The sequence below is a fragment of the Chenopodium quinoa genome, unplaced genomic scaffold, assembly GCF_001683475.1.
Source record: "Chenopodium quinoa cultivar QQ74 unplaced genomic scaffold, ASM168347v1, whole genome shotgun sequence".
Taxonomy (NCBI): Eukaryota; Viridiplantae; Streptophyta; class Magnoliopsida; order Caryophyllales; family Amaranthaceae; genus Chenopodium; species Chenopodium quinoa.
In genome coordinates, this window is record NW_018742914.1 from 6,922,199 (window position 1) to 7,066,377 (window position 144,179).

General features: G+C 34.6%; 8 protein-coding genes and 1 non-coding gene across 17 annotated transcripts in view; 3 read left to right on the forward strand and 6 right to left on the reverse strand.

Annotated features, from left to right (window-relative positions):
* Window positions 1-30,118: 30,118 nt before the first annotated feature.
* Window positions 30,119-31,381, reverse strand: LOC110727705 (protein FAR-RED IMPAIRED RESPONSE 1-like). The gene is made up of 4 exons (XM_021907286.1): window positions 31,313-31,381; window positions 30,935-31,131; window positions 30,658-30,847; window positions 30,119-30,577 (listed from the first exon to the last, which is right to left on the reverse strand). The coding sequence occupies exons 1-4, from the start codon at window positions 31,379-31,381 to the stop codon at window positions 30,119-30,121; spliced, it is 915 nt and encodes a 304-aa protein (XP_021762978.1).
* An 11,786-nt stretch (window positions 31,382-43,167) lies between these two features.
* On the reverse strand, window positions 43,168-44,616 carry LOC110727706. Its single transcript, XM_021907288.1, has 2 exons — window positions 44,238-44,616; window positions 43,168-44,132 (listed from the first exon to the last, which is right to left on the reverse strand). The coding sequence occupies exons 1-2, from the start codon at window positions 44,614-44,616 to the stop codon at window positions 43,168-43,170; spliced, it is 1,344 nt and encodes a 447-aa protein (XP_021762980.1).
* An 18,951-nt stretch (window positions 44,617-63,567) lies between these two features.
* On the reverse strand, window positions 63,568-65,203 carry LOC110727707 (F-box/LRR-repeat protein At2g42730-like). The gene is made up of 3 exons (XM_021907289.1): window positions 64,346-65,203; window positions 64,093-64,179; window positions 63,568-63,891 (listed from the first exon to the last, which is right to left on the reverse strand). Exons 1-3 carry the CDS (start codon window positions 65,201-65,203, stop codon window positions 63,568-63,570), a joined length of 1,269 nt encoding a protein of 422 aa, XP_021762981.1.
* A 3,166-nt stretch (window positions 65,204-68,369) lies between these two features.
* On the reverse strand, window positions 68,370-69,341 carry LOC110727708 (F-box/kelch-repeat protein At3g23880-like). The gene has a single exon (XM_021907290.1). The coding sequence runs from the start codon at window positions 69,339-69,341 to the stop codon at window positions 68,370-68,372; it is 972 nt and encodes a 323-aa protein (XP_021762982.1).
* A 9,186-nt stretch (window positions 69,342-78,527) lies between these two features.
* Window positions 78,528-91,219, forward strand: LOC110728075. 2 transcript variants are annotated; one of them, XR_002512640.1, is made up of 23 exons: window positions 78,528-79,018; window positions 82,052-82,114; window positions 82,317-82,428; window positions 82,502-82,577; window positions 82,696-82,792; window positions 82,877-82,939; window positions 83,037-83,096; window positions 83,196-83,300; window positions 83,841-83,951; window positions 84,882-84,923; window positions 85,101-85,211; window positions 85,291-85,478; window positions 86,381-86,646; window positions 86,733-86,854; window positions 86,947-86,989; window positions 87,088-87,179; window positions 87,348-87,396; window positions 87,878-87,948; window positions 88,068-88,187; window positions 89,625-89,725; window positions 90,119-90,164; window positions 90,615-90,747; window positions 90,925-91,219. XR_002512640.1 is itself a non-coding variant. In XM_021907696.1 (22 exons), exons 1-22 carry the CDS (start codon window positions 78,899-78,901, stop codon window positions 90,973-90,975), a joined length of 2,109 nt encoding a protein of 702 aa, XP_021763388.1. In that variant the 5' UTR covers window positions 78,535-78,898; the 3' UTR covers window positions 90,976-91,219. The 2 variants fall into 2 exon arrangements, 1 of the variants encoding a protein (XP_021763388.1); XM_021907696.1 differs by lacking the exon at window positions 90,615-90,747 and having other exon boundaries at window positions 78,535-79,018.
* Window positions 91,220-95,975: 4,756 nt separating this feature from the next.
* LOC110727789 (transcription factor MUTE-like) lies at window positions 95,976-99,738 on the forward strand. The gene is made up of 3 exons (XM_021907361.1): window positions 95,976-96,273; window positions 98,293-98,703; window positions 99,205-99,738. The coding sequence occupies exons 1-3, from the start codon at window positions 96,091-96,093 to the stop codon at window positions 99,301-99,303; spliced, it is 693 nt and encodes a 230-aa protein (XP_021763053.1). The 5' UTR covers window positions 95,976-96,090; the 3' UTR covers window positions 99,304-99,738.
* A 1,610-nt stretch (window positions 99,739-101,348) lies between these two features.
* Window positions 101,349-113,993, reverse strand: LOC110728076. Of its 2 annotated transcripts, none has more exons than XM_021907697.1 (17): window positions 113,816-113,993; window positions 112,107-112,224; window positions 111,577-111,665; window positions 110,594-110,753; window positions 108,902-109,040; window positions 107,468-107,561; window positions 106,199-106,339; window positions 105,621-105,721; window positions 104,962-105,075; window positions 103,742-103,968; window positions 103,464-103,522; window positions 103,167-103,352; window positions 102,956-103,079; window positions 102,824-102,882; window positions 102,581-102,726; window positions 102,270-102,428; window positions 101,349-101,905 (listed from the first exon to the last, which is right to left on the reverse strand). In XM_021907697.1, the coding sequence occupies exons 1-17, from the start codon at window positions 113,874-113,876 to the stop codon at window positions 101,606-101,608; spliced, it is 2,277 nt and encodes a 758-aa protein (XP_021763389.1). In that variant the 5' UTR covers window positions 113,877-113,993; the 3' UTR covers window positions 101,349-101,605. The 2 variants fall into 2 exon arrangements, with proteins under 2 accessions (XP_021763389.1, XP_021763390.1); XM_021907698.1 differs by having other exon boundaries at window positions 111,577-111,681; window positions 113,816-113,983.
* A 15,863-nt stretch (window positions 113,994-129,856) lies between these two features.
* TRNAY-GUA lies at window positions 129,857-129,947 on the forward strand. Its single transcript is given in 2 exon segments — window positions 129,857-129,893; window positions 129,912-129,947. It is a non-coding gene; the product is annotated as a tRNA-Tyr (tRNA).
* Window positions 129,948-138,596: 8,649 nt separating this feature from the next.
* LOC110728077 overlaps window positions 138,597-144,179 on the reverse strand; it is an 11,570-nt gene continuing 5,987 nt past the window's right edge. For 5 of the 7 annotated variants that reach the window (XM_021907701.1, XM_021907700.1, XM_021907699.1 and 2 more), the window contains exons 7-9: window positions 142,616-142,820; window positions 140,888-141,141; window positions 138,597-139,104 (exon numbers count right to left, since the gene is read on the reverse strand). In XM_021907701.1, coding sequence (XP_021763393.1) covers window positions 138,936-139,104; window positions 140,888-141,141; window positions 142,616-142,820 — 628 coding nt within the window. In that variant the 3' untranslated portion in view covers window positions 138,597-138,935. Of the gene's footprint in view, window positions 139,105-140,887; window positions 141,142-142,615; window positions 142,821-144,179 lie in introns of those variants that run through there. The other 2 variants (XM_021907706.1, XM_021907704.1) reach the window with 2 other exon arrangements.

Here is a 144,179-nt window from a genome sequence, read left to right on the forward strand (position 1 = left end):
ATTAATTTTGAATCAATTAGTTTTCTGGAACGTATACAAGGAGATATTTGTGGGCCCATACATCCCCCATGTGGACCATTTAGATATTTTATGGTTTTAATTGATGCATCAACTAGATGGTCACATGTGTCTTTGTTATCAACTCGTAACCTGGCGTTTGCGAGACTACTTGCCCAATTGATTAAGTTACGGGCACATTTTCCAGATACTCCCATTAAGACTATTCGGCTTGACAATGCTGGTGAATTTACATCTCAAGCTTTTAATGATTATTGCATGTCCATTGGGATAAATGTTGAAAATCCTGTAGCACATGTTCATACACAAAACGGTCTAGCAGAGTCATTAATAAAACGTATTCAATTAATTGCTAGACCATTGCTTATGAAATCCAATCTCCCAATTTCTGCTTGGGGACATGCTATATTACATGCAACAACACTAATTCGCATTAGGCCAACAAGTTATCACAAGTTCTCCCCATTACAATTGGTGTATGGTCAGGAACCAAATATTTCCCATCTAAGAATTTTTGGATGTGCGGTTTATGTTCCAATAGCTCCACCACAACGCACTAAGATGGGTCCTCAAAGGAGGATGGGGATATATGTTGGGTTTGAATCCCCGTCAATAATTAAATATCTTGAGCCTACAACAGGGGATTTATTTACGGCTCGTTTTGCAGATTGTCATTTTAACGAGTCACTTTTCCCAACATTAGGGGGGAGAAAAGAGAGAGCTGGAAAATGAAATTAAATGGAATGAATTATCATTATCCTATCTTGATCCTCGAACTAAACAATGAACTGGAAGTTCAAAAGATAATTCATTTACAAAGTTTAGCGAATCAATTGCCAGACTCGTTTGCTGACCCAAAAAGAGTGACCAAGTCGCATATTCCAGCTGTTAATGCTCCATTTAAAATAGATGTCCCGGAAGGACAAAATAAAATTGCTAATGAGTCTGAACCACGCCAAAAACGTGGAAGACCAATAGGTTCCAAAGATAAGAATCCTCGGAAAAGAAAAGGAGCATTGATTGATGATGGTCAAATTGAAGAAACAATTTCCGAAGGATCTCCAGAAGAGACTTTAGACATGATACAAGAAGAAATTCAGGTACCTGATAATGAAGAAATTTCAATAAATTATATCATGTCTAGAATTACATGGAACCGAAATCAAATCGACGTCGATGATGTTTTTGCATGCAATGTAGCATTAGATGTTATGGATAATAATGAGGATCATGAACCAAAATCTATCTATTGAAGAATGTAGACAAAGAAATGATTGACCAAAATGGAAAGAAGCAATTGAAGCAGAATTAAAATCTCTTGGAAAAAGAGAAGTATTCGGACCAGTAGTCCGTACACCTGAAGGTGTAAAGCCAGTGGGATATAAATGGGTCTTTGTGCGAAAGAGAAATGAAAAGGGTGAAGTTGTAAGATATAAGGCACGCTTAGTTGCACAAGGATTCTCATAAAGACCTGGTATTGATTATGAGGAGACATATTCTCCTGTGGTGGATGCAACTACTTTTAGATTTTTGATTAGTCTGGCAATAAGAGAAGGACTTGACTTACGTTTGATGGATGTAGTCACAGCTTATTTATATGGCCCACTGGATAATGACATTTACATGAAGCTCCCAGAAGGATTCAAGCTGCCGGAAGCAGCAAAATCTAGTTCTCGAGAACATTTTTGTATTAAATTGAACAAATCTCTTTATGGATTGAAACAATCTGGGCGTATGTGGTATAACCGTCTAAGTGAGTATTTGTTGAAAGAAGGTTATAAGAATGATCCTATCAGCCCATGTATTTTTATAAAGAAATTTGGATCAGGATTTGTTATAATTGCAGTCTATGTTGATGATTTGAATATCATTGGAACTCATGAAGAGATTTCAGTGACTGTCAATTATTTAAAGAAAGAGTTCGAAATGAAAGATCTAGGAAAGACAAAATTCTGCTTGGGGTTACAAATAGAGCACCTAGAGAATGGAATCCTTGTGCATCAATCAACATACATAGAAAAGGTTCTTAAAAGATTTTCTTTGGATACAGCACATCCATTGAGCAGCCCTATAGTTGTAAGATCACTTGAAGTAGAGAAAGATCCATTCCGACCTTGGGAAAATGACGAAGAAATTCTCGGTCCTGCAGTACCGTATCTTAGTGCAATTGGAGCACTAATGTACCTTGCAAGTCATACACGACCTGATATATCATTTTCAGTTAATTTATTAGCAAGGTTTAGTTCATGTCCAACCCGAAGGCATTGGAATGGGATTAAACATTTACTTTGTTACCTTCAAGGTACAAAGGATATGGGTTTATTTTTCCCAAAGTTGTCCAAAGAAAATTTGATTGGTTTTGTAGATGTAGGTTATTTAACTGATCCTCATAATGGTCGGTCACAAACTGGATATGTGTTCACATATGGTGGTACTGCCATTTCTTGGCGTTCCATGAAACAAACCATTGCAGCTACTTCTTCCAATCATTATGAGATTTTAGCAATTCACGAGGCTAGTCGTGAATGTGTATGGTTAAGGTCGGTAGTTCAACATATAAAAGAAGTTTGTGGTTTATCATCTGGGAAAGAGGCACCAACAACTTTATATGAGGATAACGCTGCTAGTATTGCTCAACTTAAGGAAGGATACATCAAAGGCAACAGAACAAAGCACATCTTACCCAAATTTTTCTTCACTCATGATCTTCAGAAGAATGGAGATATAAATGTATTGCAGATTCGTTCAAGTGAGAATTTAGCAGACTTATTTACTAAGGCTCTTCCGAAAGCAACATTCAAAAAGTTAGCTTACGGCATTGGATTGCGTCGTCTTAAAGATCTCAAGTGATGTAGTCATGAGGGGGAGTTAATGCGCGCTGCACTCTTTTTTCCTTAACCATGGTTTTTTCCCACTGGGTTTTCCTGGTAAGGTTTTTAACGAGGCAACATCTTATGCGCATCATAATGTATTATTTTGTACAGGTTTTGTAGTAAATGTTAGTTATTGTTTTATTCAATATATAGTCATCCAAGGGGGAGTGTTATGATAATATCTAAATATGGATGACTATTATCCCATGTACAATCTAGAATATTCTAGAGTTTGGTATTTGGTCTTATCCATTGATGGAACCCTAGGAAATGTACATTATATATATCCCGTACTAGATGGAATATGAAATACAACGTAACAATCTTCCCTCGTCTCTCTTTATTTTCTATTCCATATTTAACATTTTGAATCTTTTGATTATTCTTAAAGAGCATATTTCCATTGTTAATTTATTTTTCTTTTATTAATATAAAATATCTTTAATAAAATATCTTTTGAATCTTTAAAAATTAATAAAACGCCAACCGATATTTATTGTTTTATTTTGGGACTAACTAAATGTCATTTGGGACTGCCTAGTTCCTAGTTGTTCTCATTATTGTTGCATAATACATACCTTCAAAGTATATGTTTTAACCATGTCTTATATTTGTCAATCGTCCTGATTGTCTAATAAAATTTGAATTTTGGGTATTCCCAAAAATAAATTGGGGATGCCTAAAAGCGAAAACATTGTAGGGCTGTGATTTTTCTTCTAATCAAGGTTAAGGGTCTGTTCTCATACGATTATTTTTCAGTTCAGCTTTAATAAGTTCAGTTCAGTTTAGCTCAACTCCTAATTTCCTTCTCATATAAAATATTCAATTTAGTTTAGTTCAGTTCTAATAAGTATTGTTCAGTTCAGCTCATTTCAGTCAATGAAGGCCTTAATTCGTTGCAAAATATAGGACTAATAGACATAATTGTTAGGATTCTTGCGTGTATGAATTTCAATAATTGTCATTCGATTAAAAGCAAACATATCTTTAGCGGCGTTGTATTTTGGGACTAAATAATACTCCCTCCGTTTTTAAATACTTGCTCCATTTCTCCATGCGCGGAGTTTTAGGAGAAATTGGATAAAGTAATAAAATATGGAGCTAGTGGGGTTGGTGAAAGAATAAAAAATTGTAAAAATCCAAAAGTAGTGGAGAGAATTGAACGAGAGAGAATATGGAATTTATATTGTTAGGTCCACTTGGTGAGAGAAATTAATTATATATTGTAAAAGCTTTCTAAATAAGGAAATGGAGCAAGTATTTAAAAACGGTCGAAAAAGGAAAGTGGAGCAAGTATTTAAAAACGGAGGGAGTAGTTGTTTGGGACCGCCTAGTTGTGTTCTTCGTTACTTACTACGTACATTCAAAAGAATATGCTTTCTTGATACCTAAATAAATTTATGATAAGGGCTTTCTTAATCTAAACAAGGATCATTATGTATTAGGTAATGTTTTGATAGGGTGGACAAAAAATCTAGTCAAGAGTACTAAAAACGGATTTGATTATCTGAAATAACCTTAAACTTTAGTATTTTCTTACAAAAAAGAATAGAACCACTCCGTTGTAGGTATGCCCAAATATTAAATAGGTATACCCAAAATGAGATACATTTTATACACTGTGATCTATGTCTTGGTCAACTCTTATCTTTGTCAATAGTTCTTTTTTTTTTTTTGAAAAAAATCTTTGTCAATAGTTCTGATTAACTAAAAAAAAAATTTAGAAATGCCCAAAATTAAAATCTTCAAAAAAAAGGCTCTAGAAGACTAGAAGTAATAGACCACGAAACAAAGGACTTGCAGTTAGTTACTGTAGACAACCATTTGTGTCTCCCCAAAACCAAACCCAGTGATGAGTACCTTTCACGTCGAATCAATGAAGTGAAAGTGTGGAAAGTCTAGTGTTGCAGATAGTTTTAATTTCCTTTCTCTTCTCTCTGTTTTTGAAAACTTATTTTAAGAAAACAGCCAATCCAGTTTGGTTGGTCCATGATATGGGTCCAACAATAGTGTATTTGGATGGGGTTCGAAAATACCTTTCCAACGATATATTATGAGCCTAATTCCGATGAATATTGAGGAACTTATGGCCAATTTACTAAAATGGGCCCGGTTTGAGATTTATGTACGGCCCAATGATCTAGGGGAGAGCCTAATATGATTTATCATTCCTAATGCAATTAGGAATGGTTTTAGTCTTCTATATTCTTCTAGAAGGTTCTTTTCATTCCTAATTCAATTAGCATTGATAAATTGACTTTTGTTGACTTTTCAGAGTTTTAATCAAAATCAAATAACATTTTCGAGGAAATTATATGATTTTATCCTCCAGTACGACAAACTTATCGGATTTTCGAAAACGCGTTAAAATTAGGCTTGGTGCCTGACCCCAAGCCTTGGCGCCTGGAACCAGGCCTGGCGCCTGGAACCAGGCCTGGCGCCTGGCGCTAGCCATTGGCGCCTGACGCTAGTGTTGGTGTCTGGCGCTAGCTAGCCAGGGTTGGCGCTAGCTCTGTTTTTTGTGCATCGGACTCTGTTTTGTTTAATTTATTTTTTTGGCTGATTTTCTCTATAAATATCGTATTAAAAACTCCGTTTTCTGGAATCATTCATCACCAATTCTCATCAAGTTTTCTTGATTATTTCATCTTTCTTTCTTTCTTTCTCTAAACTTTGTTTTCATATACAAAATTCCGCATTCCCAAGATCTAGACACACCTATCCATATTCGAAGTTGCCTTTGCCCTAGAGGTGAAAGGTTTAATTTCTGAGGGTTTGGTCCCAAATCTCTCTTTCAATTATTTAATTTAATTGTTTGTTTTATTATTTTCCTTAAAGTTACTAACGTGTGTATTTTGTTATTAGAAAGAGGTACGAGGCATCGAAGTAAGTACTTTAATGGTTTTTATTGATATTATGATGTAGACATCATGTTTATATTGTTATTATGATATTCCTAGTATCATGTCTAGGGTATTTTTAATATTAAATATGATTGTTACGATGCTTCCTATGTTCTTCCTAATATTTATTCATGTTAGTATCATGTTAGGGTTAAAGATTTGATCTTTATTGCTTAGTGACATGCTAGGGTTTGTTATTAATCTTGTTAGTATCATGCCTAGGATCTTGCTATTATTATTATGCTTTAATATTAACATGAACATGATTATGATTATAACTTTTATAATTCATGATGATTATGATATATATTATTATTATTATTATTATTATTATTATTATTATTATTATTATTATTATTATTATTATTATTATTATTATTATTATTATTATTCATGATTATTATTATGATGATTATTATTATGTTGCTTGATACATATTATATTTATTGCTTGATCACGCCTTTTATTGCATGTTTAAAGGGAATTTGTACTTGTAATCACGCTTAATAAGATAAATAATAATCTTGTTAGGGTTAATACGATTATATTTCAAGTGATCGCCAATAATAGATTTATTTGTGCATTAAATTAAACCAACATAGATTAAACAGGTTTAGGTTAATCTTATTGATTGCATGTTAATTGAAAAGCGCACATGAATACGATTAGAATAAAGTAGAGGCCTATTATTAGGGCAGGTTCAATCTCTTTTAGGTTGGATTTGTACCTTCATCCCCGAACCCTTATTTGGTTCTAGACCTTATGGAGTTGACGATCTCTTGGATCGTTAAGGGGTGTAACCTTCATCCTATGAACGGTTTACAAGTTCCTAAAACTTGTTGGCGACTCTTTTGCTCTATCTTCTTCCCTTTTGGACGCCACCGTACTTTAGTGTATGATCACAGTGGGGTTCAAGCTAGTGGGATTTAAGGCTTGAAATCTATTCCCTACAGTTTTTGGCGACTCCACTGGGGAGGATTTCTATTTTAATTCCTGAATTTGTTTCGGCAATGATTTAGAATGAGTGGATGAGACTCGAAACGTTCTAAGTATTCAATGTGCGTAATTTTGATTAACATTATTGTCATATGCATAAAAAAGATCTCATTGGAAAGACCATCCGTAATGAGTTAAAAACATAGGATTTTACACGTAGGAAATTTGAGAAATATCTTTCACAACTAGGACTGAAATAACACCGCGCGAAACTGGAAAATTTTATCAAGCACAGAAAGCTGCTGAGGCATGTGGGAAGTAGCGTCAGGGGCCAGAGCTTGGCGCCAGCATTTTAGTCGTAGCGCCAGACGCCAATATTGGCGCCAGGCGCTACAGTTAAAAGTTGGCGCTAGTGTCTGTTTGCTGGCGCCAATTTCCCCCAATACCGAGCCAGAAATATGCGCTCTAATTTCGACCGGTTTTTCGTATTGTTTGCTCGATCCTACATCCTTATTGAATTTTTTCTCACTTTTCTGAAACCTATATGTGTTCTACATATGGATATAACCCTCTGTGAATTCATGCTCCATCTACCCGATTGAATGCTCCGTGCAACAAAGGGTACATCCGAGATGTTGAATTCACCAAACCATGGAAGCGAGTTTTTTTCTAAAGCTCGCGGTGTCCCATCCACTCGCGCCAACCCTTCACGGTTAGGCTTCCGCGCGGTGCATCCGGAAAATTAACCATGGACCCTCTTTGACTAAACCATATCCAGAACTTTAGAGAACAAGAATCATGGTTGGGTTGTGAACTCATTGCATCATATTGTGCCTACTTGACTAATTGTGCATTATTTGTTGTGCATATATCCTATGTTTTTCCTAACCGTTTGTTTGACTTGTGTTAAGAATAAATAAAATGATTAATGACTCAAGGAATTTGTTTAATTAATTAATTAATTAATTTGAGCTAATAAATATGTCTAAAATCGAGTTATAGTCCCTTTAAGTCAACCCGGATTTTTATTCCCGTATACTGCACAAACGTCAACTTGTTTTGGCTATATCTGGAGTTCTAGAAAGAACTACGAGTCGTACACCTTATGGATCTGTAGCCCCGAGTTTTATCTTTAATTTGACGTTGGTTTCATCCAAATCAGAGGTCACAGATAAAAAGTTATAACTAAAATACCACAGTCTGTCAAGTTTAATGCATATACGTGAAGTCTTAACTTAGTCTTTGCTTGAGTCTAGTCACATAGTCTAGCCACATGGTCATAACACGAGTCTTAACGTGTCACCTACACTCACTAGTCTTAGCACACACTTTGAGTACACATCACCATGACCATGTCGTAGGTCCATGCATGAGTCGGTCTTTCCGTCATTTGAGTTGGGGTACATTCTACTCCTAATTCTTAATATCCCTCCATCTACATCACTTTTCTTCACATTCTATTCCAATTTTCCTTCACTTCTTCCATCCATGTGTGTTGAATCGAGTTTGAGTCATGTGATTGACAAACAAAAAATGAGGGTAATGATGAAACAACACAAGACAAGAGGCGAGCTTCAACGACAAGATTTCGTGACCTCTTTTTCTATTTCTTCTTCATTTTTTCCTTTCCCCACTAAGTCTAGCATAGGCACCTTTTCTTTTATTTTAGATTAATTTTATAGGATTTTTTCCTTTTTCTTTTTTGATAAAATGAGCATTTATTTCCTTATATATGATCATTTCATTATATTGCAAAAAAAAAAAAAAAAAAAATAAAAAATCCATGTCGAATTAAGCACAAGGTATACTAATGATTTGAGGCACCCCTTGTAGCCACATCATATCTCATTTCACCTTTCAAATATGCAATCCTTTCTTTATAAACCACTTTGAGCCTCGTCTAACGATAGACCCTTCATTTTTTCAACCCACATCTACCTAACCTTGGGATGGGATGGTGTGCAACTTATGCAATTCTAAAGAAAGCTTGAGCAAATTCAAAAGATTAAAATAGAAAAAATAAGCATAAGCAAAAAAATAAATAAAAGAGTACAAAAGGGCAAGTGTTCCAATGTCTTTGATATGAACATGTCTTTGATAAGAACACGTCTCAGATTGCGTCTCTTATCGAGTGCTCGGTACCGTGCCTGAGAACATGAATGCCAATTGAGTGATAGACCGCATGATCGGGATTGCCCACGCTTATAAAAATAAAATAAATGCTAAATCAAAAGAAAGAGCTAAAAAAAAGAGTAGAAACTCAAGCATAAAAATACAAAGATTCAAAAGCAAGGTTACACACCCTGGGGGCTTATCTAGGGTCTTGAGCCTTTATCCCTTTTTTCTATAATCTTTAGCCTAACCACGTTACAACCCTTAAAAGACCTTTTTGAGGTATATACACACTTGTGCGAGGTTCGGCTAGAGCTACGTTCGGCCTGATTCCTAACGGATACGTAGGCAACCTCACATCGAGGTGCGGCCGTAATAAACATGCATTCATATTCACGATCACACACTTACACCATGATCATATCAAGGGATCTCCAATGCTCATCCCTATTCATTTAGAGCTAGACTTGGGGCTTGATCCCTACTGTTGTTTTAAAGAATACTACAAGAAGGGGGGGTTGAATTGTAGTATGAGAGATTAGCCAAACTTTTTGCGGAATTAAAATTAAGTTAGCTAAAGGAACTGAGAGATTAACTAAAGGAACTAAAGAATGCAAGAGAGATTTTACGTGGAAAACTCCTTGGCCCTAACAAGGACAAAAACCACGACCACTTGGGATTTTGGGAAAAGAATCTTCACTATAATAGGGCAAATGATCCTATTACAAGCTAACGACTCAAACTCAAGTTCCTCTACAAACTTGAGACCCCGAGGAACAAGTCACCCAACTTGTTACTCTTCTCTTTTCTTTCTCTCTTCTCACTTCTCTGTTCTCTGTTCTCTGTTCTCTTTCTCTCTTCTCTTTGTCATACACAAACGTTCACTCGAACTTCCCCATTCCCCAAATTACAACTCGAAAGAAAAACAAACTCTAGTATAAGAACATTAAGAACACTCTAATGAACTTGTGTAGAATTGACACTTGACTCGATTTGAAGCTTGAAAACTTATGTGAGCAAGGTGAGTTTTTCCAACATAAATCAATGGCTATTTATAGATCAACAAATGCTTTGGAAAATTCTCTTTGTGCAGCAACACCATTACGCCACTACTCATACCCACTAAGAAGATCATGTTCCTAGAATTAAGGAACCATGAACTCCTCAATGTGCAAACCATGACTGACATGGAACATGAGAGAGTAAGCCGTAAGTTTTGGAAAACATGGTGATTTTATTTTTTCAGAAGATATTTTCGAAAATAAGAAAATAAAATAAAATCTTTTTGCACAAGATATTTTCGAAATTCAGAATAAAATAAAATCCCTTTCAAAAGATAAACGTTTTAGAAAGCAACCGTTTTCCTAAAAACTAGCATGCACAATTTTATCTTTTTAGACCAATTCCACACAGATTTTTCGAGTGCCATTTAATATCTTATACTTACATAAATCCTAAAATATAAAAATATATTTAGTCTTCATGTTCTCTGATTAAGCTTCTACTCCGAGGCTTCTGTTCCTTGGGAGGAACTTCTCTTCTCTGATGAGGCTTCTTCTCTGAAGCTTCTGTTCCCTGAGGGAACCTTATCTTCTCCAGTCTTCATTTCTGAAGCGCCAATTCCTGCGAGGGAACTCTTCTATATGGCTAGCTCTGCTTCTGGCCTTCTTGTTCCTCATGGTATTTTTACAAGACACTTCATTCTCCTAGTCTTTGTAACTGAGTACACACTTAAACAATCAAGCACTTATTAGTTTGTAAGTAAGTGAGGTTGTGTCATCATCAAAATCATTAAATCCAACAATATTCCCCCTTTTTGATGATGACAAACCAAACTTACTTACAAGGAAACAGAGCTAATCCATTTTATTCCTAAAGAAAGAAAATGCAAAAACAAAATAAATGCATAATGGAAACTAATGTTAAGGAAATAAAAACATTGCATAAATAAGTAGCTTAAGGAAAAACTGAAAAACTTGTATATACATTATACTTGCTTGTAGAGATTAGGCAGCTTGTGAAGATTTCGAACAGAGACCATAGAATGATTAAGTTTCCTTGATAGTTTGCATCCTTTTCCCCCTTTTGGCATTATCAAAAACTAACACACATATGTATAGTATACCATAACACAGCACCAACTAGTGGTTTGGTGTTAAGACAAGAAGCATGCATAGAGAGAAAATATTCACAAAGCATATAGGCAAAAGAAACATAGATTATAATCATCCAAAACCGATTTAAAACGTTGGCCAATGTACCAAATTTGCAAGTTTGCCAAAAGAAATTAAAAAGTGCCCAAAATATTACAGACCAAATTAAAAATTGTTCCCAAAAGCAAATAAACAGAATGTTTCATCAACAAAGAAAAGCTGCAAGGTAGGATAGTTTAGGAAGCAGTGCTCTGGTCATCATCAACAACAAGATCCTCCAGCTTCTTGCTGATTTGAGACACTATGTCCTTGACAGTGGACTGTCTCCCCTGTTATGAGCTTTTGACCAGTTCCTTCACGGCAGCATCTAGAGTGAGCACACTCTTCTTCAGTTCCTCCATGTTCTGCTTTGAATCCTCTTGTTCATTCAGCACCTTCAGGAGCATATCCTTCATCTCCTTGACATCCTCGCTGGGAACCTTTGATGGGGAACTGAAAGCTGCGAAACCTGTTCCTGCAGATGCATGCTTAGCCAGACTAGGAGAGCTTGTGACTTTCTGCAATTCCTCTTGCACCCCAGTCATATCAATGCAAATGGGTACAGAGGGCTCCTTTTTCTTCAGCAGCCTCAAGCTCTTCCTTTTCTTCCTTCCCCCTGTCTCAATCACTTCCTCAACCACCTTTTCCTCTTCCTCCTCCTGAATGTCCTGCACCACTCCCTCTATTATCCCAGCAGCTCTCTCTTCTTCCCCCCAGCTATGGCACCTACTTCCTTTGGCCTTTTATCTTTTTCCTCCAGCACAACCTCAAAACATCCATCCACAACCTTCATCTTATGGTTTTCAAGAAAAATGGGCTGCATGTACTCGGTGTTTTTGAGGAGCAGGGGTTCTTTATCAACAAAGGAAATACCAAAGCTTTCAAAGACATAGGTGAGAAGGTTACCATATCCCACCTTCCAACCTTTTGGAACATAGTGAGAGAGGTGTTGAACCATGATAGAGGGAACGTTTATTTGGATCTTTTTGGCTAGGCAATAGATGAGAACAGAGTCAAGCTTGTTGGCATTGTCTCTCTTTTGGGTGCGAGGAATAATATCATTAAAAATGAATTTTAGCAGAATTTTGTCAAGAGGGGTTAGGTCATTTTGATTTATGTAGGTTTCCTCCGGGTCTCCACCTAGGAACTCTACTATTTCATCAATATTTGCATCAGGAAGAGGGTTCCTTATCACATTACTCTTAAAATACAAGTCATATCCAGTATTAGGAACATCAAACAGGTCAGCCAAGTACATCGCATCAAATTCAATTTCTTTTTCATACACACAACAACGAATAACACCTTTAGAATATTTGAAACTTTTGCAAAAATCCCTCATAGCATCAACATACATACTCCGATTAAAGCATTCACTCAACCAATTCACCCAATTTTGAGCCTCAATTAAATCAAGCAGTTCATACAACTTAACAGACTTACACCAAGGAAGATTAATGGCCAAACCTGTCACAAAGTGATCACTGATCTTCTCTTGCCTTTTCATGGCTGCTGGTTTGTCCCGGTAATTGACCCCTAGTTCCGGAGCGCGTTCTTCTTCTTCTTGCATGTCGTCGGACTTCCTTTTTCGAGAAGACTGGGATTCGGTAGTTGAATCCACTTTTAGAGGCTCTTGGTCATTAATGGGGTTAATTTCCGGTGGGATTTCCATGGTAATTTCTGGAGTTGGGTTTGTGTTTAGGTCGGCTTCAATTTGGGTTTTTGGAGAGGTAGACATTGGAGAGTAATTTTGATCGGAGTGATGAGAGAGAAGGTAATTTTTGTGTGGTGTAAATTTGTGTGAGGCTGACATCTTTTATGGTGGAGGTAAATTGGTGAAGTGAGGTGTCGTTTGGGAGGTGAGGTGAATTTAGTTGATTTGACACTCATATTTATTGCTTAGGGAAATGCAAACCGTGTTTCAAGAGAGTAGTGTAAGTGGGCTACTTTTTGAACAAAAGATAATGATGAATTTAGATGCATTCATCCGATTTTTGTGTTTAGATAAAAAGAATTTGGAATTTTGAAAAAATAGATAAACACAACAATTTTATCTCTTGAATTTTATCAGTAAAGAACACTTGCAAATACAACTTGATACACGGAACAAATCAACAAGGCTCATGCAACCAATTTTGGACTTTTCATATTCTATGACTTTCAAATTTACATGCCTTTAGTAAATATTACTCCTGCTCACAACCTGTCTTAACTATGTAATTAAACATATAACACTTGTGCACAGTATACAACAGATTAAGCATGTCAGTTTGAGTTTCATACCTGAGGGAACTTGATGCATTTTTCTCAGTATAACTTAATCATCCCAAGTTCCATTCTCGTCTTCTCATGCCTTTCTCTATTCAAGGGTTTTGTTAATATATCTGCAATTTGATTGTCAGTTTGGCAGAAATCTAATTTAATCAAACCCTTTTCAACATTATCCTTAAGGAAATGATGCCTTATATGAATATGCTTAACTCTTGAATGATGGACTGGATCTTTAGATATGCAAATTGCACTAGTGTTATCACAGTAGATGGTAATGCAATTAATTTTAATACCAAAGTCACGCAACTGTTGTTTAATCCAGAGGACTTGAGAGCAACAAGCAGCTGCTACTACATACTCAGCCTCTGCAGTAGACAATGCAACAGTATTTTGTTTCTTAGAACCCCAAGAAACTAGACAAGAGCCAAGGAACTGAACCATACCTGAGGTGCTTTTCCTATTGACTAGGTCACCTGCATAGTCAGCATCTGTGAATCCTCTAAGCATAAAATCATCACTTCTAGGATAGAACAGACACAGGTCATCTGTTCCTTTGAGGTATCTAAAAATTCTCTTAACACCCGTTAGATGTGATTCTTTAGGATTAGACTGAAATCTAGCGCACAATCCAACACTAAAAGAAATGTCAGGCCTACTGGCCGTTAGATATAGCAATGAACCAATCATACCTCTGTACGTGATTTGATCCATAGTTGTTCCTTGTGGATCCTCATCAAGTCTTGTTGTTGTTCCCATAGGTGTATGATTTGTCTTGGCATTCTCCATGTTGTACTTCTTCAGAAGTTCCTTGACATACTTATGTTGGTGAATCATTATTCCTTCAGTTGTTTGCTTTATTTGAAGTCCAAGGAAGAAATTTAATTCACCCATCATGCTCATCTCAAATTCACCACCCATGCATTAGCTCAGCAAAGTACTTGCAAAAACCATTGTTAGTAGCACCAAATATAATATCATCTACATAGATCTGTACAACTAACAAGTCAGTTCCTCGAGATTTAAGAAAAAGAGTTTTGTCTACTTTTCCTCTTTTGAAATCATTTTTCAGTAGGAACTTTGAAAGCCTTTCATACCAGGCTCTTGGAGCTTGTTTAAGCCCGTAGAGAGCTTTATCAAGCTTAAAAACATGATTGGAAATTTAGGATTTTCGAAACCTGGAGGTTGTTCAATAAACACCTCCTCATTTAAGAAACCATTTAGAAAAGCACATTTCACATCCATTTGATAGAGTTTGAAACCCATAAAAGAAGCAAAAGCTACTAGGATTCTAATAGCTTCTAATCTAGCTACAGGAGAAAAGGTTTCATCGAAATCAATACCTTCCTGTTGGTTGTAGCATTTCACAACCAATCTAGCCTTGTTCCTTACAATGGTTCCATGTTCATCAAGCTTGTTCCTGAACACCCATTTGAGCCCAATTACTTTCTTTCCCTTAGGCTTTGGTTCAAGGTGCCAAACTTTGTTCCTTTCGAACTCATTGAGTTCCTCTTGCATGGCCACTATCCAATCAGCATCTCCCAAGGCTTCTTGATGATTTCTTAGCTCTAGAATAGACAGAAATGCATGGAATGCGCAGTAGTTCCTCATTTGTGATCTTGTTTGAGTTCCTTTTCCTATATCACTGATAATTAGATCAGTTGGATGGGAACCTCGATACCTGAATGGACTGGGTTAGAATTCTCTTTCTGGAACTCCAATTTGAGGAGCTTCTATTTCTGTTCCTTCTGCTTCTTCTGCTTGTTCCTCATTCGCCTGTTCATCTGGTTGAGGAACCTCTCCATTTTCTTGATGTTCCTCTTCTGGAGCAGGCTGCTTTTCCTTGGTTTGCTTTTGAGTCTCTTCTTCATCCCTGTTTCTTATCAATCCAATTTCAAAATCATTATCATCTTCTAGTTCCTGTACACTCACAAACTGGTTAACTTCATCAAAGATTATATGAATTCTTTCCTCAACACACATTGAGCTTTTATTGTAGACTCTATAAGCTTTGCTATCAGAGGCATATCCTAGAAATATAGCCTCTTCACTTCTTTCATCAAATTTCCCTAGGCTTTTCTTACCATTGTTATGTACAAAGCACTTACAACCAAAGGCTCTAAGATGAGATATGTTTGGCTTCCTTCCCCTGAATAGTTCATAGGGAGTCTTGTTGATGACACTTCTGATTGTTACCCTGTTAAGGATGTAACATGTTGTATTCATGGCTTCAGCCCAGAAGTTCCTTGGCAATCCACTTGCAATCAACATCGTTCTAGCAATTTCCTCAAGGGTTCGATTCTTCCTTTCTACAACTCCATTCTGTTGGGGAGTCCTTGGAGCTGAGAAGTTATGGTTCATGCCATTTTCCCTGCAAAACTCATCGAATCTAAAGTTCTCAAATTCGGTTCCGTGATCTGATCTGAGATGGACTATGGAGTGACCACTAATTTTCTGTATTTTCTTGGCAAAAGCAACAAACTCGTTAAAAGTTTCATCTTTACTAGCAAGAAAAATAACCCAAGTGAATCTATAATAATCATCAACAATAACCAAAACATATTTCTTGCCACTCCTGCTTTGAATTCTCATGGGACCACACAAATCCGTATGGATTAATTCCAAAGGCTTTGTAGTGCTTACCATTTTCTTCAATTTAAAAGATGAGCGAACATGCTTGCCTTTCACACATGCATCACAAACTTTGTTCTGTAGGAACTTGATAATAGGAAGTCCTACAACCATGTTCCTTTCCCTCAGCTTGTCCAGTAATGAAAAGCTAGCATGTCCAAAACGTTTATGCCATAGCAGGGGATCATCTTCAAAAACACTCAGACATGTAAGGTTGTTCCTTGGGATTAAGTTGAGGTCAACTGTATAAGTGTTCCCTCTTCTTGTTCCTTCTAGAACAACCTTTCCTGACTTGTTGTTGATGATGTTACAAGAATCCGAAGTAAAACTTACAGAGTTTCCTTTATCACAGAATTGTGATACACTGAGCAAATTGTGCATTAAGCCCTCGACCAGGAACACATTATCAATGGAATGAGATTTAGATCTTCCAATTTCGCCTTTTCCAATGATCTCGCCCTTCTTATTATCCCCAAAGGTTACTGTTCCTCCAGGGTAGTCTTCTAGTGAGAGGAATTTTGATTTATCACCTGTCATATGCTTTGAACAACCGCTGTCGAGATACCACGAGTTGTTCCCCCTCACTAGGACCTGCAAGAAAACTAAGCATTAGGATCAGGAACCCAGGTTTCCTTGGGTTCCTTAGACGTGGATGCAATATCAGTTTTCTTGACCCACACTTGTTTTACATTTCTTTTATCAGCTTCTTCTCTTATCTTACACTGTCCATAGAGTTGTCCAGTCTTACCACAAAAAGTGCATACCTTCATGCTAGGAAGCTCAACATATTTCTTTTGCTTACCTTTCTTCTTGGTCATATAACCAAGGCCTTCAGTTCTTTTTCCTTGAGCTTCGGCTATCCACTTAGGTATGACTTTTGGGTCAATACTTCTATCCTTTCTAGCATTCAGTTCCGATTCAAGTTGATCCTTTTGGGTTTTTAAAGTAGAAAGCTCATTTTTCAAAATTTCAAAATCAACATTGAATTTATGCAACTGATCGCTTGAGGAACTGCTAGAACTGATATCAGAATTTATGAGCTTATACTGAGTTAATTCAACATTCAGAAGAATACTTTCATTCTTAATTCTATCAGCTATCTCAGTTATGTGTTTGTATTTAAAATCAAGCTCTCTTAATTTGCTTTGAGACTTGGCATAGGTTGTTTCCAACCAAGCACCATGTTCTTTGCAAACCTTAAGAGCTTTTTCACATTTGTTCAACTTTGCACATATATCTCTAAAGAATTCTTCTTCTTCTAGACATATATCTATTAAGACATCTTTAGAGAGAGTTTTAAGCTGTTTAGGATCAAGAAATACCTCTTTCTGGAGTTCCTCAAGGTAAGCCTTTTCATCATCTGATTTGGCCATCAAAAAAAGATTAGTTGTCTCCTCTTCTGGTTGGTCATCATCTTCTTCTTCACTCTCTAAGTCTCCCCAGGCTGCTATCATGGCCTTCCTCATGTCTGACTTTTGATAGTTTGCTTTGCTGAATTTTTCTCTTCCCTGTTCCTTAGCCTTTCCTTTCCCTTTATCATTTTCCCAAAGGGGACAGTCTCTGATAAAGTGATATGGGGATCCACACTTGTGGCAGCTGTAGTCAGGCTTTGTATTTGAGGTCTTTTTCCCGAAGTTCCTTGAGGTTCGGCCTTTCTTGAACATCTTTTTGAATCTTTGCACAATTAGGACAGCCTCATCCTCGTCCACTTCTGAGTCTTCCTCCTCATCAGCCTTAAGAGCCAATCCCTTGTTCCTCATGGGTTCATTGTTGATTCCAAGGTGTAGCTCATGAGTCATGAGAGATCCTGCTAGTTGTTCAATATTGAACTTTGTAAAGTCCTTCGTTTCCTGAAGGGTTGTCACCTTAGCTCTTCATCTCTCATCTTGTGGAAGACTTCTAAGAACCTTCCTAACCTGCTCATCTGTAGGAATCTGTCTACCAAGGGAAACCAACTCATTTATGATGTTAGTAAAACGGGTTAGCATATCTTGAATGGTTTCCTTAGGCTGCATTTCAAATCTTTCATACTTAGACATAAGTAGATCGATTGTTGAGCGTTTAACCTCATTAGTTCCTTCATGAGTAATCTGCAGCAAATCCCAGATTTCTTTAGCGTTCTTGTACCCCATAACACGATTGTGTTCGTGAGGTCCAAGTCCACAGTGGAGCAATTTCACAGCCATAACATTTATTTCCATTTTATCAAAGTCCTCTTTTTCATATTCAGACATAGGCTTAGGAATTACCTCGTTCTGAGCATTTGTTTTGGTGACTTTAAAATCACCAACCTCGATGACCCTCCAGACTTGGTAGTTCTCTGCCTTGATAAAGATCTCCATGCGGTTCTTCCAGTAAGTATAGAAATTGCCGTTGAACATAGGAGGCCTCTGAGTTGAGTATCCTTCCTCGAGCTTCTCATGAGTATTCATTTTCTCCAAGACCTTTCTTCTTCAGGGTTTCCTGATTTTCCTAGAAGTTAGGCTCTGATACCAATTGTTATTTTAAAGAATACTATAAGAAGGGGGGTTGAATTGTAGTATGAGAGATTAGCCAAACTTTTTGCGGAATTAAAATTAAGTTAGCTAAAGGAACTGAGAGACTAACTAAAGGAACTAAAGAATGCAAGAGAGATTTTACGTGGAAAACTCCTTGGCCCTAACAAGGACAAAAACCACGACCACTTGGGATTTTGGGAAAAGAATCTTAACTATAATAGGGCAAATGATCGTATTACAAGCTAACGACTCAAACTCAAGTTCCTCTACAAACTTGAGACCCTGAGGAACAAGTCACCCAACTTGTTACTCTTCTCTTCTCTTTCTCTCTTCTCACTTCTCTGTTCTCTCTTCTCTTTCTCTTCTCTTTCTCTCTTCACTTTCTCATACACAAACGTTCACTCGAACTTCCCCATTCCCCAAATTACAACTCGAAAGAAAAACAAACTCTAGTATAAGAACATTAAGAACACTCTAATGAACTTGTGTGGAATTGACACTTGACTCGATTTGAAGCTTGAAAACTTATGTGAGCAAGGGTGAGTTTTTCCAACATAAATCAATGGCTATTTATAGATCAACAAATGCTTTGGAAAATTCTCTTTGTGCAGCAACACCATTACGCCACTACTCATACCCACTAAGAAGATCATGTTCCTAGAATTAAGGAACCATGAACTCCTCAATGTGCAAACCATGACTGACATGGAACATGAGAGAGTAAGCCGTAAGTTTTGGAAAACATGGTGATTTTATTTTTTCAGAAGATATTTTCGAAAATAAGAAAATAAAATAAAATCTTTTTGCACAAGATATTTTCGAAATTCAGAATAAAATAAAATCCCTTTCAAAAGATAAACGTTTTAGAAAGCAACCGTTTTCCTAAAAACTAGCATGCACAATTTTATCTTTTTAGACCAATTCCACACAGATTTTTCGAGTGCCATTTAATATCTTATACTTACATAAATCCTAAAATATAAAAATATATTTAGTCTTCATGTTCTCTGATTAAGCTTCTACTCCGAGGCTTCTGTTCCTTGGGAGGAACTTCTCTTCTCTGATGAGGCTTCTTCTCTGAAGCTTCTGTTCCCTGAGGGAACCTTATCTTCTCCAGTCTTCATTTCTGAAGCGCCAATTCCTGCGAGGGAACTCTTCTATATGGCTAGCTCTGCTTCTGGCCTTCTTGTTCCTCATGGTATTTTTACAAGACACTTCATTCTCCTAGTCTTTGTAACTGAGTACACACTTAAACAATCAAGCACTTATTAGTTTGTAAGTAAGTGAGGTTGTGTCATCATCAAAATCATTAAGTCCAACACCTACATCATTAGCTTACCTAGCCTAAGAGTCACCATTATTTGACTCTTCTAATAATAATATTTTCCACACACTTAGCTCTTGCGACCTAACTTTAGTGTCACTTTCACACATATCACAGATACATGACCAAATATACTTCCCTTAGGAGCCCTTTGTCATGAAATCATAATGATGAAGCATGTTTTATCATATCAAAATCTCTCATCAATCATAATTGTCATTGCATCACGAAGTATGAAGTGCTTAGCCTCCATGCCTAAGTTACCTAAATACTTTCATTGAGTCAACAATTGAAATAGCCTAGGATGGATTAATCCTTGCACCTTGAGAAATGGTATCAAATAACATTTGACTTAGCTCATTCAACATGCATCTTCAAACTTTGATTCTTTTTCGCGTCTTTCTTTTTCGGGAGAAAGTCGGTACCCTCCACAAAAATGACGGAAATTTTTTGTTTTTTGCATCTTTGAGTCACATTGAGTCAACACTATGCACACACGGGTCACGAGTCACACGTGTCATTTCACTTTGAGTCGAGTCAACCTCGAGTCAGTCGATCACATCGAGTCAAGTTTATGCCTTGAGTCGTGTCAAGTTATTGAGTCAAGCAACATTAAACCTTAAGTCAACCCTAAGATAATTAAAGAGATTGGCAAAGTTTTATAGTAAAAAATAAATACAGGTGCAGCAGAATAGGGAGGACCCTACTCCAATTCTTGGCGCCAGAGATATTTCAGCAGCGACAGAGCTTGAAGCCTCTCAGAAAGGTGATTTCGACTTCATACAGCGATTTCGGGTTCCTTGGTACGCCAGTTAGCCCCTATGAGCAATTTGACATGATTAAGTAGTCGGTTTGATTACAACAACAAATAAGTGATCGACCTGATGAAAGATCGTCTCACTTAGCTTAAAGCGCCTAAGAATTGGCTCAAAAGCAGAAAAGGCACCGACGTATAGGTTCAAAGCAACGAAAGCGCCGACGTACAGGCATAGCGGAAGCAAAGTTCGAGCGAGCTTTAAAGATCGACAAGTGTTGGTCTTCGGTAATTTTCTTCGGAATATTATCGCAACAACTGAGGATAACTTCAAGTAAAGTTATTTTCGACAGCGTTCGCTAAGATTGTGGAGGTTGTCACTAAAGATTTGAGAAGATAGCACGAGATGGGCAGTCTTCGACAGCGTTCGCTAAGATTGTGGAAGTTGTCACTAAAGATTTGAGAAGATAGTACGAGATGGGCGGTCTTCGACAGCATTCGCTAAGATTGTGGAGGTTGTCACCCAAGACTTGAGAAGATAGCACGAGATGGGCGGCCTTCGACGGCATTCGCTAAGATTGTCGAGGTTGTCACCCAAGATTTGAGAAGATAGCACGAGATGGGCGGTCTTCGACGGCATTCGCTAAGATTGTGGAGGTTGTCACCCAAGATTTGAGAAGATAGCACGAGATGGGCGGTCTTCGACGACATTCGCTAAGATTGTGGAGGTTGTCACCCAAGATTTGAGAAGATAGCACGAGATGGGCGGTCTTCGACGACATTCGCTAAGATTGTGGAGGTTGTCACCCAAGATTTGAGAAGATAGCACGAGATGGGCGGTCTTCGACGGCATTCGCTAAGATTTTGGAGGTTGTCATCCAAGATATGAGAAGGGCGGTTCATGATGAGGTGGTCTTCGACGACTTTTCCTATGATTGGAAAGGTTGTCACTATGATTCAAGAAAAGGCTCAATATGTAGCAACATTGATCGACGGCGTTCCCTAGATTGCGGAAGATCGTCAAAATAAACAGCAAGATGGCGTTCCATAGATTGTGGAAAGTTGTCAAAAGGAAACTGAAGGTGATTTCAAGAGAAATAATCTTCGATAGTATTCCCTTGGACGTGGAATATTATCAATGCGAAAGAGGATTGTTTCAAGAGAAGCAATCTTCGATGGTATTCCCTTAGACATGGAATATTATCATAGCGGAGCAAGATCGTTTCAGGGGAAGCAATCTTCTATATTGGAAGCAGTTACGGGCGTAGCAGTTTTCAAGCGGGATGGCATTCTCTACATTGCAGGATGTCATCAGAACAAGGATACAGCAGCAAATCGGTTACTTTCAGAGACGTGTGCTCGACGGTGCAAGATACGCGTTTCTTAAATCTTTTATCTGTTTAACTAACGCTAGTTTGCAGGATCGGTGTTACAAGATTGGTTTAGGATCGCAAGACGTTCTGAATCATTCTCCGTCCTTATCGATACTTTGATTTTTGTTTTCGAAACTCGCGTTTCTCCAAACTTAATCAAAGTGGGGGCTTTTGTAGACACCCATTTGTGTCTCCCCAAAACCAAACCCAGTGATGAGTACCTTTCACGTCGAATCATAATTGAATGAAGTGAAAGTGTGGAAAGTCTAGTGTTGCAGATAGTTTTAATTTTCTTTCTCTTCTCTCTGTTTTTGAAAACTTATTTTAAGAAAACAGCCAATCCAGTTTGGTTGGTCCATGATATGGGTCCAATAATAGTGTAGTTGGATGGGGTTGAAAAGACCTTTCCAACGATATATTATGAGCCCAATTCCGATGAATATTGAGGAAGTTATGGCCAATTTACTACACTAGGCCCGGTTTTAGCTTTATGTACAGCCCAATGATCTAGGGGAGGGCCTAATATGATTTATCATTCCTAATGCAATTAGGAATGGTTTTAGTCTTCTAGATTCTTCTAGAAGGTTCTTTTCATTCCTAATTCAATTAGCATTGATAAATTGACTTTTGTTGACTTTTCAGAGTTTTAATCAAAATCAAATAGCATTTTCGAGGAAATTATATGATTTTATCCTCCAGTACGGCAAACTTATCGGATTTTCGAAAACGCGTTGAAATTAGGCTTGGCGCCTGACCCTAGGCCTTGGCGCCAGGAACCAGGCCTGGCGCCTGGCGCTAGTGTTGGTGCGTGGCGCCAGCTAGCCAGGGTTGGCGCCAGCTCTGTTTTTTGTGCGTCAGACTCTGTTTTGTTTAATTTATATTTTTGGCTGATTTTCTCTATAAATATCGTATTAAAAACTCCGTTTTCTGGAATCATTCATCACCAATTCTCATCAAGTTTTCTTGATTATTTCATCTTTCTTTCTTTCTTTCTCTAAACTTTGTTTTCATATACAAAATTCCGCATTCGCAAGATCTAGACACATCTAGCCATATTCGAAGTTGCCTTCGCCCTAGACGTGAAAGGTTTAATTTCTGAGGGTTTGGTCCTAAATCTCTCTTTCAATAATTTAATTTAATTGTTTGTTTTATTATTTTCCTTGAAGTTACTAACGTGTGTATTTTGTTATTAGAAAGAGGTACGAGGCATCGAAGTAAGTACTTTAATGGTTTTTATTGATATTATGATGTAGACATCATGTTTATATTGTTATTATGATATTCCTAGTATCATGTCTAGGGTATTTTTAATATTAAATATGATTGTTACGATGCTTCCTATGTTCTTCCTAATATTTATTCATGTTAGTATCATGTTAGGGTTAAAGATTTGATCTTTATTGCTTAGTGACATGCTAGGGTTTGTTATTAATCTTGTTAGTATCATGCCTAGGATCTTGCTATTATTATTATGCTTTAATATTAACATGAACATGATTATGATTATAACTTTTATAATTCATGATGATTATGAATATTATTATTATTATTATTATTATTATTATTCATGATTATTATTATGTTGCTTGATACATATTATATTTATTGCTTGATCACGCCTTTTATTGCATGTTTAAAGAGAATTTGTACTTGTAATCACGCTTAATAAGATAATTAATAATCTTGTTAGGGTTAATACGATTATATTTCAAGTGATCGCCAATAATAGATTTATTTGTGCATTAAATTCAACCAACATAGATTAAACAGGTTTAGGTTAATCTTATTGATTGCATGTTAATTGAAAAGCGCACATGAATACGATTAGAATAAAGTAGAGGCCTATTATTAGGGCAGGTTCAATCTCTTTTAGGTTGGATTTGTACCTTCATCCCCGAACCCTTATTTGGTTCTAGACCTTATGGAGTTGACGATCTCTTGGATCGTTAAGGGGTGTAACCTTCATCCTATGAACGATTTACAAATTCCTAAAACTTGTTGGCGACTCTTTTGCTCTATCTTCTTCCCTTTTGGACGCCACCGTACTTTAGTGTATGATCACAGTGGGGTTCAAGCTAGTGGGATTTAAGGCTTGAAATCTATTCCCTACAGTTACGTAAATTGAGGATATATTTTTAGTTTTTGATAAATTTTGTCTTTATTTATCTTTATCTACTTCGTAGTTTGTTTTTTTTAAAACCTACCTACTCTGTAGTTTTTTTGTTTTTTTTTTGAAACAAATCTACTCCGTAGTTAGTTAGGCGTGAATTGATGATTTTTTTTTTTGATAAATTTTATATTCATTTATCTTTACCTTAAATACTTTGTTACAACCCCCTCAAAAAAATACTTTGTTACAATAATCATATAATTATGTAAACTGGTTTTTTTTTTGATAAATTTTATATTCATTTATCTTTACCTTAAATACTTTGTTACAATAATCATATAACACAAATGTTTAATAAAGGCAGATGTTCACTAAATTAATGAATGGCGGAAGTTGTTGATGTTAATAACTGCAAAAATTTGAATCACGCATGTGCCAATTGATTATTGCCAAAATAAAGAAAGCACTTTCTCTCTTTTCCTCGTTCATTCACCAGTTGCTTTCTCTCCTCGTTTTTTCTCTCAACTACGATTTCTCTCTCCATAACTGGCGATTTTGAGCTTTTTCTCACTCCTCAATCGGCGATTTTCGAGCTTTTTCTCTCTTCTCTTTCACTTGTGAAGTTGTTATTTGCTATATTCAGGTTTGTTTACTTGTTTTTTTTTTTGCGATTTTTGTTAGTTTTAAGTTGTTTTGAATCTTCGATTTTTAGGTTTTTTTATTTTGTTTTTGTTTTCGATTTTTGTAGTGTTTTATTCTGCAATGGTTAAGAAGATTACAAAGAAGTCTTCAGATGTTGAAAAAGGTGTGTTTACTTAAATTTTTCATCAATTTTTCAAAATTTTCAATTGAATTTTCGCTAATATATGTTGAATTAGTAGTGCATGTTATTTTTGTAGATTTATTTGATTTTTCATGCAGATTCTGAGTATTGAATTTGAATTTTAAAGTTAATATGTTTAATATTGCTTTATTTTTTTATTCATAGTTAATAATTTGTTAAAAATTTGTTATATATGCGTTGTTGTGTTTGTGCATCTGTGTTTGATTAACATGCATATGTGCATTGTGTTTGTGCATCTGTGTTTGATTAACATGCATATATGCATTGCTCATTGTGTTTGAGTAGTAGACATATGTGTCATTTATATGCTTTGACAATGTTCACTTTATGATGTTAAAAGGGTGACTTTATGCTGTTAAAAGGGTCACTATATGTTGTTACATGAGTAACTTTTTCAGTTAAAAGGGTTACTTGTTGTGTTTAAAAGGGTCACTTTATGCTGTTAAAAGGGTCACTTTATGCATATAAAAGGGTCACTTTTTGCTGTTAAAAGGATCACTTTGTGCTGTTAAAAGGTTTTCTTTGTTTTGTTAAAAGGGTCACTTTATGTTGTTAAAAGGGTCACTTTATGCTGTTAAAAGGGTCACTTTGTGCTGTTAAAAGGGCCACTTTATGCATTTAAAAGGGTCATTTATACACATTATTCTAAATTTTTCCATGAGTAATTTCTAAATTTGTAATTTTTGTTATTTCTCTGTAATAATTAGATACAGGTGGTTCAATAGGTGGTTATCGTTATAAAATGCCTACAAAAGAAAAAGGAAAGCCTAAAGAGCCTGCTAAGGCTTAAGAAATACCAAAAAAGACCCAGATAGTTCTTGAGAAGAGCAAAGCAGTACCTAAAAAGGCTGTGACAATTCCTGAGAAGGGCTTAATTATTTCTAAGAATGACAAACCAGAGTCTGAGAAGGCCAAAATAGTTCCTAAGAAGGCCAAAATTGTACCTAAGAAAGCTAAAACAGTGGAAGATTCTGATTATGAAATGCTTTCTGATTCTGATTCTAATTCTGAATCTTTTGTGTAAGTATACATAGTTTTTTTTTTTTACATTTTTTAATTATATTTTGTTTTTAGTTTATATTGTTTCAGTTACATTTTTTTTTATTATTTAGGGAGCAAAGAAGCTTGATTGCAAGGTGTAGACCCTATTCATTGGAAATTTTGTTGCAGAACTTTAGTCCTGAGCAAAAACAGGCTGTTGAAGAAATTGGTTTTGGAGGTTTATTACATCTGAAATTGAAAACTCTTAATCGTCAAATGCTACCTTGGCTTGTTGAAAACTTCAATGGTGGTAGCTGCATGTTTACCATCGCTACTGGTAAAGAATTTGTTGTTACTAGAAATGATATATGCGATGTGTTTTGCTTGCCTTTGAGTGATATTTGTGTTCCTAAACTTAATAAAAATTCTGAAGATGAAAGTATAGATAAACGTATCATTCAGGCATGGAGATCTGATTATGGTCTTTCTGGTAAGCAACCACTTCATTTGTCAAAATTGAAGTCTCGGATGATTGATTTGGTTGATGGAGGGGAAGAATTTAAGAGGTGTTTTGTTCTTCAAGCTATGTCTAGCTTTTTAGCTCCTACTACTAATAGGACTGTTTCATTAAAGTTGCTGAAAGCTGTTAAAAAAGTTGATGAAATTAAAACTTTTGATTGGTGTTCATATGTTTTGAAAAAGTTAAAGAAGGCTGTTCAGAAGTATAAGGATGATGAAACTGCTCAAAATATTAACAGTTGTTTGCCGGCTTTGCAAATTATGTATTTTCATCGTCTAAATTTTCAAGGTGAAAAGGAAAGTAGTACTCTTTCTTTTATTCAACATTGGACGGATGTAAAGATTAAGAAGCGGATTAAGTTAGAGATCAAAGCTGGTGGTATGGGCAGGGACCGTTGGATACTTTTACATATCCCGTGTCACAGCTTAATTTTAGGGAAACTGTTTTTAAGCCAGCTCCTACTTTGGGTTATGATAAGGGTGCTTCTACAAGTGGTACCACCGGCCGCATTGTTGCATTTGAGCTTCTAGAAGGTATTATGACTGATGAAGAAATTAAATAAATTTCAACTGATGTAAGTGTTCTGTGTTCTTATATGTTTAGTTATTATTGCTTTATGGCACAAAAGTTACCCTTTTTTTGTACAAAAGTTACCCTTTATTTGCACCAAAGTTACCCTTTATATGCATTAAAGTTATCCTAAATATTACGTTAAAAAGGTTACTTTATGCATATAAAAGGGTAACTTTAAGCATTTAAAAGGGTTACTTTATGCATTTAAAAGGGTCACTTTAATCATATATTTTGAATTTTTACTTATTTTATTATTTTTATTTGTAACATTTATTTATTTTTCTTTGTTCATATGTTTGTAGGTTGTTCATGAAACATTTCTTTTGTTTAAAAGAAATATGGATGTTTTATTATTTGTTTAGTCAACTGGTTTTCAAACCTTGAATGATCTGATTACTTCTCGCAGAAGTGTTTCATTATCTTCTGATGATTCTGTTTCAGTTTCTCAAACTGAACAGCTACTCTCTGATCCTCATTATCTGAAGATTTTAGATGGTTTAGTTGATGAGTGTAATAAAATGAAGTCTGTACATGATTTGTTTCGCAGTTTTTATGAACCTACAGAAGGTAATAAAGATGTTGTTCCTGAAAAAGAACCTGCACAAGGTTTCAATGAAAATATTCCTAAGGATGATGACAATGGTCATGGAAAAATAGTTAATGAAGGTCTTAATGGTTCTGGACCTTCTGCTATCATTCCTAGTCCTACTGAAAATATTCCTGTTGGGCATATTGATCAAAATGAACCTGCTCGACGTATCATCAGAGCAAATAAATCTCTATGCTCTCCGGACTGTGGACCAGAAGGTGTGCAGGTGCCTTTTGTAACTCTGTTTTTGAAGAGCAATGCTCGGTTTTTCAGGAATTTGCCTCAGTTACATTTGGAAATTCTCGATTATTGTTTGCTGAAGGATGTTTCAATGAATAGGAAGTTAAGTGTCATTTTTATGATAATTATTTTTTTATCTGTTTTTTCTTATATTTTTTTTAATGCTGATCTTATTTTTTATTGTTTCAGTGACAGCCTTGTTACTTTTGGAATGAACTTTTTAATTCCAAGAGAAGACATGGTGTCCCTTGTTGCTCCACTCAAGATTCGATGGTGCATTATTGATTGCTACTGTCTGTATTTGAATGAGAAAGCATGTTTTGAGGCTACTGGTCCTCGAAAATTCTTCTTTGGTGTTAGGCAGAGTGTAAGTTATTTCATTCTTTTTTTATATATTTTAACATATTTACTTTATATATATATATTATTGAGATCTTATACTTTAATTGTTTGCATTCTTGCATGTTTGTGACAATATTGGCAAAGGTAGCATTTCTAGTGCTGTTAAGGATTTGCACGATCTATGAGAAGGTTGGGTTAGCTATGAGAATCCAGAATGTGATATAATGGATGTTGATCTGGTATATTATGCTAAACTTAATGTCATAAATTTTAAAGAGATCTGTTTATGATATGCTCACTCTTTCTAAATCTCTTTTAATTTTGTTGTTTCAGATCTATTTTCCTGTTCTTATTGAGAATCACTACATTTTGTATGTTATTGATCATACAAAAGAGTTGGTATATTATCTTGACAACGTTATCTGGAGTGATTCTGCTCTTGTTTATACAAAAGAATTGTGTTCAAACATGGTATGTTTGTGTTTATTATTTGTTATGTTTCTGTTGATTCATTGTTTCATTTTAACTTTTTTGATTTTAATGTATTCTAAACTTTTATATTTTATGTCAGTGTGTTCAAATGGGTGCTTTTCTTGGCAAAAAAAAAATCATCCAAAGAGTTCTCAGCTACCTTCTTATGGTTTTGAAGTTGTTGAGTTGGATCGGAGAAAAGAAAAGGTTGACAATTTGGACTGTGGGGTCTTTGTCATGTATCACATGCTCCATTTTGTTGGCGAATCGTTCAAATTAAATGAACTCAAAACAATAATTATCTATATAGTTTCTGTAGTTTATTCCTTTCTAATGCTTTTATTAATTACATATTGATAATTTTTTTTCTTGTTGTGAGACTATTGGAAGGAAATTTCTACGAGGAGAGATCTGTACCACACTGGTGCTGTGTGATTTGAATGAATCTAGGAATGATGTGTTGTCAGAATTACCCAAGTTCAACGAGAAGAAGAAAGATCCTGCTTATGTCAATGGAGTTGAAGAAAGATTAAAGGCTGCAATTGCTGAGAAGAAGAAGAGAGAAACAAAAGAAAGAAAAATGGCAGCAGAAGCAGCAGCAAAAGCAGAGGCAGAAGAAGAAAAGACCAAAGGAAAAAGAGCAAAAAAGCAGGCAAAAAAGTATACTCCTTCTAAATAGTGAATAATTGATGGTTATTAGCTGATTAGGTCAGGGGTTTTTTTTGAACTATGAAAAAACTTAATGTATGTGCATACATTAAGTTCAATGATGTAATTAAACTTAGTGTAAAGTCTTTGGTTGTTTTTTTGGAATACTGATGTATGTGCATACATAAAGTAATTAAAAGGTTTATTTTTATGTTTTTTATGGGGTAACTTTTATGCAGAAAAAGGGTAACTTTATTTATAGAAAGGGTAACTTTTAAGCAAGAAAAAGGTAGATTTTATTGTTAAAAAGGGTAACTTTAGCTATGAAAAGGGTCACTTTTATGTAGAAAAAGGATCACTTCTATTCATGAAAAGGTTCACTTTTATGTAAATGGTTTATTATGTGAAAAGGGTCACTTTAATCTGTAAATTAAAAGGGTCACTTTTTGCTTGGAAAAGGTTCATTTTTTTTGTTAAAAGGGTCACTCTTAATTTAAACGTTTAACTAAATAAAGATATTCTAATAATAGTTTCAATCACATATTCATTAAACTAGTCACATAGTAAAAAAAATATATAGTTTTAGAATATAAAGTACATCAATTTTGAAAAAAAATGATCTAAAAAAGTTCCTAAAAAAGTCTCACATTAGGTGTTTTAGATCCAAATTCTGAATGTGGAGGTGGCAGTGTTGGTTTTCTTTTTCTCTTTCTTTTTTCAAGACCTCCTTTTGCTCTCTTGCTTCTTCCTTTTGTTACAGCCCTTTGTGGATCAAGTATTGTTGGTACACTTGTGCTTGTACTCGATGCCGAAGAAACATCATCATTGCTGTGATTGTTGTCTGCCACATCAGGAATATTAGAAGCATCTTCTGCACTTTCTCTCTGGGCAACACTAGCAAGTAAGTCTTCCACCATTTTAAGACTGTTTTGTGAAACTTTCTTCCATAAATTCTCTTGTTTCTTCATTTTCTTGACTCTTTAAGATTAGATTGTAGTATTTCCTTATCATTGTTTGTCTCCATGGAATATATTGATGTGTAGGATCCTGATTCTTCAACCTATCCCATGCCTCTGTTTTTGCAAACTTAGTCCATCTTTTTGAAACATACTTGTCTGGTATTCTTGTTACTGAATGCAAGTGTAGAATTCTGATGCAATGATAACATAACCATCCAGATGCCTCAAAATTTTTGCAAGTACACCATACATTATGGCTCTCATGTATATAGTTTACTTGATGTGCAGACCATGGCTTGTCTTCCAGGGCTACCTGATAAAGTAGACATTCTTCATTTCTTCCTATCATTTGAACAGTTGTTGCCATAGAATATCCAAACTCCTCTTCAAAATCTCTAAAGAGTGACAAAGTGAAAACCTGGTCACCAAAATCATTTAGCTACAGTTATACTGCTATAATTTATGTGTAATTTATGTACTTATCAGTTAACTTTTTACCTGTGCAGCATGTTTTAGCATTCCTGACAGTGGCAATGAAGTGAATGCTATTAACTTGCTACAAGTAAACTCATCATATTTCTCTATGCTTCTCCAACGATTTATTGTTTTCTTAAATATGGTATTAAATTTTGTCAAGGTAGTTGCTTTACTTGCTCTGAATCCTATTGCATGATTAGTGTTTTCACTCCTTTGTGACGATAAGATTCCTACTGAAAAGAAATCTCTACTAAGGGTAGGACACCATTTCTCTTTCAACTCGTACACTCATTGGTACCAAGAGTGTGTTGTCAACTCATATTTCTGCATCATTGCTTGCCATTTTGCTTCAAATTCTTGTTCTGTCACACACATCTTTAAGCACTGGTTGGATGCATACTTGAATTCTTTGTCTTTTTTAAGAGCTCCAAATCTGGTTATGGCATTTTGTTCCAAATGCCAGATACAAAGTCTATGCCTTGTATTAAGAAGCACCTACATTGAAAATAAAGGGGTCACTTTATGCTGTTAAAAGGGTCATTTTATGTTGTTAAAAGGGTCACTTTATGCTGTTAAAAGGGTAACTTTATGCAGTTGAAAGGGTAACTTTATGGGAAAAAGGAAAACATTATTGTTAGAGTTTAAAATCTGTAAAATGTAAATATAAATGTTTTACCTGCTCAATTGCATTTGCCATTGCTTGGTCCTGATCAGTGAATATTGAAGTTGGTGTTCTATTCTCCATAGCTTTCAAGAATGTTTCTAGTAGCCACACAAATGAATCTTTTTTTTCATCCCCAATAAAAGCACATGCAAATATACAATTATGCCAGTGATTATTTATTCCAACAAATGGAGCACATATAAGATTATATCTGTTGGTTCTGTATGTTGTATCAAAGACAAGCACATTTCTTTATATCCTATAGTCTTCTAGCATCATTGAATCTCTCCGAAAGATATTGGAAATTCTTCCTTCCTTGTCAAACTTCACTCTAAAAAAGAAGTTTGGATCCTTTGATTGTTCTTGATTTAAAATGTTCACTAAAGTTTGAGCATCTCCAGCCTCAATTTGTTCCATTCTTAACCTTGAGCAAAAATTCAGGTGATCAACAGCACTATGACCTACATTCTGTTCTCCTCCGGCCTCTGTAGCCATGTAATTGTAAGTGTCCATTGTAGTTAGACCTGAAGATTTCATTGTTTTTATTGCTTCAGCTTTTTCTTCTGTCATTTTTCTTTCAGAACGATGCAAATAATGCCACTGTGACCTTGTTAGCTCATGGTTATGCTGAATAACACGAGCCACTACCTCAAACTTTCCTTCTTTATTCACTTTTGCTCTTATGCATGCCTTGCAATTCGATCTTGTAATGGCTACTTGTCTTAACTTTCTTGTTTTTACATTCACATCCTCTTCATTAATTATTTCAACTAACTTTGTTTTTTTGTAACCTGAATTTCTCTTTCCTTCAGCAGAACACACATAATTTTTCTCAGTTATTATTTTTGTGTGTGTCTGGTATCTAGTTGTATGTTTTCATATTGAAAACCCCAGTATAGCAGCATGTTTTTCATACAATTCCAAAATTTCTTCAAAAGTTTCTCTTACCACACCAAAAAATGAACCTCTAAGATCTAAATCAGAAGCATGAATTGGATTTGTATATGTGATTTAATACAGATATATCAGATTATAACCAGAGGCAGCATATCATTCAATTTAGAGGAAATAAAATGGTAACATTTGTTCGAAAATAGGGTCACTTTTATGCATGAAAAGGGTAACATTAAGGCATACAAAGGGTTACTTTTTGCATACAATCTGAATTTTCTTCATACAATTTTAGGGTAACATTTGTGCATAAATAGGTTCACTTTTATGCATGAAAAGGGTAACTTTAAGGTATACAAAAGGTTACTTTTCTGCATACAATATTAGGGTAACATTTGTGCATAAATAGGGTCACTTTTATGCATGAAAATGGTAACTTTAAGGCATACAAAGGGTTACTTTTTGCATACAATCTGAAATGTTTATAGAAATTACCTTCAGTTGCATTTGATTTGGTTGTTTGTTCTGAATTTGAATCAATTGATTTGCCAGGAACCACTTGATTTTCTGCATTCTCAATTGCTTCTTCTGCATTGTTAATTACTTCTCCTGCATCGTCTCCATTGTTTGGATTGTTGAATATTGGTACGAATTCATCTCCAAAACTCTTAGTTTCTTCTCTTCTATAATCGATCGATTTAAATCGATTTCAAATTCAGTTTCAATTAGCCTCTGTTTTTGTAGCAATTCGTGGATGAGATTGCTACAATTTGTGGTATCGAAAGTCGAATTTTCCATTGATGATCGAATTCTCCAATTTGTGCGTTTTCTCACTTTCTCCCTTCTCAACTGATGATCGAACTCCGCAATTTGTAAGTTTTCTCACTTTCTCTGCCTTAATTGATGATCGAAATTTTTAATTTGTGCGTTTTTTCACCTTTTTTCTTCTCAATTGATGATCGATTTCTACAATTTTTGCGTTTTCTCACTTTCTCTCTCCTTAGTTGATGATCAAGAGCTGCGTTTTCTCACTTTCTCTCTCCTCCATTATTGTTCTGTGTTTTTTTGATTTTGAGGTATTAAATTTCGCGATTTTGTTTTTTTTTTTTAAAAAAAAAAACCTAGTAAATGAGTGGCACGTGCAAACAGTCCAATGTACAGTAAAAATACTATACACCGGGTGCATGCAAAATGGATTGATCATATAATTATGAAAATTGATTTTTTTTTAACCAATGCAAGTTGGTGTATTTAACATAAAAATTGAAATATATTTGTACTACCTCCATTACATATTAGTTGCAACTTTAAGTATTATTTTTGAGACATAACGTTGTAACTAATATGTTACAGATGTAGTAATTATGTCAATAATGTCATACTTGTTTAGGCAAGTAAAAATGTATTTTTATTGAGAAAAATAACCCCGGCCTCACAGTGTGATCTAACCACTCAGAATTGATCTCCGAATCCAAATTAGCCCAAAGGATGAACCGGGTGAAACAAAAAATATATATATAAAAATTTGTTAATTTATAAGATTAATCTAAAACATTATTTTGATTATCCGAAATAATTTTATTAATCTAACATCATTCCTTTTACCTTTAGCCACATTTATTAAATAATGATTTTAATTTAATATTCCAATTTAAAATCTCAATCTATACAAGGCAGGGTTGTGTTTAAGGTAATGCATGTTTTGTGCAAGCAACTATTTCCAGGATTTAAATTTGGGATTCTACTTTAATATTAAGGGATTGTTCACATTAATTGAACTGAGTTGAACTAAACTGAAGTGAACTAATTAGAGCTGAACTGAACTGAACTGAACTGATTGGAGCTGAACTGAACCGAACTGAATTAAATTGAACTGAACTAAATAGAGTTGAAATTTATATTTTATGAGAGAAGGAAATTAAGAGCTGAGCTGAATTGAACTGAACTGAACTGATTGGAGCTGAACCGAACTGAACTAAACTAAATTAAATAGAGCTAAAATGAATATTTTATGAGAGAAGGAAACTAAGAGCTGAACTGAACTGATTGGAGCTGAGCTGAACTAAGCTGAACTGATTGGAGCTGAACTGAACTAAACCAATATTATGCTAAACTGAACAGGCCCTAAGAAACATGATTATGCGAATAAGATCTTGTTTAGATAGAGTGACAATAAATTTATTCAAGAGTACTAAAAATGGAAATGATTATAAGAAATAACCATAAATTTCTATAACTTGTATTTAAAAAAAGGGTTGAACCACTTCGTTTTAGGTACGTCCAAATATAATTTAGGTAAACCCAAAACAGGAACATTTTATATATCGTAATCTATACGGTATATAAAATGGGGACATTTTATATATCGTTAATCAATTTTTATCTTTGTCAATCGTCCTGATTGATTAATTATAAAATTCGAATTTTGGTATGCCTAAAATTCAAATTGGGGATATCTAAAAGAAAATTTATTTATGTTGTAGGAGTCATTAGTTTTTTATGCAAGAGTAATCCGTTGTGAACAATTGGACTAATAATCAAAATCGTTAGGATACTTATGGGTATGAATTATAATAATAATTATCTTCGATTAAAAGCAAACTAATCTTTAGCGATTTATTTTGGAATTAACTAGTAGTCGTTTGGGGCTGCCTAATTTTGTTCTTTGTTACGTACGACAAACTTTCAAGTATATATTTTCACATATCCCTAAATTAATTTAAAATTTGATGGAGTTGCAACAAATCTAGTCAAGAGTGCTAAAAATGGATGTGATTATCCGAAATAACCTTATACTTCTGTATCTTGTAAAAAACTATTGAATCACTTTGTTTTAGGTATGTCCACATATAACTTAGGTATACCCAAATTGGGAACAATTTATATACCGTGATCTATGTTTTAATCAAGTCTTATATATTATAGTCAATTTTCTGATTAACAAATAAAAATCAACTTTTGAGTACGCCCAAAATTATTGCTACGTACTGTGTACATTCAAGTATATGTTTAAACTATGTCTTATTGTTACATACTAGGTACATTCAAGTCCAGGTTTTATCCATGTCTTATCTTTGTCAAACATCCTTATTGACTAATTAATAATATTCCAATTTTGATACACCAAAAATTAAATTGGGGATCCATACCTAAAAGCGAATTTTTTGTATAGGATTGTGAGATTTGCTCTATGCAAGATTAATCCGTTGCAAACAATAGGCCTTAATAGACAAAATTGCTTGTGTGTATACATGAATTTCGATTATTGTCCTTCAATTTAAAGCAAACATGTATGTAGCGCTGTATTTGGGACTAACTAGTAGCTGTGTGGGACCGCGCTATTTGTGTTGTTTGTTATGTACTACGTACATTTAAGTATATGTTTTCTTGATCCCTAACTAGATTAAATTTAGGATAAGGGAGTTTCTTAATCTAAACAAGGATCGTTATGTAATAGGTAATGTTTTGGCTGAATAACTATTTTTTAGCATCTAAAATTGGTCTTTCAATTTCAATAAGAGTACGTCGTGATAAACTAATAATAAGACCTTGGTTAGATAGAGTGGAAATAAATCTAGTTAAGAATATTAAAAACGGATGTGATTATCTGAAATAACCTTAAACTTTTGTATTTAAAAAACAGAAAAAAAAAAATAAAAAAAATTGAACCACTTCTTTTTAGGTACGCTCAAATATAACTTAGGTATACCCAAAATAAGAAACATTTTATACACTATGATCTATGTCTTGGTCAAGTGGATCTTATCTTTGTCAATCGTTCTAATTAACAAAAATATTTTTTTTTGGATATGCCCATATTAAATTGGGGATATTTAAAAGCGAAATTTATGTATGTATGCTCTGTCTAGTTCAGTTCATTTCAGCTCCAAAGTTCATTAAATGTGAATAGGTCCTACTTAAATTAGATTTGTAATTGAAATAGTTTTATTGTTTATTTTTTAAAATTAAAGAAGACTAACATTGGTAATATAAATTTTAGGTTTTAGTTAAGTCAACATTTTCATTTTCTTTTTCTAGGTAATAAATACTTAGGGCATGTTCTTTTCAGATTAATTTTAGTTCAATTCAATTCAGTTCCGTTCAGCTCCAATCAGTTCAGTTCAGTTCCTTCTCTCATAAACAATTCATTTCAGCTTTATTCAGTTTAGTTTAGTTCAATTCAACTCCAATCAATTCACCAGTTCAGTTTAGCTCACTATAGTAATTCAGAACAAACCCTTAAAATAGTTTTTGAAAAAAATGGTTAAAAAAAATACTTTAAATAGTTTTTGAACAGAAAATTAGAGGGAATCTTCTAAATTTCTCTCTATATGTAATAAAAAAACATAATCATATGATATTGAGTTTTATTGGTCATGATGAGTAATTTATGATTATCTAATTTTTTTAAGTGTGAGATTAAAGATATTTGCGATTAAAGATTTGCATCGATATACGAAAATGAGACTAACACAATGAAACAGAGGAGTACTGCATTACAGGACCAAAATAAACATTTAATAGATAAAAGATGGTAACTAAAAAATTTCGGATGGATTGAATTAATATTTAATATGGTATATACTCTTGTAAAAAAAAAAAATTGATATACTGTATTAGTAATCAAGCAATTTCATTGGAATATTAAGTGATTGATATCATTGGCAACAAAATAATATGCAGGTAGAAGATTGATATAATATGTTTGGCATATTAGATTTGCCTTGGAAAAATAAGCGACCTTTTGTATCAGTTTATTTGTAGGGAAATATAGAGTAATGAAAAATTGAAAATCTAATAAATGAAATTTATTATTTAGGATATTTTTATGGTCAACTTAAATTATTGGTCCTAACATGTATAGGTGATTATCAATAATGTAGATTTGTTTTTATAATGGCTATAATAAACAAGAGTAAGTTTTGGAGAAAAAAAAGTAATAATTTATTTTGTCATAACTTTCCTAAATAATGGTCCCTCTCTCTCTCTTTTTTTTTTAAAAAAAAAGAATTAAATAAAAATGTTTTTAATCTAGGATATATATATACTAGGTAATAAGTCCATGAAATGCACGGTTTTAATAGTAAAAATAATTTACTTGTAATGGTGTAACATAAATTTATCATATATTCTACGAGATCCTAAAGATAAATATCATTTTTTTTTTTATTATCTTCTTCAATAACTATATACTAAAAGACACACCAGCAATGACACATGTCATCTCCTGGTGTATCTTTAGTTTTTTTTAATTAATTTTATTTAAAAAAAATTATTTAAGAATCAACTCCTTTACATATATAAAGTATAATAGAAGATTTGATGCGTCTTTCCAAAAAAAAAATATTGACAACTATGGACTTAAATTAAGCAAAAAATTCAAAAAAAAAAAAATATTCTTATCATATTTGTGACATATGGAGTTACATATTATATATGTCGTGCGTAGTACGTACTACATTTATTACAATAAGATTATATATTTTCTTAATAGAAGCTAAGCTACAAGTTTTAACAATGAAATGCCCATATCAAATCAACTAATGAAACTTTTGCTATTTCCTTGAATTATTTATGACTAGAATATTAATCAATTAATACTATACTATAATTAACTATGGATACTTCAATAAAACTTGCCAACACCGGCACATGTTGATAATTATTAGTGTTTTTTTTTCTTGCCAAATTTTATTGTTCCATTCAATTGATATGAATATAACATACAAAAGTAATTTATTATTATTTTTTTTAATATAGTGTTATTTTAAAAATAGTTATTGGAAATTACAATATAGTGTTCATTTTAAAAATTATTTATTGGAAATTATCGTGCAGGGCACGGGAGCTAACCTAATATTTACATATATCTGACACCTAATAATTATCAAAATTTCGGTGTCAACAAATGCCCCCTCGAGACCTGTTGTGGAGATTTGATATCGGATGCAACTTGGTCTCAAATTTTCTCTTAGAATTTGAAAGCAAATTTGGTATGCCCCCATTAAATCTACGAGTTTTAAAACTTAAAGATTGGAGATGAAGAGCGAAAATTGTCCCACCGAGCGTGCCAATTTGTAAAGCATAAAAATTCAAACCTGCAATATATGATTAAGGAGGTAGAAAAATATACGAGAACAATAATTTTATGGATAATTTGTGGGTTACAACTCCCGTAGATCTCTTGATTCCTCTCTCCAAAGGGTTAGGGTTTTAATATGTTTATAGTACGGGGCCTTGTCGGCTTAATCCATACTTTATACATACAATGTTTGGAAAAAGGGAGGAGATAGGAAACAATGATCTCTTTATATAGAGAGTCGTAGAGTAGCAAACAAGATAGCTATCTTAATATTGTACGAGATCTTGAAGATAAATATCTTATATTTTTCGATATTATCTCCTTATTTACATATATTTGACACCTAATAATTAACAAATTCCGGCCGGTGTCAACAGTTTGATTGAACAATTTGTTGAGCCTTTTGGTAGATCTTGTAATTCCCTTTCAAGTAATATCCTTTGGGCTAGTGTCAACGAGTTCGAATACCTCATTATAACAACCAATTCCTCCAAAACTAATGCGTATCTCAGAAAATATGTAACAAATGCTTGCACCCATTTAGCCCTCGGATGATGCATTATCTCAATTCTTTTGAGGTGCGACTCCAAACAAGATGGGATCGTTTCACTTTTATTCCAATCATCAACTTCTTGTAAAACTTTGTCATTCCAATAATCGTTCAATTCCTGAAAATGTCATATGTTCATATCATTATAGATAATCGATTTAAGAGTGGATGAACATGTATTAAAAAAAACGCGCTAACCTGAAATGAAATCGTCTCTAGAACAGGTGAAGCATGAAGCATCTGCAGCACTACTTCATGACGAAATTGAAATCCATCAAGTTGTAAATGATATAAATTACAAAACACGGGCAGCTTATTACCCTTTAATCCGCATTTTTTGAGACTCTAGCACTAGAGAATAGTATAATAGTTAGTTTCATGAATTAATTTTGTAGCTAATATAATTGTAACACAGGAATTAAATTATTCAACAAACAAACCTGGAAACACCTTGGGCCAAGATATAAGTATTCAACATTGGACAATGATCTCAACAGCCTTACTCCTGATGTCGTCAAGGGCATATTTAAATCCAATCCGATAGAATATTCTAGATACTTCAAATTAGGGGCATCAAGAATTAACTTATTTTTCTGACTATCATCATTACTTAAAGTTTTATCTTATAACTAAACTACTAAGAAAAGGTGTAGAAATAACATCAGTGATAGGTTCATCCCTTATCCTGCTTCCTGTCAAAGCTAGGCATTCGAGTAATGGACAACTCGAAACTAGCCTACTTATAATATCTTCGTCATTGAAATGAATTGAATGCAGGCATAACACTTTCAAGTTTGGCAAATTAAAAGACGATGGAAGTTGAAGATGTAGACCCGCATGTAGTTTTAACACCTCCAATGTTTGACACTTGAAAAGGGCTAATGGTACCTTATTACCGCCATACCTAAAACGAGCATCAACTTCATAGATTGTACAGGTTCAAAAGACTAAACATAGTTATTCTTTCACATCTGCACCCAGTTCGTACGTAGGAGCTCTAAGCCTATCTGCTGTTGCGAACGCAACGCGTTGTCAATAAATCTATTATGCTTATCAAGTGTATCCCGACGCAAATCATCAATGTCGAGCCGGGTAATCAAGGCAAAGACATCCCGCCATCTCTTTGATAATACACATGTAGTAGCCGCCTCTTTTACGGAAAGCCGAAAAACTATTTCGCTTAATAAATCATCTGGTAAACTGCTTATCCTATCGATTTCGGCCATTGTTTGCACATGTCCAGGGTCTAAATTATTATTATGCCTGCAATTCAAATAGAAAATCATATATACTCAGTTAGCGAGAAGTATAAATGTCTTTGGATCTTTCATCGACGAGTAGGCGATTAATTGAAATTGAATGATGAAGAGGTCTGTTAGGTCGGATTCATATAATGATCACCTTTTTTTTTTTTTTTTCCCCTTGGATACCCAATTGCTTTAGCGAGAGATTAGCCCATTTAGCCTTACATGGCCCAATTAGGTCCGTTCTTCAAAAAACATATGCTCGTGCTAATTTTTACTAAAATAAATTAAACTAGATATAAGCCCGTGCGATGCACGGTTTTAGTAATTATTTTATTTAATTTAAAATTGTGTATATTTATGAAGATAATTTTTTTTTTTTTTTTTTTTTTTTTTTTTTTTTTTTTTTGCTGATAAAGAGGGAAATCCCAAAGACAAAAAGAAAAATAAAAAATAAAAACAGACTACTAACTAATAAACCGAGGTGAAGTCACCTCAGTTATGTCCTCCCAAAGAAGCTTTTTTATCTCGATCGGAGGAGCATCAAGATAAATAACCCTCTCTTGAAGGACTACCCCTAGATTAGCCAACCTATCGGCTACCTTATTTCCTTCCCTAAAGCAATGATTAATCACTACATTACAAAACAAACTAACAAGATTACGACAATTGTTTAAGATGTGATGGCACTCGCCTCCTTGATGATTTGCATTTTTGATTGCTTCAACACAAGCTTGATTGTCTAGCTGAATAACTAGCTTAGTAATTCCCTTCTGTTTCGCCATTTGCAAGCCTAGTTCAAGAGCGAGTAATTCAGCCTTGAATGCGTTGCAGACCCCAAACGATGCTTCAATCCCTTGATGAACAATCCAGTACAATCCCTGATTACACCTCCACCACCAGCTGGCCCAGGTGCGCCCTTTGCAGCTCCATCTGTGTTTAAGGCGAACCAATTTGTTGGGGGAGGGTTCCATTATACAAAGATTTCATGCCTCGATTTCCTTCCTAGTATGGCACCCTCCTGATTGAGCAGATCAGATTGCATAGCATTCCAAGTTTCCTCCGCTTTAGCTCGTATGAAAGAGCCAGTGTCAGGAGGAATTTCCTCGTTTCTTCCAAAGGCTATACTATTTCTCCATTTCCATATCCACCATAGTGTCATTGCAAAGCAAGTGGGCCATTTCTCAGGGAAAGCTAAGTCTTTAGCCTCTAAATTTCGAATGAACCATTGCTCTAGAGTTCCAGAGAAGAAAGAAGGTTGAAGCGCTGCAGCTCCTACACTTTGCCAAATACTACGGGACATGGGACAGTCCCTAAGCAGATGTAGGACTGTTTCATCAGTATTGAGGGAGCATCTTCCACATCTAGGGTCTTCTGCTAGCCCTCTTTTGACCCTATTAGCATTACACAGAATGCACTCATGTAAACTCATCCACATGAAAGCCCGAATCCTTTGCTGAACTGGGGTTTGCCAAGCCAACTTCCATTTCAGGCTTTTGGGAGCAGACCCCTGTTCTTTCATTATTTCCAGAGCATATTTTATTGAGAATTTCCCATTATTTGGCCCCTTCCAATATCTCAGATCGCCCACTTCTGGGTTTTCCACCAGCTTGTGTGCTGCAATGAGTTGCAGGCAGGGAGTAGGTAGGAGGTGAGCAAATAAGTCCCATTTCCAACCCCTTTCTATATCCCACATTTCTTCCACTATAACTCCATCCAAATCTGCTGGAATTATGGCTATAGCAGAGTCACGCAAAGGTTCATCAGATGCCCAACAGTGATCCCAAAATAGGGTAGATCGACCATTACCCACAACAACCTTTGATCCCTTTTTCAACCAGTTCGCATTATCCGTAATGCCCCTCTAAACATTTGACATGTTAGAAGTTGGAATGAACATGTCTATGTCACATCTCCTGCTACAATACTTATGACGCAAAACTCTTTCCCATAAAGCATTAGGTTCTGTCAATACTCTCCACCCAAGCTTGGTGAGGAATGCGGAGTTCGATTGCCTAGCAGATCTTATTCCGATGCCACCTCTATCTCTCGGTTGTTGAAGGGTATCCCATGATAAAAGATGAATGCGTTTTTTTTCCTCCGTACCTCCCCAAATAAACCTCCTGGTTCGCTTATCGATGTCATCACAAATCGATCGGGGGATTTTTGCGGTTTGTATAGAGTAGTTAGCCATGGTAGAGAGAGTTGATTTAGCAAGTGTGATCCTCCCTGCTAATGACAGGTATTTAGTCTTCCAACCTGAGAGACGTCTGTCAATCTTTTCACACAAGTGAGCAAAAGTTTCTCTTGTGACCCGACTTGTCAAGGTTGGCATGCCTAAATAAAAGCCCAAATCTTCCGTACTTTCCACTCCCAACTCTCTGTTTATATCTTGTTGAATCTCAAGAGACACATTTCTGGAATAATACACTCGCGATTTGGGGAGACTTACACGTTGCCCTGAAGCCTTGCAAAATCTGTCCAAGCAATCCCTTATGACAGTGGCCTGAGATGTTGATGCTTCCGCAAATAAAATCAAGTCGTCGGCAAAAAATAAGTTTGACAATAAAGGACCCCCACGACTTGCATAAATTGGCTTCCACTTCTCCAAAATTACAGCCTCTTCAATAACTTGGTTCAACCGCTCCATACAAAGCACGAACAAGTATGGTGATAACGGATCACCTTGGCGAACCCCTCGAGAAGGATAAAAAATTTCTGATTTTTCACCATTCCATAGGACTCTCATGGAAGGAGATGTCACACATTACATAATCACCTCTACTAATAAAATTGGAAATTTCATGTCAAGCAGGGTGTTACGAATGAATGACCATCTTAGGCGGTCATACGCCTTTTCGAAGTCAATTTTGATTGCCATGTATCCCTTCCCTCCTTGCTTGCGTTTCATGGTATGAATCACCTATTGAACGATAACAATGTTATCGGTAATTTGTCTACCCGGAATAAAGCTTGTTTGAGAATTTGACACTACCTTAGGGAGGATAGGTTTAATTCTATTTACAATAGCTTTAGTGATGATTTTGTATGCAACATTTCATAATCCAATGGGCCGGAATTGAGCTGGAGTTTCTAGATTTTAAAGTTTTATAAGGAGGACAAGAAAGGTTTCATTAATGGTGTCCGGTAAACCCCTTCCTTCTAATGTTGGCAGAGCCATTGCATAGACATTTGGGGCTACAAGTTCCCAGTTTTTCTGATAGAAGATGGCTTGAAACCCATCGGGTCCGGGAGCTTTGAGCGACCCCAATGAGTTTACAGCCAGTTCAATATCACATTTGGTGAAAGGGCGCACTAAATTACACCAGTCAGAATGTTCAAATTCAGTGCTCACCCCAGAAGGGATGTCCTGTTCTTCCTCGTTGCCTTCATCTTTGAACAGATTTGCAAAGTAATCAACGACTATACCCTTGACCTGATCTTTGTCATACACCCATTGATCTTCCTGATTCTTGATAGCCACAATATTGTTCTTCCATCTCCTAACCACTGTGCTCATTTGGAAGAAAGTAGTATTGCGATCACCATGCTTCAACCAGTCAACCCTCGCTTTTTGATACCACATCAATTCCTCTTGATTAAGCACTGTATCAAGCTCCCTTCTGAGTTTAGCTACTAACTTGATAAGCCCTGAATTCCTTTTGTGGGAAAGCTTTTTTTTAATTCCCTCAATTCTGGCCATTAAATTGCGCTTTTCACGAAATATATTATGAAAAATTTCTTTATTCCAAAGCTGCAAGTCTGATGATAATGCCTTGAGCTTAGGAACCAGAGGTGCTGTTGAGTCCCATTTTTCATGTATAAAATCCGAGAATTTTTCGTGAGTGAGCCAAGCGGCTTGAAAGCGGAATGGTCGATTTACTGCCTCTAATGGGACAAACCCATTAGGTGAGATGAAGATAGGACAGTGATCTGATTGTAAGGCTGGAAGGTGACGCATCTGAGCTTTATCGAACCTCATACCCCATTCCCCTGTACAAAGAGCCCTGTCAAGGCGAGCACTTCTCCTTGTCTCTACCGAATTGCCTCTAGCCCAAGTATACGCTGGACCGGAAAATTCAATTTTCACCAGATTATTTTCATGAATCCAATGGTTAAATTTTTGGCTTCTTCGAGATGTATCCGCACAGCTAGAATTACGCTCCTAACTAAACCTTGTTTCGTTAAAGTCTCCAGCTAGAAGCCAAGGTTTATTATTTCTATTCGCAAATTCCGCAAGTTCATTCCAAAGCTCAGTCCTTTTTGAGGGATCGGGACTAGCATATATGGCTGAAAAATACCGTGGTTCTTCACCTATTTTTGTGATTTCCATAGTGATGTATTGATTTCTCTGCTCAATTGGATCCACTGTAACCAACTTGGTTTTCCAATACACCCAAATACCACCACTAAAACCTTGGGCATCAATTCTAGTGTGACCATTGTATCCCATGTGTGTTTCCATCAGGGCTAGCACAATGGGTTTATTAATTCGGACCACCTCACGGAGGACTTTAAGGAACTCTTTATTGCCTGCTTCCTTGAACATTCCAGACCATGCACGTTATGGGATAGGAATTAGTATGCATATTATGATTGTTTCGGTTGAAAACAATGGGACCTTGCCGAAGGTCCACTAAAATGGAGAAGACTGGATTCGATCCAAGCTGTGTTGGGCCGAAGGTTTCCTGCACAGTGAACACACGTAAACTAGCCTCGGGGGTGTTTCCGAGGAAGGCCCCTCCGATGCTAAAGTCAGTACAATGTGTAAAAAGGAAGACACTATGCAAGAGAGTTTGTAGCTTGAGGCTTTTGTGGAATATTCCTGAATGCAAGAATGAGCATATGAGTTGGAATAATCCGTGTATGAGATAATGCATGTGTTGTTGTTGTGTCTGATCTCGTATGTGATGTTATGAGATGTCCTCTTGAATGTGTTAATATGAGGGCTTTTATACCTCATCATATTTGGAGAGGTTGGGCTTTAGCCCAATTGGCTTACTTTGTGGGCTGACTTTTGACTTTTGAGCAATTGGAGAGTTGAACCTTGACCTTGGGCTTTTAATTGGATCATTTAGTGCTCCGGCCCAATTTTGACTAAATTGGACCCAAACAACTTGCCCCCCAGACCCGATTTGGAAGAATGACGGGTCGGGTTTGATTTAACTCAGAAAAGGAGGGAAGTAAATGATTTAATTGATCCAAAAATTTGAATTTAAACCGTAATTAATGAGATAACAACGGTTAATGATTTGCGGAAGTTGGACGGATAATGGGCAGTTTAATCACAAGACATGTGTTTAATGGTTACTTAGTGGGTACTTAAGAGAAATTAAAGCACAGACTCTTCGTATCCCGTACCTGGAGATATAAACAGAGGCGCGTCATTCTCCTCACTTATTCACCAACACAAACCCAGAATTCTTCGAGAGAGAAACCGAGAATCCGTGTCAAAACTTCGCAAATTCCCCCGAGCATTGAGCTTAGAAACTGAGACTTGCCACTACGAACTCGTAAATCGGCAAATTTCGCTTCAGATTAAGGTAAATTCCTTTGATTTCAGTTTATTTTTCTTCGAATTCGAACTCCTTCCCTTTTTCTTTCGACTTTTCTCTTCGAAATAGTCCATGGCAAGAGGAGTTAGAGGTAGAGCCCGTGCTCCAAGAAGAGCAAGGCCGATTCCCGATCCTAGGAATAGGATTGGGACCTGGAATGGTCGAAGGCCGGAGTCTGACCCTGCTGATGGGATTAGGGCGACTCCCCTTTCCTCGGCTCCTCCTCAAAGAACGGATGAGCCGAGTGCTTCTGGACGGGATGATGAAATTCCCGCTGTCCTTTGGGATATCCTCCCTGGGTTTTCAGAGTGGGAGAATGCCGAAGTCGCTTCGGCCATGATAAAGAACCGCCCCTACTCATGGTGGGTAGAGAACGCCGATCAATATCGATTTGCTGAGCAAATTGAGTTGCACTACGGCATTTTTGAAGCTGATGGATATTGGTGCCGAATGCCCTCAGCATCCGATAGAATCCATCGTCCACCCCCGGGGTATGTGGGGGTGTACACGAGACAGCTTCAGTATGGGCTGAGGTTCCCTTTGGACGTTTTCGTCCGAGACTTGCTGATCCATTACAACATTTCCCTATGTCAGCTAACCCCCACCAGCATCCGAAGGGTGATGACATACTTATGGGTCTGCAAGTTCTTCAGATACGTGCCGAACCTGCACTGCTTCAGAAAGCTCCATCGGCTAGTGCCAAATATTCAGAGTGGGCACGGAAGCCATGGTTCTGGGTGGTATCGGATTGAGTCCCGGCCCCAATACTTGACCATGTGGCCAAATGACTCTTCAGACAAGGACTGGAGAGGTCAATGGATTTGGGTTAGGGCACCCATAGATCCGGGCCACCCTTGCGTCTTCAGCGCTCCCCGGTACTTAGCTGAGCCTGATCCCGAAATGGGAAGTTTAGGTCCCCCCGCAGATAACGGGGCGGATCCGAACCTGGATCAGCAACATATCTTCGGCAAGCTGCCGAACCCGGGGGGGAGTGGTCGAATGCAGCATATCCCGGAGACTTGGCTCCCCGATACGCATTACGTTTTCCAAGAGAATATGCTAGCAGCTGTTGGCCTCAGCCGAAAGTTTAAGGATGGTAAGCTTCTTCGGCTGGGGCCGAGGCTTTTAACTACCTCTTTTTCTTCTCTCGCTTTGCTTTTTTATGCTGTGCCAACATATCTGAGCTAAACTTTTTCCCTTTCCTTTTTTCAGAGCGAGACGAGACCAACGTTGGTATTAACTACGCTCGTCTTGGTGTTAACCGAGAGCGAGTTGTAACTGAACGGGCCCCGTCTATCACTGAGCCGAGGCATAGGGAAGTTCATCTGGACTCTTCCCACTTCCAAATTGAGGCTGTTGCTCTGTATCAGAGGCAGAAGCCTTGGTGGAAGAAGAGAGACCCTTGGTTTCAGCTGCTGAACGAAGAAGCTGAAGCTGCCCGCACAGCCGAAGAGGTTGCACGGGTACTTGAGGCTTGTGAAGGAGGAGAAGGGTCCTCCAGAGCTGCTGAAGCCGAAGTTGCAGCTAGAGCAGCTGAAGAAGACGAGGCTTTGCTGAAAACCTCGGTGAGCTTTCAGACAACTTTTTTCTTTTCTTTTTTTTTTTTTTTTTTTTTTTTTTTTTTACTCACACTCTTCTTCCCCCCTGTCTGTTACAGTCTGAAGAGAGTAACAGACACAGAGAAGGCAAAGCTCCTGTTCGTCCCGAAGATCAAATACAAGAGTCTTCAGACTCAGATATGGACGAGCAGCCCCTTCTGAAAAGGCGCCGAAGGATGGCCATCATCGGCCCTCATGACTTTCAGCAGAGGCCGATGACCATCGGCGTCGCAATAAGGGAACCTGAGGAAGGCAATGGATCGCCGAGGGTTCCCCAGCCAACACCCCAATCTCCTCAAAAGACCCCTCCGCCACCTCCTGAGATGGAGGTGGATCAGAGGACTCCCGAACCTAAGGGAGGGGTCCAAGAAGAAATCAAGGAGAGTGCTGCTGAGCACGGAAATAAAGATGCCGTGATGTCAAGTGCTGAAGGCTTCACGGCAGATATCGCAAGAGAGGTTGAGGCTTTCGTCCTCACCCCTGAAGAAGAGGAGGTCATAGTACTTGACTCCTCTGAGAAGGACGATGCTGAGACAACCAAAGCTAATCAAGCTCCATCGTCGTCCTTCCCTTCTTTCCAGACTCTGCATTCTGGAGAAATGGGTTTCTCGGCCCCCCGAATTCCAATCCCAGATCACATCTGGGACCTCATATGGGGTCAAAACCGAGAAGGAGCTGAAGCCTACTTCGGCAGTTTTGCTGGCATGTCCGAAGTAGACAGGGCAAGGATCTGGTCGCTGAAGGCCACTGCTGGGATGGGCGAATCCAGTAGATCAGTTCCTGACCCAGCCAGGTCTAACCAACTGCTGATGATGCAGGTAATTTTCCTTCATTTCCTCCGAAATTCAGCTCTATATTTTTTTTTTTTTATTACTTATTTTTTTTTTGTCTTCCTGTTTTCAGTTCGTGCACAATCAGACTCTCACTGTTGAGCTGATTGATACCCTACAAGATAGGGTAGACGCTGCTGTGCACGAAAGGAAGGTGGCTGAAGAGGAAGTTAAGCTTGCTAAGCTGAAGCAAGCAGCAGCTGAAGAGAAGCAGCAGGAGGTTGAGGAGTACGGTAAAAAAGCTGCCGAAGCTCTGAAAACCTTCTGCGATGCTATGGAGATGGAGATTTTTCCCCCACTGATGGAAGGGGAAAAATTCCTCCAGGAGCATATGGGAGTGGACGTCTCCAAATTCAAGGCTGCTATTGAGAGCCGAATTCAAGAAGGAACTGCTGCACAAGCTGAAGTGCAGCAGCGTCTAGAGGCTCTTGAAGCCAGCCGAATGGCTGTTGAAGAGTTGCTCTTGGCCAAAGACGTCCAACTCTCAGAGGCTGCTGCTGCTGCTGAAGCTCAAAGAGCTAAATTCCAAGAGGCTGAGGATCAACTGCTGATCCAGAAAGTTGAAGTGGCCCAAGCTCAGACAAAGGCTTTCCAAATTCAGCGAGAGCTGAATGAGCTGAAGGGTTCCTCCTCCAAAGTCGCTGATGAGCTGAAGAAATCCAAGGAAGACTTGGAGGAGACCCAGAAGAAGCTGGCTGATGCTGAGGCTTCACTCAAGGTCCGTGTCTATACCCAAGAGGAATATGAGATGGGTTTCAGAAACGGATTCCGAGTATGCCGAAGAGTCTGCCTTCATGCCGAGCCGAAGCTGGACTGGTCTAAATGTGCTGAGTGGGTCCAGAATCCCGAAGACCCTCACATGAAGTATGCAACTCCAGCTGAAGCTGAAATTCTTAAGGCTGAGGAAGCCGAAGAGGAAGCTGAAAGACTGGAGTTGGAAGCTGAGCAGAGGGAAAGGGAGGCTCGGCAAAGTGCAAAGCCCGCCTCTTCTGCTGCTGGGGCTGAGGCCACCATGGGACTCAACGCTGATCAGTCTGATCCCCCGGCTGAAGCATAGGAACTCGGGCAGTCGTCTTCAGAATCTTGCGGTTCATCATGTGCTTAACTTTAGACTTGCCGCTTTCTGAGTTTTTTGCCTTGTTTTTTGCTTCAGCTTGCCTTGTCGTACAGCAGTTTTATTTTTTTGCTTATGTACGTATTTCGGCAGCTGTTATTTTCCGCTTGTGGGCGGCTGCCGATACTGAATTATTGAACTTGTAGCTCAATATTTTTTTCTTCAGTTGCTTTATTTTTGAATGCTTTACTGTTTCTTTTCTTCAACTCTGCCGAACATAGCTGCACTGCGTGCTTCTTGCCCCCACAGAAATTGAAGTATGACTTTAGTTGAATAAGCAATTTCTGAACTTCTTCAAAATAGATATCCGAAACACAGGGCCAACTTAAGGCAATGCTTCTGGGATACAAGTCTTACTGAAGATTGACTGTCTGAAAGTTGGATATCCGAAACACAGGGCCAACTGAAGGCAATGCTTCTGGGATACAAGTCTTACTGAAGATTGTCTGAAAGTTGGATATCCGAAACACAGGGCCAACTGAAGGCAATGCTTGGGATATTAGCTTTCTGGGACTAACCTCTTTAGAACAAGTCTTACTGAAATTTGACTTCAGCTGAAAGACCAGCGTTCTTAAAGAAGACGTATATCCGAAACACAGGGCCAACTTAAGGCAATGTTTCGGATAATGGCTCTCTGGGATACAAGGCTCAGTTAAGGCAATATCCCAGGATTGTCCATGGACTCATGTCTTTGGAGAACAGGTCTTACTGATGTTTGATTTCAGCTGAAAGACCAGTGTTCTTTAAAAAGACTGAGTTTTGTAAGCCATCTGAAACCCAGTTACCCGAAGGCGAAGGTTTCAGACGAGGCTGATTTAAAAAGGCTGTTATCCTTGATTTTCTGTCTATCTTTGAAAAATGGATACCCGAAACACAAGGCCAACTTAAGGCAATGTTTCGGATAATGGCTCTCTGGGATACAAGGCTCAGTTAAGGCAATATCCCAGAATTGTCCATGGACTCATGTCTTTGGAGAACAAGTCTTACTGAAGTTTGACTTCAGCTGAAAGACCAGTGTTCTTTAAAAAGACTGAGTTTTGTAAGCCATCTGAAACCCAGTTACCCGAAGGCGAAGGTTTCAGACGAGGCTGATTTAAAAATTTTCAACTGTTGCTGTTATCCTTGATTTTCTGGCTATCTTTGAAAAATGGATACCCGAAACACAGGGCCAACTTAAGGCAATGTTTCGGATAATGGCTCTCTGGGATACAAGGCTCAGTTAAGGCAATATCCCAGAATTGTCCATGGACTCATGTCTTTGGAGAACAAGTCTTACTGAAGTTTGACTTCAGCTGAAAGACCAGTGTTCTTTAAAAAGACTGAGTTTTGTAAGCCATCTGAAACCCAGTTACCCGAAGGCGAAGGTTTCAGACGAGGCTGATTTAAAAATTTTCAACTGTTGCTGTTATCCTTGATTTTCTGGCTATCTTTAAAAAATGGATACCCGAAACACAGGGCCAACTTAAGGCAATGTTTCGGATAATGGCTCTCTGGGATACAAGGCTCAGTTAAGGCAATATCCCAGAATTGTCCATGGACTCATGTCTTTGGAGAACAAGTCTTACTGAAGTTTGACTTCAGCTGAAAGACCAGTGTTCTTTAAAAAGACAGGTTTTGTCAGCAATCTGAAACCCAGTTACCCGAAGGCGAAGGCTTCAGACGAGGCTGAATAAAAAACCCTCAAAGAGTAGATAGAACAAAGAAAATTTTGAAAGGATAAACAGTTGTAAATTTTATATAAATGGCGGCTCCAAGGCCTGTCATTAGTTCAAAATGTACTTACAAAGATTGTTCTGCCCCGAAGGGTTTACACATGGTATTTTTTCAGTACATCAGCATTCCAGTGATTCTTCAACTCAGTTCCATCCAACTGCCGAAGTCGGTATGTCCCTGGCTGAAGCTCATCATAAATTTCATAAGGTCCCTCCCATGTAGCTTAGAGCTTCCCATGGATTCGGCCTTTCTGAACTGCAGCAGCATTCCGAAGGACAAGATCCCCAATTTTGAGAGGCCTTGCATGGACCCTTCAGTTATGGGAGATGAGGTCTGAACTTATCCCGGGCATATCAGCTGCCGAGAAAGCAAACACATCTCTGTTATCCCGCAGGAGCTGAATAAGTTCACAACGGGTGTTAGGATCAAGGTCCATCCCGATTGTTACACATTTCTCAGCATCTCCTTCGGCCAACTCTGCTGTTTCAGTCTGTTGGTCCATGTCCATTGCTGATGGACTGGACTCTTCAGAATCTGGTCTGCTGCCGATGTCAGCAGGTGTCCCAGTCTTTGTGTTCTTCGGCTGGCTCTCTGAGTCTTTCGGCTCAGATGAAGAGTCAACCTTTTCCCTTTCGGGACCTTTTTCTCTGGGCACTGATCCTTGGGCCGAAGCACTTAGGCCTTTCGGCTTTTTTGCGCTTGGCTCTCTTTCTTTTTCTTTCTCCTCCTCATCCTTGTCGTTATCTGGGCGACTACTGGATGGCTTGAGGTAGTTGCACCTTCGGGCGTCCTTCTGGTTGCCCTGTATCCTTTCGGGGAAGCCGGCGTCTGAGACGTAAATCATCAGCTGATGATAAGTTGAGACGACCCCTTGGATCTCGTGAATTATGGGTCTCCCCAAAATCACGTTGTACACTGAAGGAGCGTCGATGACCAAAAACTCAATCATGACGTTCCGGGCTGCCTCATCGCAACCGATGGTGACAGGAAGTGTCACCTTCCCATCTGGATAAGTTGAAGCCCCATTGAACCCGGATACCGGATAGGGTACCGGCGTAAGGTGCTTGGGCTTCAGCTTAATTTGGTTGTAGGCCTTTCGGAACAGAATGTTTGCTCCGCTGCCACCGTCAACAAGGACCTTACTGACGTCGTGGTTGGCCACCGTGGCGATGATCACCAACGGATCCTCGTGAGGGAACGTAATCCCCCGGCAGTCGGCGGCTGTGAACGTCATGTTCGGCACCGGCGACTGGGGAGATTGAATGTCAGCGTTGTTCACCTGGTGAGTCAAAGCTCTAAGGTGACGCTTGTGCTCCCTCCGAGAGTATATTCCTCCCGAGATAACATTGATCGGAGGGAATTTCCCCTCCGGTTTTTTACTGTTTTTCCGAGGGAAATCAAGGTCCTGCCGAGGGTCCTTCGCTAACCTTTCGGATTCTTTTTTCTCGCGGTGATCCGCGATGTATTTTTTCAAGTATCCCTTCCGGACCATGTCTTCTATCTGGTCCTTCAGCTGGATACACTCCTCAGTGTTGTGGCCCGAAGACTCGTGGAACTCACACCACTGATTTTTATTTTTTCGCTGATACCACTCTGGGAGTGGTCTCGGCTTTCGGTAACTCTGCTCCTCCTTCGTCACACTGTAAATTTTGGCGCGTGGAAGAGAGAGCGGAGTGTAGGACTCGTATCTGCCTGTGTATGAGGCAAACCTGTCCTTCTTTAGGTCGCTGGCCGAAGATGGCTCCGGAGCCTTTGATTTTCCCTTTGCCTTATGGCCTTGGCCTTCAGACAAAGGTATTTGCCTCTGTTTCCCTCCCCCGGATTGAGGTTGGGTTTTTGCTTTATTCCATTCTTCGGCTCGGATGAACTTATCCGAAGCACTAAGAGCTTCCTCCAAGGTCTGCGGGGTTTGCATGACCATGAAGTCTAGGAATTTTCCTGGCTGAAGGCCATTCTGCATTGCAAAAACAGCTAGCCCCTGGTCCAGCTGAGAGACGCTTGATGACTCGTTACTGAAACGGGTCAGGTAGTCTCGGAGGCTTTCAGTTTCCCCCTGTTGCAGACCCATGAGCTCTGCGGTAGTCTTTTCTCGGCGGTTTGCCGTGGAAAACTTGCTCCTGAACTTGGAGGACAGATCATCCCAACCTGTTATGGAGCCTTGCCTTACTCCCTTGGAGATCCACGCTTGCGCGACCCCCTTGAGAGTGGTTGGGAAATATTTGCACCAAGTTGCCTCGGATCTGGGGCAAAGATGCATATGAGCCTCATACGAGGCCACGTGGTCCTTCGGATCCGTGGTCCCGTCATATGTGATATGCGACGGTATTTTAACCGTGGGTACGCGCTCTTCTAGTATCCATTGCTCGAATGGTGAACTAGCGGGAAGCATAATGGCCTTGCCCTTGTTCCTGGCCGAAGGGACCGCGCTCCGCCCTCTCAGAGAGGTAGGAGTGGTTTTCGTCCCTGGCTGGGAAGTCTGGGCCTCGGCTGCAGGGAACGTGAGGCGACTACGCACGCTCGGTTCCTGGCCGCCGAGTCGGTCAAGGACGCTTCTGCGAGCAGTCTCAGGTTCCCGGCGAGTAGATTCTGGCCGAGAAGCTGAGCTGCTGCTCTTATGCGCTGCTGGTCTTGAGGATGAGGATCCTTTAAATAATTGAGAGTTCTTCTTCCTCTGTTTTTCATTTTTCCAAGAATCCTCCTCCCACTCTTCCAGTTCCCGGAAGGAAGGAAGCTTCCCACCGTCATGGTCTAACTTCCTCCGCTGATGCCGGGTATGCGGAGGAGTTCGATCACGAGGCGGTGGCATATTCTGTGCCCTCATTGCCTCCATGAGTACTGCCAGCGCTCTTGCCACCTCCTCCGAACTGGGCCCCGTCAAAGGGGTCCCCGGCCGAGTGTGGTAATGAGGCCGTGCAGCCGATGGTTGGCTTTGGGACACCGAATATGTCCTATGATCAGACTGACCCCTGCTAGACCGAGAGTGGTCCGGCCTATATTGGGAGTCATGCATTATAGGAGATAGGGAATCCTCCTTGGGTGATCCTCCCCCCGAGCCGGCACCCTTGGGAGAGTTCCGGTCCGGCGAGGGCGATGGTGTAGGGGTTTTAGGCTTTTCGCCCGCTCCTTGACGGAGGCTTTTGCTCTTGCGGTTCTTAGCCATGGCTGCTAAGATAATTGCAAGATGATCTTGGTTAGGAATTTGGCTTAAAGATTTTTGAAAGTCTTCCCCACAGACGGCGCCAAATTGTTTCGGTTGAAAACAATGGGACCTTGCCGAAGGTCCACTAAAATGGAGAAGACTGGATTCGATCCAAGCTGTGTTGGGCCGAAGGTTTCCTGCACAGTGAACACACGTAAACTAGCCTCGGGGGTGTTTCCGAGGAAGGCCCCTCCGATGCTAAAGTCAGTACAATGTGTAAAAAGGAAGACACTATGCAAGAGAGTTTGTAGCTTGAGGCTTTTGTGGAATATTCCTGAATGCAAGAATGAGCATATGAGTTGGAATAATCCGTGTATGAGATAATGCATGTGTTGTTGTTGTGTCTGATCTCGTATGTGATGTTATGAGATGTCCTCTTGAATGTGTTAATATGAGGGCTTTTATACCTCATCATATTTGGAGAGGTTGGGCTTTAGCCCAATTGGCTTACTTTGTGGGCTGACTTTTGACTTTTGAGCAATTGGAGAGTTGAACCTTGACCTTGGGCTTTTAATTGGATCATTTAGTGCTCCGGCCCAATTTTGACTAAATTGGACCCAAACAATGATTATAATTCATAACAACATATGATTGGGATCGATTAGCATGATAAGCACTTAAAAGATGCTTAAAGGATGGATTAATCTTCCATGGCACCTTCAAGGTCACCATTAGCTCCGGCTTCATTTGACACGACACCGACCATGAATGTATCTCCACCATAATCTTGTGGATCAGGGGGTCTAGAGTGTAGAGATAAGGCTCCTCCATTGGTGTTGATGCGCACACTATCTTCTCTGGGGGAATTTGGAGGTGAATTGGTGATGGCAGTGGATGAGACATGAGTGAGAATAGGGGAGATTTGTGACAAGTTAGGCAGAGCTTATTGGTGGCGTTTTGAGTTTCAAAGGTATTGGCTTGTGTTCCTGCTTCTTTAATTGCCTCTGTATTAGCTTCAGAATCGGCCTAAAAAATAATAGGATTATTCTCTTTGCCAATATTTGCTTTCAAAGTAGGAATAACATTATTTGCCAAAGATAAAACATTAGATTTATCTTTTAGGATTGATTTTTGGCAAAGAATTATCTTTTTTTCCTAATTTCCTGCCAATGTTTTGATCCACCCAAAAATTGCCCATTGACTTTGCGATTTTGGTTAGACAATCCCACTTGGAATGGAGGATTAGTTTCAAGAATATTCTTTGGAACCACTACATTGCCTAATTCCGCTGACTTTGCTATATTAGCAGAATTATCTCTCAAGTTAACAGCTGTTTCCATAGATAAACCTTGATCAGGATCCTCTGTTTCCATATTTATCTCCCCATTATTTTCCCCTAAAATAGCAAATCTTGAACCCCATTTTTTTCCTTTTGGCTCAATAGCTGTATGGTCAAGACCTTGATTATTCCCTTTAGAATGCCCGTCTCTAGCCAGAATAGCTCAGGTTTCATTGGGCGTTTCCTAGGGGGAGGTTTTTTAACCAACATCCACGAACCATAATCTTGATTTTCAATCGCAGGAGCCTCACCATCTGGTGTGTTGGGGACTAGGTCTGGGCTAGTTACACCTTTATCCTCTTTATTTTCCTCAGCATCACAATTATCTCCTCGGTGCCCTATCTTACCACACTTGAAGCAAATCATACGGAGACCCTCATATTGAATTTTCCAATTTCTACCCTTAAGCCAAAATTTTGACAGTAAAGGTTTGGACAGATCTAATTCAATACTTAGTCTTGTGAACTGACCTCTCTGTGACATGGTTGTGTTATTATCTATACGAATGACTTTCCCAATCTTACTCCCTATCTTCTGGAGAAATTCCTTGTCAAAATATTCTACGGAAAGATAAGGGATACGCACCCAGGCTGTGAGCTGAGGTATCTCATTGGTGCATCATCCGGGATAAAATTTGGAATCCATTTGCGAATCGTTAGATAATTATCATCTAACATCCAAGGACCTTGGGTTAACACATGATTGTAGTCTCCAATATTAGAGAATCGAGCAATAAAGTAGTCAAAACCAATATCAGTCAGTACCAGACCTCCTTTGAGTTCCCACTTCCTCTTAAGTCGCTTCATAAGAGACATGTACCCCATCTTGGCATTGAACATCTTGATAATGAGAGTGTGTTTCCAGGGCTGTCTTATTCTTTGTTTCTCTTATTTAGATAATAAGATAACAGGACATTTAGGGTCATCATCCATATTCTCAGGTGGTTCGTCATCATCGGATGCTTCCTCATCATCCAGCGCTTGAATACGGGACCCTTGAGTTCCTCCATGATTATCAGAGGTTATCATGTCTCTAAAGGATATATTTTGGTTTGGCAGTGGAGGGAAATGTAAAACCTCATTTTGGTCCACATGTTGTGGATCCTTTTGTTCACCATCTCTATTGAATATGAATTGAGTAATTTTGCGTTTTGGTTTTTTATTTGAGCGAGAAATGAGATCCCTTTCTTCATGGGAGAGACCATGATTGGGGGTTTCTTTCACAAGGATAGGCTTCGCAGAGAGCATTTCAGAGAGCCTTAGGATTACTAATTATTGATGACTTATTTATGAAGATCATTAAATTTATGGATAAAATTCCTAATATCATAAGATAATTTTTTTAATTTTAACACCAAGGTTATCTTTTGTTATTTTATTAATTTATTTTATATGACGCTTAAATTTAAAATGCCAAACCTTATTCACTAATTTTGCTTATGTGACAATTTAAATTTTTAATTCAAAAAAGAAATAACAAATCTCGTTTTTTTATTGATCAAAATAAGTCTTTTGCCTATGCGTTTATTTAATATACTCGTTCTGTTTAAAATGTTAGTCTCATTTATAATTGTTTAACTATAAAATATTATGGGAAATTAGTCATATGAGATTTAGTTTTATTCGTCTCCATGAGTACATTATTAAAATCAAACTTTTACAATATTTTCTAGGGAGAGATTAAAGATATTTGCGATTAAAAATTTGCATCCATAAATGTAAAAAAATAATTATTACTCTTTTTTTTTTTAGAGAAGATAATTTTTGGTTTTAAAAATTAATTTAAATTTTAATTATTCTTAATTCGTTGTTTTTACCTATTTGTCAAAATTCTTAAATCTTATTCGTCACTTTTGCTTAGGTGGCGGTTAAATTTTTTAATTCTAAAATAAATTATTAAAAAAATATATATATATAGTTATAGTTATTAGATTTCAGCCCCCTCCTAATTGTTGTTGTGGGGGATCGAACACGTGGTCCTCCCTATCAATTGCAACCTCAATCACCACTGCACCAACAACCAATTAGTTGCTTAATTAAATATATGATGACACTTATAACCAATTGTTTCGATTGAGCTTTAATTTATTATATACATTATGTCTAATCGCTTGTTAAAATGTTTACTACGACGTTCTTGATAATGCCACACACCATTGTATTTCTTGTTTGGTTGCACCGGTGAAATTAAGATTTAGGCTATGGTGTATACACTAGGTTAGATCCCGTGCCATGCACGGTAATTTCAATATTTATCATTAGTTTAATACAATTATTTTACTATAAAAAATAATATCAAATTGCAAAATAGGATGAAAGTTCTGTAATTACGATTTTTTTAAATCATTACAGAAAACGGAGGAAGAAATGCATGCACGACTAATAAAAATAACTATGGATTACATTACAAAGTTATAGATAAGATTACATTATTGTATTATATGACTTTGTTCCCGTCATAAAATAAATAAATCTTTGTTGAATGTGTAAAAATGAATATACTTGCCAAATAGAAAAGAAATATTATAGTAAAGTAAGTATTAAATTAACTACTTCTCTAACAAGCTTTGGAAAAAAAAAAAACCTTTTAAAGGGAAAATTTTTAACCAGGTTATGACAAGTATCATTTCTGATTTCGCCTTTAGTATAGGTATATTGATGATAGTATAGGTACATGGTAGCTTTACTTGAACACATCAGTGAGAATACTAAGAATTTGTTCATTAAATATGCATGTAAATTCATTAAAGCATAAAGTAAAGATATTAAACTTTTACGCACTAATATGAAACAGATTTCACCTCAACCTAGTACTTAATTGTGCTAAACTCCAACCTCGTTAGCTCACGCGGTCACGCCCAACCCTAGTAGTGTAGATGAGTATCTACGTATTACATAGAAAATTAAAAACAAAAATAAACCAATGAAGGCAAAAGAATTAATTTTCGATAAACTTAAAAATTCTCATGTCATTATTATGTTTGCAAATGCATAATTATATGCATGCATATATACAACATTACAACCTAAATCATATGTAAGGAGAAATAAAACTTTCATCATTACTTGCAGCATAATTCGATTCATAAAGTACATAATGAGTACAGAAAGTTATAGGTTGATTTTCACGTGTATCAACAAGCACAATCTCCTTCATCGGAGATAATTCTGTTTCTCCCAATATTACAAGTTTACCATACGTGACGAATTTGTCGTCAGGCGATGCAAGGGATTTCAACACGTTTTCTACACGGAATCCACTTCTCAATATAATTAAGTCGTAAAATCTGTACGAAGGCTAAAATCGTATTTTCATATAAAACACTTATTTTTATTCCAAGTAAAAATCGTATACACAATTATCAATCCTAATCCTACTAGGATAAAAAGGAACCTTCTAGAAGACTATAATCAATCCTACTAGCTTTATGAATAATAATAGGTCCTCCTCTATATTATTGGGCCGTATGTAAGAACCAAATTGGACCCAGTTTAGTATTTTGGCCATAACTTCCTCATTATTCATCGGAATTGGGCTTATAATATATCGTTGAAAAGCACTTTTCGAGCCCCATCCAACTACACCATTATTGGATCCTTATCATGGACCAAATCAAACTGGACCGGATATCTTCATAAAATAGAGTAGGTTTCAAAGACAAAAAAAAAATTTTTAATAAAAACTACCGCAACACTAGACTTTTCACACTTTCACTTCATTCGATTATGATTCGACGCGAAAGATATTCATCACTGGGTTTGGTTTTGGGGAGACACAAATGGATGTCTACAAGGCGCCTTACAGACAAAAAAACACGGAAAGAACATGTAGCTATTTTGTAAAGAACACACATTTGTTTTTTTAAAGAACGTATACCTGTTTTGTAAAGAATAATATCAAATTTTATGTTTTTTATATCTAAAGAACATCCGTAATATTAATAAAAAACATGATAATATTATGTAATGTACATTATTTATACATAGCACCATAATTTAAAGACAAAATTCAAACAACATTACACTATAAACAATGAACATTATATCACAAATAAAAGTACATTATCTGACAATCAAAGATCATAGAAATATGTTCTTTTCACTCTTTTTGGTGCAAATATGTTCGTTTTATTTTAGATATATGTTCATTACATTTTAATAGTTTTTTTTTTTTTTGAGGTAAAGTAAATGGTTTATTAATTTAGAAATAGACAAAGAGCTTGAGAGTACATAAGGAGAAACTTCCGGAGGACAATGGTTCTCCCATACTTGCTCTACATCGAAAGGCTACATTGTTGCCATCTCTCTTCACATGAGCCCAAGCTACAGAACTAAAGCTACTGCACAAATTAAAATAAAATGTCTTTAAGCACTCCATCAAGGTCAGAAAAATAGACAACTCTTTTAGATAAGAGATTCACCACAACTTGGCAGTCCGTCTTGAGAGTAACATCCCTGCACTCGTACCTCCTTGCTAGTCTAGCAGCCATACATAAAGTCTTCGCCTCCGCAACCTCAGTTGGCCATACACTATAGCTAGATGTTCATTACTTTTCTATATAATGATCTTTCCTACAAAAAATGTGTACAATGCAGCGTATCGGTGCGTGTAGGGACCAGCAAATGTTGATTCTCTATTATATTTCTTCTTTAAAGTTACTGATTTTTACTGAACTAATTTTTTTTTTTATTGAACTGAACTTTTTTGTAGAATTTATTATTACAAAAAATTTGACTTTTGCTACCACCAAAACACCCTATTTTGACTTTTGCTACATATCTAAATTTTTATTTTATTTTTCTACCTTCAAAAGTTACAAAATATGGATTTTGCTACTCTTTTACAGAATCTGTTAGAATTCCGTTAATTGGGGCCAATTATATATATTACTATGTTAGTTCCCGTGACATGCACGGTAATTTTTAATAATCATTATTAAACTATCATTATAATCAGTTTTTATAAAACAAAAAAAAATCTAAAAATATTGACAAATTTTGAGCAAAATAAAGGATTTTGTAAGATATGTTAGATATAAAACGATGTTGAAAATTAGTAAAATAAAGGAATTCACATTGTAAGTTAAGAAATTTTTAATAGTTAAAATATATGTCAAATCTTTTTTATTTTAAGTAATTATATCGTATAAGATTAGAAAATTATTTTTGTAAATAAATTTTGTTTCTTTAATTAAATAGTATATTCAAAAAAAAAAAACTAAGGACACACCAGAAAATAACACGTGTCATTGCTGGTGTGTCTTTTAGTATATAGTTATTGATTGATTATAAAATAATGATTTAATTTATTAAAAAAATCACAGCTCTTCTCTCCTTATCAGCGACCCCTCCCCCCTCTCCTGTACCTGCTGTTGGTGCTTAAATGAGCCCTCGGCGTCGGCGACCCCATCAAGATGTTACCACCGGAGCTCTAATCCCCCTTACAATATATATCACGTCCTTGTCTTTTACTACCATCTTCCCTCCATTTTAATGGCGGCACAAACCCTAACCCTAACACTAGATCATAATTATCATCCTTCCGATCGATTGAAGAATTCCCGAAACCTTCGCTGACAATGCTCAGATCGCCATTGCTCTTGTCCCTTGCGCTGCTTCCTTTTTTAATCTGTTCTTCCAAAACCTTCTTCTTCCTCTTCCTACTTTCGCTGGAAACTTGGGGGAATTCCAGCAAGGATTCTCGTTTGCAGCGGCGGTTGTTGCTTCACCGGCGGTGTTTGCTGCGGTCGCGGGAGGAGTTGGGTCATAGTCGGCATCGGAATGTGAGTCGGTCGTATTGAAATCGTAATCGTCTTGTTCTCTTCTACAACTGTGGGAAAGGGGAGGGAGATGGGCAGCGTGGGTGGGGGAAAGGGAAGGGGATGGGGTTGCCGGTGTCGGGAGAGTTTTTGAGCGTCAGCAGGGGAGGGGGAGTGGTGGCTGACGGGGAAGGGGGAAGCTCAGATTTTTGTAAATTTTTTTGTAAGTTTTTTTTTAAAAAAAAAATAAAATAAAATGGGCCCATTTAACATATTTTTAACGGATTCTGTTAAATAATAGTAAAATATATGTTTTGTAACTTTTGGGGGTACCAAAATAAAATAAAACGTTCGATACGTATCAAAAGTCAAAACATGGTGTTTTGGTGGTAGCAACACTTAACCTATTACTAGTGATCTGAAATTATTTTTATTGAATAGTGTTATTTTAAGGTTGAGTGAACATGGCCTAAGTTAACAAATATCACAATGTTTAACTCATCGAAAATTTCGGATAGGATTTGGATAACAAATACTCACCTTCGTCTTTTTTAATTGATATGTATTTATTTTAGGAAGTTTATTTGAACACATCAGTGAGAATACTAAGAATTTGTTCATTAAATATGCATGTATAGTGTATTCGTTCATTGAAGCATAAAGTAAAGATATCTTTTTCACCAAAAAAAAAAAAAGCATAAAGTAAAGATATTTCTGAGTGGATTTGCATTTGCTCCATTAGTTTAATGTCGTAGGTGAAATTCACACTCCGTGCAAGAAATGATGGGATAATAAGAAGATACAATTATACAAACAGGAACGATATAAGTTATGGCGCCGTCAATGTGCCTAGCTACTCTAATTACTTTGGTGTAGAGCTGTCAGTTTCTGACCCGAACCGTTAAACCCGACTATTTTGAACCGATCCGAAAAGGATTAAACTGTTTAAAACCCGTTTTTTGGAAACCGAAAACTGGTCCGACCCAATTTTTTCCAACCCGAAACTGGATTGAACCGAATTTGAGCGAACCGTTACTAACCCGACCCGTTATCAAGCCAAACTTTTATAACCTGAAACTGAAAGCAACCCAAACCGATTACGTTTAAACCCGATAGTAACCCGACCCATTTTAAACAGAAAACCGTTAAAACCCGATAAAAATCCGATAAACCTAAATCGTTCCAACCCGTAACCCGTTGTGACCGAACCAGTTATAATCCGTAACCAGTTGTGACCGAACCGTTTACGACCCGTAACCCATTGTGACCAAACCGTTTAAAACTTGTAACCCGTTATGACTGAGTCTTTTACAACCTGTTACCCAGCCAATATGTTTATGATCTAATCTGTTTCAACCTACTACTCTGTAAACCCAACTTATTTATGACTTGAATTGAGTATAATATGACTCGTTCCTACCCGTTATCTGACTAATTCGACTCGATAATCATCCGACTCAATTTTAACCCGATATGATTTGATTAGAAACCCGCTTCAAATTGGGTAAACTCGTTTTCAAACCAACCAAGTTCAATCTAAACCGATTATAACCTGAAACGATAATGATTGGACCCGATTTCACCCGATTTGTTTTGAACCGGAACCCATTTTCGAACCGACCCAGTAAACCCAAACTTATTATGACCCGAGCCAATTACGACCCGTCCTGATTAAGATCCGAACTGTTTTTAACCGAAACCTACATTAAACGGGCTAAACCCGTTTTCAAACTGACCCGGTTCAATCCAAATTGATTATGACCCGAACCGACTAGAACCCGACCCGATCCGAATAGAAACTGCAATTAAAAAAACCAAACCAAACCGAACTGACCTGATAGTTTTCAAAACCAACCCAAACCGACCCGCTTATTATTTCAACCCGTTATAAACCAACCCGTTATAACCCGAAACTGATAAACCCAACTCAAACCCGAACTATTTAACCAAATTGACACCCCTACTTTGGTGTACTACATTTGAAGAGCAAGACTACATAATATTCACCAGAATGCAGTTTTACGCATTAATATGAAACATATTTCACCTTAACCTAGTACTTGTGCTTAACTCCAACCTCGTTGGCTCATGCCGAACCCTAGCAAAATTACCCCTTTTGCAAGTTTATCAAATATAAGTTTGAGCCACACCCGTCAAGGGAGAGTGCAAGACCAAGGAGGTTCCACCTCAAAACCATATGTCAATGAGGGGAGTAGCCCCTTAACCTTATATAGTGGTGGTAATTCTTGAATACTTGGGAATGAGGAGAGTAGCCCCTTAACCACTAGGTTGTTCATGGGTTCAACACAGTTATAACTTTTTAAGTTTATTTTTTACAAATTACAACCTAAGAAAAAAGCACCCAAACTACATCGGAAGTCCAAAATCTCCAAACACTTTCGAAATGCGTAACAGAATGCTTGATTTCTAGTAATACACATTGCACCAAAATATTCAATAAGCTGGATTGCATGAACTTGACTGCACCTTGATTGAATAATTTGATGAGCCTTTTGGTAGCCTCTGTACTTCCCTTTCGAGCAATATCCTTTCGGCTAGTGTATACATATTAGGGTAAGTTATAACCAATTCCTCCAAAACTAATGACCATCTCAGAAAATATTTAACCATTGCTTGCTCCAAATTAGACCAAGGACTGTATATGTTTATCTCAATTCTTTTGAGGTGTGACTCCAAACAAAAAGGGATCGCTTCACTTTTATTCAAATTATCAACTTCTTGCAAACGTTCGACCTTATTACATTTATTGTTCAAATCCTGAAAAGATCATCAATGGCATAGATAATCGACTTAGGCCCTATTCAGTACACCATGAAAATATAATATTTAAAGAAGAAATATAATAGAATCAGTAAAATATAATTTAAATTTAGTAAACATAATTTTAGTTCAACATAAATAAGATGAAATGAACTAGGCCTTAAAAGTGATCGAACATATAAAAAAAATGGCGCTAACCTCAAAGAAAATTGTTTCTAGAACAGGTGAAGCATGAAGCATCTCCAACACTACTTGGTGATAGGAATGACTCCAGGCACAATTAAGCTGTAAATGATGTAAATTACAAAACATAGGCAGCTTGTTATGCTTTAATCCACAATTTTTGAGGCTCTAGCACCAGAGAGAGTAGTACAATAATTAGTTTCATTATTAGAGAAATTTTTTGCACTTGTAAAAGAATGAATTAAATTGAATGATATAACAAACAAACCTTCATGCACGTTGAACCTAGATGTAGACGTCGAACATTGGACATTGATCTGAAAAGCCTAACCTCGTTCAAGGGCATATTTAACTTAGCTCCAACGAGTGAATTCAAATCTCCAATACAATATTGTGATTCCAAGCTTAAAGAATAGTCTAGATACTTCAAATTAGGAGCATCAAGAAGTAACTTACTTGTATTTCTCTGATTTTCACGGAACATTAAAAGATTTATATATAATGTAGTAAGAAAAGGTGCAGAAATAACATCATTGATATGTTGAAAACATTCCCTTATTCCTAATAAATCTAGGCGTTCGAGTAATGGACTCCTCGAAACTAGCCTAGTTATAAAATCTTCATCACGGAAAGAAGCAAAATGCAGGCACAACACTTTCAAGTTTGGCAAATTATAAGTCGAGGGAACTTCAAAATTAACATTCAATACTAGTGTTAATGTCTCCAATGTTTGACACTCGAAAAGGGCTAATGGTAGCTTATCGTGATCAATCAAAAAGGCAACAACTTCAAGATGCTTGACTCCGCGGCTTAAAGCAAACGACATCCAATGATTAACACGCTTATATTCCATAGGAACATAAGATTGATTAATGAGAATTCTGAGTCTAAACATAGTTATTCTTTCAGATCTGCAAGCACGCAACGCGTTGTCAACAAATTTGTTATGTTGTTCAAGTGTATACTCACACGAATGATCAAACTCGAGCCGGGTAATCAAGGCAAAGACATCCCGCCATCTCTTTGATGATACACAGGTAGTAGCCGCCTCTTCTACGGAAAGGCGAGAGACTATTTCGCTTATTAATTCATCAGGTAAATTGCTTATTCTATCGATTTCGGCCATTGTTTGCACATGTCCAAGGTCTAAATTATTATGATTATTCCTGCAATTCAACAAGGAAATTAAATCATGGATACTCGATTATTGGCATTGTTATAATCATAAACAAAACAAAAAAAAAAAAAAAAAAGCAGTAAACAAAATTGATTATCGTATGAGGAATAGATGCATACGGACATTTTTTTTGCTATGAAATAGTCAAATAGATATCTTTGATCGACGATTCAAGGAGGCGATTGATTGAAATTGAATGAGGATTGAGGAGGTTTAATTTATTAGGTCAAATTTATATGATGAATAGTTTTTTTTTTTTTTTACCTTGTGTATTCAATTGCTTTAGTAAGAGATTAGCCTTACTTAGCTTGGCCCAATTAGGCCCGTTTTCTTTGCTTTAATTGAACAAGTCACAAGTTACGCCTGTACAAAAAAAAATTTCTTATACTCTCAAATAGATTTTTTTTTTACCGCAAAAGTAGCGATAGCGGGTAGCTTTTAGCGGTCGAGTAGCGGGTAGCTATTAAGGTAGCGAGTTGCTGTCAATTAATAGTGGGTAGAGGTTAGCTGCCAAAGTAACGGTTTATAGAATGAGTGTTTGGCAACAGTAGCAGTTGCAATACCAAAATATATCAAAATTCATATAACTATTGTGTTAAAATTAATAAAAATTTGTCAAACGCTACCCGCTACTATTTTTAAGGTTTGTGAAAAGCTACTTTAACGTTAACCTCTATCGCTAATCGATACTAAAAACGCTACCTTGCCAAAGACACTCTCAAATTTTTTTTAATAGTGTTTTGACTGGTCCAAACGCTAACCGCTACCTCAAACGCTACTACCAAACAAGGCCCAATTGTTTGTTGGTGTAGTGGTGATTGAGATTACAATTGGTAAGAAAGACTCGTGTTCGATCCTCCGCAACAACAATTGGGAGGGGATCACCCAAACTGATCTCCGAATCCGAATTAGCCTAAAAGTTGAACTAGATGGAACCCCCAAAAAATATAAATATTTTTTTCATTGATTAAGGTGATAGTGGGAAAGGAAAAATAAAAATAAAACCAAAGATAAGTATATAGATTAGAAGAATATTTACGAGTACTTCGTATGTAATACTTGGTAAATAAAATATAATGAAATTAACAGATGTCTGCCATCAGCATAGAATCACCAACAAAGTGCATTGAGAGTTGTGAAATTGAGAATATGAACTACGTAATTACACTAGGTGAAAAAAAAAGATAGGCACCGCCTCAAGGCCACCGGTTTTTAAAAACCGGTGGGAAAAAAAGGGGGGGAAATGGGCGGGATTTTGAAGGGAGAGTATTGCCACCGGTTCAAACTGAACCGGTGGGAAAAACATTAATCCCACCGGTTTTGAATCGGTGGCCTTCTTAAAAAAAAAACCGGCCTTTCATTTTGTTCCTTAGCTCTCTCCTTTATATACCCTAACCCTAAGTTTACCCTCAGCTTTTCTCTCTTAGGTGCCTCTCTCTTCTCTCTCCTCCTCTCCTCCTTCTCTCTCCTCCTTCGCTCTCCTCTCTTCTGATTTGTACTCCTCTGTCGTCTGACCTCTCACTCCTCTTCTTTCCCCTCTCTTCTTCTTTCCCCTTTCTTCTCCGACCCCTCTTCTCTCTTCTGTCTTCTGCCCGCCACCGCCACTAACCACCGCCGCCACCAAGTTCGAGGTTAGTGCATGTTATTGGGTTTAATTATTCGAGATTAGGGTTTTTGGGTTAATTGATTTTCGAATTTTTTTTGGGTTTTTTCGAATTGATTTTGGGGTTTTTCGAATTGATTATGGGGTAATTGATTTTGGTTTTTTTTTAATTGATTTTGGGTTTTTTCGAATTGATTTTGGGTTTTTTCGAATTGATTTTGGATTTTTTCGAATTGATTTTGGGGTTAATTGATTTTCGAAATGATTTTGGGGTTTTTTTCGAATTGATTTTGGGTTTTTTTCCAATTGTTTTGGGTAGGGTTTTTGTTGCTTTTGTGGTTGTTGTCTTGGTGGGTTTGGCGTCGAGTAAGGTTTTGGTTTGGTTGTGGGTTCGGTCAGGGGTCGTGGTGGGTCGTGTGCCAGGTCGTGTGTTCTGGTGGGTTGTGGGTGGGTCGTCGGTTGTGGGTGGGTCGTGGGTCAGGGGTCGTGGTGGGTTTCGATGATGGGTCCTGGTGGGTTGGATGCGGTTTGGGTGGGTCTGGGTGAGGGTTGGATTGGGGTTTGAGCTGGTGGCCGGTGTGCCAGGTCGTGTGTTCTGGTGGGTTGTGGGTGGGTCGTCGGTTGTGGGTGGGTCGTGGGTTAGGGTGGTTTTTTTGTTTTTTTTTTTTAAAAAAAAAAGATTAGTTTTAGAAATTAGGCCAATTAGCCTAATCCCATACTCATGACATCTTTTATTTATCAGGAAATGCTGCTAGTAATGCTCCAGAGAATCAAGTTTTTCTGATCTAATGGAATTTACAAAGACTAATGCTCCAGAGAACTAATCCTTTGAAGACTAAGCTGATGTTTTAAACATTTGGTTTGTGTAATTTGATAAATTTAGTTCTGGTAAATTGGAATTGTTGTATCATTAATTTATTTGCAGTTATAAATTTAGTTTTTTCACTCTTATAAAGTGTACAATTACTAGTTATTGATGAATATATATGTGTTTTATGTATATTATGTATGTATATATGTGTCCTGTACATTTTAAGTGAAAAAAAAAAGCAATTTTTTTTTTTTTTGTTTTTTTAGGGCATTATTGCCACCGGTTAACCGGTGGCAATACTCGTTAATACCAAAAAAAAAAAAGGGGACAGATTATTGCGGTGGCAATACTTGTTTTTGCCACCGGTTTTGAACCGGTGGCTTTTTTAAAAGCTTATTGCCACCCCCCAAATGACCACCGGTTCAAAACCGGTGGCATAAGGGGGTTTTGAACCGGTGGCCAAATGCTTTTTTCTACTAGTGTTATAAGCTTTTCTAATCTTCCAAAAAATATAATCCAGACCTAACTTAATTAAACCAAAATTAAAACCATCATTTATAGAACAATCTATCTTATAAATCAAAAACTAAAATAAACAAATGAAGGCAAAAGAATTAATTTGAGATAAACTTATAAATTCTCATGTCATTATTATGTTTGCAAATGCATAATTATATGCATAAACAACATTACAACCTAAATCATATGTAAGGAGAAATAAAACTTTCATCATAACTTGCAACATAATTCGATTCTTCAGGAATACAGACACCCAAAGGTTGATTTTCAATAAGCACAATCTCCTTTAATGGAGTTGTTGATTCTATTTCTTCCAATATTAGAAGTTTACCATCAACGATCCCAATAATTCTTGACCTAAAATAATCTAGACCTCCCATATACTGCTCCTTCCCCTTTAGAATATTCTTCCAAACGCATTTGCTTTGCTCGAACATCCAAATCTTAATACTTGTTTGATTTTGGTTATCGGATTTACGAGTATTACATATGAGACAAACGCACAAATTTACTCCTATAACTTGAATATATGTCGATATATTACACCCTCGATTTTTTCTCTTAAAGGCCTTAATCTTCGAATTCAATATTAAATCAAATGATTCCTTCACCAAATCAAACCTTAATACGAAATGATCCGAAATCCAATATAACGCTTCATCAAAGTAAACTCCCTCGGAGGAGGTAAATATAGGCCACTTTTTAAAGCAAGTTGGATAAATTTGGTAAAAAATTCTTAATACTTGAATGTCGATAATTTCTTCTAGTTTTCTCCACTTATTATCCTTCAATGAGTATACATGAACTTGTGGAATCGCTCGGAGCGTGTGATCCGAAATCAACATGATTTTGTAGTCGTCGATGGAAGGGACATACGCCAATCCAAAAATGCAGATGCAATTAGAAATACCTTTAGGAGTTGATATACGTCTACATTCTTTGGTAGTAGGATTCCAAACATAAACCTTCCTAAAATTATTTTTGTACATACATATTAGTCCGTCACATGATCCAATGACCGTTAATTTCGATGAAGACTTAATGATCTTACGACGATGAGTCAATCGATCAACATCGTAAGCTTTGACAATCGAGAGAACTTTGCCTAAGACTTTGAGATCAACGGCGAAAAAATGATGATTATGCTTCTTCATTATGAAAGATAATGAGGTTAGATTGTGTTATTTTGAATGTTGGTGATGATATTTGGCAAAATTTTGATTTGAAATTAAAAAATTCCAACTTTTGCACACTAATTTGAGTTGAACAACTGATTTAATTGGTATTCGGAGGAAAATTTCAGTAGTTAATAGGTCATAGGGTAAGCATCTATAATTTGATAATGGAATTGACATTTGCTTCATTTTGCTCTTTTTTTTCTTCTTCACTAGTACCAATTTCTTCAATGTTTGCCATATTTTTCTAGGGTTTACTAGGGTTTTCATAGGGAACGATGAAAAATACTTTAAAAAAGGTTAGAGGCTAGCTTTAGGAATCATTAATCAACTGACTCACTTAAATAAGGAGTTAAGATTGAAAATGGGTAACTAACTTTCAACTTTTTAAGGAATTTGTTACTCTTTTTTTTATATATATAAATAAGATATGATAACTTTTTGTTTTTCTTTTTAATTTATGATAACTTCTATTAGTCACAATATCAATGTCATTATTGATAATTAAACTATGAATTTTTTTCCATTTTTTCTTAAGAAAATTATTATTATTTTTTTTCCAAATTTTGTTTCAAAAATTAAAGGAAAAGTTGCCTGAAATAATCCCACCTTTGGGGTGTCCGCTAAAAATAATCCCACCTTTGGGTTATATTTAAATAATCCGACATTTATACCCAATCTGCTTAAAATGGTCCCAACCGGCCATATAACTTGTTTTAACAGGTTACATGACACGTGTTGGCTTGTGATTGGTAAAAAAAAATTAAGATAATTAAATGTTTATTGAAAGAAAAACTAAAAAAAAATAATTAATTAAATAAAAAAATCACCCCCAACAACCCTCCATGGCCGCCTGACACCTTGCCTGCCACCCAATGCCGGAGTGTTGCACCGAAACACCTCCCTTGAACTGCCGACCCTCCTCCCCTCCCCCTAAATCACCCAACTACCATTTCCCGTCGCGATTTCAGACTCCCTTTTCCCATCCCAATTCCAGTCGTGTTCTTCTTCGACGACGTTGATTAGAGGAGCGCGAACCGATCTCGTCGATGTGAGTGAAGATGACGGAGGTGGGTTCAGAGGAGGTGGATATCGCCGCCATTGGAGGTGGTGAAAGAGGGAAAGCGAAATTTAAGGTTCCGCTGGGGCTGGGGGATGGGTGGATTGGGTTGGGTTTAGAGTACGAAGGTCGAAGGAATTGGCTGGGGCTGGGGACGAGCTAGGTGGCTAGGGCTGGGGACCGGTGGCTGGGGCTGGAGGATGGGTGGCAAGGGCTGGGGACCGGTGGCTAGGGCTGGGGGGCAGTTGATTTCCTTTTTTTTTTGTAAATTCATTTTTTTGAAAATAAATTTAAATTTTAGATAAATCACGTGGTGACATGTGTATTTAAAACCAAAAAAAAATTACCTGTTGAAAAGGTTGCCGGTCACTTAGCTTGGGACCATTTTAAATAGATTGATATATATTAAAGGTCAGATTATTTAAAAATCACAAATTCTTATATGTGGCTGGCCACATGGTGTGGCCAGTCCGTTTCATATAACGGACTCCGTTATACAAAACGGGTCCGTTATTTTAAATTTTTTTTTAAAAAACATGCCTTTCTTTTTTTTCATTTTATTACATCAAAATGTTCTTCTTTCCCAAAGTTTTCTCATTTTCTCTGTTTCCATTTTCTCTCTCATCAAACTGTTCTTCTTCCCTTTTCTCTCTCCTCAAATTCTTCTCCTCAAATTCTCTCTCCTTTAAATTGTTCTTTTCGTTGATAATGACTAAAATCAAGATAATCTTCCCCAAGGGAAAGAAAGGATTGACATATACGTTGAACTCTCCTACTTCTGATATAAATCAAACCCTAATTTTAGTAATTTTTTGAATATCCTGTCATCTATGCTCTGCAATTTGAACAAGCATCGTGAGATTGTTTTGGATGGTGTCAAAGAATTCGTGAGTAGAAATCAAGCAATTTATGAAGAATTACTAGAGAATGAAATTAAAAGAAACAAAAGGCAGATGAAATGGAGGCTGCTAAGAAGATGCTGAAGGAGCTTGCTAATGTAGAAGATACAACAATAGTTACTTTTTTCATTATGTGGGGATTACTTTTAAAAGGGATTTTTTGTCATAAACTACCTTTTAAAAGGAATTTTTTGTGAGAAACTACCTAATAAAAAAAATGTTGTAAGAAACTACCTATTAAAATAAAAATGTTGTAAGAAACTACCTATTAAATCAAATAATGTTGTAATAAAGCTATTATTCATCGAATTTTTTTCTTTGACTAATTTCTCCAGCGTTGACCATGCTTGGACGGTCACATGATAGGTGACATTGTTGGTGGGGCATGGAAAAATAAAGGTTTTAAAAGTTCACGTGATTGGCAAGTAGGTGGCCAATGCCGGAAAAATTAGTCAATGGTGAAAATCCGATGAAAGGGTAGTCTTTTACAACAGTTTCATTTTAATAGGTAGTTTCTTACAACATTTTTTTTATTAGGTAGTTTCTCAGAAAAAATGGCATTTAATAGGTAGTTTTTGACAAAAAGTCCTTTTAAAAATTACAGTGTACTTGTTTTAGGGGTTACTCGTCGGTTTTATAGGGTTACTTTTTAGTGTTATAGGGATTACTTGTTGGTTTTACAAGGGTTATTTGTAAAGTTTTAGGGGGTTATTACTTGTTACTCATAGTTTATTAGGAGTTACTTGTTAGTTTTACATAATTTGCTTGTTAAGTTAGAGGGGTTACTTGTTAATTTTTGTTAGGTTTCAGGTGTTACTTGTTAGTTTTATAGGGGTTACTTGTTAGTTTTACAAGGGTTACTTGTTATTTTTAGGGGTTACTTGTTAATTTTTGTTAGGGTTACTTGTTTATTTTAGGGGTTACTTGTTAGTTTAACAGGGGTTACTTGTTAATTTTTGTTAGGGTTACTTGTTTATTTTAGGGGTTACTTGTTTATTTTAGGGGTTACTTGTTAATTTTTGTTAGGCTTACTTGTTTATTTTAGGGGTTACTTGTTAATTTTATAGGGGTTACTTGTTAATTTTTGTTAGGGTTACTTGTTTATTTTAGGGGTTACTTGTTAGTTTAACAGTACAGGGGTTACTTGTTTATTTTAGGGGTTACTTGTTAATTTTTGTTAGGGTTACTTGTTTACTTTTGGGGTTACTTGTTAGTTTAACAGGGGTTACTTGTTAATTTTATAGGAGTTATTTGTTAATTTTTGTTAGGGCTACTTGTTAGTTTAACAGGGGTTACTTGTTAATTTCTTCAATTTCATCGTATATGTTTTCATCTTCCAGATCCAATACCTGATTACTGGTTTGGATTTCGAGATTCATCAAAGAATCTTCAATTTGTTCGATCTCTAGTGATTCTTGTGAATCAGGTAATTTTTTCAATTCTTCTGCCATTGTTATTCTTGAATTTCTGGAAGAAAAATTGTGTGAGGTTTCGCTCGATTTTCGCATTCGTTCCTCGTTTTGTTCGCCGCAATAAATGAGTTGTTCTAGGTTTTAGGTTTTAGAAATTTGCGCGTGTTTTATAGAGCCATTTTGTTCAGCGCTTGTTTCCTAATCCTGTTATACGTGCGTCGTTCTCCGTTATTTTGCTGACTTGGCAGCAGGTCACACGGTGTGGCCTGCTGCACCAAAAAGGCGCCGTTTAAAAATAACCCAAAGGTGTGATTATTTTGGGCATGTCCAAAATTAAAACTACTTCCTTCAACTAAAAAAAATGTTCTTTTGCGAGCCTGTTTTGATTTACTGAAAACAACTAAACTGAACATAACTAAGTTGAAATCTATTCTATTAACTATTATTAAAACAAAACATTGCTGATATAATCAATTATGAAACAATCTTACGTGTCATTCTCACATTAAATTTTTTCCCTCCAATTTTATGTATGATGTCATCAATTATTAATGATTTTTTTTTCGATTTTTAATCTACTCTTTTGCCTTTAATGCATAAATGTCTATATAAAATTCAATTAACCAATTAAGTTCTCTCCTAAATTATAGTTTCACATACTTAATTTGTTTTATGTTTGATTGTGGTTTCAATTTTATTTAGTTTCCTTAAATGTAAGTAAATTATTTTTATATTTGATTCTAATCTCCATATACAATGTAAAGCAACTTAATTGTACTATAAATTATAAGAAAGGTTAATTTTAACCGTGCATCACACGATGATAACCTAGTAAATTGTTTGTGAGAGAATGAAATTAAGAACTAAACTGATAGGAACTAAATTGAAATTAAGCTGAACAGAACATACCCTTAGCTTTTTCACCATTAATATCTTTAATCATGTTTCAGCAAAAAAAAAAAATTATTTATTTATTTTTTTAAAGGGAAGTGTTTCAACAAACATTATAAACTATAGATATAGAATAACTATCATTATTAAGAATAATCTAACAATATGTCAAGTATTCGTAATATCCATGATTTTGACATATTACATACGTATTCATATTGTGCTCCTAACCTTTTTATTTTTTTTCTTTTGTGAAAGTCTAAATTTATAATAGTATAACCTTTTTATTCATACATGAATATAATAATCTCCGATAGTATTAAACTGTGTTTATATGTATAATTTTATACAAACGTATTTTTCTAATTAGTATCAGCAAGAACTTTGTATCAATATATTTATTTGTTGGTATAATTATAATGATATCATCAATGAAATTTGTTATAGTCCCATGACTAAGTGTCTGTTCTCATATGTTGAAATTCAGTTCAGTTCAGTTCAGTTCAGCTCATTTCAGTTCAGCTCAGCTCAGCTCCTCATTTCCTTCTCTTATAAAATATTCATTTCAGTTTATTTCAGCTCAGTTCAGTTCAATTCAGTCAATAAGAACATGCCCTAAAACTATCATAGGTTTCTTTTTTTTTGAAAGAAATGCTCAGCGAGCAGAAATTAGTATTAATTAACCATAATCAACATCAGCCAAGGCAACAAGGCCTTGCGGAAACGAAGAAACAAACACTTGTTCAACATCATTAGCAGGCCTAATCCTAGCAGCCATATGGGCAACACAATTCCCACCCTTTCTAATATGATTACAAGAAAAACCAGGGAAAGACTCACGTAGACAAACAATATCATCAAAGATTAAATCCTCAGGCGCACGACCATCTCTAGGCTTGTTAATGGCAGCCACCACAAAAGTCGAATCACACTCAAGGTCCACCTGCTGCACACCTAAATCCTTCGCCAAGCACACACCCATTCTAGCAGCCAACGCTTCTGCCATCTTCACACTAACCAGGGTCGACATCTTGCGCACCATAACAGCAACAATTTTACCATGATCGTCTCTAATTACAGCACCTAAGCCCACACCCCAACCCTCACGCACAGCAGTATCGACATTAATGCGCATCCACCCAGTAGCAGGAGGGCTCCACCCACTCCTAGAAACAGCAGCAACACACCTCACAGGGGGAGTCACAGCTCCCATATACTTTGAGTAATCACCAACAAGCTTAGTAAAACCAAGCACCCCAATATCTCTATTATTCCAAGGCTCCCCAAAAACAACAGAATTTCTGTAAGCCCAGGCAGCCCACACCATCGAGACAAAAAGCATAAGCTCATCTTTACTCACCTTAGAAATAACCCAAAGCAGGAGATCCACGAAAGAAGAGAAGGGAGCATCCACCAACAAACCAGCAAAAATGGACATGTCCCACATACTTTTGACATTAGAGCAGCGGAAAAGAGCATGTAAGATACTCTCCTCCCCACCACCACAGCAACCGCAAAGCCCACTCTCTCTAATGTGTCTTTGATGAAGTCTCCCAAGAGTAGCCAAAGGCCCCGTGCAAGCACGCCAAAGGAAGTTTCTCAATTTTGGAGGCCCCTCAATATTCCAAACCCTCTTCCACGCCACAGCAGCAGTACTACCAAAATGCAACTCCCAACCCCGAATATGGCTCAATCTTCCAACTAAATAACCAGATTTTGTGGTAAAAATTCCATCATCAGCAGCTCCCCAAAATCTGATATCTCTAGTGGCACGTAAGCTCAAAGGCACCCCCTGAGCGAGAGCAGCATCCTCCGGAGTAAGGTGTTGGTGCAAAGCTTCGATATTCCAAGAACCCCTCTCCTCAAGTCAGCCACACGCAAATCGGCAGGGCTCTCCACATTTGGAGTTGGAACACAACAAACGCCATCTCCCGGGAGCCACGCATCATCCCACACATTAATATCATTCCCATCCCCAACCCTCCATTTTAAGCCATCAAGCAAAATCGCCTTCGAACCCCAAATACTCCTCCAAACATAGCTAGGATCGTAACCACGATTAGCCGACAAAAAATCTCCATGCTTAAAATACTTAGCCTTAAGGATCATGTGAACCAAGGAGTCGGGATTACAAAGTAGCCGCCACCCTTGCTTCGCTAAAAGAGCCTGATTAAAGGTGCTCAAATCACGAAATCCCATTCCCCCAAGAGATTTCGGAAGGCACAACTTCTCCCAACTAACCCAATGGAGTTTTCGCTCCTCCCCCGTAGCCCCCCACCAAAAAACGAGCAACCATTCTATTAATATCGTCAATAATGCCCTCCGGTATCCGAAATAACCCCATCATATAGGTTAGAATAGCTTGCACAACCGCTTTGATAAGCACCTCCTTTCCGGCTTAAGAAAGGAACTTCTCTTTCCACCCCTGCAATTTTTTCCACACACGCTCCTTAATGCAAGAAAAAGCCGCTTTCTTAGATCTTCCAATCATGGTCGGGAGCCCAAGATATTTTTCATGTCTAGCAACCTGATTCACTCCAAGAATCTCAATAATATCCCTTCTCCGGCTCGCATCCACATTTCTACTAAAAGACACTTCTGATTTATCAAAATTGATCTTCTGTCCAGAAGCACCTTCATAAATACTCATGATGCTAGCAATTTTGGAGCATTCTTGAATAGTAGCCCGAGAGAAAAGGATACTATCATCGGCAAAAAATAAGTGAGAAATCCTCGGCGCCCCCATACACACCAAAGCCCCATGGATGAGCTTATCATTAGCAGCTTTCACAAGTAAGGAGGAAAAGGCTTCGGCACAAAGAAGGAAAAGATAAGGCGAAATCGGGTCACCCTGCCTTAACCCACGAGAAGGAGTAATGCACCCAGTGATCTGACCATTTAACTTAAAAGAGTATTTCACCGAGGAGAGACACAACATAATTCGGCTCGTCCAACCCGCATCGAACCCCAACCGATTAAGAACATTATTTAGAAAGGTCCATTCAACGCGATCATATATACGTCTTACTCATGTCAAGTTTAAGCCCCATAGTCCCTCTTTTCCCCTCACCCCTTCTTTTCATGGCATGGAAAATTTCGAAAGCCACTATTGCATTATCAGTAATCAAACGGCCTGGCACAAAAGCACTCTGATGATGAGAAATAAGCCCAGGGAGAATAACCTTAAGACGGTTAGCCATCATCTTCGAGATTATTTTATAAGTCACATAGCATAGGCTTATAGGTCGAAACTCCGTCATCTTCGTCGGCTCCTGACATTTGGGGATAAGAACAATGCACGTTTTATTTACATCACCCAGGTCACCCCCTCCACCCACCACCTCTGAATGAAAGCAATAACATCGGGTCCCACAATATGCCAACATTTCTGAAAAAAGAGGGCATGCCTCCCATCCACCCCCGGAGCCTTATTGGGATGCATTTGGGAAAGAGCTTGAAAAATTTCATCCGAAGAGGGAGTTCTAAGAAGGGCCTCATTCATCTCATCCGTCACTTTGGAGTTTAAACCTGCAAGAGCCTCCTCAAAATTAGAAGGCATAGAAGAAGAGAAGATGTTAGTAAAATAGTCTTCAATGATTTTCTCCATTTTCCCCTCATCATCACACATAACACCATAGGTTAATATTTTTACATGTTTTTGTACAACCTAGCCTATCACCAATAATAAACAAGTATTTTTTTTTTTTTTTAAAAAAAGAAGAAACCGACATCCTTCTTTTTATTTTTTTTGGTTTCAGAAAGCGAGGACTGACGAACCACCTGAATTGAGCAGCATGGCTTAAATTTGTTAAGAAAGGGCCGCCTAACTTGGGCTTCAAGAAAATAAAGAACGGGCTTGATATAAGTGAATTTTAGGCACTAGGCCTATATACATGATATATGTTTGAGATTGAAGCAAATTTAACCCATTTCAAAACGAAATTCTTTTCTGAGTTATTTAATACTTCCTCCGTATTATTACTTGTTTCATGCACGGAGTTTTAAAGGTAATAGTAAAAAGTACAAAAAAAATATGAAAATAGTAGAGTTGGTGGAAAAATAAAGTACTCGTATAATTGTCGGAAAGAAAGAGAATATGGATATATCATGCGGAGTAGTATGATGGTTAGGGCCTTAGGGGTCTACTGTAAAAGGAAAGCAAGAAGTCTTGTGTAAGGCAAGTGTACGTTAATTTTATTGAAAGACAATTAGTTCCAAGACAAATTTAATTATTTTTTATAGTAACTTAAACCCTTAAAAGTTAACTTTTAATTTATCCTTAGTTTAAATTTTATTTTAATGCTTAATTCCTTATAGATTCATAATTACATAATATTAAAAGCTAATATGATTAGTTTAATTAATAATAAGTTTTTTATAAGATAAATTTATTATTAAAACAGTAATAACTTCTCACTTATGGTAACATGTAAATGGCACATCACCAAATTACCATAGCAACTCTCAAGTCTCATTTACAAGTCACGTGTAAATGGTATTGAGTTGATTTTTTTTTTCCTTATTTTTTTTTTAAAAAAAGGTAAGAATAAATAAATATAAGGAAATCCTCTGCTTCCTGTTAATGTAAATCTTGATAGCAAGTATTTTTAATTTTACACTAGCAAAAATTATAAAAGTGAATAATCTACTCACCAAGAAGAATCAAACTAAATAACTCGTGATTATATTTTTTTTATAGATTGAGAGAAATTTAGAAGATTCTTTTTAATTTTTTAAAAGTTAAAGATTAACATTTTTTTTTAAACAAATTAAAATAATTGTGTAACAATGGAGTATAAAATAATTCAGTACAACAAATGCTATTGAACTGTCATTGTTCTTGTTAAAAAAAAAAAAAATTGTAATTGTAAATTTGTAATTGTACAAGAGAAAATTACAATCATATTTAAGTTTTTGAAAGGATTACAAATGTAATTATATAAAAAGACTTGAAAAAAAAAAGGAAAAAAAAAAAAAAAAAAAAAGATCACTGGAGCTGGAAAAAACGCTGCTTAGCCGGAGACCAAAGAGAAGAGAGAGAAAAAAAACGATAGCGGATTCATCACTCAAACACTTCCTTAGAAATCATCGATTATTTCCCCAATTCAATTGCTAAAAATGATTGTTCTTCTTCATCAATTTCTGGATTTTAGCTAATTTTTTTCGGAATTTATCATTGAATTTTCGATTTTTGGTGGTGTGGTGGTGGATTTCGGGGAGGGTTTTAGGAAGAATTTTAAAACCCTAGATTCCCGAAGAAATTTCAATTTGAAGATGGAAAATGGTGGATTGGCTGATAAATTTGGCGGTTTGAATATTGATAACGCTAAAGAAAGCAGTCTTTTTCAAGTTATGAAAGCTGTTGAAGCTGCTGAAACTACAATTCGTCATCAGGTTCATATTCTTCTTTCTCTTCTTGTTGTTGTTGTTAGATTTTGAAACATGTCAATTGATTTTGTTCCCTTAAACTGTTTTAGAAGTTGCTCAATTTGTTATGTATTAATTGAAGATTTGTGGGTGGTGGGAAATGATTGATAGAAGGGTGAATTTAATGGAATCGTAATCGGAGAACTCGATTTTGGTGTTATTATTGATGGATGTTGTGTGTTGAAGTGTAATTTAAGGGCAATCAAACAATTTAAGGAAGCTTGTTAGTTTGATGTTTTTGTTGAGATTATTATGATCACTAATGATTGGTGTGGTTAAAGTGTTGAGGTTGCATTTGGTATGTTTAGTGGAAACAAAAATGGAATGGAATCAAATGAGATAGGGAAAAGGTAATGATAATCATTACTTTTATGGATTGTTTGGTATTTCAATGGAATGGGATCAAATGAGAAAGGGAGGAGAAAATTTGAGAAGGGTAAAGTGAATTGTAACCGTTGGGTTGCGAAGGGTAAAAAGGTGGCGGAATCAATTGTGCTCATATAAAGGAAACTATTACCTTACCCCTAAAACAAACAATCTATGATGGGAGTACTTTAGTGATTCTGAATTCAGCCCTTAAATCTTCATACCAAACATACATTGAGCAACAGTGTAATGGAATCAGAGATTCTGCTTGTTTTGGTAGTTTTGGAATCTCTTATTCGTATGAATGAATTGTGAAAAGAAAATAGAAGATGGCTAGTAGAACTGACCACCATTTTGGCCTAGACCAGAAGTTTTATCTATCGTGGGTCTGTAACTCGTGATCATATGAGAAATTTTACTTTAAAATCTTCTTATCATGTAGTGGTTGGTCAAATTCTTTCCATTTTGGCCTTTTAGTTTTGTCTATCGTGGGTCTGTAACTCATGGGCATATGAGAACTTATAGTTTAATATTTCTTACCATTTTGGCCTAGACCAGAAGTTTTGTCTATCGTGGGTCGAAGGACCTTACCTATAAGTTGTGGGAATAACAAAGTATTTAAAAATTAGTGGGTCCTTGCCAAAAAGGGGGGGAAACTAAATTGGTACAAACATAAAAGGAAAGTAGGCAAACTAAACTAGGATAGAGAAAGTAGTAATTTACTAATGTAAATGTAGATGATCTTACTGATGAGTCAACCCCGATCCAAATCTAAGCTAATATTTGTTTGAGAATTATCATTCTCATTGATTACGTATAGAATTATAAATGATATGCCTCCCTATAATGCTTCCTAATCATTAATTGGGAGTGTATGTGATTCAATGTCCTTAGTCATTATATAAGGAAATGAATTTATGAAGTACAAATGCTATGACAAAACCCTTAAGGAAGAGAGGCAGAAAGTACGAAGTGCAATAATCAACCAAACTAGTAGAACACTAGTAGAAGAGCCTTAATTTACAATAAATATGTTTGATCTTCAGAATATTCAAAATTTCTTTGTTTTTATCTGCTTCTTACTCCTTATCTTCTTGAAATACTTTCAGTTTTCATATTTCTGCAAATTATTCCAAGTCTTTAATTTTTTTTTTCTTAATTTATATATCTTGGAAAACTCTGTAAACCCAAAAAGCCTCTCTGGTGTTATAAAATCCTTCTTTTCCTTGGATATCTGGTTCAAAGACAATGTTTCGAAGTAATAAAGGCCAGTTATTAGCAGATGCAATCGGACTGCTCCCGGCCCTCGGTGAAATGGGGTCTTATATTTTATCTTACTTATTTTGATGTATTTGAAGTGCCTGAAATTTAGAATCATACCCTGGGCGCGTTGTAGTGGTAGTGTGTTGGCTGTAGTGAACATCAGTGGTTTCCAAATGTTCATGATTCGTCTCCTAAAATGCCTATTGATCCTATGTCTAGAAAATTTCAAAGTACACTGTAATCTTTCTGGAAAACAATTTTTATCCTAGTTTTCTACTTTTTGGGCTTCCTTAGAGGTATAGAAGGAGTACATTATGTTTTCATTTTGCTTTTCTCCTATTAATTTGACTTAATAGATAAATTAATAAAACAATTGCTAATAGAAGTTAATACAGCCTTTTAATATTATTTTTGTATTTGTTCTATATGTGCATATGAATACTCCTCATTTGTGATAAATAGAAGATTCAGATGATCTCCTGTATCAACTAATAATAAATGAGTAAGTTATCGTGTCATCCATTTCTAAATGAGTTGGATAGATCTCCTTCCTATCAATCCTCACAAAAAAAAAAAAAAAAGAAAAAAAAAGCATTGATTAAAAATGGGCCTGTCTTAATAACTTGCCTTTGATAACGAATCGTTATGGATGGAATTCACACACGTGACAAAGATTATGTATCAGTTATTGAGGGCCCTATATTATCATTTCCGTAGCGCCTCCATACTTATTGAGACAGCCCTAAAAGTAGTGGGTGAGTGTTTCCTTGTTCGGTCACTTCAGTGTAAGAATCTGTACCAAGATTTCTCATTAGTCATGGATTGGCTTCAAGGGAAAGTAAATTTCTTGAGGGAGAACTTATTAATTATCCCTGTAAGAAGATGCTGTTCTTGGGCATTAAACTGAAAATTTACTATGATGCTTCGTGTGGGGATTTAGTTGCAACTTTCAAAATCAGATTTAAGCCTCCTTATCTCTGAGAATGAATCCAAACCTTCTGTCTTGTTCAAAGCTGTTTGTGTTAAAATTGACAAATTAGTCCAAGTTCGATTATGTGTAGATAAACATTAGAAGCATGTTTAAGGTTTTCTGGCCATCCTTTCCCGTCTTTTGTAACTTATATCAGTTATATGTTCCAGAAGCTATTTCTCAGACACATTTTATGGAAGGCTTGAACTTATCAATTAAATTTTCTAATCCACCTTTAATGGGGATGTTAACATTTCTGTTATTGGCCATTAGCAAGATGAAGAACTTCAGCACTTCCAGAAACAGTGCTGATATTTATCTCCCTGAATTGCTTGATGCCTGTGAATTTTTTTTATGCCTGTTTTCAGGAGTTATGGATGTTTACATGAATTTTCTAGCAGGTTGAAGAGAACAATAGGTTAAGGGAAGAGCTTCTGAAGAAAGATCGGGAACTTGAAAATCTTGTAAGTGTTTCCAGCTACATAATTATGTTTGTGTGGTTAATTGTGAATATGCTCTGCTTCTTTGTTTTTGTAGATTGCCTGATTTATAACCTTTTTAAGTAGGATTCGAATATGCCTGTGAAGCATGCATAGTGATCTGTCATGTTTCTGAAACGGTCTGACTTGATTGCATTCCTTCCTTCCCCCATGTAATCATTGGCAGAAGCTTGATAAGCCAACAGCTCAGGGGTCTTATTCAGTTGATCCATCTGGTGAACACATGCAGGGAATAATAAATAGGGTCCATCAAGTACCTCAAATGTTTGATACATCAGGTATTGTCTCTCCTTCCAGAATTTAAGCAAAAATCAGAGTATGAAGAGTAATGTAACTTAGTCACACTTCCAGGTGGCCAGACTGCAGAGAACGCCAACAACCTCCAGCCTGCATCACCTACACTACACTCTCCGGGCAGACATCTCATGTATGCTTACAGGCTGAACTTATGATTTCGGGTCATAGGTTATTTCCTTTTGTGGTTGCAATTGTCAATGAGGGATACTCAAATTTCACATGCTGTAAATTTTCTTCCATTTTTTAAGGTTGCAAAAGAATGGCGAGTACGATCCTAACAATGTTCATGTAGAAAGATTGATGCCAGTTACTGAATCAAATAATCATAGCAACCTTTGGCAGCAGGTTCTTTTCTAAGAGCTTCCCTCCTTTTCTGCTATGATGCTTATGGGATTGAATTGCACTTACCCAAATTTTTTTGTCCCAAAGATCAGGGAGCGTGAAGAAGAAATCTTGCAGCTTCGTAAGCATCTAAATGACTATTCCATAAAGGTAATTAAATGTCTTTCCTCAAGACCTTGAACCTGATTCCATACTAAAATAAGTTAATTATGTATTGGTTTATTTAATTGTCCTTTTACTGTTTCAGGAAGCCCAAATTCGTAATGAAAAATATGTTCTAGAGAAGCGCATTGCTCATATGCGAATGGTTAAAACAACTTCAAACTTCAAATTGATTTTGTTTCTGATATGAATTTGTCATTGGATATAACTGAATGACATAAGCTTCATTGATTGTTTAATGTAGGCATTTGATCAACAACAACAAGATCTAATTGATGCAGCATCCAAATCTCTTTCTTATCGGCAAGATATAATTGAAGAAAATGTGCGCTTAACTTATGCTTTACAGGTAAATTGTTTGTTTGATTAAATATTTGCATTTGATATTTGTTTTCTTTGTGTAAGTTCTTGGTTCATGTCTGAACTCATCCTTTTGGGGTTAAGGCTTTGGTTTGTTAAACTGATTTTTTAATGCTTTATGTAGTGGTCGATACGACGATACACATAGTTGAGCCTGTCTTGTATATAAAGCTATGTTTGGCTCTATTTAAGACCTTAAATGTGTCTCATTGGATGCCTCTCATGTTCTGGATTTTAATATTTGTGCTTGATCCTCCCATATTAGAGTTGATTTTACATATAAAATGTTTTTATTTTATTATTTTTTTATTGAAGAATTCTGTCAGTCTTGGAAGGTGATATTAGTGTAGTAATTGTGACCATATTTTTTTTCTTTTCTTTTTTTTATCCAATCCTACATTCCTACTTACATGTATGAAGTTTAACACCATACGCTGAAGTATTACAATGGAACAATGGCAGTAATTGTATGCAAGATATGTTTGTTTAAACCAATCCTAATTATGGTTTGACACCATTGCTTTTTCAGGATGTGCAGCAAGAGAGGACAACTTTTGTGTCATCTTTATTGCCTCTTCTTGCAGAATATTCTCTTCAGCCACAAGTATCAGATGCCCAGTCTATTGTTAGTAACGTCAAGGTACGTGTTTCCTGTAAATTCAAGTTTCTGTCTCTTTCGAAGCATTGCTGATTGTTAGATAGTGGGATCAAGTTATAAATTTTAAAGTGAAGGAAAAGCATATTTGTAAAGCTGTTCATTCAACTTTTGATATATGAAATCATGTTTGGGAGATGAGTGAGGTGTTTAATAGAGATAAAATCTTCCTAGAATTGGCTTGTGGCAGTATTGTCAGCGTTACATAATTAGGGATAAGATGAAGGAGTATCAAGTATGATGGCTTGAACATGTCTACCACTAACATTTGATTGGTCCGGTCCAGTGAAAAGAGACTGGAAATCATGGTATAAAGGACATGTGGTCTTTGGACTGTATAGTATTGGATAGGGATGAGTGGACTTGTATAGAACGATCCCTGTGATCAATTTATGAGGATGGCATCTTGGTCCGCGATTGATTTATATTCAAAAAGGAATCAAAATGATTGGATGTCACCATTACTAAAATTTACTTTCCAACTGATTTGAGAAGATTCGGTTTTTATTTTGACAGTTTTGTATTCAGGAGATGGGTGTTGAACCTGAAGATGGTGACTTTGATGGTTTTTCTGTATGTTGATGAATTTTGTGTTTCTTTAAAGAGCATTTTCTGTTTTTTGTGGCTAGCGCTAGTATGATTTTAGGGGGGGTAGGGAAGAATCATTCGCATTGGTAACCTGTATCAGCAAAAGCTTGAATAATAGACCTGTCAGTGTGCTGACAATCATGATTGGCATCACCTTGTCAAGGTCTTATGAAGTAAAGTGAGCTTGTATTTTCTCTTGTTGTGTGTTTCCTTTTTGTTTTCCCTTTTTTTAAAGCCTTAAAGGAGTTTGGGGATAGCAGATCCAAGTTGGCATGTCTTACCTTTTGCTTTATACTAATGGTACCCTCCTTCACCGGTGGTTTGCAGGTGCTATTTAAACATCTGCAGGAAAAATTAATCATCACTGAGGTAACCTATAACTGTTTTCCCTTCATCCAGAATAAGTGATTTGAGATTATGCCTTTTTTTTCTTTCCTTCCTTCTCTAAGGCAGTATATAGCATATTTTTAGTTTCAATTTTGTCAATGCAGGATTTAGTAGTTTTTGCTGATGGTGTTTTGTGTCTTTGTCTTCTTGTGCTGACAGGCAAGATTGAAAGAGTCTCAGTATCAATTAACACCATGGCGCTCTGGTGGGACTAGTCCTAACTTTGCTGCACATTCCCCTGAACATTCCAGTGGCGCAGCACCTACTTCAGTATGATCACATGTCTACAACTCACTTATTTTCGTAGTTTGATGATCTTTTTTTTTTAATATCATGCATTTTCTGTCAGAGCAAAAATGGGCTAGAACTTGTGCCTCGTCCTTCATATTCTCCTGCAAACATGGCAAACTCTGATGGTCAGATTGCTGCAGATTGGAATTCTAGGGGCCAGCACGCCATTCAAGCTGATGCAAGCGCTCCTTTTTCACAAAATGCAGAGTTAAGCAATATGGGGAGGTATTCACCTCTTGCAAGCAGGTGAGCCTGCTCAAATGAAGATTGCCACTGAACTGTGAACAATTACAACCATCTCTTTAGTTGGTGGGTCCTGTTTTCATTTGAAATTCTGTTGGTTGATTTCAGGGCATCTCAGAAGTAAAATGTTACAGTCCTTATAGCCATTAAATAAACAATAAATAATTTTGTTTTGTGTTTGCTATTGCAAAGGCGAGGATTTTATTTTGGAGTTTTATATAAGTAGATTGTTATCATCCATAAATTTATTTTACTGCTGTTTCATATTTTCTAGATTAATAATAGAGACTTCTCATGTTTGCATGTCTAGATGCTATTGACTTATATTTGTCTTTTTTTTTTTCTTTGAATAACATAGACGTTAATGCTAATATACCATTAATTTTTATTTAAATTTTGGGGTTTTCCTCATGTCTGCAACAACTTCTACTTTTTGTGCGTGAGGAGAATTTGGATCTGCTTTTTTAGATATGTTTCTTCCTTGATGAGAGTCCAATTAGTACTTTTAATACATTATTATTGGTGTTTTCAACATTTACTTTTATTATTTTACCCTTACCATTCTTTATATGTGGAAATTTTATCCTGGGGAAGCTGTCTCTTCATCCATTAACGGTGGAACGGGACTTGGCTACTTCTTAAGGGAGAGAGTGCATTGATTAGGATCTAAGGGATGAGGCTGTGTAAGATCTGGACATCTCCATGCTTCATAAGGATCAATGTGGAGTTGTTATTGTTGTTGATATCAAAATTTTGTATGTTTAGATTATATTATATTCTTTATATATATGTCCTTGTGTGCTTGAAATATCTTGTACAGTTTCTTAAGAATTTAGATTGGTGATCACATCTTTCTCTTGTATTGGCATAGTTTGGTTAAATTTTTGCCTCCTATTTGGCTTTAGGGATCTAGATACCCATGATGCACCAACGCAAGTTGCTGTCAGCCGTGATGAATATCATGCTACGCCTAGACAGGTCAAATTTAAGGATCCAGTAAGTAGTTCTGAGGTATACGGAGCTGCTGCAGAGGGGCAATATCATGAAAATGAAGATGCATTGACTTGGAATACAGGGACCTCTCCTTATTCCAACACAATTGAGGATCCTAGTTCTTCCTTTCCTTATCTTCAACCAGTTCCTGAAGAACCTTCATCTTCTTTCTCTGAGGGTAAACTTTTTGTGGTTTCTATGTTTGATTCGTGTTCAACAAGTATGATGGCTTATGGATATTGTTTGTCATTTTGGAATCTGCAGCTGCTGATGATGATCCATTACCAGCAATAGAGGATCTTCAAATATCAGGTGAACCTTATCCCGGGCGAGAGATCCAAGCGTGTGGCTTTTCTACAAACGGAACAACCAGCTGTAACTTTGAGGTCGTTCTTGAGACCTTTATTTTTTGAGATATAATTGTTAGAAATCTTCTTTGAATCTATTTGTAAAAAGTTATTTGTTTGGTATTGAGCAGTGGGTGCGCCATTTGGAAGATGGATCTGTGAAATACATAGATGGTATTTCTGCCTTGTCTCTGCATTTTGTTTTGTCTTCTATTTTTCATTTGTACTCAGGAATTTGCAGATTTGGCAACTCATGAACTTTTAAATATCAGGGGCAAAACAACCGGTCTACCTTGTCACAGCTGATGATGTGGAGACATATCTGGCCATTGAAGTTCAGCCTTTGGATGACAGAAAAAGAAAGGTAACTTTTTTTTTTTTTACTTTGGATGTTACAGCTGATGGTTGTGTTAACCTTTTAGATTGATACTTTATGCCTTTTATGGTTAGAATATTCACTTTCCTGCAGTACTATCGAACATATATTTTTCATTTACTTTCTTTTTATTTAATTTTTTTGTTTAAACTGCAGGGGGAGCTTGTAAAGGTTTTTGCTAATGAGCACAGAAAAATCACTTGTGGTAAGATAGTAAAAGTTGTTACTTTAATGGGATTAAATCAATTAGTCTTGTGAAGTTGTGATTGTCTCTTTGTTTTTCTATTCTGTTGCATGCTGATATGACTCTATCTCCAATATCTTTAGTTTTAGAGGTAATTTAAAAAAAAAAAAATAGGGGTTGTGGTTTTTGGAAGAGAGAGGGGGGGGGGGGGGGGGACACCGTGCACCTGTTACTGGTGTATGCTAAAAGGATAGAATAGGACCCTTCTTCAGCAGATCTTTATGTACCACTAAGGTTTTAAAATAGTATTTCGCTAAATTGGACGCTACAACTGGATCAATTCTGTTGAGCTGGACTGATATTTACTGAATCTAACCGATTTTTATTGAATGTATTTATTTGAATGTTCTGTTGCCTTTTTTAATTTGTATTGTTTATTGTGGGTAGCTGCATTACCTATTAATCTTTTTATAGCTAGCTAAAAACTTCTTTATTGATACAGATCCTGCCATGCAAAGTCACATAGAACAGAACTGGCGGAATGGTCAGGCCTCTTATAAAGTATCAGTATCGGTATGGCCGCCTTCATATTTTAACCTCAGTTTTTTATTTGGTTGTTAATTTGTTATGGATTCACTTTCATCTTCAGCAAAGTTATATACTTCGTAAGATTGTGGGTTATACTGGTGCAGACAGGTTACCTTGACATATGGGAGCCAGCTACTTTGACTATTAAGCGTGAGGGTTATAGTATCAAGGGAAGTGGATCCAGCAGTCTTGCTGTCAATGAGAAGTTTTTACCCGGAACCAATGTATGTTTTTTTTTAAAAAAAAAAAAAATTTTAAATTTGTTTTTAATCTAGTTTTTTTCTCTCATCTTCTTTAATGCATGTGCTCCATATTTAATATTAAATTTTTGGATAATGTTTGTAGATTTTTTTCATGAACCACTGTTGTTTTGCAAGCCATTTGCTTTTGAAGTTTTCAAATAGATTAATGCTTTAACAAGAGATAGGTGCCCATTTTTGTGTGAAGTTGTGAGACTACAAAATTGCTATCATCAAAATCTTTCTTCAGGCGTGTGATTTTTATGTGTTGTGAGAATCAATTGATGGTCCTGAAAAGATGGATTTGAGATAGAGTAAATGAGCAAAATACTTTGAATTAGTTGTTTCACTCTAAGTTGACTTGTTTGCTAACTTACAAATTTGTCCATTATTATCTTTAATTCTCTATAAGTAAAAATCATAAAAAGTTTTTATCTCAAATTTATTATTGAGACAAATCCAATTACACTCAGTCACATTTGTTTTAATAGATTGTTATTGAGTAATGCTAAAGGTCAAAGTGTAACAGCTCTAAAAAAAGGAAGTATATGGAAGAATTGTGGGGAATAGCCTTCATACATATATATATTACATTTGCATTGTTTGAGTTATAGTTTGGACAACCTTTTTTCTTTGATAAATGTTAATTTTGAGTTGGGAGTTAGGTTGGAGGAAGATTTTTTTACCCCTTGTATCTCGTCAAAGTATAATAGCCATTGATAAGTGAGATGAATGAGCGCATAAGAGCATTATTTTTTTTTTGTTTATGCACTTCAAGTATATGAAATTTGTGGGAGATAAGTTTAGCTTTTCCATTTCTGTAATTATTGCTCAAGAGGGATCAACTTTATCTTAGACGTCAAGAAGACGATTATATGAGTAAATGACTTTACCACACTAGGAGTACTGGAGTGTAGTGCTTGGTACTAGCCTCCTGTTGTGACTAACAATTGATACTTTTGTTTTCCATATTAAAAATAGAACAGCTATTCACATCAATTTTTTGTTAAGCAACTCAAGCAAGGTTTGCAATGTTTGTGTGAATGTGTCGTGTTTCCATGAGATGAGCGTTATTTCATCTATTAATTGTCAAATCCTTGAGGGACTTATTGAATACCTTTATCATTCAATCCCTCATACATATGTAGTATAACAAAAATGTTATGCTTTTTTTTTTTAATTAATAAAATGTTAAAATAACAAAAATATGCTTGCTTACACAGAACAATATATATGTGGTGCTCCATATTATTTGTTTATGAAATTTCATAAATTTCTGTAAGATGGAAACTTTGAGCCTACTGTTGGCTTTCTTATGCGTTTGCTTATGTATTTATAAGATCAAGACCCCCAACCAAACACCCCTTCCCCTAGTTTTCCTCTTCTTCTGCATCCATATTTCCTGATGAGTGCTTTATGCAGGTAACCATTACCCATGGTCACCTTCTCGAGTTTTCTATATTTAGTCCCAGTGATGTTGAGCATCTCATGCGAGCTGAGACTACCATAACAGACATTGCTAGGTATTGCCCCAGTTCCTGTCTTCTCAATACTCTTGTTTGGGTGAATAAAGAAGCATAAATGAATACTCCCATCCCCAATTTGGCTGTAAGTAAGATAAAATTCAGGAGGGGAACTTCAGTTTGTATAAAAATGTTCTGAATTCAAGCTGGAAGTGAGATGCACTAAAGTGGACTTACATATATCCAAATGTTGACAGAATTATATAAATTTACAATTTTGTTGGAGTTATTTTGCTTACTTATGTGACAAAGTAACTTATTATTAAATAACCACAAGGTACCCCTCCCCCCAAACATGCACACAGTGAACACATGCATGAAAAATTGTATTGTTAACTTGTTAAATTTTAGGCTTTATTTATATATTAAGCTTTATTACTTTTGGTTTTGCAGTATGAGAGATACAATTGTCCTCACGCTGAGATTATTCATCATGAAGGTGTGCTCTCCCTTGTAATTTGGATATGACTTCTTTAAAAGTTTATTTATATTTCATCTTTGTGTATATTTTTTTGATAAATATAGTTAGTTGCTCAATTATATAAACCTGAGACACTTCATTGCTTTGTATTATCATGTTAAAGGCCTGAATAGATTAATTCTGAAGCCATATTTGGTGAGAGGTGACTAAAGTAAGCCACTGCTACGTGATTAGGGTTAGCGTTGCTTGCATGTTTCTTCTGCTTAGTGTTGTTGTTCTGCATGTTTCCTGTTCCTAGATTGCTGTCTTTTGATGATGGCTATCACCTTTCCCTACTTAGCTTTAGTAAGGCTCACTCTAAAGTACGAAGATAAATCTCATCTATATCAATAAATAATTACTAATTTATAGTAAATTCAAAGCTCAGCAAAACTGGTTTCAGACAGTTCAGCTTCTTGAATTTTGCAGTCAAATTTGACCACAGAAGATGGATATTCAATTGATTATCCAACAAAAACAGCGTCTCTGCACTGGCAAGCGTAAGGCTGAAAAATTTTGACCCTCGGACCATGCCATAGGTGGACCATTGTTCATTGGACGGGTGATTAGATTTGAAATTTTCAACTTACGACAATTGTGAATCTTCTTTGTGCATCATCGATATATTTCTGCTTGCACTCTTTGAAGCTTAATTACTAAAGAATATGTATATTTTATTTTTTTATTGAGGCCCTCTGTGCAATTGAAAGTGTTGACTTTGTTTGAGCTTCTTCAACAGGCTATGCAAAAAGGGAAAGGAAAGAGGAGGAGGATGTTCTTTAGCAAGTGAATGATTTTTTGTATGGGAGGCTCTCTCTCCCTTTTTTTAGGGTGTAAAACAAAGGAAATGGGGTTTAAAAAAGAGTACTGTATTTACTTCAGGGTAGCAGGCTTTTCTGTATCGCAGTGAGACTGTAGTGAACATGTAAAGGTTGAGTAATGTAAGTTATAGGCTATTCAGAAATGTAATCAATCCATTCTTAACAATTTGGTGAATATTTGTGTTATTGGAGGTCCTTGAGCGACGACTAAAATCTAGCTTTCGTTCATAGCGCAAATTCTATAGTAGAAAGCTCAGTATGTAAACACCCAACTAAATCATAATCCCCACTCCGATCTAAGTAGTTGAAATTCGCTTTAGTTATCACAGGAGATATATAATGAATCTGGGTTATTCTCCATCTCAACCTCGTTGTTGCAACTTTTACATGATTATACCGTCACCCCCAACCAATTTTCCTAACCAAGAGTCACTACAATGACTACCCAAAACTGCATTAGCACCCCCTTCCACCGCCCAAAAAACGCTCCTACCACCCCCCCCCCACCCCCGCCTCGCCCCGCCCCACCCCACCCTTTCTCTCACTGTTGGAAAGTAAGCAAAATGCCCCATTGTATGCTGAATTAGGGGTGGTATCAAAGCTTGAAATCGAATTCATTTTAAAAAATTATTTGCTGTATTATTGAAACTAATACTACTAAGAATGATCAATTGATTACTATACCCATGTATCATGGTCCTTATAGAAGTATTGTAATTCTGGTCTTAGTGCTACCTTACTTTGATCAACATTAATTCGCTAGTAATGTTTATTAGCAAGTCATTATATATGTGTTGTCAGTAATCTCAATTATGCAATGCTAGTAACTCATTGGTGTGTGCTATTCTCGATCACCATCAAGGCATAATAGCATTCTCTTCCGCCGCTCTCTCCTTCGAACGACGAGTTGTGCCGTCCTACTTGCATCATAACCCCCCATACACCCTTGTATCTACTCCTTGCATCAAGAAAAACATATCATACTTATCGTCATTTACACTTACCGCCTTACCGGACTGTCACGTAATTTAGACGCCATCCTAGTTCGAACCACCATCATGACATGGACTACGGTGAAGGTAGGAGATATGGAGGGAAGCGAAGGGGGTGTTGCGGTGGCGGGGATGGTGGTTGCTTTGTTCGGGAAGTTGGAGGATGTTGTTGATTGAGGGTGTTGCATGAGTTATTTTAGCAACTCTTCTAGTAGTGGATATGTAGATGAGATAAGGAGAACATGATATGTTTAAGTTGTTTACAAGAAGATGAATCCGTATCACGACTTTCAAACAATGAACATGAATTTTCAATAAATGAACTTCAATTTTGTCACGACCTTTTGTCATTCGCCAATAATTCATTTGTAGCAAAGTTTTCACGTGATATGAACACATACCTTTTTTTTTTTTTTTTTTTTTTTGAGGAAATGAACACATATATTCTTATAAGGCTTTATTTTTTTTTATTTTTTTTTTCTGAACAAAATAGAATAAAATAAATTGTCACTTGATAATGTTATACGAACTAAAAAAACAAAGAGAAGTTGCATTGTCATAATTCATACACAACATTCAATTAAAAACATAAGACGTACACTCCTTTCATTTCTTTTTAATTTGCACACTTCTCGTTAAAAGGAAATTAAGTTTTTATAAAGAGTATTAGTTGCGAGAAGAAAAGTGATATGTTGTATTTATAAAATAGGAAGTATATGAGCGTGTAAAATAAAAAGAAACATTGTTCAAAAAGTGAGTAAATAAAAAAATATATATACTTCTTTTGTTCCTTTAATATTGCAACAAGGAATACAATTTTTAAGACGACGGAAGAGATAGAAAGAGGTAAAAGCATATACCCATGTGACGAGAAGAGAGATAGAAATTAAAGAAAGTAAATGCAAATGGGTGGGGTTATGGATTGTTTCTAGCCAACAACAAGGGAGGTGGGCACGACACGAGCCACAGTCTGACATAATCCATAATCATCTTTACACTCCCCTTTATCTAGCACGCTAGATCAAACATAGGCTAAGCCCTAATTAGAATTTAGAATTCGTTACATACATACCATCTTATAAATACCTAATTAAGCAACCACTATGCCATAAACTTGTTAACTCGACAATTGGTTAAATATCGATATTATGTCGATCTATTAGAGGACCAACTCAATTAAAAGCTTATTTACTCGTCAAGTTGTTGACTAAATACCTAAGCAACTACTATGCCTTAAGCTTATTAATTACTACCTCCGTTTTTTATTAGTTGACACGTTTTGACTTTAGCACTATTCACACACTCGCCTTTGACCGGGTTTTGTGCTTTATACATGATAAAACAATATAGTCATGAAGGATCTTATTAAATTCGTCACAATATATATTTTCAAAATATCAAATTTTTACAATTTTTGTTTATCGGTGATTAAAGAAATTAGTGGTTGAATTTGTGCATTGACAAACGTAACTAAAGAAACGTGTCAACTAAAAAGAAACAGAAGAAGTGTATGTTAATGCATTTTCGATTTGTTAGTAAATCAACTCAGCTAAAAGTTTAAGTTAACGGTTAAAGCCCAAAATTAATCTGTATACTCTATTACTCTATCATCTCTTCTCCGCTAGTATAAGTTGAGTGTTGAGTAACAAATAAAAATGTATAAAGAAGATGAAAAATACAGCATGACATGCATGATATAGATAGAGAAAAAGTCAGGCCTTGTGGATCGTTCTCTTAATAGCTAGCGCGTTCGAGGGTATACAATACACGTTACGGAGTATTATTTATACATATACATGCATATATAACATATATGCGTAAATAATATTGATCCCACGGTAATTTACGTGAGACCACTTTAATATTTCATTCCAAAGTTATATGTAGCATTTAATTCGACTATATCAGGAAGCTTTGTTACACCCTAAATTGTATGTACCTAACTAAATATGGAAATTTATTCTATCTATTATTTAATATGATACGAGGATTATATTTCTCTCGCATCAACTACTGTTTTTATTTTGATGAATTAGATTTTCTAGGTTGTCAGTGAAGAAACAGGCCTTCAATACATCAAAACTAATAATTTGCTTTAGGATTGGAATTACGAATACTAATCACATATACGAAGTACTCCATATTTATGTTGTTTTAGGATTGTTGATGTCCGGAAAAAGTTATTACATTATTTGAGTATACGTAGTATATATAATGGCTAACTAGTTACCGGTTGAATTCTATATGTTAAAAGAATTTTTACATCAAGCGTCCTCGTTTAACAATAATTTTCGACACTTGTATTATTTTCATTTAGAGAGTAGGTGACCATTTGTAAAAAGTGCGGTGTTTATATTTCCATTTTCCATATATACCAATAGTTCAATTAATGTCAAAACTGAAAAAACAAATAAAATTTGTGACCAAGATTATTTTTTAATTATAATTGTAGTTGGTCATATAGTATTACTAGTCGATCATTACTGAAAGTGTGGCTAAGCTAAGCTAGCTCTTCTTGTAAAAGAGGCTTTAACTCGAAACTAATAATTTGCTTGATAGCAAGAGAGAATATATTTTCAATTATAAATTGCATTATGAAGAATAAATAGTTGCACTAGTTAATCTACAATTGCTTATTCAATATTGGTTACGATTATGGTATAACATCATAGGCAATAATGTTCAAATACAAAAAAGCATAATAACATAGTTCTATAACTTATATTAGTACATGAGAATGAATAAGTTAGCTTTTGTAGAATAAGGCCTCGTTCACTTCATCTTATTTTTGATGAATTGAAATTATTTTTACTGAAACAAAATTATATATATATATATATATATATATATATATATATATATATGTATATATATATATATTAAAATTAAACAAAATTATTTTTGCTAAACTGAAATTATTCTATTATAATTCTTCTTTAAAATAACTAAATTTTACTGATCTGAACTTATTTTTACTGAATTGAACTTATTTTTACTGAACTGAAATTATTTTTACTCAATATTATTTTCTTAAGGTGAAGTGAACAGGCCTAATCAAGGCATTGTAAGAAAATTTGCCTGAATTTACAGCATTTTTTGGCAACTTAAAAGAATTCAAAAATTAAACCATACATACATCTTAGAGCATGATGTGATAAAAATTTTAAAAAAAAAATTAAAAAAAAAGTTTGTAAATCAAATTGAAATAACGTAAACTTGTGATAAAAGAATATAAAGCATGAAAATGGGACGTGTTTATTTATTTGTTTATTATTTTAACTTAGTATTTCTTTTGCATCAAAAAAAAACTTGGTATTTCTTTATTTTGAACTATGTTTTCTCTAGAGAGTGAGATGAGTACCATGCACTCGTATTTAGGATTTGTTTAATTTACACTTTGGCCAAAGATCAAAAGAGATTGGTTGAAAATAAAATGAGAGTTTGTTTAATTATTATGTTGCATTGATTCAAATGAAGAGCTGATCACATTGGACTATATTAGTACAAATTATGGGGATAGTATGTAGAATGTAAAGTATTCCGTCCACCTCTTTTTGTTCTTCAATTCCCATTTGCAATCTTGGCACTATTCAGATCTTCTAATTTACTCTTAATACATAAAATGTAGCATAATCATGTTGGCTCTTATTTGATTCGTCTCAATTCAATGAGCAATTATTAATAATAATTTGTTATATATACTACCAAGTATATTTTTTGCAAGTATGTATTTAGGCTGACCTCTTTTAGCCTTCTAATCAATCAAAATATTCTTTTTCTGATTAAAAACACTATATCTACCAATTCAATGTAATAATTGCATCTAATAAATCACTCTACCCAAAAACTTAATCCATAGTGCGTGCTTTAATATTTTATTTTTCTTTAATTTTTGACGGCAAATTAAATATAACCTAATCTTTTATACTTGTATAATAGTTAAAAAGAATCACAAATAATATGATGGTCCAATAATATCTAGTAGGTAGGAATGTATGCATGTTATTATATGTATATATCCCTTTCTAACACGTCTCTTTCGTCCTCCCTTCGTTCTTCATTTCATTCCTCACTTAACATTACCTTATAAATATGAAAAACCCTTGTATGGCGGCTGAGCATATCAACCCAAGGAAACATCATCTTCGCCGTTGCCATCGAACCCCGAAAACTCACACCATGTCACACATCACAGTTGAAAGGAACAGAAGAAGGCAGATGAATGACCATCTCAAGGTTTTACGTTCCTTAACACCTTGTTTCTATATCAAGAAGGTATGTACATGTACCTCCTCTACATGTTTCACTTTCATTGATCAATCGAGAAATCGAAATAGTTTATTACCACTTTCATCTAGATTTAGTTGTCACGATACTGATCTAAATTACACTATTAACATGACAGTATAACTAGCTTTAGATGAATTGTATATGTGATATCATAGATAAACCGATTAGGCTTTAACCATCACTATTTTTTTTGGTGTGTGCGCGTGTGTGTAGTGAGCCAGAAGGGTGGATGATGAGAATCAATCCCATGATTCTTGGAACTGGGAAGGAAGCTCTAGTCGCTTGAGCTATCCTTCACTGTTTTAGTTAAGTTGATCATTTAACCATAACCCTATTAGTAGATTTATTTGATGATACAAATCGTCCTCCTAACTAGGGCACGAGTGCATACTTTGAGGTGTTAGTAATGATTTAGAGTTTCGATGTCGATCCCTTAGATCGCCCATAGCTTCCATCCACAAGAACCAAGGTGACTAGGTGAGATGTAGAGTATAAACTTTCACTCACCTTATAATCTTAGTTTTTGGGGTTTTTATGACAAGCATATTACAAGTTCTAGCTACTTTATAGTTTATTACTAGACCATAGCTAAATAGTCTAAGGTGTCTAGGAACTATGTTTTTACTATATTACCTCAACTCTTTTGGAAATTCGTGCTTATTCGTTTCACCGAATTGTTACCGTGAAACATAGGTTGTTTACAAAACATGTTTGACAACGGATGAGACGTGCATCACAAATTTTGAGCAAGAGGGTGTGTTGAAAGTAATGCTCAAAATTAGCGAATTAGAGATGTCATTTTATACAAGGGGCATGTTAAAATTATTCATATTATAAATTGGTTAGTGTTAGGCTTCCCTTCTTAACTATAATCTTACATGTTTTGTGGACTACCCATTATCTATATATGATGTCAATTGATGTGCGTTTTATGTTATGATCTTACAAAGACTTTTCGTATAGTATATGATTATTTGATAATGAATAGAATTGAGATTACTATGTAGATTTTCTTTTTTTTTTTTTTTTTTTTTTTTTTTTTGAGAATTTAGAAAGCCACAAGGACAGATGATGAGAATCGATCTCAAGTCTCTTGAAATCGGAAGAGAAGTTCTAACCACTTGAGTTGTTCCTCATTCTAGTTGTAGTCTTGTAGATATATGATTGGAAATTTTGTGAAAAACTACCTATTATAATCCAGAATTAGCGAGAAACTACCTATTAAAAAAAATGTTGTAATTGACTACCTAAAATTTTTAAAATGTTGTAATTTACTACCTTTATGCCGGATTATGAAGGAGTTTGACCAACATTCTCCGGTATTGACTTGGTCACGTGACACTTGGTGAAAGAAAAGGGTCATTAAGTGTCACGTGACCAAGTCAACACCGGAGAACTTTGATCAAACTCCTTCATAATCTGGCGTAAGGTAGTAAATTGCAACATTTTTCGAAAATTAGGTAGTCAATTACAACATTTTTTTTAATAGGTAGTTTCTCGTAAATTCTGGACTATAATAGGTAGTTTTTCACAAAATTTCCTATATGATTATAGCAACAAAATATATTGAAAAAATGCCAATTAGTTGAAGAAATGAAAAGGTTAATTAGGCCATAGTTAGAGTTGCATGGGAAGTATAATAAGCTTAATAACCCTAGCTAATTTTATTTTATTTTTAATCCAAGATTATAGTAATCAATCACCTAATATAAGATATCAAGCCCATAATGTTGCAAGATGGGATGCTAGAGATTGTAACGAAATTGTTTCTCTTGGTCCGTTTCCCCAAAGCTTGATTACTTTGGCGGAAATTGATCTACTTTAATGAAATTCTCGCAGCTTGTTTTCCAAAAAAAAAAGATATCAACAATAGAATAATAGCTATAATCTAGAAGATCCAGTTATAATCTCATATTAGTGTTACGTTTACATTGATGTAGTTGGTTATTATGCTTTAAATATCTGAACATATAAATATTATAATATATGCTTTGAAATATCAAGGGTGATCAAGCATCAATCATCGGTGGAGTAGTAGAGTTCATAAAGGAGTTACACCAAGTTCTTCAATCCTTAGAGTCACAAAAGAGGAGGAAAAGCCTAAGCCCTAGCCCCGGCCCGAGTCCGAAGCAACTACAACCTAGTCCGCGACAACTAGCAGCAAACGCCAACATCATCACAAATCACTCCTTTAAATTTGATTGTGGCAAGGAGCTAGTAGCATCATGCAATTCTCCGATTGCTGATGTTGAAGCCAAGATTTCGGGTTCTAACGTTGTGTTGAGGGTAATATCAAAGAGAACTCATGGACAACTACTTAAGATAATAAGTACTCTAGAGAAGCTTTCGTTTAAGATCCTTCACTTGAATATTAGTAGCATGGATGACACTGTTCTCTATTATTTCGTCGTCAAGGTAAACCCTTTATCATTACTTTCGTGATTTAATTATACCTTATACCTAAATTTTGCGAACCAGACTCCATTAGTATGTTCGTTAAAAAAAAAAAAAAAAAAAAAACAAAAAAAAAACAGCCAACTAAACATATACTTAAAAGAATGTGAGTTTTTATCTACTAGCTAGTTAGGTTGAACTTGAGTGGTGGTATATATAACACGTAATTTAAGGTTATGACCTAATTTACGTACTACATACACATTTCTAGTAAATTTATGTAATGATCCTTATAGATGTAAGATAATATGTTGCATGTGATTTGTAATATCGATCTGATCACTTTTTAATCTTTATATTGCGATTCAATTCTTACCTTTTTTTGTGAGAAAAAAAGTTCTAAAAGTAAAGATTAAAATTAAGTGACAGAACAAGGGAGTAAGTTTTGTGTTTAGTATGAAATTATGCTATAATTTACTTCTCGGATTCTCCTATGGCTAATTTGTATGTTATGTGGTACAGATAGGGCTAGAATGTCAACTAAGCATGGAGGAACTAGCAGCTGAAGTTCAGCGATGCTTTTGCACCAATGACACCATCAATAAGATTACTGAGATTTAGGGCATAATTAAGAAAATTAGAGGATGTTGTGACTTGTGGCTTGGTTTTCAATGCCATTTCTTCACATATAGAACTATGATACAAAGTATAATTTTTATATATTTATTTTGATGGATGTGTGAGTTTTTTTTTTTTTTTTTCACGATACTCGAGAGAGCTACCGTTGCAGATGTACTCAATCAACCTTCAAGAATAACAATCCTTTCTTTCTAATTGAAAGGGTCGGAAATAGTCAAATCTATTGCTTATGTAATACTTGTATGAGAAGTAATGAAGTCGTCTTCAATCGAAAATCCTTGTTTAGACGACATATGTAACAAGATCCAACAATATATGTATCTTTGTTTATGTAATTGTGTACCTAGTAAAGATCAAATGTCAATATGGAACGAAGTACATGTTAAAAACACGGATACAAAGTGGTTTTGTACCCCCTCTATTTCAGAATAATTTACTTAATTTGACTTTTTACACTATTCATATAATAACTTTAATTTTAGTTTTTTTGGTGCCAATGTACTACAAACACATATTTTCCATATAAAAGTCTGTTAAATAGGTATAATATGTCATAATATCAACATTTTCATAATTTTTACTTCCGTTTGATTTCACAATTTATATATTACCTTTGTTTCTTATTATGTGCAACAAAGAGATTTTATTTGTAAGACCTTTATTGCACATAATAATAAACGAAAGTAGTACTATATTAATGGCCAAACTAATGTGTTGACAAGTGTGTCAAATTGGAACCTGTCAGTTATTCCGAAACAGGGATATATTAATTGTTATTTGAGAAAAGAAAAAAAAAAAGGAAAGCACTAATTTGACTATTTGAGACAAGAATGGAACAAGGGTAAAGATGAACACTTGACCATTGAATAGTATTTTCTCCATTTTGAGAGTGAGGGATAGCTCAAGTGGTTAGAGCTTCCCTCCCGATTCTAAAATCTCCTGGGATCGATTCTCACCCCCTCCCTTGGGCTCTCTAAACACCAAAAAAAAAAAAAAAAGTATTTTCTCCATTTTTTGTATAGTTACAACACTTTTTTAAAACGGAAATGTCACAATAGTTGCAATACACTAAAAAAAAGTAAGGTTTTTATGGTAAAAGTTGTACTATTAGGGTCTGTTCTCATACGTTGAAATTCAGTTCAGTTCAACTCCTAATTTCCTTCTCTTATAAAATATTCATTTCAATTCAGTTCAGCTGATTTCATCCAATGAGAACAGGCCCTTACCTTTATTTAAAGCTCATGACTCACTTGATTATACTACTAACAACCTTTTAGCCCCATTTTAATTAAGTGTATTATATCATGTGAGTCTACTTTTCTTAAATACCTTAATAAAATTTGTCTTACAACTATTAAAATAAAAATCTCCCCTAAAAAAATAATAATAAATAAATAAATAAAAACTAAAAAAGTATTTGATATTTGGTAGGCACTTGTGAAGAACTTTCAACTCTCGCAACTATTGATTAATCACAAGCCAAGGAAATTGTTTAGTAGAAAAGAAGAAAAATAAGTCTCAATATTCAAAAATAATATCCATATATTTCAATAATTATATTCATTTACAATAACTAAGGTGGCTAACACATGCAATGCACATGTCATACATAGACCTAGCCATGCCCTCTAAGTTTTCTCAATCTAGTCTTACATCATAACTTAAGCTTTTGGTGAGATCAATGATGAAAAATTATATAAACAGATATTTTTAGGGGTATAAATGTAAGCACTCTAAAAAAAAATAGGCAATTAACGGTTCTCAAAAAAAAAAAAAAAAAAAGGCAATTAACATTAATAAGGGCAAATAAATAAATTAAATATTAAAAGGGTATAATTATCTAAACATTTTTCATTAAAAGTTAAGTCAAACTTTTTAAAAGATTGAGATATTAAAAAAAAAAAAAAAATGTGTGACAATACTGTGTAATGTTGTCCAGGGCTCCAGGCGTCCAGCCCTTGTTTGATAGCTAACGACATCAAATGCTAGTGTATTAAGGAACACAAGATAAAGATGCAAAATCATCATAAATAACAAGATCAAATTTATTGAACTTATCAAACTACCAACTTTGGCAGCCCATCCTACTTAATCTAATTGCACAGTAAAAATTCAGTCTGGTTTCTCAAAAATGTATGGTTTTTACAAGTTTACAGCCAAAAAATATATATAAAGAGAAAAAACCTATGATTATCATGGAGCGTTTAAGACTATTCTACATGATACATTGCTATCACTTGCTATTATCCATATAATATATTCAGTCTTCGAGTTTTCAGAAACACTAGCTGAGAGATACATTAACATCAACTGCTGAATCAGTTAATATGACGTCCCTCGAGTTCTCAGATTTTGGGGGGTTGATAATCTCAAATCTCAACTTTATGCGCAATGGTTTCACGAACATAAGCTCCCCCAAATCCATGTTTAAATTTAACAATGAATGAACAAACGCATCTCTTGTAGTCTTTCCTGTTATATCCTGTTTCAAAATCTCTGCTATTGCAGCGGCCTTTTCTTGAGTGTCCTTGCAAGTCTTTAAGCTACTATGCAGTTTCAGGTAGAGTGGAGCCAAAATGAAAACCTGTAAAATATTGCAAACAAGATATCAATTACAAGGCCTAACCAATCATGTCATAAAATATCACAAATAATTTCTAGTCTCCAGAATTCTGAAGTGACACGAGGCGAAACAAAGTTCAGCATCCATTACAACTGTATCGTGATATATTGATGTAAACATTAAAACATTTCTTTCCAAACTGGCTTAGCTTCTACTATAGCTCACCAGACATCAGTTGAACTAAGTGAAAAAGTAATATCCAACGTCTTCATTTTTTATACCATCCAAGACAATCAAGCATTCAGTGTTAGAGTAGAGTCATAGGACTTTTTATTTCCTTCCTTTTCAGGAGAGTGGGTGGGAAGGTTGGGGAAAGCACACGTACCTCACTTGTTCCAGGACTTGTATTGACAGCACAGTTGATGTGAATTTTGCCATCTTCCATGTCTATGCGTGGAGTAATTTTTTCTTCTGAAGAGACCTCTGTTTCTTCTTCGAAAGCAAGATTATCCAACTCATCATACCACTGCTGAGCAACACCAACCTAAAAGCAAAATAAAGATACATCTAGTAAAACCTTTACATACTGAATCCCTCTCATGAGAATCAAAGGGATAAAAAATAGAGCAAAAGATTTTTACATAAAAGTAGCAGGCTGCTAGTTTATTGGGAAAAATAAAAGTGATAGGATAATACCTTCTCTGCTGTTGCAGCAGTGTTATTCATTCCCAATACTTCAATAGCAGCCCCTCTTATTTGACGCCATACACAAGATTCTTCCAGAGGTTCTACCAGTTCTGCAGTCCCAGGAATATCTATGGTACAATGCACAGCTATTTTTCCTATATTTGACACAGGAAATCAATTCTCATGAAGTTACCATTGTCAGAAACTTTAGTGGACAAAAAATGAAGTACTCCACTATTCACAATAGGTTACCTGGTAGCAATGTGAAAGTCTGAAAATGATCAATATGAGCTTCCTCATAAACATCGCCCCTGTAATGTTTGAAGTATTAAAAATATACATCTTCAAAGTCTTAAATAAGGTGACAGATTTGCATGAACTTACGTGGTCAAAGCTCTCTCCAAAGGAAAAGATAGCCAATAAGGCTGGGCAAGAATTCCAAGATTTGAGAATTCAAAGCTTGAAGAAGAATCAGCTTGTTTATTCATCATCAAAATCCTCTGAGCAACTTCAGAAACCATTTCAAGCTTAAACGTAAATATGAATTAAAGGTCATAACAATGAGAAAGTAATGTTGAAATAAAAATACTTTTACCTGTATCACAGATAAGAAAACGGTCTCCCAAAGCAACAAATGAGGAGACAAACCCAGAATATGGGATGCCGCCTAATGAGTAACTAGAATAAACCAGCTGCTGAAGAAAATCAGGAGAAGCATCTTTTAAGTGTGAAACTTTTTCAATGATCTGCTGGCCACATAGCTCCATTATAGCTGCATGCCCTATAGGAAGGTAAAATAAAAACATGAGAATAGAAAGCCATATCAGATATCACAGTTCAGCAGAAAATTTTTAATAAAACATACAGAAATATACAAAGCCATTTATCATACCTTCGACTACATTGTGGATCATGCTGGAACTCGTATCCATGATCCACATACTGTTAAAACTGCACACAAACACATTTACATACAAATATATCAAATTGATATCCACATGAAATCCAATTAATGAAAACTGGTCTCTTGGCCCTCATGGCTTGATTTTATACACACTTGTAATCGAATTTGATGTTGAACATAAAGAAGACAGTATTGCACTATAAATGTGGTGTCACATAAAAAAGATAAGAGTACAAGCCTCGAGATGTCAAAAGATAATAGCGTACGTTTTGTTAATGATTAAAAGATCATCATCTGCGGACTTTAGCAAATGCCAAGGAAATAACAGTGATTCTGAATCAAAATCTACAGACTTCATGCCAGCATCTCTTCTGAGCCCCAGCTTATCCAAGATCCATGACCACAATCCACTTTTCGCTTTGTCATCATTGCAGATTGGATACAGTGTTTCTAGCACTCGTCTACCAATATCAGCTCTTCGGATAGCATGATTCTACATAAATAAAGAGAGAGTTATTTCATAGAAGATCATCACGTGCATCCCTACCAAAGTACCAAACAAATAAAAGTGGGGAAACAAAATGTAATAAGTTAAACACAGCCTCAATTTTTAACACACGGAATTTGTACAGCCAGTTGACCAGCATTCGACTTTTTTATTCGATTAATGTTTTTGAATGTGAACAATCCAATGAGAGTATACTATTTGAGGAAAATGACATCATGTGAATTTAGTAAGCTTTTAGGAAATATTTCAAAATTTTGGGACAGTGTGACTTTGGTCATCTATGTTATGGCAGAAGTACCACATTAGAACAGGAAAGGATGAACAAGAAATTATAAACTCCTACACAATGTCCTAACACAAATAAGGCTCAGTAAAATATTACTTCTGCTCATTAAAAACCACTTTTCCAAACTTAAATTCTTCCATTAGACTTTAACTTTCAGTGAACATATATACCTTAACATTTGTTACATTTGAAGATATTGCATCCAACAGAAATACTCTCTGTGGCTCTGTCCCAATTACTTTTACACTAAGCTGTTTTATTTGTCCCACAGATACAACAACTTGAAAATTTTGAACGCTTTCTTTTTGTCAAGGACCCACTAATTTTTAATCAATTCAAACCTTTTCCTTTAGTTAACTATCTTCTTTCACACCTATAATTCCATTGAAATAATGATATATATACCCCCACTAACTCTCATCATATCTACTTTATCATCAATATAGCGATAACTCATTTACATAACTTATCTCCTAATATTCACTAATAAAGGGTTCAACGTTATGTGGATCTCAGGAAATAATTTTATTATACAGGCAAAATTTTACAATACAATCATTCATTTTTGGGGAAAAAACAGTATGTATCACCCAGCCACCCACCAAACAGAAAATTAGCATTTAGTAAATGAGAAAAAAGAACATGAGGAAGTAATAAATGCAACCTAAATGTAAGATCCAAATAAATTCTACCTCTGAGTCCACTATGTACAGACAATCCTCTGAAGCATGATAATAAGAAGCTGCAGGCCTCATTAGTTTGGCAGTTTCAAAGTCTCCATCCTCGAAACCTGGGGAAGAACCGATCTGACATATAAAAGCTGTAAGTTTGAACTTAGACTCTATCTCAGCAGTAGAATTTTGTATCATACCCCAAAAATAGTTTATTAATGGTCAAAAAGCAGACTTTTCAACAAACAAAAAAAATAGTAGAAAAATAAAAAATAGAGCCTTAAAAATTAAAAAAATAATAATAATAAATAAAAAAAAAAAAACCTCTTTCACCACATACACGAAGGAACTGAAAAGTGAAAATAAATTTTAGGGCTATGAAGCAGAACTCTAGTGATTCTAAAATCTAATACAATCATCCAACGCTAGAGATTGTGGGGTTGATGTATAGAAAGTGCAGGCCAGTCCAGTCCTAGAGCATTTACAGAAACATGCTCATATGGTAAACAATAAACAGTGACAAAATCTAGATAAGAGATCTAGTCAAATAAGCAACAACCCAAATTGAATCATGTGACCAAACATTCTCTAATCACCCGCTCACAATCAAATATGAAAAATGGCAGTTACGTAGTTAAAAATTGTAAAATTTAGTAACAAATTATTCAATTCATACATACCACGTCCAAAATTGTCCCATTGCAGTCAGATACAATTACTCGATGATGATTGGTATCAGAAAGGAATAATTTACTGCCAGAACCATCAGCTGAAATGCAAGCTGCAATTGAGAGATTATTTCAGAATAACAATTTTGCAAAATACCGAAAAGGGTCTAAAAGCAACTAGAAACTCAGATTTGGCTTTAGAATTTAGCATCTTAGTAAATAACTACAAGCCTGATTCAAACTATATAGCAAAATTGTTGGCTTCTGTTTTCCAGGAAATAAGAATAGAAAGGGTAAAACTTAGCATCCTGAGAAAACTTCTGCAACTACAGGTAATACATATATAGTGAGAACAGTTATTAGTCTATTACAATATGAAATGAAAAGGCAGAGTATCAATATATATCACCCTAAAAACTTTTGGCTAAGGGGGGCATGCACGTTTAAATTAGGCAGGGAACAGGAGTACTTAAAGGAAGCTATTCGATTGTCAATTTCCAGTGATCTAGAGATACAATTTTGAATAAAAATCATAAATTTTTATGTACAGAAAAGAGAGGAATCCATTATAACAATTCCCAAATGCTTACCTGGAAAATAAAGAAACAAATTCTGCAGTGAAGAACAAGCACGAGGTTCCTTGAAGCCCTCACGAAGTTTAGACCAAGTACTGTTCAACTTACTGGCATTATTAGTGTTCTTGACAAGAAGCTCACTCAAGTCTTTGATAACTGCATTTAAGGTACAAAAGGTTGAAAACTTTAGAATGCCAAGTTCACAAGGAAAAACTAAATGCAGGATTAAATAGGCCAAAAATGCTTCTTCTAGAAGGTGCAGTGATAGTAGTTACAATACTTCTGGTGGTACCATGATCAACAGGGATCTAATTAGTACTTCTAATACATGTTTGCAATTGTGCACAGATAAGACTGATCAACCTAGTGTCAAGGGATGTCCAAATCATATACTTGTACAACCAGAGTCCAGAAGTATTGTGAAGGGTTCTTATAGTTCAATGATCTATCAGCTTATCAAGGTAGTACTTGATAACTGTTTTAGACTTTTAGGCACCACGCATTATGCTCATGTGGGAAAAATAGGGAAAAAAGTATTCTTCCAATTCCTTTTGCTTTAGGTTGGGCGATTTCATCCATCTCTATGCCTCTCTCACCCACTCGGCCACTACCCGCCATCTCTCTCTCTCTCTCTCTCTCTCTCTCTCTCTCTCTGTCTCTCTCTCTATATATATATCTCCTCAACTCCTCTGACAATACTACTCCACCACTAATACTCCACCAGTCAAACATCATGTCCTCCAAGACCATCACAACCTAAATCTACCATTTCTGCCACTGCCTCATCATTTTTCAAAATTATAAATGTTAAAGCAGGAAAAGGGTGAAAGGAAGAAAAAAGATGAAAAGAGGAATTTGGTGGTGGCTGACCTAAATGGTTGTACAAATTATATCAACATAAGAAGAAAATTGAGCTCTCCTATCCATGCCAATTTGCAGGAACCATATACTGCATTCCAGAATAGTCAACAGAGAGAAAAAGGCAATGAAGAAAAGGGCATGCATGCAAATATGCCACTCCCCAACCAGCAAGGATTGCAAGGAAGTTCAAGCACACTATGTCCAGGGAAACCCAAAGCAAAACACTAGCAACTTTGAAGAAAATCAAAACAGATGTCCAGTGTCCTCTTAAGCATTATCATTATAGAAATCTTAATATTTATTCAACCTCGGGAATATTTAACTAATCAGATAACAAGATAAACAGAAGGCCATAATATTTTTTTTACACGTTTCAATCAAATTAAAATGTAATAGAATACTGCAATGAAATGAAACACATACCTCCATTCAGTATATTCAAATCAATATCCCTTTCATGATATAATGGGAGATCTTTGAGACCTTTCAATAGCATACAGCAAGAACCAGCAGCCACCTAGAAAAAGAAGAAAAAAAAGTAGCAAGGATAAATATAAAAGCCAGAATGAACAAGGTAGATAGAATTAACATCTTGGTTGCTTTAAGATTATTCTGCATTATAACAATCATGAAAGTTAAAACCTAGTATGCATGTCAATCATTTTCAACACTCCAATAATGGTCTACAAGTTTGCAGTATATGGTTCCAGGAACAAACATTTGGATGACTACAAGTTTGCGAAGACTGTAGAATCTTTTAATAAAGAAGATGCACTTCAGAATAATTTGGAGTAGAGGTTGAGATGATGCAGCAAAATCAACTCTTATACAGATGGTGTTAGTGACTGGAATGCAAACATTATGTTCTCACAATGGAGAGCATTAGGGTAAGGAATGGATCAAGACGATTCTTCAGGCTAATTGGAGTGGTGAACAACCCTTCAAGATTCCCAATTAATCAATTCTCAGTTTTAAGCTCTTTCAAAGGTGACTACAGTACAGTGGACAAGGTGATGTCATGGAATGATTCTCAAATGTATTGTAACCTGTTCTTCTCTAGACCAACCAGCAACTGGAAAGCGGAAACAATTTGCTATTTAATACTTGTATTATCATAAAGCCCCATGAGGAAAAATTTATAGTATGGCTGCATGTTGCAAGAAGTTAGTTATCTGCTCATTTTGTACTAACAAATAGATGCAGACTGCTAGAGCCTGAAAGGAAGTCTGCACATAGAACTTAAAAGCTGACATAGCACAGAACCCACCAAAAGGTGCCGTGTCATCTTTTCAAAAGAGTATAAGACACTCGGAAAAGACTTTATACACTCTTTTCAAAATAATAAAAAAGTTGAAGCTCAAATTGGGCTGTATCAAAACCTTTTACAGATTTCTTTCATCGGGATAGATTGACAATTTTAAGGCAGATACTGATACCCTGTAGAATTCTCAAAGGGGGTTGAAAAAAGGGAGTTGAATGAACATATGAGAACATCAAACAGGAGAGGTAGATTGTCTCTCGGTCGGATATTCTGTATGACACAGAAACATCAAGTTCATGATAGGGTGAATGATTGGCTCAACTATTCAGGGAGCCGCAAAAAGATTTTCGATTTAAATAACAGCTGTTCCGAAACCTATGAGGACCTCCACCTACACTATAACTAGCCATGCCAAGCAGTACAGTAGAAATTTTAGACTTATGTTTACAGCTTTATAAGGCCCATACTTTAGACCATATTTTCAGCTTGTTAGAACTACTGTGGAATTTTGTGTACTCATAAATCATGAACTTCAAAATATTCCATAAATGTTAGATATGAAAACCTCAATACAGCATCAAAGATTTGAACCAAACCTCGGGGAATATCTTATTGCACAATAAAATTGGGAAAGTAATGTATTCTTCCATGATAACATTGATAAGGTGATCAAAATCAGCAGTGGAACACATTGAAGAACAAGACTGGAAACCAAAAACATGGAGCCATGGGTACCTGACATGATGAGAGGAAGATATAGAACAGGTAAGATGATGATTTTTTAATATTTAACTTGAGGAGAAAAATAAAATAAAAAAAAATATAGAGGGAGTTTCACCCAATAACTTCTCATTTTCACATTGATATAGAATTACACTGCCCAGCACTAAAGATGAAGTAACTCAAGGATAACAAAACAAATCAACAAAACCATGACTAAGTGAGCTTTTAACACTTAGATTACCCTTTACATTAATGAGGAATCAAAAAGACACAGTAGGAATAAGATGTAATCTATTGTTTCTGGTAAATCAAGGAAGATACAGCTCAGCTTAATACTATGCAATCAATGGGCGTGTACACGATACATCATCATAAATTCTACCTGAAGAGTCCTTTTTCAAATAATAATTCCTACCCATGACTATTCAATCAAGCTATATTCTCTTCACCTCATATAAGGTATTCATATATAAATTATTTAAAGTCCGTTCTGAATTCTAGCCTGGTCTGATTTGATCTCATGGTTTGACTTAAATTTGAGTTTATTTACTCACAGCAACATATTATATATACTACCTCTGATTTTTATTAGTTGTAAATTTGGAATATTTTATATCTCACAAATAATACCCCAAAAGTTGCAACTAATAAAAATCGAAGGTAGTAATTAAAATTAAATAAAAAAAATTTTAAAAAAATGGATATTTTCATATTCCTATTGATAATTGCTTTTAAATATCTAAGTTTTATGTATACAAAATTAAAGATATTTGACCAAAAACAAAAAACAAAGTTAAAATAATATGGTCTATTGACTCTACTCTGAAAGAAAATTTTCTAGCCTGATTTGACGTTGCCTAAATAAGAATATAAGTTTTCAAAATAAGGTGAAGAGAACATAGCCTGTCTCTTAACTTTACACTCCATTCTATTATTACTTTTTTCATATTTTGAGTTCCTTTATTATATCTATAGTTACTACAGAAATTTTGGTATTTAAAATTACATCCCATCCTCTTTAATTGTAATTTTGCTTCAACTAACATGCGCAAAATTTCTTTTTTGACAAGCTACTCTACAAACTACAATCCTACCCCATCTCACCAAGGGTGAAATACCCATGACGCCAAGAATAACTCCTAGTCTAAACATCCCCAGTCCATGTATCATAGCATCTATACAATTAATAGCAAAAGGCCAACATCTTTTTGTGTTTCTTTTCCTACAGTGGTACAAAACTTTAGACTTTAATTTAGTAGATAGTCCCTTGACATGCTTAAAATAGAGACCCTGAAAATCTGAAATCCATATGCATAATAATGTTATACATAGAAATTGGCATATTATGAATGTCATGATTTTAGGCTGTAGTGTTATAGAAAAATTAACAAGCAACTCCAGCAATTAATTGCAGATTTCTAGCAAACTACATAGCATAGGGTAGCTGCAAGGTGCAAAATAAGTCACCCACCTACCTCACCCCACCATTTGATATTGGTATGGAAATTTTCAATAAAATGATCAAATACAAGCTCACAGAACTATTATATGCTCCTACGTCCTACCTCTGCTGAAGTAACTTCACTTTTTCAAGCATATGAATTCGATCACCTTGAGATCCCGAAGGATCATCCAAAAATCCTCCAGCAACAAGCAGAAAGGTGCCATCTTTGTTAAAGAACTCCATGCTTTTATCAGATATATTCAACCAACGATGAGAAGGGCCTGATTGACAATAAGGTTAAATAGTAAGCAAGAGTAACAAGCACTAATCTCACACAGAAATTAAAAAACAAAACTCCATATTATAAGTAAAAAAGTTTTAAGAATATTTTGGTGAACAGGAGATTACTTGACAGAATACCATACAGAGATTTTGTACAAGGACTGTAATGATTCGCAACCACTTTAAAATGTAAGGTAAACACCAAATAGAAAATACACTGAGCATGCTTTATAAGCAAATGCATGGAGCAGAAAGAATTATCACACATGTATGTGACACGGATTTTGCAAACCAAAGCAACCGTAGCTGTAAGGGCCATGGTTAAGCAACAAATATATTTCCATAACACTAATATGTTCGAAAATTATAAACAATTATCATGAAGTTGTATTACTAGATGTTCAAACTATTTTAAGCACCTCATGGCTACAGTTAGCAAAAACCTTCAAGAAAAATGCTCACCTTCAACATAAAAAATAGCAATGCCAACTTCAAGTGTCTAAGCAAAGTTTAAAGGTAAAGCTATAATGAAAATAGACTTCAGCCAAAGTATAGGAAGCACAAGAAGGCATGAAGCTGTTGATAACTAATTAATGTGATTATTAATGAAGGATTTACAAGCCACATGAAGCTCCCATGTTAAGCATCGATTAAAATCAGAAATTAAGTGTTGAAGAATAATATGTAAGTGCTCTAATTTCAGCAATAGAAAATACCAAGTAGATGAGACATTTCATTTTCATCTATCAACAAACTTAATAAGTCAAGAATGAAAAAGTCCAGCAACAAGATCTCAAAACAATGAAGATATCAAATACAAACCTTCCATATGATCAAAGGTCGACCTAATATATGCAGTTAGATCCACTTCATGAGGAACCTCCTTTGATATCTCCGCTACAGTTGATAACCTGAAAATAACTGCCACTGGTCATTTAGGACGGTTAGCAAATTAACATATTGTACTTGAAAAAGATAGTCAACTGAAACAAATGTTATTTGACCTGTTTAATACAACCATTTAACAACAAACACAACCTCAAACACACACAGATATCCTCCAATCAGGCAAGCATTCGACATTTCGACCCAAAGCTCATCAGTTCATTCGACATTCCACATCACAACAATGCAATCACTTTACCAAAGAGTTGCACAAAGAAAGATAACAAAAAGAAATAAAATAATTAAAAAATTAATAAATAAAACAATAGCTGAAACATGATTGTTCAATCATCCACTTTGAATAAAAGCTAATACACCTCTCACATGCCCTGGCCCTTGGTATCACAGAAATGAAATAAGAAGACAAGAAAAACACAGAGGAGAAAAAAGGGAGCATGAGTATCCACCTTGAGACTTGCGCACTTCTCCATTTACCAATTGTATCAAACTTTTCCAATGTATGTGCCAATGAAATTGAACGAGAAGCTATATTAGTTGCATCTCCACAATGTTGACATCGTTGGCCTGATGAGAATAGAAAATGTCAATAACCAACTTTGTCCATACATAGTTTCAGTAGCGAAGTAAAACAATGCAGCAATGACACACAATATGTCCCTTGATAGGACATTCCAATTAATACTTCTTTTTCTAATCTGATAATTGGAAGCATTTTCAGCTTGAAGAAACAAAAACGAAACATAAAGAAAAAAAGTTCACAAGATTTTTTAGCCCCAACTCTAAAATACGGAATTCAACTTCATTCATCTTTACCTCCTCATAAACCACTCAATCTTAGTGAATCAATAATATATCAACCTCATACCAAGATTAAAAGTAGTTGAATGGAATCCGATATTGATTTGTGTACCAAATGATACTAAACGAAAAAAGCCAACAATACTAGAGCATCATACAGAATTTCCCTTAAACAATAAGCTTCTGCAAATTAAATACAGCTTCAAGTTAACCAAATAATTACTCCTTTGCCAAGGCAGAAATATACATGATCAAAAAGCTCAAATAATATCAACAAGTCCTTATCACATAATTTATATATTGACAAACCTAATACTTGAAGGTGAAACAAAGTTGCAATAGAATGGAGTTGTTATACTAATCATTTATATGCTCCACTAGAACTTCTGCATCACATGTAGGCAAAATTCGGTCCCAAATTAAATCACTATGCAAAAATATCACATTACACCATACCCCAAGCTCTATTGATATATTAGCATTACAAGTGTACAAGTACATACTTCCTCTGTTTTACTTGACCTGTTTCTTTTATCACGCTTGCCAATGCAAAACTTTAACGGTCAATAACTTTAATTCTCTATAATTAAAAAATATAAAATTTATATATTATGATAGTACTTATTGAGACGAATTCAAAATGATCCAACATGAATATGTTTTTCCTTACATATTATTCACAAAACACGGTCAAAGGAGGGGTGGTGAATAGTGGAAAAGTCAAAGTGGGTCAAGTAAAAAAGAACAGAGAAAGTACTAAACAAATTTCCAAGGACGTACATCAGCATTACAAGTTTACAGCTACATACTAAACAAATTTCCATTACTTTTTTTTTTTTTTTTTTTTTTTTAGCAAAGCAGGACAAATTTTATTAAATCATATTGAGATCAACAACACATTCATACAAATTCGCTCCGAATTAACATTGATATCTCACCTAGCAATTAAGTGAGCTACCGTGTTACCAGTAAGATTTAACATAATTTCCACTACTTGATTAACCTCTACCATTATGATATAGCATTATTTGTTTAACTTGATTTAAATAAAAAAAAAATGAAACTGCCTAAAATATGAGCAACAATTAAAAGTGAAACATTTGGTAACATTGTTAACAAGAATTAACAATCAAACTGAATAATTATTATATCTTCTTCTTCAACTAATATCAAACAATCAATAATTCAGCTAACATTCAGCTGCTAAAACTAAAAATGAAAACAAATTCTTAAAAAAAGCTCAGAGTTCAATCAAACTTAAACTACAAAAAAAAAAAAAAAAAAAAAAAAAAAAAAAAAAAAAAACATGAACAAATTACGAAATTAGTTTTTTGAATTCGAAGTAATTCAAATTGACCTGAGAAGAGTCGAGGCAAGATGGTAGAAACTCGCCGGAGGTTTCGATATCGAAACGCCATTGCCGCGCAACAAGAGGCGGAGGAGGCGACGGAGAGAGAGAGAGAGAGTACAGAGAGATGGAATGACGTTGGGCTGGACAATTGAATTGAAATGGGGGTTATGGTCCAAACCCTAAATACGAAGTATTAAGATTCAATAGTATGGAATAATAAATATTCATGTTTGGTCTAACCCATTTAGTATGTCCAAAAAAATAAATCTTGTAAAATCGTATGCCCAAAATTCATTACTCCATAAGTAGTCCATAGTCCGTCTTATCTATTTTATCTGTTGTTTTTTACCTAGAGATTTATTCGAATTTAAAAAGATTTTATATGAATATATTTTTCCTTACATATTATTCATAAAAGACGGTCAAATGAAAGTGGTGGATAGTGTAAAGGTCAAAGTGGATCAAGTATATCATTGTTCATGTTTTAATTTATTAGCACTAATGTCTCTTTGAATGTAAATTCTTGCACGCATTTTTTTGTTTTTGAAATCACAGACAATCATGCGTGAGCCAGATATTTTTATGGACCAGAGGTTTATATACACGCAACTAGCGTTACATTGAAACATAATGACCCTAACATTAATATGATAACCTTATTTTTAGTATAGTAACCTTTATTAAAACTTGTTTATCCTTTAATGTTATTGTGAACTTGGAATACGATGTATGACCCTAATTTTAACAAAGTGGTCTTTATAATTTATGTTGACCAGGTATTAAAAATGTCATTAAAAGAACTAATCTCTTATAGATGTTATAATGTCACAATGACTTTTATTTCAGCATATATAATAACCTTTATTTTAATATAGAGTTTTTTAATTTTTTTTTTAATAATAAAACAATCGTAGTGTCTCTAATATTAGTAATCCACAATAAATTAGTGTGAACATGCACATTTAAGAATTTGTATTGAAATCGTAAATTCTTGCATTTGGGTTTCATACTCGATTACTCGTGTGAAAAGGCTAATTTAATTTCTTATTGTTTATTGTAATAAATTATGTTTCACAATATTATGAATTTATATAAGTATACGAAATTATGAAGTAATAAAAAAATTGAAAAAAATTAAATAAAATAAAATAAAATTGTTTGCCAGCCTTGATAATTTAACATTTCCTTTGAATTAATTTGTAGAAATAATTGATTAATAGATGAAGTTAAATAACATGTTTCACAATTCACAGTGACATAGACTAATAATCAATTAAAATTTGTTCATTTTACCTGAAATTTGTTGTCATAACTTATTGGAAAACTTATATTTAAGGTGCATTATCTTTACCTAATTTTCCCTTAATATGAACTTTTCGATTTTATACTACGTATTAATTAATAACTTATTATTGTAGAATTAAACTTGAATACATCTCTATATTCTTTTTTGAATTTGGTGTTAAACTTAATTTATCAAAACTTTTTTTCATGAAATAAGTGAAAATAAGGTGTGGATCGAAAACAAATTCTTATGGCTATTTGGCTTGGCCGCTTGGCTACTAATATGTTTTACCAGTTGTATTTTTTTGGGATAAAGTTGAGCAATATTCGAACATGATGTTGGAGCATGCTTGAGTTTTCTAATTGTCGAGTGTTACCTACTAATTGTTTTTTGAGGGGAAATAATTCTTGTTTCTTGACCCTCTTCTAGGTTCGGGTCGGCATTTGGCCATGGAAAAATGAATGAACAATTATAGAATATTATGATTTAATATTTAATGGTTGATAATTAATATATTAGCTACATGGTTGATGATATACTAGCTTATCTAATGATTGATGCATGATTATCAATAATCATAATTTAAATAAATTTGATTGTTTAATCTTATACAAAATATATCCTAAACCTAAGATGAGAATATTCTATGGATATTCTCTATCAAAATTGTTGCAATATATATATTTATTTGACAAATTTGGATTTGTTTGATTTATTTGTTTTTTATACGGAAAAATTTACTACTATATAGGATACTTTATGCATCTGGTTTTTTTTAAAAAAAAAAAATTGCATTGTTTTCTATTGCTATATGGCCAATCGACAGTGGTGATCCACCATCCATAAAATCATAGATCTACCACAGCTTGTAACTTCAAATTTAATCTAGCATTATTGTGTTGTATTTGAATAATGCAATGACGGATGCATGTATGTTCGAGGGGGTTCCTTGACCCCATTTGAACATGTTTCCTATAAAAATTGGGAAAGTCTTATATGTGGCTAGTCATGCGTGTGGCCACGTTAGTTTATAAGAGTAATCTTCATTTAAATATATGAGTAATCTCAATTATTCATAAGAGTAGCCCTATATTTTATTTATTTATTTATTTTTTTGAGGAAAAGCTAGGAAATCCATTAATTAGGAATTGGACAAATTGTCCATGAGTACATAAGGAGCAATATCGGAAGGGCAGTGATTATCCCATACTTGCTCAAAACCGAAAGGTATTATCCTAGGAGTAGCCCTATATTATTTATAAGACTTTATGATGAAAATTACTTGTATTTTAATCAAATGACCTCGTTAAAATTTATCAAATGTATAAATATTTTTTCTAGATCCGTCACTGGAATAATGTGGTATACTTTTAATCTTCGTTCGCCAGTACCACTATTAGTGTTGGAATTAGTGTTAATTAGAGTAGGTTAGAATTAGTTTACTGAATTATTGTTAGCTTATTATATTTTAATCTTTAATCTAATTGATATTCCTGCAAATTAGTGTTCTTAGTCTTAAAGGTGCTCCCAATATTCTCAACATTACAAAATTAACAAAACATGGTGTCGAGAAATAGGACAATTAGCCTAATTACATCATAATATGCACAGTAATCAAGCTATTAATCATTGTGTGTTTGAAAGAAGATATATTAGCCATGATACATTCACAAATTTGAGATAGTACATGCACCAACTATGTAATATCAATATGAAAAATAGTTAAATAGATGTTTAAAACAAACTATAATAGTGTTCGGATACAATAAAAATTTGTGCTCAAATTAAACATGTTTGGACACTATCACGAAAAAGAGAAAATGTTATATTAGCCTTTTGCAAAAATGCAAAATGGCTACCACAAACCTTATTATGTGGGTATTATTTGATTAAATTAGAAGTATTTGGTCATGTAATCTTTGACTTTTCAAAGCATATTTTGTTTAAAATTCATTTTTGTAAATTCTAAAATTCTTTTTTTTCGAAATAAAATTAATAAAAAAATTTAAAAAAATAAACTATTTGTCTTGTTCTTCATCCGAAATCATAATTTTTCGAAGATTTGTCACTTTATTTAGAACTTCGTTCAATGATTCAATGCTAGGCTCGATCTATCCATGTCGTTCATCAATTCTTGTGGTAGCATTTTGTCTTTTTAAGTTTTTAATTATTAGGGTTTTGTTCTTAAAAAATCTCTCAAACATTGCATTTTAAAGTATTTGTTAAGGAAGAATTACCTGGCTGGCAATATCGTGGTGGCCGACGGCATAACTAGTAACTTAGGCTGACTAATTGGTGTTCTTCCGATTGTGTAATAGAAGAAGAAGTTTGTTAATTAGTTTTTTCTTTTCGTCCCAATTTGATCCATAAACATATAGTTACTTTTTTGCGAACTTATTTGTAGCTAATTAGGTAATGACCTAATGTACTTTTGGTTATTGCCCTATTTTCCATGGGTAATAACCATATACTTCCTCCGTTACGAATTACTTGCACCAAAGGAGTATTATTTGTGAGACATAAAATATTCAATTCCTTTGTTGTGAGTAATATATAATGGAGGGAGTATAAGTAGTTTAGGTCATTACCTAAGCCATAAACAGGTTCGTGTAAAATTAATTACATGTTTACGGATAAATCTAGGACTCGAAATGAAAACGCAAACAAGCGTCTTCTCTGATTACACAGTCGCAAGAACACAATTTATCCAGCCTAAACCACTATGCCACCGGCCACCGCAATATTGCCAAACACCAACATGGGTAATTCTTCCTTTTTTTTTGAAACATGGGTAATTCTTCCTTAACAAATATTTTAAAATGCGATTTATATTATTGTTCTTTTGTAAGAACAAAAATCTAAACATCAAAAACTAAAAAAAAAAAAAAAAAAAAAAAAATATACAACAAAACAAAAAAAACAAAAAACAAAAAAAAAACAAAAAAAACAAAAAAAAAAAACGCTATAACATAAATTGATGAACGACATGGATAGATCAAACCTAACATTGAAATATTGAACGAATTGCTAGATACAAGTGAGAGGCTTTTGATTTTGGATGAAGAACAATTTTTTATATTATAACTTTTATTTTAACTTTGATTTTCTAAAATTAATTAAGTAATTAAAAAATGAATTATTGAAATTAAAAAATATACGAAGTATAATTTTCGAAAATTAAAAAAAAATCAGAAATTACAAAAATGAATTTTAATTTATATATGCTTTGAAAAGTTTAAGATTACATGGCAAAACGCATCCAATCAAATTATGCCACGTAATAAGGCTTGTGGTGGTCGCTTTTCAAAAGGCTATCACAAAATTTCAAAAAAGAATCGAATGAAACTTATCCTTTAGTTGAATATAATAGTGTTATTCAATTCTTTGTGTTAGTACATCTTCATGCACGCAATAGCTACGCTAGACAATTACCGTGGAGTTCGAAGTAAACATAGAAATGCAATGAAACTTGGCGGAAGCTTTATTATAAAAGCTCGTCACATAGGTCACCAACTCACCAAACATACTTGAAGCCGCGCGCATTGTTGGCATTGGTGTGCATTCGACAGAGCTCACTCCTATAGCTCTTAGCGCGTCTATAATATAGCAACGAATGCACATCTTGATGACAATACAATTATTTACAATCTTAGGCACAAGGGCGAAGGTACGTATGTATATGAGAATTGAATCAGTTCCTTGAGTGACTTACCCCGTGCTTTATATATATTCCCATAGGACATATAACTTGATTTATACACATATATTAATATGCTAATGAATCCATTTCTTTCGCGTTAAGTTTGATGTACATTCTCTATAGTAAATCATACAATTGAAATAATATATCGGAAATTAGATTCGGAGGAGCATGTTGTGTTTGATGATGCGAGGACAGTCTGCTCCAAGAATCAACGAACCAAGGAACATATTTTGTTATATGACCTTTTATTTCAATTTAATTGGGAACAAGTGTGTATATATATTGGCGATAATGCATACCACTCTAGTATTTTTTTTGACAGGCAATGCACATTAGTATGTTACGAGTAGATTTTAAAAGTTAACTAGATTTAATTTTAAAAGTTAACAAGATTTATGTTCACCGTATATTGGGATGAGACACGAATTGTGAGACACAGATTGTAAGAAGAGGAGAGAGAAAAAGAGAAATAAAGATATAGACCTATGTGATGACAAGATATAAAAAGAGGAACTTGTGCAAATAAAGAAATGTTGCAATAATATTTGTGAAACTTCCTAAAATGGTAATTGTTGCAATATCTGTGAAACGGAGGAAGTAGGTGACAACAATATGTTAGTTAAGTAGTTTCCAATAATACATTGTATAATAATGGTACGATAATTTGGAATATATATATACTTCCTCCGTTCTTTTTTTATTGCACCATGAGGGATTTCACACTTCTCAATGCATTACTTTAGCTATTAATATGTTCAATTTTACTTTTGTAAAAATTATAAAAATTTGATATTTGAAAAGTAAATTTTGAGACGAATCTAACTAGATCTCACATGACTATGTTTTTCCAAATGGATAAATCACAAATGATGGTCAAACAAATTAAGTGAATAGTGTAAAAGTTCTTATGGTGCAATAAAAGTAAAACGGAGGAAGTATATAATATTGGATTTAAAGAATTTTCAGCCAGTTCTCTTTCAGTTTTAGCTTGGATGCATGCTATATTTATTTATGTGGATGGATATTGTATGATTTATTGCTAGCTAATTAAGTGGCAAGAAGTGTGGTCTTCATTTAATGAAGTTATTACTTCAAACCGCTTTCTATGCATTTTTAGCTAACATTGACATGGATTATATTGAGCTGTGAGTCTATGACGTAGCACAATGCTAGTTCAAGAAAGGTACATGTGACGACACATAAGTCTTTTAAGACACGCGTTTGATAATTAAAATTTAATTAATTGGTTTCTTAACATTGATCCCTTCTCAAATGTAGGGCTAGCCTATTAATCCTACATTCTATAAGGCGAATTCCTAAGGAGTTTAATGTCCACTTATTGTCAACCTCAACGTACTTGTTTTCTAAAATATAAAGCATCCATCACATACATGTAGATTCATTCTAAAGACGAATGGAGCATTAGACCAATAAAACCAAAGCGTTTCTAAGCCCCCCGGCCCCTCTCCTCCTCTCTAAAAAATAAAGCATTCACATTTAACCCTCAAGCTCAACAAGAAAAGGAGCAAAGATGGATGAATGGAATCCATACCAACCAATTTAAGCATCTAAAATGCTGGCAAAATTAAGTCCGCTCCCCTGAAAAAAGATGGTGTTACTAAAGTTATTGTGTTTGATTGATAGCCCATATTTATGATTCTTATGAGCATAAAAATCTTATACTATACTAGTTGTGCACATCTTTATTGTCCTTTATGTCAACTCACACTGCTAAAATTCCCAAAATCTAATCTTACCTTAGTCTTCATATAAAGATGTTATAATTCTTAGTAATTCCACAAAAAAGCTAACTATATGTACTTCTTTTAATACCTTTATTTATAAACTTTTTTTATTTGCTTCTGTTTTTTTCTTGGCTTTTGAGACATCATCATATTGAAATAAAGCACATAGAAAACATACAAATTAATTTGTTCATTTTTTATACAGCAAATATATTGTTCAACACTAGAGTAACAGTAAAAACGCACAATTGTAAATTCATTCATTCATTTATTCCCACTAATATGAAAACTTTAATTTATACATGTAACTTTTTTGTCCATTAATTTGGACTATGTATGTTTTAGTCGTTATCCTAATTTATCCAATTTGCTGCCTCTAATATTAGATTAATTGAACTTTTTAAAGACATGCTTTATTTGTCACATGAATAATTAGGTCATTTGTTGAAATAGTTACATTATTGGAACAAATAGAATGTTAATAAACACATAGAATTTGTCACATGATTAATTATTCTTTAGCATAGGAATTTCCCTATTTTTTTCATAAAATTCCTAGACACATAATTGAGACTTTTGCGTTGAGAAATGAATCACAAATCATTACTTTATTTAAGTAAAAAAATGACTTCTTTTATTCCCAAACAACAAAACACGATATGAATGAAGCCTTTTTCCAAAAATAGTATTGGTTGTTGTCAATAATAATAAGAAGTTATATATTGCTAACAAGAACAATTTTCTTGATTGTACGGAATATACAGTAGATTTTGCTTTGTAAAAATGCTAACTCAATAATACCCATATGTCACAATTACTATCAAACAATGGAAATTAAAATGACGACTTATAATTTATGCTCATCTAATTTGATTTGTGTTCTCTATTAGAACCTATTCATGATTCTATTCACAAAGCCAACGATTAATTTATTTACAACAGTCGTGACCTTAAAATACTCATTGAGAAGAATAATCTAATTGACAAATTAAAGTCTTACAGGATCGGATAATGAATTTTCATTTATAAAAAATATCTATATAGAATCAATTATTGTTATTATTACTATTTTGATTGCATATTTAATAAACGAGTAAGTAAAACAATGAGATAGAGACAAAGGTGTCACTAATAACCTAATACGAAGTGATTCCTTATGTTTGAGTTGGTTGCTTACCCTAATTCCCAGCTCTTTGGGTGAGCATCAGTGTACAAAAAACTACAAACCATTTACAAAACCACTATCAATTTGATTTATGCCCTTGAAATAGAATTGAGAGAATATATGATACCTTAACATGTATTTTCACCTTTAGATAAAGAAAATTAAACCTACAATTTGTTGTTAATGTTACCCTCTCAACATGACAATAATGCAAAGTATATGTGAAAAATTAAAGGATGTGATCGACACCGCCAGTATTTCCCCTACTCTACCATAACATGTTAATGTTACCCTCTCACATGCTCCTTAATTAAATAAATACATGCCGTAATATCATAATATATACTTCACGGTACATAAAAAATATTGTACTACTCACTCAATCTTAGCTTTTTAGTATACTCCAAAAGTGTTAAAGGTGAATTCTCAATTTCTAATAAAGAAGAATAAGAAAACACACAAGAATACAAACAAAATTTTTTGGTAGGATATGATTCAACTATTATATGATTTGGCATTTTTTATACAAATAAAAACAATACCATAGACAAAACGGTGAGGTTAATTATAATAATTGCTAAATCATGCTAAAGATTATAACATGACACATGAAAAATTATAAGCAATCAGTTGGTCACTCATTGGAATGCGTGCATGAAGGTGACAAAAGAAAACAATGGAAATAAAGAGAATCCAAAATACATGTAAATAATGAAAATTTTAGAGTGCAAAAACAAAGCTAAACAAAAGGGGTCCTCTTTCACTATTGTACACATATATTTCTGACATTTTCTGTTCTAAAGCCTCAGATTCCCTTCTTATCTACCATTTCCACTTTCCTTAGCTTTGAATTCCACCATCTTATGCACTAATTCTAATTAATTATATCCTTAAATTAGTTTGTTTATTTATTTAGTTTAATCAATTTACTTAGTAAAGATTGTACGATAACTAGGTTTATTCTACATTATGATCACTTGTAGTATTGATTATTGTTACGTAGATACTCCTACATATCCCTAAGTTAGAAATTTGACAAATAATTAGTCATCATCTTAGTAATAATCTTACTAGAGTTTTTTTAAAAAAAAATTTAGATCATAATTAAATCAAATCTAATTATAGAAATCAAATAAACAAAGGTAGTACGGAGTATTCTTTTTTTTTTTTTCTAAAATGACAATACTATGCTAGAGCAACATGTGATTTTCACCAAAATTATATTTAGATCTTTCATTTTAGGAACTAGTAAATGCTTAACTATTAGTAATTTAAATCCTAAGAAAGAAAGATTTGGAAGGTAATTAAATCAAAATTCATGAAAGACGAGATCATCATAATCATTGCAATTTATTCATTCTAGATGCAAGCCAAACAAATACATAAAAGAGAAAAAAGAAAGAAAAAAATGGAAAATAAAAACAAGAAGAATTATTATCCAAAAATATCTTATTAATTATCTATATCATGCACATAATAGAATAAAAATAATAGTGAAAAAAATATAGAAGAATAGTATTGAACCCCCACTCTCTTTCTCTCTCTCAAAGAGTAACTATATTTACTACAAAAACCAATACCAGCCATGAGCTACATAGGCAAGATGTAGATGAGTTCATACAAATAGTAGTATCTTTGCTATACATCTTTAAAAAGCTCAAAGGAGAAATTTAACAAAAAAAAAAAAAAGAAAAAAACAACATATTAAGTAGTAAAAAAAAATGAAAAACTAAATGGAGTGGCAATAAGCCTAGCTAGCTCTCACCATGCAACCAGAATGAAGCCATGAAAAATCACAAACCCTTGTGATATGAAGAGGCAATCTTTAGAAATATAACTAGTTATTAAGGCTCACCGGTTCGAAATAGGGTTCGGTCCGCTTGGCACTTCATGCTCACTTGCTTCAAATTGTTTAGAAGGCAAGGATTTCTCATGATGAGCCTTGTTATTAGGTCGTAGGGTTGATGTTGTCGTCGTTGCAGTGGATGATGATGATGATGTAGAGGCAGTCGAGGCAGGTAGGGTTTGGTTGTCTGGCTCCGATACCATGTTAGAATGTCTTATCTGATCAGCAGGGCGAGCAAGGAGGAGGAATATGAAAAGGAAGGAGAGAAATAGTATAAAAGGGTGAGATTTGTTGTAGTTATTTTCTCTTAGTGATGATGATGGTGGTGTTTTATTAGTTTTAGCCATGCAAATTGAAGATAAAAACCTACACCCCCCAAGAACCCACAAGGGATCAATATCCATTAACCAATTAAGCCTCTCCAAGGCTAATTAAGAAAAGTAAGAGAAAGATAGAGAGAGAAATTAAAGAAGGTATGTAATTGAAGAAAATAAAGAGAGAAAGAGAGAGAAAGAGGAAAGGAAGAAGTAAGAAGAAGGTTCAACAAAAGTAGGTAATATTAGAAAGGAGGATTTGAAATTCGATGCACAATTAGTTTGTCAAGAAGGTTTAAATATGCATATTAATAAGGAGGTATACAAAAGCTTAAAGTTCAATGAACTACGTATAGTTTAATGACAAAAATGCCCTTCATTTTGATTAAGTAACATAATACGTGGATGTAAGTAAGCATGTTTGAACGTAAATGAAAATTCTATATTGACTATATTATGTAATTAAAGTCTCCGAATCAAGCATGCAATAAGGATCTATATCTCTAAATTATTCCTAGAAAAAAAAAAGGTTTTAAAACCTCCTTATTGTACTTAATTATTAGGAATACTTTTTTTTGAAAGACAATAGCATAGGAATGCTTATATGTGGTTGTGCATAGTAAATTGTGTGCATAGTAAATTGTGTTTCGAACAAGGTTGCAAGAAAATCTTTTGGAAGTAATTTGTTTTATTTGTATTTATAGATTTTGACAAAATCATACATCGACAGATGTATTTATTTGTTAGATATAGTTCAATTATTTCACATTTCTTATATGTAACCCTAAGAGTTGTATTGTATAAATAAAGCATTTTCCTTAAAATTTGCGTACTCTTATTGTATAATAAGTGGTACGGAGTAATTAAAAGCTGTTTTGGTTGATTAAAATGTCTAGTACAATGACAACGCAGTATCAATCGATCTTTCTTTCGCTAATAATGCTTATCTAATATGATACTATAGTAAACACAATGGTAATAAATGGATTACACTTTCACTATTTATAATGTTTTTCATGGTAATGATTTTTTAAAAAAAAACATTAACATTGCAATTTATAAAATAATTTCCCTAAACTTATCACCATAAAAAATAAATAATCAAAATGCTTTAGATAGTTGCATAGTCAAACCATTGAGCGAAGAGAGCACTTGTGATCAAGGGTATATTAGTCAAAATTGAAAAATAAAGCCACAAGATTAGCATATTAATTGGGCCATGTGGTAAATAAAAAGAAAAAGGCACCTAAAAAAGGTAAAGAGAGAATGACACAAGAGAAAAAAGAATGGAGGGGATGACAGTCGCTTTATTAATTTTCTGTTTTTCTCCCTTTTATTTATTTTTATTATTTAAAATTTTATTAACTTTAATTGGCCGGTTTCCCAAAAAATTTCTAATTTATAAAATTTTCTTCTTTGACTAATTGAAGAGCCCCAGCCACAGGGCACATAGAAAAATGGTGATTTTGTAGAGTTGTTCAACCTTTTATGAGGATATGTCTCTTTCACTCTTTCACCCCGGTTGATGGGGCCTTACTATTTGCCCCTCACCCTCTTATATGGATTGGATTGCATTATTTTATGCTCGATACACTTTGAAATATCACCCGATACTTTCTCTATCCAAAATTAATTTATACGGCTTAAAATTGTACTTGTACTCCTTAGCATTTAAGTGTGAACTAATGTAAACCTAAGAGGTGATTTAAAATGTTTGGTGTGTGATCACATGAATTGAACATTCTTTTGCTATTAAGAAGGAATTATTGCATATAGCCACTTCAAAGGTCAAGCACTTATTAATAAAATCATATGGAGTATGGTATGAAATTCATTTAAGTGGTGTTGAGTATTGACTTGCACACCTTTTTTATGTTAGCACAAAATGTCAAAGTATGAGTTGAAACAACCTCATCACATTAAATTTCTAAGTCTATGTTATGAAGGTATTCTTATATAATCTCTCAAAAAGGTCTTTAATAAAGATGGTGATTAGTGTTTAGTGGAGGATGCATGGTAAAAAGAGGAATAGTGTGAAATACTTTCGTGTATGGTAGTATGGGGATAGAGTGGATGAGAATGTTAATGGTTTAAGGGGTTGGAAATTAAATTAAAGAACAAAAGTAATAATATGATGATATTTAGTATAGATATTTCGAGTGATCCTTAACAACTTTACATACTGTATAAAAAAAAATATGCGAGTAGTATTGAATAATTATACTTATCAATTGAAGGCAATTCATAAAAATTGCATCAAATTAAAGCTAGCTAGCAATGTGACACCCAATCCTCAACTCGGCTGTCATGCATAAGCTCAATTAAATATAAAGTAGTAAATTATTTGTTCTAGCTAATAGATGATTGCATATATTACTCCATATCATATTATGTGTAGTGGATTTGATATGGGAGACAAAGTTCAATAATTTGAATAAATTATAATAGCTATATCTCTGTAACAATCTAAACAAAATCATTATAAAACACTATACTGGCCAATTCAATTGACAATCGATTTCTAAGATCTCACGGTTGTACCTCATTAATCTTAATTCATAGTGCCATACTAACTTACATAGTTAATTACATTGCTTACATACACAAATTTAAATTTGCACCAAACACCAAAGAAATAAAATAACGTGTGGGGTCAAAATAAACATGGACAAGAAATCAACAAAATATGAATAGAAGCTAAGAAAGCTGTAAATGAAAGAAAGAAAGAACCAAAGCAAAGCAATAAGGCCAATAACACAATAAGCATCGTATTCGATAGATCAATAATCCATGACTTGTTTCTCTCTCTAGATTCTCTTTCTCTCTCTAAAGTTGAGAAGAGACAGTAGAGACTTGTCTCCATGATGGGAATTCGTGGGCCCCATATTTAGCCCTAGTAACCTAGCTTTCAAAGATAGAGATAGTACGTCAAGGGTATTATGGTAAATTCATACTTCATGGTTAAGTGGACCCTACCCTTTTTTAAAAAAATGAAAAATTTACCTATTGCTGATTTCATAAGTGGGGTATACCTTTAATGAGTGCCTCATGATATTGCAATAGAAGTTAAAGATCCTGAAATCAAAGTAGATAATGAAAGCTAGAGACTAAATTTAGGAAGAATGCAAATTAGGTGAGCTTAATTTGAAAGTAATTCAAGGTAAGGAAAGTTAGGGTTCTTATCCTAGCTAGGGAAAATTTTAGGTAAAGAAAGTTTATGTGAATTTAGCCAATAAGATTAGTGTAAAGTTCTTATTTGTTGTAACAAATTAAATTTGCTTCCTATATTTGTTGGAATTATTTTATTTTTTCTAGTAAGAAAGCTTTTACTATTTTTATTTTTATTCTATTATGATAGTAATTGACCACATATTGTGAAATTTATACCAAATTACAAAAAATAAATAGTTAAAGTTACAAAAAAAATGCTTATATTTTTCATGTACATTTTGTAAAGTTCTTATAATAAGTTACTTAGCTTTGTATATCATCAAAAAGGAAACTAAAGATATATTTTCTAATAAATAATATTTAATTATTATTTGATTGGTAACTTCTTCTAAAAATAGGTTATTTCAATTACCTTTTCACCTGTTTTTATTCAATCGAATTTTCTTTTTATTTTTCACCTTACTAGCTATTCACACAATAATTGGTCTATCATCATACAGTTCTAATAATCAACCCTTCAGATTTTTGAAATTGAATCTGTAAATCTGTAACTCGACATTGTAATGACGTCTCAACAACTTCTCCGACAACAATCAACATAATATATCATGTCAAAACTATTTGAAATATACATATATCATAAAATTAATCAGGTAAAACATTTACAGGTTGGATATATAGTTTCCTTAGAAATTAAGTAGCTTATTCTCTAGAAATAGTGGGACTATGAATATATATTTAAAAGATCTATCAATAATACGAGATGAATGATATGTACATAGTTAATTTTTTAAAAGTGTCATTTTTCTAATTATCGCAACCATTCATCACCAAGCCCCACAATGATACGTAAAATTTTGAAATTTAACAAAGAAAAAAAACATAGTTGATGTTAATTATATGATGATACAAAGTAAATCAAAGTTTTTCATCTAATTTTTTTTTTTTTCAATTTTAATTTCTTCTTGATTAGAGATAGAAATGGAGATCTTTCTTCAAATATCCAAAATAGTAAATTATAAGATAATGCTATTCGTGATTAAAATGAAGAAAAGATTTAATTAATTACAATACGACATAAGTACTTCAAAAGTTCATATACATATAATTATATATCTATCATTTTTTATTTTATATCTTTCATCATATATTGGTGGTATATGAACTTTATGTATTGCAAGTTGATGAAGACAACACATTGAAAGCATGCATGATATTTTGAGAAAAGAAACACTCAATTTGTTTACCATGCATACAATATATATATTCATGATCGAGTTGATAAAAAGGTACCCAATGCCCACATTCAGTTACTCTCCAATAAAGTTTGAGGAGCTAATCTTGTTAATTAGAATATTAATTATCAAATGATAATGATTGGTTAGTAGACAAGACAAAGTTTGGAAATCATAATTAACCTTGAGATGCAAAATTCATGATTCTCATCATATCTTTCTTTTAATAAAAGAGTTTGTTACAAATTTATATATTTTCAGTGAATTGTCTTACTCTAGTTGTTATGTCTTATGTGACATTGTGACATATCGGACGTCCGTGCAGAACCATATGATCAAGTACATGCATGCAAACGAAGTATATTTTATTTGGTGTTATTTTTTGAATTAAAAAATATTTTTTTTGGTATTATTGAGGGAATCATTATTTATAATTAATAATCCCATACTTGTTTTTTTGATTAACTTATGTTTCACAAGTATTGAGAAAATAGATCCATTAATTTGTGTTTCATAAGTAGTTTACAAACAGAAGATTAGTAAAAGGTGGGAGAATCTTATGTTTTGTACGGAATATGTATATATATAACTTTCATTTCCAAGGTGATAGTTGTTGAATCGACAATTCATTTTAGTCCAGAGACTTTAAAGTATCCAGAACAAAATAATAAAGATAGATGTAGAAATCATCATCGATAAGAAAAGGCAGATTGGATAATATAAAGCTATTGTAGTTGTCATGCTTGTACATCAACTAAAACGAGTGAAGCTAAGTAAATTCTACACAATGAAATATTCTTTATTTTGCTTCTAAAGTAATTAATAAAAGAAATTACGAAAAAAAATAATATAAAATCAGCAATAAGAGATTTAATGAAGAATGATAGTTTAGTGAATATAGTACAAAAGCAGCTACACAAAGACTAATTTATATTTCGACGATCAAACAAAGATGTATTGATTACTTCAATTCAAGTTTATTCTTGGAAAAAGGCAAGAAGTTTCTACCAACACTATAGGAGTAATAGTTAACATTATCAAAATCATTGACTTTATATACAAAATAACAATAATAATTTCAAATTTTTCAACATTTCATCACAATGACTCACAATTTGCATCATCTTTGTCTACAAAAATAGCAAACTATGAACCAACAAACAGAAAACAACAAGTATGTAATACCTTAGCTTATATAATCTATATTTCATATGCATATTCTTGGCGTTTTTCTTAGGCTTCAAGTGATCGCCAAAAAAAGGGGCTACAAAAGTCAAATAGAGTAGACATTAGAAAACATTATTTTTTGGTACAAACATTAGAAAACAATATAATTAGACTTTAAAGTTTATGTTTGTTGGTAAACACCCCCCTTTTCTCCCCAAAAAATAAGAAATAGTTTGTGCAATTATTTATAACGTACCAAAAAAAATAAAACATTTGACAGCTTAGTTGCCTAAAAAAGAGGGTTAATGGTATTAGGTAAGAAAAGAAATTAAGATCAATCAGATTAAAATATTTTTTTTTAAATAAAGTACATTTAAAAGGGTATAAATAATTAATATGAAGAAAATAAATAACATCCGACCTTAGCTCAGTTGGCAGAGCGGAAGACTGTAGTGGGTAAGCCCGTTAGAAATCTTTAGGTCGCTGGTTCGATTCCGGCAGGTCGGATTTTTTTCCTCCCTCTCATCAATTTTTTTTTTTTTTTTTTTTTTTTTTTTTTTTTTTTTTTTTTTTTTAATACTTGCTTCATGTTTTTTTTAATTGCACCATAAGCTATTTTACACTTGCTAATACATTACTTTTTTTAGAGAAAGACTTGCTAATACATTACTTTATCTGTTAATATCTCAATTATACTTTTGTAAAAAATTATATAAAAAAAAATTTAATACTTGAAAAGTAAATTTCGAGAGGAATATAACTAGATCCCATATAACTATGTTTTTCTTAATAGATAAATCACAAATGATGGTAAAAAAAGATTAAGTTAATAATAGTGTAAGAAAAGAAAAACGGACGAAGTACAAAGCTTTTTTTGTTTTCCTGGGAAATTATTATTATCATGGGGTTACTTTTGTTAATGTTATAGGAGTTACTCAATCAATATTATAGGGGTTACTTCGTCAGTGTTATTATAGAAATTACTTGATTAGTTTTATATATGTTACTCGATTAGTGTTATAAAGAGTATTGTTACAAGCTATGTGGCTAGCCGCAAACAAAAATGCACTGATCCCCCCCCCCAAAATAATATATACTTCCTCCATCCCAAACTAACTGACTCATTAGACTCTTTTTTTTTCCCCTATTTATATACTTAACTTTGATTATAATTTTAAACTAGGTTAAATTCCTGTGCGATGCACGGGTTGTTAAATATTTTTGACAATAATGTTAAAATATAAAGTATAAAAAAAATATTTAGAATTATTTCATTTAGGTATATATGGAATATAATTGTCAAACTGAAAAGAAAATATTATAAGGTTTCAATAGTTTCTTAAAGATTTTGCAAAAAAATAAAAATAAAAAAAATGAGAGAGAGAAGTGAAGAAGGCGGAAATTTTGTTCATAAGGTAATGACAAGTGTCATAGAACGATTTGCTTTTAATATAGGTTAGTAGATCAACATTATAGTTGTTCGATAGGTATTGAGACCATCTCCAATGGTGAGACTTGAACGAGTTTTTTTTAGGAGATGGAGATTTTTTTTTTTTTGCAAAGTATTTGTTGCTAAATACTCAACTTTGAGTCTCATTTGACAAAAATTATAGACCCTTTATCAATATTATAAATGCATAATATATTTGTAATTTAATTTCTTTAAGTTTTATATGTATTTTTTCTTTGTTTTTTTTAAACTTATATAATGGATTTGGTGAGGCATAAATTGAAAGTGACATTAGTATACTCTAGAAAGTATTACCATTGAAAAATTAGACTTTACCTGAGTTGTTAAATTGAGAAGTGGGTTGGGTATCACCATTGGAGGTGAAAAATAACTCATTTTATATTTCAATACTCAAAGTTGACCCTCACAAATGGAGATGGTATGATTTAAAGTATCAAATATAATTTTTTTATATAATTCTTATTAATATTTACTTATGTAAAGGTTACATTGGATGAAATTGAAAAATATTAAAACGAGAAATAATTAATTATATTTATATAATTAAGTAAAATGATCATGGGACCATGTGTATTTAATAAGTTAAAATTAATCAAGTATTTGAACTTTTTTTTTTAGGAACCATTTTTTTTTAATTATTTTTATTTTTATGTATGTATCTATAGAAAATTTAATCGAATTAATTTATGAGATTAAGATGTTAAAACTTGACCCGTCACCTAGTCGTAGGAACCTTAAATTCAACCACCTTTCTCATAGTATATATAAAATTAGCAGCAAGGGTTAATGTTTAATGTCACTGTCAAATTAAAGACCTAAAAATGGTTCCTACAGGGGCCTGTACGGTGCAACGTACAGTCGTTTTGTAGGAAAGAACATGATATATAAAAGTAATGAACATATAGTTATAGTGAAAAGAACGTACTATTAAAATGTAATGAGCATATACCTAAAGTAAAAATAACATACTATTAAAATGTAATGAACATATACCTAGAGTGAAAAGAACATATTTGCACCAAAAAAATAAATAAAAAGAACATATGTTTATGTTCATTGTTCAGTCAGTATAATGTACTTTATTTGCAACATAAAGATCATTGCTTAATGTGAAATGTTTATTAAATTTTGTCTTCAAATTAGGGTGGTTATATATAGATAAAGTTTATTACATAATATTATCATGTTCTTTATTAATATTGCAGATGTTCTTTAGATATGAAAAAAATATATAAAATTGAATGTTCGTTACAAAACAACTATATGTTCTTTACAAAATAGTTACATGTTCTTTTTGCATTTTTTGGCTGTACCAAGCAAGGTACAGCCGCCTGCACCTTAAAATTTTCAAAAAACTAACTTAAATAATTATAGACAACAAGATAATAAGTCAATGATATATGTTAAATCATACCGCGGAATGGAATAAATCAAGAGAGTGAATTTAATGGGTTTTCTAGTTGTCATTTTACTTGGAGCACAACATCCCTTGCTAAGAAGCAAGCTAACGCTGCTTTGTAAGATTAACAGTTTGACCAAAGTAATGAATTCCTTCGTCTTTTATTAATATGGGACATTTACATATGTAGATAAGGGATAAAGCTATACAAATTTTAACAAACGTAGTGCATTGTACTAAGCTACTTACCACCACATATCAAAGTTGTGTGTTTAAATGTGTTTTATTAATATATAATTAGACTATAAGCCCGAGAGATACTCTATAAAGTGGACATTCATAACGGGTGCAGCCGACACCCGTTTAACAGCCACAATGAGTTCAAACTAGCTATAGCCTATGGGTATAGTATTACATTGAGCACCAAATCGTCTTCCTGTTGTCACATGATTGAGTCTTCATTGCCAATTGTTTTGCTAAAAGCAGTAGTGAGTTACATACGACAAGACTAGAAAAAATTGTTCAAAAACTCGAACTATAGGCTGAAAATTGACGGATATATCAACATCTGAAATTGATTAAAAAAAGAAATAAAAGGGGAAAGGGGGGCGGATTTATCAAAATCAATAGGATGGTGCATGTGGCACAACTTAATTGCGCCACTATAACTTTATGGTGAAAAGACAAAGAGGCCATATCTCATGAATTTATGATTGAAGTACTTGGTCATTTAATAACCATTAAAATAACACTACATTCGTGTAATTTTAATTTTAATTTTTTTTTTTATAAAATTAAATTACATACCAGATTATATTAAAAAGTCGTTTATAAAAACATCTATTGACACGTAAATTCTTTTAGATTACGTCATGTCATCTCACAAATATTTCATGACGCCACATTATATACTCAACATCTCTTTATGCCACATCATTACTGAATTAACCTTAATCATTACGCCACATCACCCATATAAAAAATTAAAAGGTTAAGGGAATTTGAGCACCCAATCACGTACACGTATAGAAAAAGTTGGGTACTTAACCGTCTTAACCCATTATCAAGTATGTTATAAATGTGAAAAAGAAATGTACATAAGTGTAATAAAAAAAAAATTCAATATAATAATGTCGAATTCAGTTTTCAAAATCCTTATAAATAAATACCCCAATTGCACAATTACAGAAGTAGCAACTCGGGACAATAATGCCCAAGCTACATACTCACTAGTTAATTTATTTATTTGTTGCAATCATATATCAATTATATGATTAAGAGTTTAACCACATACATAGTGAAGGAAGTTTTATCCTAGAATTAACCCATCAACAAAGTAACACATTTAAAAATCCTAAACATATACTTTATTCTTATCACTTCTTCCCTCATATGGATTTTTTCCCCCTTAATTAATACGAAGTATCTTCATGTTTTTAAAATCCTTAGGGTTTTTTTTTTCTTTAAAAAAACAATTGTACCTCACTCTTACTTTATCTATCTTTTGGCACTTCGATCTATTTTACTTAATCATCTTTTTTTTACACTCACTCATTACATCAACATTATCTAGTTTCTCTCTCAATATCCTCAATTTACATGTAAAAATTAATAAGTGTAAAACCTTTTGAAAATGAGAATAGTATTTCATTTTAAATTTTCTTTACGTGGGAGTGACCAATTTTTATATTAAAATATTAATTAATAACACACAAATTTATTAGCGTTTGATAAATCCATTGGGCTATTCACCAGCCCACGTCAGATTACATACAAACTCAGCAAAGTTTCATCCTAAAGTCAATTCTTTAATGCGTGAGTTATTTTCTAAACATATCGTGACCTACGTGATCTAAGAATTACCTAGGAAAGAAAAATTAGAAGATTAGGTCCCATTTGTATTTGGATCGTTTCATACTATTTATTCTATTTTCCAATTTACATTCCATAATATAACTCAAAATTCTTCAACTAGATTCGAAGTCAACATCAAATCACAAGAGATTTGATTTATTTGCTTAACTGGCCTAAGGTGGTGTAGCTTTCATCTTGCAACATTGAAATGAAAAGTGACACAGAAAGCAGCCATGACTTGTTAATGGTCCACACACAGTAATCATAAGGCCCAAAATTTTATTTTAATAAATATAATTCAAGAATTATTATCATGTCATGCATAAGAAGATTTCCATAGATGGGAAAATTAACTTCCCTTGACTTTTTGTTAATTAATGTCAACTTTGTTACTATGACTTAAATTCATATGTACTTCTATACTACCAGTACAAGTATAATTATTGAATGCATGAAATGCATACAAGAAAAACATGAAAAACAACTCAATTTACTTTAACATGAGCTTGAAAACATCAAAAATCTAAGAGGGATAAAAAAAGTGAGTGTTTTAGATCGTTCAAAATTTAGACATCAATAATTTCTTAAGTAATATATACTTCGTACTATGTGTACTTGTACTCTATAATATACTGTAAATTGAGAGAAATTTAATGAAGACAACCATAATATTATAAAAATTATATGGTCACAACTATTATACATTAATATTTACAGAAATATGAGTTGTCGATTTATTTATAGAAATGTCATGGTGACTGGACAAAATTGTTGATCTATTTGCCATTTTATAAGTGAATTGCTAAACACCGCCAACAAAAATGATCACCACCGCCAACATTCGGTGTGAATGGACACTCGTACCCTTATTACTTCACCACCCCTTATCCTCCAGGCGATGACCACCATTACTCTGATCGGCGACCCACCATACCCTCCTCTATGACGACCCACCACCTTCCCTCGCCAGCGGTAAGGTGGTGGTTTAATATATATATATATTTTTTATTTCAGGCAACCGCGGTAAACGGAGCCCAAAATCGGTTACCATGAGCATTAACCGGAGCCCGAAACCAGTTATCGTGCACGGTAACTGGTTTTGGGCTCCAGTTATCGCCCACGGTAACCGGAGACCGATTTTGGGCTCCAATTACCGTGCACGGTAACCGGTTTTGGGCTCCGGTTACCGTGCACCTTAACCGATTCCATGGTAACCGGAGTCCAAAACCGGTTATCGTGCCCGGTAACCGGTTTTGAGTTCCGGTTGGTATGGTTGTCAGAAAAAAAAAACCACCACCTCTCCGCCAAAGAGGGAAAGTGGTGGGTCATCTTTGAGGGGGATGTGGTGGGTCGCCGGGCAGGGTGGTGTGGTGGTGGTCGTCGTCGCCGGTCAATGTGGTGGTGGTGTTAGTCGTCAATTGTGGTGGTGGTGTTAGTCGTCAATTGTGGTGGTGGTGTCAAGGTGTTCGTTATTGGTGGCAAGAGGGAAGATGGTGGTGAAATACTAAGGGTATGATTGTCAATTTACACTAATGTTGGCGGTTTTGATCATTTGAATGGCGGTAAGAGATAAACCGGGACTTCCTCTTATACTTTTGTATAAGATTATCTAATATACAATTAATATTTGAGAAACTGTTTAGAGGACCGATCAATTGGCTAGACCATGATGTGCTAATACGAGAAATCAATTGACTAGATAGTTGTATGTGTTAAGATCTTTTTTTTATCCGTCTCACTTTTATGCATATATTTTTAAAACGCATAATATTAGGTATTGACACTCCAAGTTTGCATTGCAAAGAGAAATTCTAAACCAATACTCTTAGTAAGAAAAAGGGATCATATTGAGAAAAAAACAACCTAGCATGTGATAATTTTCAATACTTTGTATATTATTCACATCTTCATCCACTTATCTTGTCAATATGACCCACTCCAAAAGTCCAAATGAACAGTTAAACGCACAATTAGGGATATACATAATCGATTTTCCATTATTATTGTTTGATTAACTTTCCATGTAATTAAATTTGTGTATAATATAGCTAGTCTATTCAATCTCTTAGCATCAACAGTCCAAAAGGCAAACAATGAAATTATTTAATACTTTTAGATCTAGGGGAAACATGATGAACAATTGAAATGACATTCATTAAAGTGTAATTATATTGCCTAAAGTAGGTCATTATGTATATAATCTATCTTCACTATTTTCCCTAAATGAGTGCCGTTGTGTTGTAGGCTATGACAATGAAAACAAGATTAAGACTGCCTTGATGGTCATGATAGGCAAGCCACCCCGATTAGTGATTTTTTAGTTTCACACGAAGTTATAATTTTTAGTAAGAGACTATGAACCACTTCACATGTGAATGACCATAATTTTTCATTATAGATAAATGAATGGTGATTTTAAAGTGGTCAAACTAGTATGAATAGGTATAGTGGTTCGTGAAAGATAAACTTAATCAAATAAATATTATTCTTGTTTAATAAACATATATGGTACACACGTCACATATGACATATTATACTTATTAGGTTCACACTTGTATGGTGTACATGAATGTGCTATATACACACATACACGACTAGTGTGGGTATGAAATATATTGTTCATATGCATCATTCAACTCCGATTACTCTCGAATCTACGACAAAAGTTGAGGAAGCTAAGAGAGAGTTCATTCATTGAGAATATGAATAGAGGAAGTAATTAATAAAGTCATCATGATGAGTTAGTAAAGAATTTAGAAAGTGTACAATAGAAGAAAGCACAAGATGCCTAGCTAAGAGCTAATACAATAAAAACAAATTTGACCAGCGGCTCAATATATCTTCATACATTATATATAAGTGAACAAAAGTGGAAAAACTTTGCTTTTGTTTTGGTTTCTTTGAATAAGTAAAAAAACTCCAAAAATAAGTTTCTCTAATTAATTATTGTAAGAACTTTCTTACATGAACTTTCATACATACCTTGCTAAAATATTTAATTTGTTCAAACAAATTAAAGTAGTAGGGAGGAAAGATTATCTTGTAAAAATGTACTTTAACTTTTATTTTGTGCTATCTTTTGTAAAAGTATAATCAACCACTAAAAGATATACCTATCATTTTCTCATCAAATTTGTGTTCCCACCAATTTGATTAAATAGTGATTAAATTATTTGAAGATGACTCATACCATGCAAGCTTACTACGTACAATATAACATACTTACATACATAATATTATATGCACCCTAATGTTGTGACCAAGAATAATAGAATATACACATTTATTCATGTAAAGAGAAACATTATGTAAGAAAGAGTCAAATTTATGACTCAGAAAAACACATGTATTCTAAAGAGGGTCAAACACTACATCTTAGCAATCCCTTAATATAAGGAAGAGTGTTGGATACTTGACTAATGGAGTAGATTTGAATATATTGTTAAACAAAATTCATGTTGCAATTTATAACCATAACTCAAATTATATTGTGCACTCGGGAGTACTAATATGGTGTTATCGATTTGTATTATATAATCACAATTAACCAGTGAGGTTGTTGATGTGTGACAGTGTAAGACATACATTAATTAATTTATATGTGATTGACATGAGTAACCATTTTGAAACCACATCGCCCGTGAACATGAGATTGGGATATAACCATTGTTGAGGTAAGGACGAAGTACAATAATTTGTATGTCCTATTTGTCTTCCAAGACTTAAGGAGTACTCTTGTGAAATTATATGTATTTATTTATCACTCATTCACTTTTGTGTTTTTCGTTTAAAGGGTAAGTGGTAATTTTCCTCTTTTTGGTGTTATGATTACAATTATTTGATTGGACCACATTATAAGAAATGATATACACTAAAATTTTTAATTCTTTTGATCTTCAAGCTTGAAATATGTAACAAATCGAGAACAATAATTAGTTGAAAAAGATGAGGCAGTGCATCCAAAGCATTGATAGTTGAATAAGGATCAAACCAGCAAAACCCTCTACATATTTGGTCGAAGTATTTCTACATCCAAATTTTCAAACTTCTTAATTATTAAAATATATAAATAAATAAATAGATAAAAAGTCCCTTTAGTTTAATCTTGATTGAAATAATCTATAATCTCACACTAATTCCATATTTGTTTTAAATTGAAGGTATTTTCCATGAATCCCTTATTTTATACAATTTCCAAAAGTGCTTTTAATGCTTATACGTAGTATATAGCCCAACCCTAAGGGATATGTATAACATTACCCATTTTATAATAAAGTACGAAATGCCCTTTGGGAGTGGAGGGAAGGACTAGAAGAAACCCCCCCTTGAACCTTTTAGTAGGTTTTGATCCTCCAACCTTGAATACTCGTTAATAATAAAAAGATAAGACAATATACATAAATGTACATAGTACAATGTACATAAAATTATATGGTGCAAGTTCAATCTTCTCATTAAATGCAAAAATAAATTTACAGAAATGATAATTAAGGGATTAATCGATTGAATAAAGGTGTGCTGTAATAAGTACCACCAAAAATGACAAACACCTGCTTAAAACAACAAATAATATTTTCAAGGCCCAACAATTACCAAAAAATAATGGGCTGAAACAACTGAGCTGGGCTAAACTTAGGACTAGCCCAGAAAAGAATCACTGGTTCGGAGTAGAAAAGTTGCTTTGCCCTATATAATCCATCTACTCAAGTGTATATTACTAGCTAACAAAGCAAAATTGGAGCATGAGATGAGGGAGTTCCAGAGGTCATTTTTATTTCCACCGTAGAGATTGCCTTATTCCGGTATATACAAGTCCTACAGACCGTCCAATCAAGCTAACGAGGAAGAAAGAGATGGCATTGCGAACCTGAGAAACTATTACTTTCACCATCGGCACTGCAATGTCAGACAACTCGAGTATGAGGCTGAAGTAGTACTTCCTGAAATCAAAAGATTTGTAGGAATATTAACGTCAGGAAAAAAAAAAAAAAAAAATCTCATGCAATCAGTAAAATAAAAGGAAAATTCAAGACTTCTAGTTATTTTGCCCCATAATAAAATGGTTTGCCACAAAGCTATAAGAAAATGTTACAAAGTTGAACAAACCACCCAAGATCCAACTGAGACAAGAACATATATCATAACTCGAAAACAAGTTTGAAATGTAACAAGTCCTTTCTAATTAACCCCCCCCCCCCACCCCAAAAAAAAAAAAAAAAAAAAAAAAAAACCAACTCCCAAAGGTACAAATCCTATGGCTGGCACAGTTGTAGATGTGCCTTCTCTAAACAGATGGCTCATACAGAAAGCAATGGAACGGCAACACGGCAATAAGGCAAAAGGTTGATACTTGATATTTAAGTTGCACAGTTCAAGACACCTCTGATTCAGCTAAGACCAAAAGAATCAGTGTTTCCCATGCACTTTTACTAGACATCAATCGTCAAAAAGCACATTACAGTCAAAAGCTTCTAGAATAAACTATTGCATATCCTTCATTCCTTCCAGGTATCATAGAGTTACATAATTCAAAGTTTTCTGTGAACCTTTGAAAGGTAATTTCATCTCAGTAGCTGTAAGCTTGTAATCTACTTATCTCCAGAAAGCGATTAAAGAATCAAAGCAACCTAAATCAAAGACCAAAGTCTAGTTTGCAATTCTTTATATGTGTGCATGCTAAGCCAATTCCATGACAGAGCAAGAGCACTTGGCACCAAAAAATTAGTTACTCACCACACTTTTCTAGTTTTCTGTATTACAAATCCACCACAAGCAAATTACAAAAAAGTACCAGTTTTTATCTTCATACTCCCTCAATATCTGACAGTCAACTTTGCACACATGCCAATGCACTAATTTCACTTTATTTTTATATGTTTAAATATTAATGAAAACTATTTTAAAAATTATACTTCCTCTATTTTTTTTTTGTTGTAACATCTTTTTTCTCACATTCTCTTGGGCAATTTTTGAAGAGGAGAAAGAGAGGAAAAAAAAAGAAGGAACACGTGTGGTTAGGAGAGACAGGTATAAATGTCAAAAATGAAAAATGTTGCAACTAATTAACAATTTCTTAAATATGAAAGTGTTGCAACTAAAAAGAAATGGAAGAAGTATTACAAAACTTTATATTAATACCTATCTAACAACATATTTTATGATAAAATACGTTTTTATTATGTTAGTTAAAAAAAAATAGTCAAAACTAATACATGAATAGTGAAAAAAGTCTAACATTCCAGACATTCTAGGACGAAGGGAATATAATTTTTGTTTGCACATCCAATAGCACTATTAGCCCTATACTCTTTACTTCAAAAAATAATTTCAGTAAAGTAAAAATAATTTTTAAGCAATAAAAATCAATAATAAAGACCAAATATAATAGAGAGTTAGTAAAAATAAGTTTTAATTAGTATAAAATTAATTTCAGTTCAGCAAAAATAATTTCAATTCAATAAAAATAATTTTATTTCGGCAAAAATAAGGTGAAGAGAATAGGGCCTTACTTTTGTTATTCCATAGTTTACATAGGCATTCATTAATAGGATGAATGGACAGAAGGCTAAACTTTCAAACTGGAGACTGATTACAAAGATACTGCCCTAACTTCAATATATGTGCTTGGTGCAACTTTTAAGCCATTTCATGCAATATTAAGAGTAACATAATTATAATTTCCACATATCTGGGAGATAAGAACTGGGGGGGAGGGGAACATACCATCCTTTGAGGGCCCTTAGTTCCCTTGTGCGCTTTAAAGTCAAAGAGAAGGTACTGACTACAGAATAGCGTAGTGAGGACTGCACATGTACAGATTTCTTCAGAGTAAGTCTCCTCCACCAACTATGACTTTCCTTGAGTGTCTCAGCCGACTCACGATAAGGTTCAGTCTTTAGTACCCGCAGGTCGAATCGATCCTCATACATTAATACAATTTCTCCAAAGTTCTGGTGAATCCACTCACGCATAGCTACCTTACACCATAAATCCAATTCAAAGAGTCAGAGGGCAGAACTGCTAAATTTATGGAGCAATTGATACATTGCTGCTGTTTTTCAACTTTTCTATTTACTTCCTATTCCAAGACAAATAGACAATGGAGGTCTTTCTAGAGACTGAAAGGAACAAAATGTTACTTTGACAGCCATACTAGCATCAATACTAAATATTTGAGGTACTTCACACAAATTGAGTCATAATTCATGAAAGGAGCTGGATAGAAGACAAAATCTACAAAGACAATCAATGAAGGGGAGCAGAAATTAAATACAAGGTTATGAAAAACACTACTTCTAATACTCACATCAGATTTTTAAGGAAAAAATAGAAGAAAGGTAATTTATAGCTTTCAATACTAGATCAGACTAATCACTTTATAGCTTTCAATACTAGATCAAGTTTGGTAAATCAATTTGTGGGAAGATTATATGAAAAGGATATTGAAAACAAAATACATCCTCTGTCCCTAAACCATTCTCATGTATACTCCCTGCCTCTCTCAAACCTTCATCCCATAATTAAGTAAATGCTCAAAGTTTTAAGGTGAGATGAAAAGGTTGTGAGTCAAAATGATTTTTTTTTTTTTTTTTTTTGGAGAAGGGGGGGGGGGGGGGGGGGGGGGGGGATGGATTGGGAGTTTGGGACTTCAAGAAATAATAAATTAATAAGAGTTAAGAACTTATGAAGTGGGATGTCTCAAAATTTAAGATGTGAACTTGTTATTACATGTTACCTACTTTGGTATTTAGAAAAACCACCCTATGTGTTTTGAGACCAAATAGGGACCAATATTCTCCTGAAACAACAACAATCCTATTTCTCTCAAAATTCCCAAACTATATCTTACTACTTTTTGTACACATTTTACCACTCTTTAGTCCACCCCCAACTAGTGTTCTCAATTTGCATCTAAGAGTGACAAAGCTTAACAAGAGGGAAATTATAAGATGGAGAAGGTAGTGTATTATGCCTCAGCTTCTTTATAACGATTACATTTCTACAATGCTACTCACTATGTTAACTTAGATCAACATTACATCACTGGTGGAACAAGAAGAAATAATCTGATTCAGTTTCAGGGGATTCTTAGTTTTACAAGTGATAGATTTAAAAACAGATTAAAGACAATTTTGGTCATAGGCAACAGTGAAAATACGTAGTAATAAGATATACGGAGTACTAATCATCCTTGAGTTGCCTGTTATCTTGCCTAAGCTGAAGACCTGAAATCCCAGGATATCAAAGTAAAACAAACACATATATGATTGATTATATACATATATTTCAATGTATAGATCTGGAACACAAGAATGTAAAACAGGTGGTCCTTTCTTTGATAAAGGCTGATCACCGAAATGAGTTGCTCCTAATTCTCCTCTTTTGAGACACAGATCATTCCAAGACTGTTAGCAGGGAAAAGGAAATGAAGGAACATGAAGTGGGGGATACCTCATTTCTTAATTTCTGCAAATCTCTGGTCGACAAAGTACACAAGGACAGCCCAAAGTTACTAATCTTTTCAGAAATGTCACTGTCTACAGATATAACCTCCAAATATATACTTGATATTGCATCAGCGAGAGTAATAATTAGATCTTCCAATATAGCACCTCCATGTAAGGGATAAAGATTATGATCATAGTAGCTACACTCCCTGCAACAAAAAAGGTAGATTCGTGTCAAGTGATAAAGCTTCAATTTGGGGGGTTATGAGCGTATCGCCATAAAGAAAAATCAACAAAGAGAAGAAGAGAAATGGTAAAAAGACCTGAACACTTATACATTTCTAAGTAAGTAAGATTCCTAAACTCTATAAATGTGAGTCACCAGAAGTTTTAGTATAGTTCTTTCAAAAAAAAAGAAGTTATAGTATAGTAAATGTTAGTTGACAGTCACTGGTGGGGTATTTTTCTTTATATCTTTTCATTTCCTTCAAATTAAAAATTCTTATTTATTGTAATATGTGAAATGACACCTGTAACCTCGCAGAATGGAATGTTGTTCCCATGACCCACTATAAACTATGAATGAAAAGAGGACCTCTAAGATAAATTCAATCAAAGCTCAAAATACTTAAGTAAAACCTTTTAGTATAAAATATTATCGTTGGAGCGTATTTCAGCCTTTCAGGTAGAGTACGTACATCATGAACAGCAATTTTACTTTTTCAATGCAAATTAGATCTTGAATATTGAGACTGCTTAACGAGAGGGACAATAAGTATATGGAAAACAAAACATAAAGACTGAAAAGACCAAGTTTCCATAATAGTTTAGAGCAACCTAAATATTAAGAAAGAGAACCCCATTCTCTTAAACAAGACAAGGCAAGAAAAAAACCACATACTCTTCACTGGAGTTGGATTGAAAGGACTCATTCAACCTGATGTGAAATGAGACTTGAACCACAATAAATAAACTATCACAAAGAGCAGTTAAAAGATGAGGCTGACATCAACAGAAGGCAGAAATTTCACTTCAATATTTAGTATGTGTCATCATATAAGAACATGGGAAAATAAAAGGTTGTAACAGCTTATCAGAATGAAGGAGCTCATTTTGACCAAAAAATTATGGGTAAAGGTGATTTAAAAGACTGAGAAAGGATATATCCAAATCCAATAACTAATTCTGTGTACAAATAAACCTGCAGCTGAAGCTTTTAAAAATCTAAGGCAACTGCTAGCATTCACAGAAGGATTACCACATTTAATCTTTAGTACATATAGGCTTACACTAAAGTGCATAAGGTTTTGAACTAATTGGAGGAAAGTGGCACAAAATACCTGTACTTGAATTGTTAAACACATATATTGAAAAGTGAAGAATTTTGTTAGACACAGAATAGAGGTATTAAGTTATGTCATAAGTCCAGTTCTTTTCAGCTGACACAATTCTTTAGTTACGTCCAATACAAAAAATCAACCATTGATATTTTAATTACCAATAAGAAAAAATTATAGAAAGTTGATATACTGAAATCATGTATCAAGACAAATCTTACAAGACCCCGC

What these genes read in the sequence shown, in the direction of transcription:
- LOC110728076 (XM_021907697.1), bottom strand. Translation starts at nt 113,876, where the DNA reads ATGGCGTTTCGATATCGAAACCTCCGGCGAGTTTCTACCATCTTGCCT. An exon ending in CTTGCCTCGACTCTTCTCAG is followed by an intron (nt 112,225 to 113,815) that starts GTCAATTTGAAT and finishes TATTCTCATCAG; the next exon opens with GCCAACGATGTCAACATTGT. An exon ending in GATCCACAATGTAGTCGAAG is followed by an intron (nt 103,353 to 103,463) that starts GTATGATAAATG and finishes ACCTTCCTATAG; the next exon opens with GGCATGCAGCTATAATGGAG.
- LOC110728075 (XM_021907696.1), top strand. Translation starts at nt 78,899, where the DNA reads ATGGAAAATGGTGGATTGGCTGATAAATTTGGCGGTTTGAATATTGAT. An exon ending in GCACAGAAAAATCACTTGTG is followed by an intron (nt 87,397 to 87,877) that starts GTAAGATAGTAA and finishes TTATTGATACAG; the next exon opens with ATCCTGCCATGCAAAGTCAC. An exon ending in CTTATAAAGTATCAGTATCG is followed by an intron (nt 87,949 to 88,067) that starts GTATGGCCGCCT and finishes ATACTGGTGCAG; the next exon opens with ACAGGTTACCTTGACATATG.
- LOC110727789 (XM_021907361.1), top strand. Translation starts at nt 96,091, where the DNA reads ATGAAAAACCCTTGTATGGCGGCTGAGCATATCAACCCAAGGAAACAT. An exon ending in CTTGTTTCTATATCAAGAAG is followed by an intron (nt 96,274 to 98,292) that starts GTATGTACATGT and finishes TGAAATATCAAG; the next exon opens with GGTGATCAAGCATCAATCAT. An exon ending in TCTATTATTTCGTCGTCAAG is followed by an intron (nt 98,704 to 99,204) that starts GTAAACCCTTTA and finishes TATGTGGTACAG; the next exon opens with ATAGGGCTAGAATGTCAACT.
- LOC110727707 (XM_021907289.1), bottom strand. Translation starts at nt 65,203, where the DNA reads ATGGCCGAAATCGATAGAATAAGCAATTTACCTGATGAATTAATAAGC. An exon ending in TAGGTTCAACGTGCATGAAG is followed by an intron (nt 64,180 to 64,345) that starts GTTTGTTTGTTA and finishes CATCATTTACAG; the next exon opens with CTTAATTGTGCCTGGAGTCA. An exon ending in TAGAAACAATTTTCTTTGAG is followed by an intron (nt 63,892 to 64,092) that starts GTTAGCGCCATT and finishes TGATCTTTTCAG; the next exon opens with GATTTGAACAATAAATGTAA.
- LOC110727708 (XM_021907290.1), bottom strand. Translation starts at nt 69,341, where the DNA reads ATGAAGAAGCATAATCATCATTTTTTCGCCGTTGATCTCAAAGTCTTA.
- LOC110727705 (XM_021907286.1), bottom strand. Translation starts at nt 31,381, where the DNA reads ATGGAGAATAGAACACCAACTTCAATATTCACTGATCAGGACCAAGCA. An exon ending in GAGTTGACAACACACTCTTG is followed by an intron (nt 30,848 to 30,934) that starts GTACCAATGAGT and finishes ATCGTCACAAAG; the next exon opens with GAGTGAAAACACTAATCATG. An exon ending in TGCTAAAACATGCTGCACAG is followed by an intron (nt 30,578 to 30,657) that starts GTAAAAAGTTAA and finishes TTTGGTGACCAG; the next exon opens with GTTTTCACTTTGTCACTCTT.
- LOC110727706 (XM_021907288.1), bottom strand. Translation starts at nt 44,616, where the DNA reads ATGTTCAAGGAAGCAGGCAATAAAGAGTTCCTTAAAGTCCTCCGTGAG. An exon ending in CTTTAACGAAACAAGGTTTA is followed by an intron (nt 44,133 to 44,237) that starts GTTAGGAGCGTA and finishes TTTCCGGTCCAG; the next exon opens with CGTATACTTGGGCTAGAGGC.